This window comes from Varanus komodoensis, unplaced genomic scaffold, assembly GCF_004798865.1.
Source record: "Varanus komodoensis strain SLA01 unplaced genomic scaffold, ASM479886v1 scaffold1, whole genome shotgun sequence".
In the NCBI taxonomy this organism is placed as follows: Eukaryota; Metazoa; Chordata; class Lepidosauria; order Squamata; family Varanidae; genus Varanus; species Varanus komodoensis.
In genome coordinates this window covers 29,488,693-29,606,630 of record NW_025335268.1, presented here as the reverse complement: position 1 = coordinate 29,606,630, position 117,938 = coordinate 29,488,693, and the positions used below count along the sequence as shown (strand labels likewise).

Below are 117,938 nucleotides of genomic sequence, written 5' to 3'. Positions count from 1 at the left end.
GCATTGTGGGAAATTAAAATTGCAGGTAAACCAGCTACCTGATGATGCTTAGAGGTTCAAGCCACATTTTATTTTATTTTATTTCAGTGCTGTGGTCCTGGCAGTTTTCCATGCTATTCTGGTTACTGATGAGGCAAAAAGAAACTTGAGGGATATTGGTGCATGGAGGAGAAGTCTAGTGTTTCTTGTCATTCTTCTTGTGTAACCTCCTGCCCCTGTTCCTTTCCAGCAAAATGGCAATAATAGCCTTATTCAGAACAGTTCAGGCATGTGTGGGGCCCAGGCCTTCACTCCCTATTCAAATTTGACTGGCCCTTCCCATGATATTATGCATGCTAACTAGGGCTCCCCATGGCGTTTGGGTGCATAGCATGAATAATCTGCAAGGCGGGAACCCTTTACGTGCAACTGTACATATGAAAGCTTCCAAGAAACCCTGCACAACTGACCTTCCGGATGCCATAGGAGACTTCAAGTGCAGGTATTTGCACCACATACATGGAAATCAGTGAGTACAGGCTAGTCAGGCCCATAGCCATTGATGGAACATGTAACCTGATACTCTGAATAGGGCTAACATGGCTATATAATCAATGATAGTATGTCAAACATCTTTGAAATTGTTCCAAAGGTCACCTGCATGCTCCTTGTCATTTAGGACCTTATTTTGCTTTGGGCTGAAACTTGGCTTGAAGTTCAGCTTGGTTGCTTATTGCTGGAAAGTGCATTGATTGTTTGATATGATTCTGCTTGATTGATATGTTTTACTTTGGTGTGTTAGTTTTGAAAAAAGTTTATTGCTTTAACTGGCTTTTGCTTAACCAAATTCTGTAATTCTAAAATGATGGATGCAAGACTAGCCTAAAGATCAGTGAACCATTTGCTTCCCTTGTTTTCCATTCCACAATGGTGCAAATAATAAAATGAAATAAACTAAAATAAATGTAAAATAAAGGGAGGGAAGGGGGAAGCCTTACTAAAGAGAGGCAGTAAAAACTTGGGTTTCTTATTTTTTAATAGCAGCAAATGTATGTATCCAGTTCAAAATCACTGATTCTGTTTATTGTAACCCACTACAAGGAAGTCAAAACTCCCTGATCAATCTTGTCTCAGTGTTCTACATCTTGTGCTGATTTTGTAATTTTGGGATGTATGAAAGAAGGAAACAATGCAAGCATGGGAACTGGGAACATTCCATTAGAAATTTTACTCAGTAAACAAAAAAGGCAAGCCTATATAGCAGCAGCAAACTCAATCTCAGTTTGCCAATCCTTAGGTAGCCAAAACAGCATCATGCCCACACAAGAGGGAAGCATCTGCAGGCTTGGGGGAATCCCAAGGTTTGCAGAAGTACAAAGCAACAACTACCCTTTAAAACCCAAACTGGGCTGGGGAGAGGATAAAAAGAGCCTGATGTGGAGCCACAGTGTGCTCGGTGGCCACAGAGCAGTGAGTGTCTACTTGGGGAAACAGAATGGAGCACTGGGGGAAAGGATATCACTGGCTGAAACCTTGAACAGGGCTTCTTGTTGAGTTTAAGTAGGATCTATTGCAAGACAGCCTGTAATACCAAACCACATAACTAGGCAAGAGGGAGGGTCAAACATGGGGGCATATAAATTATTAAGTTGCAAGAATCTGCTTGATTTCTGGTTGACTTCCAAGTAAGAGATGGACTGAAGTTCATCTCCAGCTCACATCCAACATCTAGTGGGAAAAATTAACATGAAATGACAAATGCTTATTTTTTTCACAGGAGGTGAAAATATGCCATTGTGATGGAAAGCTGTCTGTTAAAGTTATTTTATGAAGTCACATATATTAGTTTACGTTATGTTTCTTTTTATCAGCGGAGCTTTACTGGAATTATATCTAGGACTAAAAGATGTAGAGTCCTTTCCACAGGCCTGTGCAGGAAGAGTTGTGTAATAGCCATTTACTCTAACATAGTTCTACATATAGATGCTCAAGGAATGCCTTTAAAACCTAAACCAGGGGACATTAAAATTTACATAAGAGCTTACACTTTCTAAAGAACAACACACAGTCTTTTATGGGCCACAATATTCTGCATATTTCTCCTCTGTTTTCAGAAAGAGGTTGTTTGAGCCCTTGACAAAACAAACTGTATCCAGATAGTTCTGTTCTGTTCTGTTCTGTTCTGTTCTGTTCTAGCATACCAGTCAAATCTGACTATATTGTGACAGACTGCCTGAGGAATTGAAGTATAGCTTAGGATAAAAGGCCTATCTGAATTCAGTTATACTGGAATAATGCAGCATAATTGCAGATGTATGACTAGAAGACAAACTATATCAGCAGAAGAGTCATAGAGCAACAATGAGCAAAGGAAGGGCCAGTGTCAATGGGCTGGGAAGGAGGTGTTCTGGCAGTTTCTACAAGCACATTTTCCGACTTGTCCTGCCCAGCAGGACTTCCATCACTTCCCTGTTGCCTCAGCCAGGGCCAGGGCCAGACCTGCTTTTCCTGGTCTGTCTCTGTGCCATTTTCCTAAATCAAAAAAGGGCCCCAGGGAAGAGATAAGGAATGCTTTCCCTTCCCAATCCAAAGCTGCATTTGGGTGGGGAAAAGAGCCAATAGCCTTTGTAATCTCCATCTTCTCTGCCCTGATTGACTAGTCCTAATGGTGGGTGAGTGGATGTGGAGGGTGGAAAGCTGTCAGGAACATATTTTCCCCTGTTCCATAAATCTGTAGCTGCCTTCAGGAGGGAGAGGAAGGACTTTGCTCTCCATCCAAGAGGTTGTTCTTGGGAGGGTCTGCTATGCCACCCATTGTTCGGGTGGAAGCCAGATTTTGCCCTTCCTACATTACATATTGTTTCCAAATGCAAACCTCCCACTGCCCCAAAATAATGTGGTTTGTAAAGCCCAGTCGGGCAACACATATATACAGAATTAATGTGTAGATGGAGGGGGGCTTGTGGTATGCAATGGCCCTGCCTCCTGCCTCTGTATGTGTTTGATGACTTCTGAGCAGAAACTGAGTGTTCAAGCTGAATGCCCATAAAGTTTGTCCTGTGTGATCTATAGCTTATAATTTAGAAGCCAGTCAAGTCTGTTTAGGGGCCATGATATGCAGAGTGGCCTTTCCCATCCCAGTGCTCCTTAGAAATTTCGAATGAACACCCTTTGGTCCCTGCAGCATGGCTGAGAGTTGCAGTCCAAAGCATCTGGAGAACATCAAGTCAGACATGGCAAGTGTAAAGATTGTGGGTAGGTTCACCTTTCCTTCACATGTTCATTCTGTGCAGGAGCATTGCCTCGGTAAGATTCATGGTGCTGGCAGCATTCCAGCCATTGCACTTATGCTAATGCAAGATTGTTAGAGAGCTTATAGAAAGTGCAGGCAGCCCCCTTGACTTTTTTCCCATAGCTGAGGACAGGAACAAATAGATTGAATATTTCCTGTAGGCAGATGTTCCTATACAACTTCTGGAGGCTTGCTGATCACAAATCTACAAGCGGCAATCACAATCTGCTTTTCAGGGACATCCAGAAAAGCAAAATGTAACATAGTGGTGAACCATAATTGAGGTTGCAATTCTACAAACATTCAGCCGAGAGGAAGCCCTCTTGAACATCACAGAACCTACTTCTGAGTCTATATGTTTAGGATGATGGTGCTGTTTACTTACAGTAAGGATGCCACAGCTGGCTGAGGGATGCTCTTTTTTATCTAAACACGCATCAGATTGTGCCAAAGGTACTTGTAGTACCCTGATGTTACAGGGCACACAACTATTTAAAAGCTTAAAAATATCATTACATTGAGTAAAATGCCAGCAAGTTAAAATATCACGACAGCTGCAACCCTAAGCACACTTAATTGGAAGTAAATCCCTTTGAACTCAATAGCATTAGTAAGTGAGTAACTGTGGTTAAGATTGGGCTATACAAACCCACACAGAATATCCTGTCTCAGCCCCTCAAAAACAAGCCCAGACCGACAAAGCTTCCATGGTTTCCCAAATGAAGAGCTGAGGCTTGGTGTTTGTTTCATTTCCAAGGGAAAGTAATTCGAAGAGCAGGGAGACACTCGGAATGTCTTGCTGATCCTCTTGATACCTGGATTTGGGGGCAAAGGTCTGAAGGGTTTGTCTAGCAGTTTTTAAAAGGAAAGACGAGGCAGTCTCCGGGCAAATTGCACTATGTCTCACGCAGCCGAACCCTTTGCCCCTTGCAATACGATCACTGCATTTGTGGCTGCTGGAACAGGTAGTACTCTTGGTGCTTGGTGTGCCATTGTGTTGCTTGCATTTTGCTTTATCCACATGGTGATCAAATGTCTTCCGGAGGTCGGAAAGTCATGCTAGGAATCTTTTAATAAAACCCTGCCTTTGAATTGTGCCAGTGTAGATTTTGGCACACTGGGATAATGTGCTCCTGGTGAGTCAACCTTGTGGGGACCAGGCCACTGCGCTCAGTGTCAGCTGAAGCTCCAAAAGGCAGCCCCTTGGGGGAGAGCATTCCTGTAGTCTAGCCTTGAGGAAGTCAGTACTTGAGCATCCTTGCCACATCTCCATCTCAGTGGGTGGAGTTGGTGGAAATTTGGGACCATTTTGCTGAAAACCAAGCTATAAAGATTTCTTTTTCCTTTTGGCCATTCTCTCTGTTATGCATCTAGATTGTAGGGTCAGTTTCCTTGCCAATAAAAAACAAAACCAGTTTTCAAATAAGCTGTTAGCATATGAAATAATTATATGCAATTATATGTAGAAATGTTTAGCATAGTCTGCTATTTTTATAGTCAGGAAATGAAAGTGTAGGGTCCATGCAGTAGCTGTCCAGGTATCTGTCCAGGAGCTACCCCAGATATCTTGGCATTGTCCCAATGCAGTAACTTTCACTTGTGCCAGTTTTGTAAATCTTAGCATCAGTTCCATACTAAATGCTTAACATGGAGAACTTGGAGTGGAGCTTATTTGTTTTTGTAAAATTGTTGAGTCACACTAGGATCCAGGCAGGCTATGTCTGGAGTGAGATGTTTTCATATAAGCACCAAAATATTTTGCAACCAAATCATTAGTACATGTCTAGAACAGGATCTTTACCAGGAAGTGTTGGCTTTGAGAGGAAATAGGGGATGGAGCCAACTCTAAAATTAATGACAAAGAGGGTTTCAGTCTAAATAAACCTGCTAAGGTTTCTAATCCCTTTACGGTTGTTTCATTCTTTCCTTTGAAAAACTTTGATGGCTTGAAGGACTGCATGTGTTTTATTGGTAACTAACAATAAGATGGTAAAAAATGGTTGAACCTGGTTGCCAAACAATTCTTTTCTAGTAGCCAGATGGAAAGTCCAATTTGGCCATGACATAGTGTGTCATTTTAAGATCATATGCAGACCGGGAGGACCACATAACCAGAATAATGTTAGCAAAATGCGAGGCAACAGACAAGCCCTGGCACAATGGGGTGGTTTTAGATTGGTGCTGGAGAGGAAACAGGGCAACTGTGAACATTGGTTGCCACCTGAAGTCCAAAGAAAGATTTTCGTGCAGGTTCTGTGAGCCAGTATGGCTCTGCCTGAGAAACGGTTAAGTTATTCACTTGTTACCAACGTAGGAAGGTGCCCTATATCAGCTCGGGTCAGATGTCCATCAAATGCATTGGCAGCTCACCAAGATCTCTGGGAGAGCTCTTTCCTTCTGTCTAGATGAAATGCAGGATGCAAGGCATGGGATGGTGGAGAGTCCCACCATGCTTCATACCTTGCATTGGATGCACATAAACCTTCCATGTTCAGAGGCTTACTTGCATCAAGTGTGGAGGCCATTGGATCACACCCTAAGGTCTCCTTTACCATGTAGCTGGATTCATTCCACATTGACTTAATTAATTCACAAATGCAGTGCATGCTTCCTTTGCAAGTAATTTCCAATGCTCAGCAAATGAGATTTGCAGAAGGTAAGAGGCATGTTGCAAGCCTCTCTGACCCCCCCAAACCTTCTGACTGAACTCTCCCCGGTGTGGAACTCACATGCAATATACTTAGCCCATGGTACTTCCCATAGCTCCTTGGTATACGCTACCTCTCTAAGTGCTGGGCAGCGAAAAAGCCTTATCTCCAATCCGCAGCTGAGCAAGGGCAAGCCTTTCCTCCAATCCATTGTGGAGAAAAACCCTTTCTTAGCTTTTACTGGTGCTGGGCAGGGCCCTCTTCCACTGATCTTTGAGAAGGTGGAGCTGGGAACTGTGTGCATAAGCAAGTGTGAATGGATGGTGTGCATCTAGTGTGTGAGTGTATGTGCACACACAGGCACACACAAGTAATGTGAAAAGTTTGTGAGAACATGGGACAACCAACCTTCTTTGGCCTCTGCCCACGGTCATTAGTGTCGCGTGGCTCTCTTGAGATTTCTTGGATAGCAACCTGGCCCTCGGGCTGGAAGAAGTTCCCTGCACCTCGCGTAGGGAGCGCCCATTCACTGCAAACAGCTTCCAAGTTCCCCTTCACCTGTGCTCTGCTCCTGCAAAGGGAAGTGGCACAAGCACAGACGTCTTGGTATCTTTCCCGAAACATGCTGCTGCCTCACTCACAGCCCAGTCCTTTAGGCAGTTAGCCATGCCTACTCCCACATAGGACTGGGTGGGAAGCCCCTCAACAATGTAGAATCAACTATCTCCAGAGGTTTGCTGGTCATGTTCAATTTCGTATGGATTTTTATAGATTTTATAAATGTGCCTGAATCAAGACATATTTTCAAGATGGCTCACAACAGGAAAGCTCTAAACCAAACCAAACCAAACAGTAAAACAATAGCAATTAAATCAAAATCCAGGATGCAACTGGAAGTGGTCAAATCATCACAGTATTAACAATGCCCCTCTTTTTTGCCTATTGCTGACAAGATAGAATAAGTGCCAGGGCAGCTTTCCTTGGAAGAGAATCCCACAAATTCAGGCTGTGTGAAAGCATTTTCCCCAGCTGATTGTAGCAGTTGGTGTGAGTTGAGGAAAAGCCCCTGAAAGTTGCAGGATGGGCCATGTGGGATAAAATTCTGAGACACTTTTAGGATGGGAGTTGTTGTGCCATAGTGTTATATGTGATGTCTGCAGGTTCCTTTAAAAAGTTCTAAAAACTTCTCTGCCCACTATGAACAGCTGCAATGAGACTTTTTCTGCACACAGAGAAGGGAGAAGAACTGCTGGCCACTGAGGTAACACTAAACTTTGGCCACTAGCCTCATATTCTTAGAATGATGCCCTGCTCCTGAACGTAGCTGAACCCCTTCCCACACTTTGCAGAGTACATAGAACTGAAAGAGCAGTTTTTCAGCTTACATAAATGGAGCCACATGGAGGGGCCTCTTCTCAGTCAGCCAAATACATGAATCTTGCCTCTGATGGTGGAGGCACCTGGGGAAGGAATGGGGGCTTAAATGCAGACGGTAATGTGGAGATAGGCTGTCCTTCAGGTGCCTTGATCCTGTGCCATGTAGGCTGAAATCTTATATGTGCTGTTGGCAAATGAGCAAGTGCCTTTGAGAATCACTGTGCATTCTCCAGTGCTGCTTAGCCTGGAGAATTTTAGCCTATTGTACAGGGACTGTGAAATGAAAAACTGTTCTATGGTTTGGCTTAAGCTCAAGTCTCATGGCTTCCAGTGCTGTTTATATGTATTAGGACCTTGAAATTTCATCTAGGCTCTTGCCTATAAAGATTACCTTGTATAATGAACATTTGCTTAGAATCCAAGCCTTAGGCATTTCCCCAAGAAAATCAGTATTGGCTTTTGGCCCGTTAAGGAGCTGTGAAGAAGAAAGTGATGTGCACCAAAGGGGAAAATGTTGCCTTGCCATATTGACAGAATGCTGTCATGCTTCAGTGCAATGAAAGAAACAGTTTGTTCTTCCTGGGATAACACTTGCAAAAGCTGGAGGGCTTTTGTGAGTGTTCATGAAAATGTTTACCTAACCTAACATTGTAGGGCTGGAGCAAAAAGGCCCGTCTGTTGAGGGAACACTCATGCCCCATGGGTCTGAGGACTGGACTTGTGCTCCACCCTGGGCAGCTTTCCCATGAGCAGCCCTTGATATCATCTCATACGCAAGCCAGATCACCCCGTATAGAAGCCCATGGAGATGCTTTCACCGCACATGCATCTCTTCTGATGATCAGGCTGTTTGCATTCCTCCAAAAGCTTTCAGACAAGTAGCCCTTCATATCGGCCTTATACCAGCCAAATCAACCCTTATGCAAGCCAGTGGAATGGGACTTGGGTCATATGGGTTCTATTCTTTGCTCGGCCATGCAGCTCATTGGGTGACTTTGGACCAGTCACAGACTCTCAGCCCAACCTACCTTATGGGGCTTTTGAGAGGACAGATTGGAGAGTTGGAAGATTATGTGCACTACCTTGGGTTCCTTGCAAGGGGATAGAGTCAAGTTATCAATATAAGTTAATGATAATGATGACAGTAATAGTTATGATAATGATGATGATCACTTGTATCTTCGTGTCCATGTAAGAGTTCAGCTTTTACTCAGATTCTGTCCTGACCCCACCTCTCCCGCTGCCTGCTTATTTCTCCTGAGCGGTCCTCAAATTACACCTGTACACACTGATGGAGATGCCTTCTCCATTGTATTGCATGATTTGAAGGACTGCACCTAAGTTATGAAATGGGCCTAGACCTGAGGCAAAAGGTGGACTGTTTGCACTTTTAAGTTCTCTTTGCAATTTTTCAAACACAGGTGGTTTCATAATCATGCATTCTTGCTTCAAATTTGCACACCATCCCTATCTAGTCCTCTATTAACCTTAGGAATGAGCCTTGAACAGCATGATGTGTTGTGTAAATAATGGTGTTCAGAAGGGTTGCTAGTGCATCAAGATAGTTCTCTAACTATGCAGTTGTGTTTCCCTTTTCTGCCTCATTCACTGGAATAGGTAGAATTAGCCTAGCATGACACGCAGAGAAGGCTTTTGGCACAATTCTAAACATTTTTTACTCAAAAGCAAGCATTGCTAAGCTCAGTGGCATTTCTTGATGAGTATGCCTAGAATTGCAGTGTCCTGCAGTTCATGGGTATCGTCTGAGTATGCTTAAAATGATATTCATGCAGCTAGAAGTCCCTCTTTATTCAAGGCATGTTCTTCTCATTACAGCCAGGCATAGCTTGCCTAATTGCACCATTAGCTCAGAGGTGCAAAATGTTAAGACTCAGAGGCCAAATCCAGACCTTCTGGGTGTCCACAAGTATATATTAATTCATAGGTAACATTTCATATGCATCCATTTTTTAAATTCAACAATTCAGTTGATCAGTAGCACTTTGAAATTCACGTATCCAGATTAAAAATGGCAACTGTTAGAGATGTATGCCAGGAGAAGTTGGGAATGGAACCTGGGAATGCCACTCAGTTAGCTGCTTCCCTTTTTGCAGTTGGCTGTAGATGACTTGACAACAGTTTTTAATGCTCCTTCCCCCTTCAGTCTCTCACACTGCTTTGTTTTATTCAAGTTTTTAAGAGTGGAGCAGGACAAGGACAAAGAATGCAGCTTGGAATGCACAGGATCCTCTCAGAAGTCATTGTGTGCTTCAGATGGCCGGACTTTCCTGTCTCGGTGTGAATTCCTTCGGGCAAAATGCAAAGATCCTCAGCTAGAAATAGCCCACAAAGGCAACTGCAAAGGTAAAAAAATTCTCCAATACATTCTTCATTGTGGATACTTCAACCATACTTAAAATATTAATTCATTTAATTTAGAAATGAGAGTGAAAGAACTGTTCCATTCCTTTAAGCAACTGATGAACATTAAGATAAAAATCCCCAGTGTAATGTGACAAAACCAATCTGGGAATTTAGATATTTTACCAAGCTGCAGCTATGATCTCGCAGTCCAACTGACCATATCACAATACTTTGGCCATCTGTATAGACCTGCCAAGTGGTAAGAAGAGTTTTTTCACAAATTACAATCATGAATCACATAAGAACCTGCGAAAAAATGGTCTGCATATGCCAGTATATACCTAGACAGACAACCTCTATATAAATATGTCATGTGCTTAATGGCTTAACCATGAGATGCAAAACTTGTTTTGGGGACATAATTCTGGTGAGTCATGGTACATTTTGCGATCTGCTGCCATGGTTAATAGTGGCTCACTGATTTCACCCAGCAGCTTAATGTTGAACCACAGCCCTTTAGCACTGCTGAGACACGGTTGTACTGTTATCAACCAGAGTGAATAGAATTAAAACCAAGATTTCATATGAGATCATTCAGGCCTTTCCTCTTGCCAAATTCTTTCTAGAAATGTTTACTCACAAGTAAGGATCCTATTGAGAAAGATCTGTCTTAATGTTAAATGAATTCTGTTTGCAAAGAAAATAAAATAAGGACATCAGAAACTAAATTCTCTTCCTCTACCTTGTGCCAATAGAACTGAAAAGAACATGGGGACAATTAATTCAACACTAATCTCTCATCTATGATTAAGAGGAAGCAATAAAAAACAGGTTGGAATTACAAATAGGAAGTTTTAATTAAAGGCTCAGGGCCCTCCAAAAGTTTCAATAGTTCTTATCCACGTTGGACAGATTGGTCCTGCAAATATGTTAGATATTGTGTGTATATATATACTGGTCTGGAAAATCCTGAGAAGATTTAAAATACAACACTGGACTGCAATGATTTACAAGCAAGGCTATTTCATACTAAGGGAATGAACAAAGGAGAGGCATTTCATGGAAAAGGGCTTGAGTAGATGCTACTTAAATCTGAAGTACTGCTGTATCTTAGCTGGTTTTTCTTTTCAACCATGTGTCTGTTGGTGAAAGTGTTTGTAGTAGACTATTGAATCTATAAGTTCTCTTTTGGCATCTCTTTCCACATTTCTTGGTTAATTAGCTAACATCTTCCCTGTCAAATTCTTTGTATCTGACTAATCTGAAAGTCATTTCAGCTAATTGGTGCTAAACTACTCAGTTTTTTTGTATTCCCTGCTTAGGGGAAATGTTGATACATTTCCCAGCTTAAATGCAGGGTTTGATTCTCAGCACAATGCTTTCCTTCTTTATACATAAATACTGGTGATCACAAAGGTTTACCTTCACTCACACTGTATCCAAAAAAGAGACCACACAGAGACATCCTCTTGAAGACAAACATTCCTTATTTCTATTAGCTCCCAAAAAGCCTCTAAAGAGACACTCTGTCTCACCCCTATTCTATCATAAATGAAACATGCTGCTTGTTCTCTTAGTCTGATATGTAGTGCTCTGTTGTATTGTTTAATTGGCTGGATCTCTCTATGTACTTGTGGCAGTTAACAAGGAAGACATCATGGAGTTTTGAGATCCAAGTTCCTGTTATTCCTTTTGACAACACAGAGTAGACCTTTTAAGACATTCCAAATTCTGTAGAGGACCGCAAAGTACTTTTAGGATTGTTCTCCCTTCCAGCAGGCCACAAATTATATAGACATCCAAAATACAGGAAATTTAGTCAAACACAGATTTTGTCTTGAATGTCATAATCCAAGTCCGATAATTCTGAGGTTGTCCAAAGAGTAATGCCCTTTTCTGACCTTTTCCACATCTTCTCTTTATTTCACAATAATTAGCAGTTTTATTAAAATTCCCCTGTCCATTGGGCTGTCCCTGCTTACAGTGTATTTTGGTAAATGTGGATTCTTCAGTAAATGGACTTACGGTGGGCATGTGTGCCCTTTTTCCATGGTGAACTGCATTATTTCATTTGCTTAGATATGAGGTGAGCAAGTTGTGCTGTGTATGAGGGTCCTTCTCATTCTGTTGAGAAATGCCATGGACTTCTGCTCCCTCCACCAACAGAATCCAGAACTTCTGTGTCACTCTCCTACCGGATGTACTACATCCATGCTGAATTTTCCAGTTCCCTTTTGCTCTCAGAGATCTCTTAATGAAACTGGGACATTTTAAGAGTAATGAAAGTTCATCTGTAGATTCATGAACATTGTTTAACGTTTATGTGCTGGAGATGCAACTGTAATGTGGAATTGCCACACATGCAGTTGTGCATTGCTGATTTCAACAGGCAGGTCTTCATGGAGTATTTGACTACCTGGAAGGCGTTAAGAGAGGAGAACTGAAGTCCTAAATATGCTTCTTTTGGGATACAATAAATTTAAAATCAAATTTTGTATACTGTCCTGAGATGTTTGTAGTGGATGGGTCAGAAAACCTTCCAATAAATAAAGCACATGGACAAATCAACATGTTTAAAGCTTACTAATCCTACCTGAGAAAGCCCCCACCGTAAATCAAATTTAGGAATGGGTGAGAATTCCATTCGGTTCACATATTTATGCAAATTTACCTAATATGCATTTCCTGGACTTATGCAGGAATTTGATTGCCATTTGCAGCTTTCACATTTCTGATTGTTGTAATCTGGTTTGTCAATGAAAAATGCATAAATAATGTACCAGGAAAAGTGCATGCAAAATGTGCATACTAGGGACAATTGCATACAAAGCACCATATACTATAAGGGAGTGTACAATTTAAAGCATATACACTGGGAGAAATGCATGCAACCATGTGCTGCATTTGTCTTCTTTATTCCCTTTTTTCCTCTTTCATTTGTTCATATATATAAGTGGCCACCTATACACGTGGTTTTGCTGTAGGTTTCCTGAGATCCTAACTCTTCCCTTTATATGCTCATGGAAATGTTATCGTTTCTTGCCAAATTCTGAATCAACACAGAATGTAGAATCTATTAAAAAGTATTCATGTAATATATGCAATAAGGCCAAAAACATAAAAATGTGGCTTCTACAGAACATGAATATTGATGCAATAGCCAAGAATTCAGAGTAACCATTTCCCTTTCTGTTTTTAATATTTAAATACATGTCTATCAAAGCATGTTTAAGTTTCATGACTCCTGCCACAATACAATGGGTGTGTTCTAATAACCAAGGAAGTCTTGGCCAGCCTTTTGAGTCTTTTGTTTTCTTCAGAATATTTATTCCCTAATAGTTACTTATGTTTCCAGGAAGAATAATTACTTTCCTTTTGTTGTTGTTAATGATTCCATTTTTTAAAAAGTGGAGGGTGTGGATCTGATTAGAATTTCAGAATAGTATAACGGAAAAGTTACTTAAGGACTGGGTTGTGATGAAAAACAAAGTTATTTGCAGAGCATCTCTTTCTGTCTACCTTTCACTCCAGAGGCCTGTTCCACAGCTTTCAGTAACTAATTTTTGAAATAATACTATTATGAAAACATAAGATGGGACTCACCAGAAGTATCCTTAGACATTCCCCAGTGATTCTGAGTAAAACTATAGCACAGTGACTCTTCATGCTCAAAAATTACTAATAATCCTCCTCATTTTCCATATTATAAAATGCTTTCACTTCCTCACGCTGTTAGAAGGACAGATATCATGGTATCAGAGATCTCTCAAAAATGCATTTTCTAGCCCAGTTTTATCTGCTTAAGAACTCCAGGGGTTGTAAAATGCTGTGCAGATTAAGGGACCTTTTGGATTATTTCCCCCATACAATAACTGCACAGTTGTTGCTCAGAAACCAGAACTCTTTAGAAGAGCACTCCTATTGCAAGGGAAAAAAGCAATGTTCCAGGTGTCTGAAAGTCTATACTGGTCTCTGTATTTTTTCAGACTGGGCAAACATCTAATGTGGCATTAGGACCAGTGAAAGCCATTTGGAATGATGGGCAGCAAATAGTTGCCACTGCAGAATGGAGAGGGGATCCTTCCCTTTACTGTAGGGCATCTCTTCCAATAATAATAATAATAATAATAATAATAATAGTAATAGTAATAATAATAATAATAATAATAATAAAATTAGAACCACCATGACTCTCCCATAGCTAACTTTTCTCTGCAGCAAGGTCTCCTACAGCAGAGTTTCAATACATTGCTGGTATGAGATCTGATAGGGACTGTTATTAATGTTATACTATGGTGTGAAGACAACCAAATTGTTCTCTGTTTCTGTATTTAGTTTCCCCCTTAGATCTCATGGGATTAACTCTTTTCCATGTGCTGTTCAGTTTCAAAAAGCTGAAAAACTGAGGGATTATTGGAGTCAGGAGGCTTTTCAGGAAGCCAAAGGGTTGTAGAAGGTTTAAGTCAAGAGCTTGGTCAGGTTATAAGGACCTGGCTGTCTGCTATAGAACGGGCAAAAATGCTTTGCAGGAGGTTCCACAGAAAGGGATAAAAGTGAACAGAAAACTGTTGTACTGATTGGTTCAATCTGGGGAAGGAAATACCTAAATCAAAAATAAAAATTCTAAGGAAGAATCTGAGGGGGGAGGAGGAGGAGGAGGAGGAGAAGCAGCGGTAGCAGAGACAAATGGAGGAAGGAAGGAATTCCAGAAAGTTAATGCTGCAAGAACTAAAGGACTGGTTGAGAGAGAGCTGTACATATGACAGAATGAAATTGCTTGGATAAGGCGCTTGGGTAAAGTCAGGACAGATTCTAGTTGTGTAAGGTTAGCTGGATGTATTTATGCATGGTTACTTCATTACCTCCCTCCCCCGTGCCCCCCTCTCTATTTTTCAGTTGTTTGTATGTATTCAATCCAATTTTAAAACTTTTTCTTATTAGCCATTTCCTGCAGAATTGCTTGAATTCATTATTGCATTGTTTGAAACTTTGCTGTCTCTTCTCATTTTGGGTTGCCCATCTCATGCCTAACAGTCAATGCCTTCAGAACCTAAAGTAGATATCTGAGATCCCAAAAGTTTTAGGCCTGGTTTTGTGAAAGCAGCCTGAGAATAGAGGCAAAGATTTACATCTGCTGGCAGTGGGGAAAGGACATAGGAAGGGAAGGGCAAAAAGAAGCAGGCACAATGTTTTGCCTTGCCTCCTTTGTACTCACAGGTCAGGTTGCTGCTGCTGTGTGACACAGAATGAAAGGTTGCTAAGCATTCTGGAGAGGCATGGAGAGTTTATATAAACATGCACACCTATTATCGCTAGTGCCAGGTTGGCTACAGGGGATAAACGAGGACCTTACCAGACTCTTTAAGTCCTTCCACTGAGAACCTCCTCCAGGTGCCTCTGCTAACAAAGATAAGGAGGGGGATATTATCCAGGGAGAGAGAATTTCCATCCGCTGTTCCCAGCTTACGGAATATCCTCTCCAAATAAGTAGGCCTGTCACTAGGGATGTACCCAAACAGAGAAATTTAGCTTGTTTGAGTTGGATGTGTTTCTTGCCTGGTTCTGATCTAATGATCGGAAGTGGGCTGAGCAGATTTTTTTTTTCCACAGAGGTTCATTTTTTCACTGAGGTCCATTTCATAGAGGTCCATTTATTTATGGAATAAAATGTATTTAATATCAGCTTGAAGCTCTATTATTGCAATCAATACTAAAGGTCCTGCTAAAATTTAAAATGGAAAGTTAGGCCTCAATAGAGAGAGCAGGGGAAACAGATGAACAGTTATTGGAAGTTATAGAATTGTCTCTTAAAAATAGGGAAAATAAGTAGTTTCAAAGCGGGGCATCTAGAAATGAAAACAAGCTAAAGGCATGTTTAAAACTTCAGATGAAGACCCCTCCTTTAGGCCAGTTCCACTTTTTTCAGTTCTGTTTTTTCCACTCAGTGTTATATCCTATAAATATTTGTGCTTCATTTGTATAATATACAAGCCAGGCTGTTCCTGCAAGCGTGACTTGAGGTTTTCTCTCTTTTGCTTGATCAGCAGCAGTATATGGGTTCTGATAGATTGTCTCCTCAACAGAGTGAAGGTTTTCCTTCACAGCCTCTAAGATGGACCATGATTTTTACATTTTAAAAAATCTTGCAAATTAAATGAACATTAATAAGCACCTGAAAATCACATGGCCCAGGCAACTCTGCACAAATTACACTACAGCTCCATAGTTTTCAGGTGATCATTTCACAGATTTCATTAACAGTAAAGCAACTGCACAAATCATAGAATATCTTAGGAGGTAAAAGTCTGCAAGCTGGCCCACCTTGCGCCACCATGAGTAGGTGGCAGCCCAGGGCTGATGAAGCAGAATCCAAGAATCTGAACCAGGAAATGCCACTGGATTTTCAACTCTCCCCGTCAGATTAGAAACATATCCCTACCTGTCACCCATTGTGTTATCAATGGAAGCAATAGTTTAGTGTTTCTATTACTTCAAGCATGCTTATGATTTCATAGCTTTTTAAGTGCCAGTTGTGTTTGTGAATATTGTGATGTTTTCATGTTTTATTGCTTACATGATTCTGTTATTTTATGCTTTGTATTGTACTGTAAACTGTCTTAGAATAACTTTTATGAAGGGTGGTTTAGTCAGAACTTAAATCAATGCAATATAATGATAGATCAAGGTAAACTGAAGCCAAAAGAGATGAAAGGTGCAATCCTATACAAGTTAAAACAGAAACAATCCGACAATCCCCAGCCAGCATGTAGGAGTCGTGGAACTTATTTCTGTCTAAGCATGCCTTGTAGCATGTCTTCATCTGCAAATTCATGCCTGAACATTTTCTGACAGCTTCCTCTGCCCTGAATCCATTGCAAATACTCCAATCCAGCTAACAGTGGTCACTGAAAGCACTGAAACCAATAGTTCAAAAGGTGTTTAGAATGCAAACCTGCACAGGCTCAGAACATTTTTTGAATTGGGAAATAGTTTTGTCATGGTTCTAGCAACAGAAAAGTAGAAGCAATGGCCAAGCATGGAATGGTCGTTGGGGAATGGGGAGGAACAGTTAGGTATGTGTTGCATTAGTGAACATATGGCTATATAAAATTATTCCCTCCCTTGGGAAAGCTTGGGAAAACCAGAAGGGCATATGGAGTTCAGTAGAGGAGAATCCCTAGGCTTACAATCTAAAAGGCAAGACATATGAAGAAAAGAGGAAGGAGATGGAGGAGAGGAAAAGCTAGTTCAAGCACCAAGATTCATCTCTGATCAGCTGCATTGTGAACCTTTCATCTTTCCTTCTATCTTATATTATCTTTCCAAGCTTTTTAATCTATGCATACATGACTTTATATATATACCTAGCATATATGAAATGCATATATATGAAAATACAATTTTCTAGCAATTATACTTCCGCAAAAGTGGACCAGCCATTCAAATAAGTTTGCATTTGAAGTTGGGGCCTAAATGCCACCTGTTCAAGTACTGAAAGCTTTGCAAAGTCCTCTCTGTATTGCATTATAGGATGTGAACATTTATCCTTTAAAAGTTGCCATATCAAGTATTTTAGTTGTCAGAATGGCATGGTCTATTCATTAATTTCCAAGAAGCAGGCAAATACTTTAAAAGAGACTGTAGATCAGCATCTTAAGAGTATCTTAAATTATTTTGCACAACAACACCTCTGTAAAGATGGCTTATTGTAAAAGCAGGAGTCACACAGGGATACCCTGGCTGTGTTGTGTTAGAAAGTCATAAATCAGACCGGTCATTTATTTAAGTTCAAGTTAAGTTCATTCATTTAAGTTCAAGTTAAGATCTCTAGGGCTTGAGGCTCTATTGTCTTTGCCCCCCCCCCCCATCCCTGGAGCAGGGACCATGAAAGTTGCTTGGAAGTGGAGATCAGCCCATGGGCTGTGAGTAGTTCAACACCCCTGTGTTAGGGGCTGCATCAATAAGTCCCAATAGGTCTGGCCTTTGAGAAGGAAGGACTCACTGGAGAAAACCCTAATGCTGGGATTGATGGCATGCAAAACGAGAAGGGGATGGCATAGCTTGAGGTAGCTAGATGGGGTCTCTAGGGTGGTCGGTATGGGTTTGGGTGGATTCCAAGGGATGGTGGAGGACAGGAGAACCTGGAGGAATGTTGTCCATGGAGTTGTGAAAGATCAGACATGACTTAGCGACTAAACACAAGGTCAGGCCTTTGCTATATGTGACCTACCATCTGCCACAGATCATGCCCTAAATTGTTCGGTAAAAACCCTGTAGTCCCTCAGCAGGCAACGTGAAGACTTCCTTGAAAGTCAAAAGTGTGAAAACTGCAAGGTACATATCTCATTGTTATGAAGGAATAGACATCATGTACGTGTTCTAGGTTTTGTTGTGCCACTAAGTAGAATTAAGAGGAGAACTGGATCATTTTTCTAGTATTCTGTACAAAAAGAAAGGAGCTTGTTCCCCTGTCCTTTCCCACAACGGCTAACTGGTAATTGAAGTTGAGGGTTTTAATGTTTGAGTGGCATCCCTTCATCTCACACCTCAGCATCTTCAAATCCCAAGTCTGTAATCACTGCCAGCTTACAATGTCTTGTCTCAGTGAAAGCAATATCTGTAACAGATGTGTTTAGTGGAGGAAAAACAGATTTCTTTTTTTCTGGTGCACTGTCAAAAGAACAATGTTCTTTTGCCGATGACTTGTTTCCTCTACTGAACAGACCCAATAGGCATATTGGAAGAAGTGGCCTTATAAAAATGGATTTGTTTATCTCCCCCACCACTACCTAAAAAAGTACCTTTCTGACTTCTGCAGGTAATATTTATTTATTTTTATTTGTGCTGGTGTTTCAGAGAGAGGGAACACTGAATGGTACATGATAAGTTTATATTCAGATTCTGGGCAAGAATTAAACTCTCAGCTTGAGCCTCCTGCAAGGCCAGTAAATCCTCAAATATGCCAGCTACATAATACGTAACAATTTTCATGGCCATGTTTGACAAAATGCTGCAATATATGGAGATCTCAGAGCACCCTTTGTCAGTAATCATTGCCATCCATTTCTTCCATATCCACTTCAGTATTATGGACATGGATGTGTAATGTGTGTTACGTTTAGCTTCAACATTCTAGAGAAACTAACTTTTTACATTTATATTTATTTAATAGATTTATCCTCGGCTTTCCAGAGTAAACACTCCCACAAAGCCAATTTCAACTGCCCTTAAAAAGCAAAGCACATAATCAAACCCTAAAAAACAAGGCTCATTTCAGAAATAAGATAGCAAATAAGATAGGGCAAATACATAAAGCCTCGTGAGTTTTATGGTGTTCCAGAAGACGGGACAGCCATTTACAATACAGAAGATGCCCAGCCATGGTTAGCAGAGGTGGCTGGTGCTCTTTGGGGGCTGGAGGGGCAGGAGGCAAAGCAGTGAATGGTAGGGGGAGCTAAGGGGTCAGCCTTGGTCCAGCAAAGTCAGCAGCACTTTGCAAGGGAAAGCAAACTGAAGGAAAAGTAACTTTGAGACCATGACTGCAATGCAGAGGGCTGGAGCTAGAGAAAACAAGAGAAGATGGGAGAAGAGAAGCAAAAGCACTGCGCTGCTTAGGAATCTCTTGAATCTGTATCAACAGCAACAGAAATGGTAAACGGAGGGCTTGTTAGCAAGGCACTCTGAAAATAGCAATTAAAAAACTGAAACAAAATTGGGAGAGAAAAGCAAAGGAATGGTGGCTCCTGGATAGCACATACATGTGCCTTAGGCATTTATGTTTTCTGTTTGGTGAAGGGGAAAGCAGTTGTCTGCATGAGAGGATCTCAGCATGGCTCTTTTGGGTAAGCCTTTCAAATAATGCACTGTTTGATCCAGTGTGTTCAGTATTGTTGAAACAAGGTGCTACTTGTTTACAGTTCTGTTATTTCAAGTAGTCTTTGAGGAAATGGTGCCTTTATCAAAAAGCAGGCTTCTCAAAAGAGGATTAGACAAGAGGCGTTGTGATTTTAAAACATTTTAAAATGCCTGTCTCATCACTCACTAGAATTTGTGCTGGTGCCAAAAAGGTGAAAACCAAGGAGGATTCCAGTAGAGCATTCTTTATTTTATCACAACACTTTAGTAAATATCTAAACTGCTGAGTGATTGCAAATGAGAAATGCATAGAAGTAAGCTCAGCTTAAATGCCAATGTTCCAGTGCAGGTAATGTCTCTTTGCAGATGCAGAAGGTAGATTTTAAAACAACCCAGAAATCATCAGCAGCCTGTTGCTGATATTTATGTATTTATATGTAAATATGTGTGCATATACTATTTTTTCAGGAGAATTCGGAATACTCCTGTATTTCTAATAGGCTGGCAACAGTGGTGCTCTGAGGTCAAATATAGCATCCCTGTAGATAGATGGCTGTTTTTGTTTCATTGCAAAGTCATGCCCGACCCATCATGACCCCATGGACAACATTCAGGGTCATGTCCAGTGAGTACTTGCTTCTCATTAGGTGGCCAAAGTATTTGAGTTTCATCTTCAGGATCTGGCCTTCTAAAGAACATTTCCCCCAAAAACACTTATATGGTACCCATGCATGGGGGGCGGGAACTCTGTTACACAGCCTGTCCTGGGTCCTGGATTCTTCTGTTCAGGGTTCCTCAGGCACTTATGCCTCTTTTCCTCAACTGCCTGTCATTCAGTGATTTGCTGGCAGTAACAGCTTTAAGCTAAAAGATGTTGGAACTTTCTGTAACTTGCTGTGGGGGAGGTTGCTCTGGTCCTGTCCCTTTTTGCTTTTGGCCCCATGCACCACTGAAATGCCCCCTAAAGCTTCTTTCACATGATGCCTTCAGGATTAAAGAGGTTTAACTTCCTTGGTTTCACTGACTAGTGTAGTAGCATTTAAAGTTAGTGCAGATACATTTACACAAAGTTGGTGAGATTAATTGAGCGGCATTCTTCAGCAGGATGTAAAGAGCCAGAAAGGGGAAAAAGTCATACAATGGTAAGCCTGGAGGAACCCAGAAGTATCCATGTTGTGTGACTTGATTATGTGACCCACATTAGAGGCATCTGTTCACATTTTTTGGATTTAAGGTTTAAGTTTCATCTGTGGTTTGCTCTTAGGATAGATTTTCTTTTAGCCATTTCAGTGTAAGCACCTAAGTTGTATTTTCTGACTGCTAAATGCTATTTTGATCGTCTGAGTAGGAGCTTCCATCTATTACAAGAATTGGCTGAACATTTGGTACATGGATACACTGCAGCCTATACAAAACACAGCAGGTTTGCTCTCTTCCATTTCAGTGGGAGCTGGCTTATGTGGAGATTTCTTTCTGGGGGCAGAGGGGAAAATGCTACCATCTCTGATGCAAGTGTCAGTTCTGTAGATCAGATTGCTTTAAAAAATGCATTTGCACATTAAATGGGGCAGCAATCCTGTGCATACTTACCAGGGAGTAATTCCCATTGAGCACAATGGACATTTTTTTTCTGAAAAAAACATGCACAGAATTCAGCTTAATTAGGCAATTAAAATGGAGACCAGGCTTCACAGAAACTGGTGGGTTAGGAACAAGATTCAGATTCACCCAAGTCCTGTGTTAGCATCTGCAGGGCATGCAGGTGACACTTAAAGGAGTATGGTTTGAAATCAGCTAACCTGAGGTATTTTAATGTCCCAGGCCAACCAAATCCTAGAATAAATTGATTACTTCTTACTAATTGGCTGGGTTTTGATGTAATGTTAAACTGTGGTTTAACATTATGTGCATAAGCTCATGCATCCCTCTTCCCTTTTTATCCTCTGGTGTGATTTCAAGATTAGAAGCTCTTGCTTCTGTTGGCAGCTAACCATGGTGGCTATGTGTCAGCCTGGAACCGTGGTTAGTCTTTACTATGATTTTGGGAAATAAGTCAGGATCAGAAACCACTGCCCGAAACTGGCCTCCAACCCATAGTAAATGCCAAGCACAGTTTGCCTAGGCTCACACGTAACAACAATCCATGGTTAACTGACAACAGAAGCAAGGGGTTCCAAAGTCCTCATCACCACCACACTAGAGCAGGGGACTGGGAAGCACATGAGCCTCTTCTGTGCAGCATACATCTATGGTTTAGCATTACCTCTAAATGCCATGATTCTCTTCTCCAGCTACTTCTGCATTTGTGTGTCTCACCAGTCAGTTGTTTGCCCAATTCTCTGTGCTTCTCACCCAGCAAAATATACCAGAATGCAAGTACTTCAGAAAACCAGTTGGGGTAGTTGAAATGCTTGCTGACAAAACCCAAGTCTACAGTGCCATCCTCACTTGTCCAAACCTTCTGAAGCTTAGGAAAGATCCCTGGTTGGTGATCAAATCCACCTTCAGTTAGAAATGCCGTCCAGTTGTGGGAGACATGGAATTGGGTAGTGGTCTGGGAGGGTTCAGTTAGGCTGAACCTACAGCAAATGTTTGCAGATTCCCATTTAGTGTGAGCTCTTGTGTATTCTCCTGGAATCGAAAATGCCCCTTTCCCAGTGTTTAAGATGCTCCATTACAAAGCTTGTGCAGCACAGTGTCTAATTGGGTCCATGTGACAAATGAAGAAATAAACCAGACACGCTGACTTCAGTGGGCTGGTTACATCTTTATTGGTCTGCCTGAAGAGGCCATATCAGCCAGCTAAGGCATGCCACATGGGCTCAGACCTTCACTTTGCGCCATTGCCAGACTGGGCTGTCTGCCCAGTTCCCACTGACCTCCAGCTAGTTCACATCCACAAAGCCGGTGGAGCCTGCTGGGGTCCCAGCATTTGCCCACGGATCCCACATGCTGGCGCCAGGTCTGACATCACTGATCAGCCAACAGTCATGAATCTTCTGCATGGTGCTGCTGCTGCTGCATCTCTCAGTAGCTGTTTAGAGGAGGCTGCTGAGTATTATTTCATATCAGCAGCTGAGTACTTCCTGCTGCCCCCTTCAACACCCACAGCCCCATTTCGGTTTGAAAGTCAAAAGCTTTCAACAGCTTCTCCTGACTGCCGGACTATCAGTCCTAACAGCACTGGAAGATCTGGAGCAGTAGATGAATTACTACCTCTTGGGACTGCTGAATTACCATTCCTCAGTAAACATTACTTTCATTTTTATTATATTGACATGGCTAATCATATTCATGTCTTTGTATACTACCTTTGTACACTGTTCATCCATTTGGTTGAAATATCACCAATGAATAAAACCACTAATGAACATTTGAATATGCAAACCATTGCCATAAGTAGGCAAAAGAGCAACTTTCTGGTGATCTTAGCCTGAGATAGAGGCATTTCAGTTCCATGACATTAAGAGCTTCCTGTGCTTGAACAATTCCAGAAACACTACATCTTATACTGGGGGTGTCATGTTCCATTACATTTGGCTTTTGGTTGACTCTTTGAATATTGGGCTTGCAGCAAAGAGGAATGCTTTAGTCAGAAGAATTCTATAGAATTCCATTTCTCTGGCATCCTTCAGTGATGCATGCCCTATGTAAGAGCTGCCTTATGATGCTCTCAGAATTGTAACAGAGATCTTGGATACAGCCCTGTGCACGGTGAGCTGGTCCCAGGAACTTGCTCCCAAGCAAGCATGTTGATGACGACAGCCCTCTTGTACTGGAATGTAGATCACTTTTCCTTTTGACATTTAAACCACATGCTGCACTAAAAAATGAAGACAGAAGTCCACCAAAGGAGAGATTTATTTTCAGTTAAAACACTCACTACATTAAAACCACATGTCAGTAAGTAATGTATAAGCAAACTTATGAAGCTTAGGATAAGGCACATGGTATGAAAGCTGGGTTAAACTGATGTATTGCCATTTAAAAAAGCACACACATTAGCAGTTAACTACCACAGCATAGCTTGACTACAGCAAAATCCTTTAGTGTGACTTTAAGAAATTGGCCTTTATAGCAAAAACAAGGAGGAGTCTTGTGGCACCCGAAAGACTAATGGATTTCTTGTGGCATATGTTTTTATGGACTGGATCTCACTTCATCAGATGCCTCAGATGTGAGGGATATAATTCCTCCAGAAACCAAGATGTACTTCTGAAGCTGGGCTTTTTAGACAGCAGCAGTCTTAAATGTCCATCTTTAAAATCACATGTTTTTCCTTAAACGCATTTCAAATTTCATCCGCACTTGACTGGAAAGTCTTTAACTTCCATATATGTGCACGAAACACCATCTTTGATAGACGTGTACCAGATCACATGAGTCAAGCATGACAAAGAGAACTAACTGCAGATTTAAGCAAAAGAAAACATCATATGGTGGAGCCACGTGTTATGTGCAACACAAGAGCTCTATCTGGTTGTTCAGTACCCATGACTTCTTAGCATGAAAGGGCTTATGAGAATGCATCTAGCTAGCCTACCTCCTAGAGACTGATGCATGACTGGTCCCTCCTTCATAGACAATGACACCAAAGTCAGTCAGTCAGGAGTGGGCCTGCGAGTATGTGCATGCAGATCTGTAAACACTGGGATCTCTCCACAGAGACGCCTGATCAACCTGCTCATGTCCCTGGGCTGAGAGCCCTACAGATGAACAGTAGATGAACAGTTCCCCTTCAGTCTGATGCTAATCGCACTCTGGTAGAGGTGTGTGACTGGCTTACATGTTGACACCTGAGGAGGACTTGGCTGGGCATGGATCTTGAAAGGTCATCCATGCCCTTGGTAGCCATGGGCACTAAACTGTAGAAAACTCATGGGGTGACCCTGTCCCTTACCCGGCTTTGCCTGATGGCTGCTGCAGCAATGGTGGCGCTCGCTGCCTGGCTTCATGTCACTTTTCCTTGCTGCCCAGAATGTCAGCAACCCTAGCAGATGCAGGAAATGGCATTTTCTGGTGCCTCTGACACCTGAAGGCTAATAATCCAGTGATCTGTGAAAAATAGGAGGACCTTGTAGTTTCCAGAACACCATCTGCTCCAGCATTGCTGAAGCTAGCAGTGCCGTGAGTTAGTGTCCTTCCCTCCTTCCCTTGGGTTTCTTAACGCAAGTCAAGCCTTTGAAATGTTTTTGTTGCTGTTGTTGTTGCATTTCAACCCACAGTTGACTGAGCTGTTTAACTCAAAATAGCCTTTTACTAAAGCTGGGAGGAGAAGCCTCTGCTCATGTAAAAAGTTGAATCCAAACTTCTCTTTGGACCTTCCCTTTCAGTAAGGCTGCTGGCTTCACCCTTGGGGTGGGTTCTTGCTGTCAGAGAGGAAGTTGGCAAGAGTGACAGAGTCCCTCCAGATGACCAGCTGTCTCTCCTTAGGGGGTCAAAGTCCTCCTTCTTCTCCACCTCCCTTCCTGAAAGCCCTTTCATCTCTTCCAAAACTGACTCTCATGGCCAATGTGAGAAACTTCACTAGGCAACTTTAAAGGAGCTTCAAAGGGTTCAGCTCCTGCTTGCTCCTCCTCTGCTTCTGAACCTGACAAGGACTCCCACAGCCTAAAACAAGCAAGATCTGGCCCACTTTCTATGGATAGGTCTAACTGGGCAAATGGGGAGGGCTTGGAGAGGTCCTCTCTGATTTGTGATCTGAGCCAGTGTGACAAATCTGGGGGTTAAGGCTTTAGTCCCTGATGGACACTGGATCCTCACTTTCTCCAGGACTCTCCAAAATTATCAGCTTCTACCACCTATTGACTTGTAGAGAGCACCAGAGCTTTCTTCTATATATCCCTAAATGTGTATGTCAAAGCCAGTACATGGGGTGAGATATGCCAACCTCAGATTGAATCAGTCTAGACTATATGCATTTTAAAGAAGAAACGTTTGCTATGTATGTCATGGGTCAACATTCAAAACAAGCAATCATCTGGTAAATATAATACTGATTGGTTCTAAAAACTTTACCACATACCTCTGCTTTCTATAGCTTCTCTCCCTCCCTAATCTCCACCCAGTCCCTCATTCTGACACCTAAGTCAGGTCCCTAATTCCCCTGTGGATCACCATGTAAACTCAGTTGCCTACCTGACCGTCAATAACTATCTCTGTTCTTCTACTGAATGACTTGCTCCAACCGACTCTGACTTAATCAATCATTTCCTTCTGACCTCTGCTGCTAGTTATTTTTCTTTTCATCCTTCTGTTGCAGTCAGAGAATAACTGGGTCATTGTAAAAAAAGAGGCATTCATATCCCTAACATTTTGCAGAGCTTACTGTGCAGCCCTCTGGATCAGGAATACGTCTGGCCAAAGAAGCTCTTATTGGGGATATTTGCTAAAGTTCATTCTCAAATTCCAGCAGGAAACAGAAGATCCAACTGGAGATGTGCACAGACCGTCAGACTGATTCTTTATGTTGCTCTGCTGTATTTGTTCATTTACAATATTTATATACTACCCAAGGGTCTCTGAGTGGTTTACAGTAGGATAGTGTGGTTTTATTTATGATTGCACCTGAATAACATTTTGGTTGGTTGAAAGGTGGGGTAAAATCAAATGCATAAATATATCTATTTAGGAAAGTAGGGAAGATACACCAGGTCTAAAGCAGAATAAACATACAACTGCATAAAGCCAGAATGACACCAACAGGAGGAGATAACATCAGTTCAAAGAATTATGAAAGCACCGACAGCCTGGGGGAATAAAAAGACACAGTGGAGGTGTCCGTCAGGCCTCTCGGGGATGGCATTCCACAACTGGAGTGCCACCAACAGAGAGGCCTTTCCTGTTGGAGCCAAAGGCCTGGCCTCGTGTGGCAGAGGCACCCGGAGAAGAGCTCGGAAAATGGACTTAAGGCCTGGTGAAGCATATCTGGGAAGAAGGAAGCCTTCAGGTGAGCTAGCCCCAATCAATTTAGGGTTTTACAGATTGATGCCAGCACTTGAAATTGGACTTAGAAATGGACTGGAAGCCAGTGCAGATGGCAAAGCATGCTTGTAATATGGTCATATTCCATGGTATTCTCATTTGTAAAGGTTTACATATACTCAGGGGTTTTTTTCCCTTTCTTTAGATGTTTCAAGATGTGTGGCAGAGAGGAAGTACACTCAGGAACAAGCACGCAAGGAATTCCAGCAAGTGTTTATTCCAGAATGCAATGATGATGGCACTTACAGCCAGGTTGACCGAAAGCTCTTAACTCTTTATTTGTCATGTCCGACAGTTCAGTGTCTTTCTATTGTATTTGGTTACTGAGTTCAGTTATTTCTGACTCAGAGAAATGACAGGTTGATTACATATCAGTCTCCCTATTTTAAAACAGCTAAAAGTAACACAGATGACTTTATAAACTTGGAAAAGTTGAACATGAATTCCTAGTTAAGTGTTGGGAGCTCTATGAGATGTGGGTTTCAGAACTTGGGTGTGAGTATTGTTTGCAATGGTATGAAGATGAACATCTCTTTTCTTACAAGTGTTTTAAACTCCCAGGTTACAAGAGATGACATTGGGCTATGCATGTAGTATTTAACTCGAATATTTTGTTTATATCGTAGTATATTTTTCTCAACAATGAATTCCTATTAAGAAGAATCTTTCAGTCTTCTATGGCATTTATGTAAAAAGCATTCTTGATTGCTTTCTCCTTAATTCCAAGAATGACTAGGGAAGTATAGATTTTGTTAATTTTTTTCTGTGTTTCATGGATTGTTCCATGGTATGCTTTTCTTTCCATTATGCACTCCTTGACAGACTCTTTTCCATATTCCAACTTTCAGTTCTGAAAATATGCAAATTCCCTCCAAACATGTATTTTCATGTTTTAGTCTATAAGGAGAATGCACATTAATTTTTTCCATTTTTCTACCACTGAATTTGCATAAAATTCTGGAAAGTAAGAAACAGTCTGCAGATTGTGTAAAACTTGGGAAAAAAACTGCTGGTCAGGTTGATAGAAATGAAGGATGCATCCTTTTTCATAAATCACATGATTGAGGTATATTCATTTAAGCATTTATAAACATAAGACCCAATTCACATTTAAAGTTCTACATTTCATGTAGGAGGGTGCATGGGTTTAACTCCTGTATGCCACTGGAAATGTAACTTACTAAGATACAAATGAACATGCATGAAGAATCTGATGGGTCATGAAAATCCATTGTATTTTCATGAATCAGCAAGCTCCATTGCTGGCCCTGCACCAATGCCAAGACACTGTGGTGCAAATTGAGTCACCTTGTGAACTTCTGTTTCAATAACAGACTGTGATTTGCATATATATGTTTAACCACTAATGACATTTGTGCAAATGAGCACCCCAAACCCATGTAGTTTTAGCATATTTTGTGCAGAATTGGCTGATTTGTGCAAGTCAAAATTTGTACAAGTTGCAGGCTGTACAAATTACGATGGTGCAAATTGGTCAGTTTTGCATGAATTGCTCTAGATCAGTCTGTGTGCTTATTTGTACAAATTTCCTTAAATATATGTCTGTATATATACTAATTGCATTCCATTTTGAACATTGGAATCCACTAAAAGACCCTCCCCCAGCAGAAAATCAGTCATCTTAAACAAGATGGAATTCCTGAAGTATGAATCAATTAAACCTTACTCATACTTACTGAATCTAAATACATCGGACTTAATGGGCTTACTACCTTGTGTTTCTTAGGACTGCTGCCTTAGATGATTGACAGTTTTTAATTGATTTGAGAGCTGGAAAACTGTTTCATGCCAAGAAGAATGATCCTTTAATAGTTTCCAATTATGAAGCAATTTTGTTGGATTAATATTCCCAATAACACTTTAGTGAGGTTATGTGTTCCTCTGCAAAAGCAGAAGTGGAGTTTTTGTGATTATTACAGCAGGATTCAAAATCTAATAATGTTTATGGGGTGGACTGCTTTATTATTTATCAAATTACAAATTGCATTTTGGTTCAAACAGTACCTCTGAGACAACTTACAATTAAAACTTTAAAACTTTTTTTGAAAATGTATGTGATCACAACAGCAAAATTAAGGGAGCACACCTAACTCACAAAACAGCAGTGGCTGGTGACTCTCCTATCAGCAGGGCAGTGTATCAACTCCAGATTTCAGTTTGAATTTGCAGGAGGTATCCCTGCTGCTGAATCTAGAGTGGGGACATGGTTCAGCACCATGGATGGCTCCTTAACAGCTTAGACCAAGAACCAGGGTGGATAGACCACCATTCTGATGTTACAGTCACCAGCAAGCACGGCACTTCAAATACAAGAAAGTCACATGGAAGAGAAAAGTTTATCTGAATGAAGAAGGGGCTGTTCCACAGGGAGGGAGCTGCCACAGGGAAGTCACGATCTCACATTCCCACCAAGCGAGTGGGGCATTGTTGATGTGATGGCAGAGAATTTCCAGGTGTTTACTTGTGTGACTCATTTTGCTGCCACCTCATGCTGCAGCGCAGTGCCATTGGCTGCCTGGCAGCAGTCCTTCCTAGTTTGCTCTGCAGTGAGAGTGATACTGCTTCATGATGGAGCAGTATTTCCCATGGGCATTTTTTGGAAAAAGGGATTGCTGCCCCCACTGGCAAGTGGAGCAGTTTTACCCTCCTCCTCTGGTCAGGCCCTGTGAAGAGTGCCATGTCATAACTAGTTTGGATCATGACTCTAACTTGATTGGACCTGAGCTCTGAACTGAGCTGAGTAAAACACACCCATCACCAATGGCAGTCCTGTTCCAACATGCAGTATTGCATTTTTCATTAAGTGAGTCACTTGTAGCCATTCATCTTTATGGAGGAAGGAAAAGGGTTGCACTCCAGATGGGCTACCATGCGCTTGGGGACTCCCATGAGTTTGAGGAGGAGGATCAGGTTCTATCTCAGTTCCAGATTGCAACCCACAGGATGGGCACAATGAAGAAAACAAGGGCCGTTGATTTTGCTGTGATACTAAATAGTGGCAGAGCTCTGGAAATTAATTCTTGGATATACAAAAAACACATAAAAGGTACAGGATCATTCTGTTACAGCAGATGCTAATTGATTAGCCAATGCCTTATATTTCAGGAACATTTGAGATAGTAGAATATGCTCTCTCAGTTTCACATGCTTGATTTCCCCCCAACAGGTTCAGTGTCACAGTTATACAGGCTACTGCTGGTGTGTCACGCCCAATGGCCGTCCGATCAGTGGGACTGCTGTAGCCCATAAAACCCCACGTTGCCCAGGTAAAGCATATATTATGGTTCTATTCAGCTCTCCCCTCCCCTTTTGCTGGAATTTGGCAACAAACACGTTGTTTTGCATGTAATGGAAGAACCTTCCTGTGGTGCCAGAAATGAAATTAGCTAAACTCATAGATTTAATTTTTAAGAAGGCTGAAATATCTGCTAATTCTCTCCTAATGTTGGCTGTTAAAGTCTCACAGTGGATTAGTTGAGCTTTCTTCTTCTTTGGATTCTGTATGTTTTAGTTTCCCAGTGTCTGAGTGGAAGTATGAACTTTGGATTTGGATGTCCCTCAAGTTCCAAAGTAGTAGCCAGCAGGGCTTCAAAGAATAAATTAATTTTCTGTTGACTTGATAAAAAAGAAATTCTGTAGATTACCAATGCAAAACTGAAATTACTGGATAAGGTCATATGGTTAAAATTCTGTGCTTAGTTACTCTTGCACAAATTCATTGCATTCATGTCTGATAGCAGCATCATGTGTTTAAAAGAGAGAACCCCATTTGGGGTGAGGGCTACATAGTCCCTGCTTTCAGATTTTCAATTAAAAGTGATACTTATCAAGTTGGATCCCTTCATTTTCTTGTGAACTATTTTGTAAATATCAGACTTCCTCAGCATTACTGTTTTTGAATATACTGGCATTGTGATGAATTGAAAACAGTTATGAGGAAGAGAGACACTATACACAACAGGAGATACTGTCCAACTGCATGGCAGGTGTCCATGTGTCTGCTTCCTGCAACAGAGAGAGTGGAGAAACAAATGCTCCCAGTTTAGTGCTGAAGTTTTAATGCATGATCCCAAAAAGCTGCCTGGCAGATGTGCTTCTTAGTCATAGGGCTGACAAATCCCAGATGTGTGATGCTTCCAAGGCACTGAGTGAACACACAGCAATGTTTGTCAATTATTTAGTTGCTTGTGCCAGTCAAGCGGGGCCTGTCTAATAATCACTGCATATTCAATGGCAGCTACATGACATCCGAATCAAGTAATTTGGAACTCAGTTAAAATGCTTTCCTCTGAAGCATGTCATCCACCAGTGCATGTGTATCCGGACTCAATATGTTCTCTATTACCGGAATGTCAATAGCAAGGTCAATTTGTTATTGAATAGGTGCACTAAGGTTTGGATAAGTGTCTACAGCCAACTACCGGATTACTTAACCACTGCCCATTCTGTCATATCAAGTCAGCTGTGGTAGTGATGGATATTAACTGGTGAAATCTTCCTAGAGTGAGGGACATACGTATCTCTATTGAAGTAGATGGTGTTACACCCTTATGCCAAAGCTTTTCTTGGGCACGCCCCACCCCATTTGATAGCAAATATTCCATTCAGGGCAAGATTTTGAGTAGGTACTCAACTCAGCTCCAGACTTTCCTTAATGACTGATCATCTTTATTTCAATTTATTGACTTATTTAAAGTTGTTCTTTTTTTAAATGAAACTCATCAGCCAGAAAAGACCACTAAAACTACATGCACATCAATGATGGAGATACATTCTCTGCCCTCGGGGGTATGATCTGAAAAGATATGACACAAAAGGAAAGGGTACTGTGGCAAAAGCAAGGGAACAAAGTGAGACCCTGGTTCTGAATTACACCATTGTTAATGACCAGCTAGAATGGAAACAGAAAGGAATAGTTACAAGTTTCTGGGTGTGTAGATGAGCTGACAGATTGGCCCTTCTTCCTTTTTATATCTTCTTTGGCTGTAGATTGATGGGATGGCTACAGCCACATGCCAGTTGCTGGAGCCTGGCTATCAGCAGAGCTGTTTCCTGTAGCTTATTTGGGTTTTCATAGGGAATTTCCTCTCATTAGCACTGCTCCCATCTATAGAGAAATGCTAGAAAGCAAGGCAAACCATTAAACAAACTATTAAAGGGATGTTTTATACATGAAAGATTATTGATACTTATTTTGGGATTGTCAAAAGACAATTTTTCAGGACTCAAGAGACACTGTTGCTATTGTAGGCCTCTCATGACTTCATTTATCTCAGGAGCCAATTTTCTAAAACTCCTCCCCTTAACTACATCCAACTTTGGGGTACAAGTTCCTCTGATTCCAAAGCTTTACCTGTTGTATTACCAGCTGCTGGACAATTTGTCTGGATTTTTACTAGCTGCTTGTATAATCATCTTCTGACAAGACCTTAGAGCAGCCTCCTGGTTTAATACAACCACCTGCCCCTTACTCATGACCCTCCACCACATATAGTTACCCCCCAGAGAAGGAATAGCTTGATATTCAGTTCTTGGTTATCACTTTCTCCCCAGCTTTCTCTTTCTATAACACCACACACCAAGCAGCAGACATTCGGGTTATGTGAGGAACCCACGTGGGGTTGGGAATCCATCAGATCTGAGATTTGAATTCCTGGCACGCGTACCCAGTGTTCCTGAGGCACTTGCCAGGGTTTGAGCCCCATGTGCTGTGCAAGCAGGGCCTCTCTTCTGTATAGGAGCCATTTGGGCTAGCGCGCCTAACATGGAAGAAGGCTGGTCGTGTGGGGCCCACCAGAAACACGACCACTAGCAGCATCGCTCTTCCACGCCATGTGTAGCAGTGGTTGGGGCTGCTGTACCAGATGTGGAAGAAAGTTGTTCATACCAAACTTGCTAGGAACAGCATCCTTTTGTGCACCATCTGCAACAGTCTTTGTCATGTTGCACTTGATGTGGAAGAAGGTTTCTAGTTGCACAACCTTAATTCCACAAGCTGCCTTCTTCTTGGCTCAGTTCATTTTGCAGGAGCAGGTAAAGTATGAGAGGAAGCCCACAAATACTAGAGGGATGGATTCTGCTAGGATTTGTCCCAACCCTAGCAGGCCTTTCCACTCGCTTTCCACAGACAGGCTCTTTTGTCAACTGTAACTGTCATCTTCCAATGGTACTTTTCCACCTAGCCAGATCCAGGTCCATCTAACAGTATTCAGAGTCTCAGAATGCCACTAAGCAATTACTACAGAAGCTTTTAATAGTAACAGAATAAGGCCTTAGTCCTACTCAGTTCTGTGGCAACTTCACAGAGGCCTCTCAAAGTAAACATTACATAACAACCACAGTTATACACAGGGATTACTTCACAACTTTTCTTTAGGTTTTGGGACAGAAAGTACTTTGGCCAGAGCCGGCTGGAGCTGAGGGTCAGACTAGATGGCCCAGGAGACCCCTTCTGACTTGCTCTGTTTCTATGTATTCCATTCAATTTGGAAATAAATAAAATTGGTTTCCAGATAACACAACTTTTTCCTGAGATAGTAACTAGAACATCTAGTAACAACTGGAGGCAAAATCAACATAAATCCATCTGGATGATGTTTCTGTCAGTTCAGTACATTTGGAGGACTGTGTTTGAATCCTCATGTGGGCATGATCCAGCCAAAAGGCTACAGAGCTGAACAGTAGAACAGTATGACCATTGGAGTAAACTCAACAGTGGTGACTTTTCAGAGTGCTCAAACTAAGCACTGGAGTGAGCCCAGAACAACTGCACATTCTAAAGCAAGTTCTTCTAGATGCAATATTTATTGTATGAAATTGCAGTTCCTGCATATGTGACTGATTGGTTTACTATTGGATTGTTAATAAGACAGAAATTGATATCACACTATTATATATTTGGAAGTCCATGACAGTAACATATGAGTGTGTATTAAGACTTGTATACTTTTTGAAGTTCCTGCCTTAATTTATGCTATGATCCATAACCCTCCCTACAAAAACCCCTCTTAGTTTTTCTTTTATAATATGCTTGAGAAGGCCCACCTATATTGCAGAATAGGTAAGTATCCCATAAGATAAATTGATTGCTAAGCCCAGGGTGCTATTTCAGACTGTGTTTCCATTTATTTTTCTCCATTTGTGGTTGTCATTGCCTCTAGAGGAATTATACACCTATTTGATGGCTCTCCTGAATCCTCACTGACATCTGTTCCCATTAGCCCGCCCACTGCATTTTGTAGCTGACCAAAGAATGGAACCCTTTTTCCCCTAGTCCTATACTCTGTTCAGTACTCCACAGACAGAATGGAGTCCCTTATTATCTGTTATCTAACACTGTTCCTTCCATATGGTTACATGGCATACCATTCCTGTACATCAGAACTTCTGATGCTTTGCATGTTTGACCTGTTTCTCAGTCAAGACTATTTGGATAAATGAGGCTTTATGGTATTCAACATAACTGATTCCCCTCTCCTCTCCTCTCCTATCCTCCATTACCTTAGAAGTCAATTTTCCAATGTTAAAGTTATTTGGGTACACCCCGTTCATAGTCAATTGGTAATAACAAGCATTGTGTTAAGGGTCCCGAGTTCTCTAAGGCACTCCCTTCCTCCATTAATCTACTATTGAAAGAGCACTGGACAGCTCAAGAAGTACAGAGTAAATTAAATGTGCCTCCTTGACAGCATAAAGATAAATGTTCCCATCCTCCACAAACTGTCTACTGAAAAGCACCAGATGCAATGCAGACATTTTTACTGTTCCCCAAGTCAAGCTATCAATGTTTAGGGTACTAAAAGACATTCCAGAGCCACTGAGCCCTTGGGAGATGGAACGGAAATTTAGAAACAGGTGTTAAATAGTTGCTGGAAAATGTAATGTGTACTCCCATTAGCTGATATTTCCTTCCCAAGTTGTGCACGAATGTCTTTGCTTTGCAGTTTCCCTAACATGAGCTTAGTGCGACAGGTGCTGTAAACACCATGCACAAAACAATTTGTTTTGATGCAGAAGGGGTCATCACAAGACTCGTTTCCCTTGTTTACTTTTAATATATTAAAATAGCTTTCCCTGTGTAGCTACTCCCCCAACACAAAAATTGGATCATGATCACAGAACTGACTTTTCCTACCTGGTTTTCCATTTTTTCCCCTCACAATTAGGTTCTCTAAATGAGAAGTTGCCACAACGTGAAGGTACAGGAAAAACAGGTAACTATCTTATAACTTAATATGGATTGGCCTGTCCGTTGGCTAGGAACAATTGCTTTGCCTTAGATAATGAATGCTATAGAAACATAATGAATAAAATAAGAAGAAATAAATCAACAAAGCAGCCCGTGGCTTATTCCACGGCTTACTCTGCCTATAAATGTATGATTTATACATTTAATAGATTGTTAAATCTATTCCACCTGTGTTTCATGGAGTATTAGGTGTGTTTCATTTCAGCTCATTGATGAAATTAGTTTATTTTTACCAGAATATTTTTCAGTTTGTGCTAACTGATTTTTGCACTGGCACTAATGCACAGTTGTTCAGTTGCACAAAGGTGCTTATTTACACTAACATAGATCAACACTTCCACTTAATGTGAATTAGTTCAAGTCCTCCCCACCTCCAAAAGTAAAAAAGCTGATCAATGAATCCATGTGACTCAGAAAAAGTGTGCTACAGAATCTGCAGGCTGGATTCACAGAACTCCAAATTTGTTTGACTGGATTGTGGATGTCTGCAGCATCCCATTGCTGAAATAGCATATCTGCACCAACTGCTTTTCCCTCAATATACCCCAGTCCGTACTGGGAACACCTGGCGTTCAGGTACTTTCAATATTTTTTGCCAAATCTGGATAGCCATGACAAGGAAGAGTGCCTCTTTACTTTCTGCTTGATATGGTAGGTCAGAGTGCTTACCTGTAAGTAGGTTGGGTTACCCATTTTCTGCCACTCAGCATGGTATACCATATTTCCACTCCCCACCTCTATTCCATTTATCTTTACAGTGATGCTATGAGATAGGTTAGGCTAAGAAGAAGTAATTGTCTGAAGGTAACCTAGTGATGTGTATGGCTGAACAGAGATTTGAACCTAGATCTCCCTGGCTCAGTGCAACAGGCTGAGTCTTATAGTCCGTGGCCTGATGTTTCATGAAGGGAACATGACTCACTCTGAAATTAAATCTTCTAATTAGTGGATGCTGCACCCTCAGCATTTCTTGAGAAGTAGAAACTATCTTACTTAGGGAATATTCTGGCCTTGCATTCCAAATCATAAATCTAGATTAAAAATAGGTTTACTCACACATGGATTTGTTAATATTTTTTGTATTATTTTATTTGTACCTTCAGTCTAAGTCACCCTAGTGAAGTATTTTGAAGGATGACATCATTTTTAAAATGAATAAATGAACTGTTTAGAGTCCAGGCTGCTGTTCCAAGCAGTGGACTGACTCTCCAAGGTCTGAGCTTTGTGGACATGTTTTCTTGTGAACCTGCAACTGCAGGAGAATGGGACACAAATTGAAAAGAAATGAAAAGGGATGAAGTACACCATTGCAGATCACCTTATTAGGCATGAGCAACTGCCCTGTTGCTTTGAAGCATGACTGTCCAGTGACCGACTAAGCAGCAGTTGTGAAGACTGAGCGTGAGTGCCCCTGGCCCTCTCCTTGGCCAAGGCCCCATACCTTACTTTGGGACATGGAAAGAAGGCTGGCTGCCAGACCCAAGCAAAGCATCCTTTCACACTTGGCATGAGGTGACTGATCCACATCCCAGAATCTCCAGTAACAACTGATACTATACATATCATATCCTTCTTTTCCACAGTCACACCATGAGGGCAAAAGGCGATGTTTCATGGTCTGGGGAATATCTGTTGTCTCCAAAGCTACCCCACAACCATAACACTTCTTCCATTCTACCATAGTAATTTACTGGGTGTAACAGGCTACGGGGCCACTAATGCATTGCCAAAAGAGAGGACAGAAGACACTGATTTGTATACCATTTCTGTATACCAATATATATGCATAAAGGCAAATTTAGAATAATAACTAGAACCTGACTTGAAATACATCTTACTATAGTGAGCAAGACTGACCCAGTGATTGGTGTGCCTGTGCAATTTAGTGTCCAGATGCTAATGTTGAAGGGCATTCAAGGCCCCTGGGGTGCAAATATCCCCTTGAAACAGAGAACTGCCCTCTTTAAATAGAGCACTGTCCTCTAGCAACTCTTCCAGTAGAAGACTGTCTTCTGTAAATTAGGACATCCAGCCACCCTCCAAGTCTTCCTTTGTATGTTCCAAGCTTCCTTCAAGTCAAACACTCACAAAATGAATCTCTGTATGCTTGTAAGCCCTATAGTATGGGAGATGGCCATTATTGCCCAAAGTATTCCATATTTTATAATAGTTTTCCTGGGCTCCAAAATCACCGCAGATGGGGACTGCAGCCAAGAAATTAAAAGACGCTTGCTCCTGGGGAGGAAAGCTATGGCAAATCTAGACAGCATACTAAAAAGCAGAGACATCACCCTGCCAACGAAACTGCGTATAGTCAAGGCTATGGTTTTCCCAGTTGCAATGTATGGCTGTGAAACCTGGACCATAAGGAAGGCTGAACGCAAAAGGATTGAGGCCTTTGAATTGTGGTGCTGGAGGGGACTCCTGCAAGTCCCTTGGACCACAAGGTGATCAAACTGGTCAGTCCTAGAGGAGATCAACCCTGACTTCTCTTTAGAAGGCCAGATACTGAAGATGAAACTCAAATACTTCGGCCACCTAATGAGAATGAAGGAGTCCCTGGAGAAGAGTCTAATGCTGGAAACAATCGATGGCAAAAGAAGGAGGGGACAGCAGAGGATGAGGTGGCTAGATGGAGTCACTGAGGCAGTTGGTGTGAGCTTGGGTGGACTCCGGGAGATGGTGGAGGACAGGAAGGCCTGGAGGATTGTTGTCCATGGGGTCGCGATGGGTCGGACACGACTTCACAACTTACAACAACAGTTAACACAAACCCCATTCCTAAAGTAATTATCTTTACTTCTCCATTTCCTTTATGTGAACTCCTGCTGTGTACTGCCACATTCCACGGTTCCTTTGGAAATAGTGGGATTGATGTCCAACCTCATGGTTCCAGTCCCAGTCCCATGGAAACAGTCTTAGATGGTAATGGAGAGTCTCATTCCATATGTACATGGAAAGCTCTGCAGGTTCTTTGCTGGAAACTGTGTTTCCTAGCAGGGCACTGGACTCCAGCCTACCCCAAGCAGGTACTCTCTAGATTCCATCAACCCCAAACAGTATGGCCATCGGTGATGGGGGTTTCAGTTCATAATATCTAAAGGGTTCCAAATTGGGGAAGGCCCCAATCTGGGGATACTTACAACCTCTCTTTAACCAAGTCCAATTTCAAAATATCAGTATTATTGTAAAAAACAGTATTCAGTCTGTTTTTATATATTCCTAAACATCCTTTGCCTTGGCCCATTTCACAAGATTTCTACAAAGCCAGTTCAGTTGAGGATCAAAACGTGTCAATTTGTGCCATTATTTCATCCATCACTATGGTAACTGAGGCTGAATTCTCTGTTGATGTGTTATTGTAATGAGTTAAACGGATGGATCATATTCAGGGCCAAGCAGTTGCTGTTGTTATTAATGATACATCCTTATAACATTTGATATGTCTGTGCTAAAATCATTCATATGTCTTTCTGGACCAGTTTACCTCCTACTGTATTTGGTGAAATTACCTCCAAGTTTAATGGAGATACATATTCAGATTTATTCAATGTGCCCCCTGCTTCCCCCCTTCCTTTCATTAAGTGCCTAACCTTAGGAACTCAACCCAACCTAAGGAAATGTGACTGCAAAATTATGTAACTGTCTTTGATTAATAACCTTATGGGAACCTTAGCAACTGTAGCCCTTTTCTATTTTACTTTTATTAAACAATTCAGTAGTTGTTTAAACTTAGTAATGTGAGATGTGTATATATTGCTTGAGGGCAATGTTTCTTTCAAACCTTTACCAGGCAAACACGAAGGCTCCAGGTGGCCATAACTTTCAATAGAAACTTGATTCAGATCATAAATTTGTGGGTTGAGGGCACTTTGTATAGTGAACATGCTTACATGCCATCTTTAAAAGTTGGCAGGATTTTGAGGCTTAGCAGTAAACAGCAAGTTTTATCACCTGCCCCCAGCTACACACGGGGCCTGATACCCATGGAACAGAACCAGGTGCTAAGTGGAATGTGCTAGAAAGCAACCTCCTGTGGTTTGGTGCTGGGGCCAGCCAGCTGCCAGAATTCATGGACATGGACAGGACAGACTCCACATCAGGTTTAATACTTCACTGCACTGGTATCTTGAATGACGCTTAAACAGTGTCTTGGGATCCCACTTGCCAGGCGCAGCCAATCTGGATTTTTTTTTTTTTGTAAGATCCACATGTGTATAAAGGTTTTACAGGAAGCAGCCTCTCTTGCCATATATATTCCATGAAATCAGACTTTTAAAAGGGCATTCAGTAAAAATTGATGTAAAAATCGAACTTTTGAGTGTAAAATTTTAAAAGCACTGTGTAATGTAATATTGACGCTCGGTTGGCTAATATTGTATTTGAGACGCTACAGGCTTGCACAGATAAATATTGCTAACTCCACTGCCTGCTGTCCTCTTGCATCTTCTGACCTCCACTGACCAACAGCCCAGCTGCAGCATGCAATATTGTCGTATAGTTATGACCCAGGGAGCTATTAATGGCCAGGTCCCCGTGGGCAACTCACCTGCTTTTCAGTGGAAAGGCACTTGGTTCATCACAGAGCTGGTTGCACTGGTGCAGTCCTTTTCTTTGGTGAACTTAGGGCGCAATGCCTTGCATGCCGAGACAGCAAAAAGACCCACAACTCCCAGCATTCATAACCCAGCCGTATTCAGTGAATGCGAATGCATATATAACTTGGCTGCCTTTTTCCTGTGCAAGTGTCCCATTCTTTCTCCAATATTTAGCAAGCAAAGTTTGTCAGAATCAGTGCGCTGGACTTTTCTTGCATGTGACTGGAACTCATTAAATAGTTTCCTATTTAATGAGCATGCTAGCCAAAGTAGCAAAATATCTCTCAAATGTTTAACATTGATGCTCTGCATATGGGAAGCAGGATATTATTTGCTTATATATTGGCCAGCAAGGGCTATGTTCAAATCTTTGGTCCCAATCATGTATGTGCACTTATTTAGCTTACTTTCATAATTGTAGTCTCCTTGCAAATCTTTTCCATTCTGAATTCAGATGATGCCTCAGCTCCTGCACTGGAAACTCAGCCCCAAGGGGATGAAGAAGGTCAGCATTTCTCAAAATGGGATGGGATGGGATGGGATTGGATGGTGGTGGAAACAGCAAGATATAAGTTGATATAAGATACTTGCCCACAACATGGCATGATGAAAAAGATGCTCAATTCCACTCTGTTAGTGTGAATTAGCATTCCAGAATAATAGTCTGTTAGCATTTTTACAAGTTTGATGACCATATCGGATGACGTGGTCTCCAGTACATGTAGGCCTACACCATAATATATTTGTTAGTCTTTGAGGTATTACAAAGAATCTTTTGTTGGTTTTTCACCTCAGCAAGGATTTTTGGTGGTTCTATAAATCACATTAACTGGCCTACTCAATGTTTAATTTGTGATGAAGAGAAAATAATAAAATTAACACATTTTGGACCTGCATTGCTGTCACAAAAATACTGTTGAAAAGCTGAACTCCTACCCTTAATCACTCAGTGCAGTGGGAGAAAGAAGCACCTTTTCTAAATTCTAAGATTTAGTTTTCATTTCCACAGAGTTTTGCCCTTTGAAAACAAGTGAAGATTCAAAATCTCCCACACTGCTTTTCACAAGCACTCCTGTTCAGGGTGGGGAATGCTTTTGTTAATCCATCCCATCTGTGTTTTCTGATTGTGTGGTGTTTTTTGTTTCATTGTCTTCTCTTTGATTGCACTGAATTCGTTTATGGATGTATGAGAATTTAGCTCTGCTTGTAGAAGTGTGTGTTAGAGCAACTATGTGTTAGCGAAACTGTACACATGCATTCATCTGCATTAGCACAACTGCAAATTTGTGCAAATCCCCCCAAAAGTTAAAAAAGTGGTCCACAAGCCCATGGAATCTGTGCAACTCAGGAAAAAAAATGGTCTGCTGCAGATTCAGAGAAATCCAAACATATCTGAATCTGTTGCAGATTTCTCTAACATCCCTAGGCTTTAGTAATACCTCCACAGCAAATATTTGTGATCTAAAATGCTGCAGCCCTAGACAGTTATCTGGTGTGAGATATTTGAAGTTCATTGCTGCAAAATTATTCTAGCTTAAATAGCTGATAGTTTGTTTCCAGGCTCAATTCAAAGTGCTGATCATAACCTTAAGAGCTCTAAATGGTATGGAACAAGAATATCTCAAAGATAACCTTCTTCCATATAAATTTGCTTATGCATTGTATTCAATAACTGAAGTCCTGAAGATCTGTTTCCCCAAGCCTGGTACCCTTCAGACGTTTTAGATGTTCACAACACAGACAATGGTCGGGAATGCTGGGAGATGTGGTCCAAAACGTCCAGGAGGCACCTGGTTGGAGAAGAGTGCTGTACATCATCTGTACAGACAAATAGATAAGCCTCAGTACTGGAGTTCCTCATTTAAAAAATCAATAGACTTTGTCTAAGACTGCATACCTAAGCACAAGTTCCTGGAAGTAAGCTATACTGAACACAGTGGGACTTCTGAACAAATATGCATAGGATTGTGCTTTGTCAGCCTCACTGAACACTTTATTAGTCTCTTTTGCAACATGGTCACTGGTGCTGATTCCACAGCTTGGCATCAGAGCACCCTCCCTTTGCCCTTGGCATGGAAAGAACCTCACTGGCTGTGACTGCAAGGTCACAAAAGCAACCTCAATGATGGAATTTTGTGGAGAGGAGAAAGCTTCTACCAGTATATGAAGCATCCTGGTGACCTTGGCCTCCTCTCCTTGCACTCCAGGGAAAAAAACTTAGGCAGCTGAAACGGGACATCTGAATATTTTTGCGGGGCAGGTGAAGCATGGCAGTGACCTTTGCCTCCATGCTTCTCCTGCCCTCCAGAGGATGCCCATAGTCCTCCAGGTTCAGAGGATTATGTACAGCCTCATTGAACTGCACTGCATTATGACATTATTTCTTGCCATAAATCCAGTCTGCCACAAAGTATACTTTCCATTCTACTAATCTAACTTTATATTCAATTTTCTAGATATAGCTTCTCGTTACCCTACACTATGGACTGAGCAAGTAAAGAGCAGACAGAACAAGACCAACAAAAATTCTGGTAAGGTAATGGAGAGGCTGTTAATAAAGTTAAATAGCAACATTTTGGTTGAAGGACAATTTAATACTTAGATATCATATATTGTTTCTCCTCCTGTAATAGCAGCTGTTACTGTAATTGTAAAATTATGACAAAATATTGTGCTTTTACATACTGTCTGAATATTTCTAGCAGTAAAATAGGTCATCAGCTTGCAACTAAAGTAAACCTTGCTAGGATATAACTTTTGTAATTCCTTTTGGTTTTTTTTCTTTAAATAATTGTCCTTTAGTACTTGGTGACGAGTGTTAATATGCTCTTCTTGTGCACAGGTTAACACAGGGCTTACTCCTTGGTCCTTCCGCTTTTTCCTGTCTTGTTACTGGCAGTTGTTCTCAAGGTGACACTTTCAAAGGAAACATTGTCGTTTAGAGAATATTTGCTGAAGACTCAGGTCCCCTATACAAATGTTGTCTGAATCAAGATATGAGTGGGGCTGTAGTGGCTAGGTTCACCCCAGCAATTGGCAGACCAGCTAGCCTGGCTGCTATGCACACTTACAGAATGAACGCCTCTATGAATGGCTTATTGTAAACTTCTCAGAGAACTTTATGTTATGGGGTGGCATGCCAATCCCAGAAATTTGATCATTCAACTCACCCACTGTCTACTCTATAAATTTCCCCTCGTCATCTGCAATGACAGCATACACTTTCTTTCTGGAAAGGGTTTTCCATCTCTCTTAAATGACTTCATCACCTTTAATATTTTCATGGACTGGAAAATTTCTCTTGAAATGTTCTCTCACCTTATCTATACAAGATCACTCATGTTATCTGACTTATTACTTCACTCCCAGGAGTCACTGATGCAGCCCTGGCTACTGCCCCAATAGTAATCTGGTCTTTCTAATGTAGTTCAGGATTACCCAGAGTAAGTTGTGGGTCATTTAAAGTTGTCTACAGACTTTAGCATTCTATAGTTGACTTTCTGCAGTCAACTATACCTTGACTGCAATGTCTATAGAAACCTGGGACATAGATTACTATAATAAAAGATAAAACATGAAATGAGTTTTAAACCCAGTTGTTCATGCTTGGGTGACCTCCCAGTTAAAGTACTGCAATGTGTGGCATGTAGAACTACAACATGTGGGGCGAGTTTGCCTTTGGAGTTTTGCATTGCTCAACCCAAATCCCATAAGCATTCCAAGAATGTAGTGGAAATTAATAATGAGTAAAATGGGTGAACTTCCCAAATTTCCTAGGATTAGATCAACATTTTCCTGGAAAATCAACAATTTCCTGGAAAATTGTGGATAATTTTTCTGACCCTAGCCAGGGCTTGGTAAAGCATCGCATCTCCAACAGACTTCAGCATCTCCAAATGCCACCCAACAAGCCCTCACCCTCACAAAATACAGCCCTCCTTTCTCTCCACTCATTTAGAAATTAAGTTGGGAACAAGCTCACAAGGAGGAGGTCTGTTGGATCCCCTGGGCTTAGCTCCCTGGACTCTGGTCTGCTTTGTCATGGGCCTGAGTCAGAGTTTCGGGCAAGGATTCCCAACATTTGCATGGTACTCATCGGCAATTGAGCCCCACACACCACGCAAGCAGAGCCTAACTTCCACACCATGTGCAGCAGTCTTTGTTTGTGCTGTTGCATGTGACACAGAAGAAGGTTGCCTGTTGTGCAACCTTCATTCTGCAAGCATTAGTGGCCCTCCTTTCTCTCTCTTTGAAGACCAGGCCGAGCATGAGAGGAAATCCACAAGTGCTAGAGGGAGAGCTCCTGCTGAGTTTCTTCCCAGCCCTAGTGACAACTGATGAGAAGCAGAAGGCCCTGATGAGGAGAAGAAGATACCCTTCCTCAGAAGACTTGTAAGGTGACAGAGGTGGCAGGAGGCAGGTATACACAGGGCCATGCAAAGCACTCTTTGTAGATCCTCTAAAACAACTTGCCCTGCTACCCTCAATGCTCACGTTCGGAGCTCTTTTCCAGTCAGCAACTGTGCACGTTTACAAGGCTTCCATTCATCTCATTGCCTCCAGCACTGCCTCACCACTAGCAAGAGTGTGAGAGTTCCTCTTCTGCCACTTTGGTCTCTTCCTGCCCTCTTTCAGTCCAGTGGCTACTTTGCTGGCCTTTGCTGCAAGTAATGATAAATATGCAATATGTGAAAATCCATTCTTTGGGAAAGTCCCTCCATTCTGGAATATCCTCTCATGATCTTCTCTTTGTTTCTCTCCACAATCAGAAGGAGAGTACAGGGGCTATTTGGACACCAACCAGCTCACGCATTTGAAATATAGATTGTTCTTTTTTTGTCTAATATGTGAGAGAACACAACATTCTTGAGAGAGTAAAACAAAATGAAGCAACGCCTAGAAAGACTTCGTGTTAAGTGGTGTTTATTTCATCTTTATTATGCTGCAGACCAGTTAGGGTTCAGGCAAAGGAGTTATTGTGTTTGGAACCAGCTTAAGTTATTCAAGAGTATCATGTGTAAAAATATGAGAGACGAGACCACAATGCAAACAAAATTATAACCAATCCATCCATTCTCGTGTCGCATTAGGTGGACTGTAAAATCCAGTCCAACAGCCCAGCACTTCAAGCAGCTACGCAAGGGAAGTAGCATTAGGATCAGGTGGGAAAGAGCTAATTCCTGCATTCAACCCTCTTGCTGACCTAACTTTTCTACTGTTCTGTTGTGCCAGTGCTTCCCCAGTGGTGAGGATTATGACATTTGGAGAACTGGGGAGATGAAGATTGGAGAGGGCCACCAATAAACCAAAAGAAATGGAGGGAGTACCTCAAGGCAAGAAAAGGAAGAGAAGGACTCTCAGGTACATGGGGAGGTCATTGATTAGACCAGCCTTCCCCAACCTGATCCTGTCCAGATATTTTGGACTACAAACCTTACCATAGCTGACCAGTGCCCATGCTAGCTAGGCTGATGGGAACTGAAACTCAACACATCTGAGGGTACCAGGTTGGGGAAGGCTGCATAGATTGAATGTGTGTTGACAAAGGACTCTTTCATGAGCACTGCAAATAGTCCCTTGAAAACAGAGCTTGCTGAAATCACAAAGCTTTTGCTCTACCTGAAGTTTTGTCTTGTGGTGCTCTGGTAGACCTTTGTCAACATGCACTGGACCTAATAAGTCACCTGAGAATTCCTTTCTCCTTTCTTAACCCTGCAGTTGTGTGATGCAAAGGCTGCTGAGCCAGCCGGGAGGCCATCAGCTCTGCTTTGTCCCATGTTCTGGAGAAAGATCACAAGCGGCTCCACTTTCCAGTGGAGGTTCTTACTGTAAATTCCTTTCTGGTCCCATGCAAGTTAAAGGACCATCCCTCATATGTGGTACAGGAAAAGCCTAGCCCTTTCCCCATTGTAGGCCTTTATCTTGGTCCTCATAGCACAGGGAAACTGTTTAGTGGCACATCAAAATCCCTGAAGTTTATGCCTTTTAATAAACCATGTTTTACAGGACTGTCCTGTATTTTTACTCAGTAGTCCCATTGTACTGAATGGAACACCACCCTGATAAAGTTACCTAAGATTGTAGCTTGAGTGTGTAATCCTATATCGCCTGGAAGTAACTTCTACTGAACTCAATTGGACATCTGAGTATAGGATTGCACTATTCTTTCACTCAGCTTTTGTACAAATAAAAGGAGTATCCTTCGCTGTCTTGTCCAAGTAAGCAATTGTTCATGAGAGCTCTTTTATGTTTTGTTCTTTTAAACCCTAAGCTAGGAAAATAAATTCTGTGTGCTTTATGTCTCCTTTTGCCTTTTCTAAGCAAATAGCTAAGTCCTCTCAGACCTCCCTGGAGCACTTGTATATGCAATTGTTTCTTATGTTGCAGTCCATTGGAATATACGTATGGTGGTATTTGCCCTAGCTTCAAACTCCCATTTTACAAGCATTTTCATTATCTTTTAATTTTACATATTTGTTCAAAGTACTTTTAAGCTCTGGCTTCTGGCATCTCTAGCCACTGCCTCCCACCAGGGATAAAACCCTCCCACCATAAAAAGTTTTTTTAAGTGCTCTGTTTAACATCCAAGAGATACCATTTGTATTCAGGACGTTCCACTGTTTTATGGAACCCCCACAGTGGAAAGGTTTGCCTGCTTTTTTGCAAGGCTGGCAATTTTCTTTTATAGCATATGTTAAGGCAATGCCAAAAGATAGTAATCTTCTTCACTGAACTATTTTGAATTACATTATATGACTTTTCTGAAACTTCAGAATGAAGCCACAGTAATTTTTAATTTTCATAAGTAGACTCCTTTGGTCCTGCACAATTTAATAAGTCAGCAAGCTGAATCAAAAGGAAAGTGTATAGATCTGGAGCAAGTCAGAGGAAAGGCTTGCATTGTAACAGAAATAGATAGGATGGCATCCACCCGTGTAAGACCACTTACTGTTAGAATGGATTCCCTGCAGCTGCCCTGCAGCTCCCCCTCTTCCCAGCAGCCTGATCTTCAGGTTGGGGACCGTCAGGGGCAGATCTGAGGGCACAGGAAACTGCAGGGGGGCAGAGCGAGGCCATTGTATGAGTAGACATTTGCTTGCATAACATTGGATGTAACCCATGAATTGAAAATGATTAGACAATGGAACCATATCCAGGCAAATGTTTCTGTCTTACCAAAAGCTAATGTGACCTTTCATTTGGAGAAGACCCCTGCACCTCCATTGAACTTACTTTGTTTCCTTCAAGGAGATACTCCCAACTTATACCAAGAGAAGCAACTGAGCAGCTGCAACTGATAAAACTTGATGCATTTGCCCCTCTTTAGATTGCAGTCACATAAACACTTGCTTGGAAGGGTGGCCTATTCAACTACATAATGCTTCCTTCCAAATGCACATGGGTAAGATTGTGCTGTGAATAAGCCCTCTGTGTGAATAAGCTGTAAGATGCACAGGCATCTGTGTATACCACCCAAGCAGGGAAGAGCAGTGCCAATGCCCACTGGTGGAAGAGCTTGCTCTTGCTTGTTTGAAAGTTAAGGGCGATGGATGATGCCCATTAAAGCAATCATCCACCCCTTTGTTTATGGCCTTAAAACAAATAGTTTAATGAAGCAGCCGCCCATGACACTTAAAGGAGACTGTGTAGGGATCATGAGGCTGATTCATTCTGCTGTTTCTTCCATCAGTATCCACACAGCCCTGAGAACTATTTCTCAAACCTATCTCAAAGCAGAATTGTGAGAGGCAGGATGGGTATAAATGTGGGATGTGGCGTCTCCATGGACTATTTGGACTGCGATCCCCAAGGCTTGTCAGCAAGTGATCTAACCTTGAAGAATTTTTCTGCAACAAATTTCAATACGGTCTGAAGAGAGGAGGTGCCTGCACCTGCCAATCACAGTACTTATTTGAATGACAGGTAGTGAAGCATTAGAAGATGTGCGCTATTTTTACTTTATCACAGCATATTTCACACTGCCTTCCGAGGGACCCTGCAGTTCCTTGAAAGCTTATCAGATGTTTCCTCACAAGAAGATTAGTAATGGCCAGCAAATTGTTCCAAAGACATTTTATCCACCTTGAGCAAGCTTGGGCTTGCAACAAGCCTGTGGTACCCCAAGCCTGTGGTAGCCCCAGAAGGGATTTGTGATGAACACATCTATGTGAAAAGTATTCTTATGGGATAAGAATGCTGTTGTTCTTACAGATCCAGTTGAACAGCTCAATGCAGCATTTGGTTTACGTCCATCAGTTTCAGCTTTTGAGGCTGAAGAATATGGACCAGTACATTCTCAGCTGATCACATGCTCTCTTGACCCTTGCCCATCTTGACTGGTTGCGGGGTGGTGGCTTCACTGAGCTGATTCAGAGTGTAATTAATGCTTCTTTGTATGATAGAAGTGTGTCTTTAAGTAGGACATCCACTCCTGAAACCTTGAAGTGCGTGATAGCCAGCATACAGTAGCAAACATCCTTTTGCGGGGAAGGGATAAAGGTGGTGGCAGCTGAGCTCCAGTTGCTTTTGGGGGAACAGATGATCTAGTCCTGTTCTAATCTGGCTATCAGGCCAAATTCAGGGTGATATTGCTGACATAAAAGTCTCTGAACCAACCATTCCCCCCCCCATTAACTAATTCTTAAAAAAACAGAAACAGAAACAGATTACATCCAGCTATGAATCAAAGTCTCTTATCCCTGATTGATTGGTTGATTGGTTTGCTTCCATTGTTATACAAACTGCAATTTTCATATGAGTAACTAATATTTCTTGGCTGATTTCTTCATATCAGTTATGCAAAATCCCCTGTTCTATCGAAGGCCTCATTTACTATGTGTCTTCCTCTTCTTCCTTTTCCTCTTCCAAATAAAGGGGCAAAGTTCTGCCAGCCCAAAAGTGGGGTGGGAAGGAAGGAAGGACGGACGGACGGATGGAAGAAAAAGAAAGAAAGGCAAAGGTCTAGGCAGAGCATCAGGCTGGAATTCATGTAAACTGTAATAAAAATATTTCCTTATTAGGTGACTGAATGCCAGCACCACTGTTTCTTACAGTGCGGCTTGTCTGAAGAAGTTAAACATTTAGAATTTGTTTTATCTTAAGTGTCCTGCCAAAAATACAAGGCTTTGCATGTTTCCCCCCTCTTCACAAAGGACTTCAAATTAAATAAGTGAGCCTAAGGGTGAGACAAGGTAAGCGCCAGAATAGACAAATATGTTAAATCAATATATGCTAATATGCATCACAAGACAGGGGTTTAGAAAAACACTACCATTTTTGTAATACATGCCATAGTCTCCCTGCACAACAGATCACTTAGTGTTTATTTATGTAGGGTGTTTCCCTTTGGTATAAGTTGTTTTTTGGCCAATGAACATCTAAGAGTGCCTGTGTTTCTTCCAAGTCAGATAACAGAGTCATGTAATTGTGCAGTAAAAATAAAAGGCAGCAGTTATACTATATATAATACAAGTCTGCCCACATCCCTCTATTTTGCCTAATGGTTGTTAGGAGTGAAATACAAAAGCAGATCAATTTGTTATTATTTAAATAAAGCCAGGAATTAGATTTCTTTATCCCCCCGCCCCTTCCCCAAAACAGAAAAAGAAATGTGTTTTATCTATAACATTGTGGTCCGGCACTGATTAGTGGGGCCACATGCCACTTATAAGCATGACTTCCAGCAATTCAAGGAAATGGGTATTAGACAGTGAAGGAGCTTGAGTGCTGGCAGACCCTGCACTTGTCCCTTTCCTGATCTGCTGCCACAAATTAGAGTCGGAGCCAGCAGTGAGGTTAGGAAATCTTAGCAGCATTTCTTAATGGTCTTATAGGGGCAGGAGGCTTTTAGATGGCCTCGTGTATAACGTCGGTTGTGAAGCACACCACTAACATTTCTCTCTGCTCTGCTATTCCCTGCTTCATAACCAGTTCTACATTCCTGATGCGTTAGAGCAGCAAAACAAAACAAAAATCTATTTTCTAATTCAAAAGAGAAAGGAGAGGAGAGGGAAATATAGTTCTGCAATACAGGTTCACCGGATGCTGAATGTCTGCAGCAGGGAGCCTGCTGTACTTGTGTAGGCTCCTGCCACACTTTGCTACCCATGTAGGGTCTTCACATGTTTTGCAGCCCTAGAATTTCAGGGTTCCCGTGATTCTCTATTGCAGAAGTTACTCCTCCGGCCCAAGATGACTGATGAGGCGGACTGTTGTCAGGATCTGGGCTGCTCTGGGGCTTCACCTGATGGTCAGAGCTAGAATGCTCACCTCAGAATTTGCAGGATCAGTCTCTGGTCCTGCAGATGCACTCAGCCTTCTGATGTGTGCCCTCTGTCTTGTATCCTGCCAACTGAGAAGCAAACTCTTTCCTCCATAACATGGCTAAGCAGCCCAGGCCTTCCTGTCTGCTGCAGTGCCTGCATCTTGCTTGCCCCGGCTCCCACCTTGCTGTCTTACCTCAGAAATCCAGGTCATCTTGCTAGCTGTGGTGTGGTCCACCTCTTGCTCCTTGCCTAACCCTGGCCAGTCATCCTGCCTCAGGGTACCTGCATCTGTGTTTGTCTTTCTGATTCTTGACCCTTGGCTTGGCTATGACTCTGTCTATGCTTTGCCCTGATACATGCCCCTGGCCTTAGACTGTTCCATGATGTTGACTTGGACTTGCTACAGAACCTTTGGACTTTGGACTCTGACTTGCCTCAGGTTCTGTTGTCCTGCCCCTGGTACCTCTGTCTTATATCCTGCCACCCACATCCTAGGCCTGACAACGAGGGTGCAGGGCCAACAGGCTCATCCCTATTCTTCCCCTGGAGGGAATCTAATTGTGTGTGTGTAATGACAGAAGAGGGCTACTGTGTTCCTCAAAAATGGTATATAAGAGGAATTCACCCAACTGACCAATAGTCTGGGAGGGCAGTATTCTGGTCAGAATTCCCGGATCCCTGCACAGCTTGTTGATCCTTCCTCACTGGAGGCAAGCCTGGATCCTGCTAAAGAGAGACAACAGAGTTGGAGATGCTGTTGGAGGTGGAGGACTTGATGAGGTGAGAGCAGGGATGTGACAGCAAAGTCAGGACCATGGAGAAGTGCTGAGGAGAGGGAGAGATGGGATGTTGAAGAAAGATGTCATCTTAAGAGGATTGCTCTAAGGGCTGGACCATGACGGAGGTTAAGTGATGTGTAGCATCTTGGGCATTTGCAAACCTAAGTCTGAAGCAGCTCTTAGGCTTATGAATATGGCCACTCCAGTATATAAGCTGTTATAGTCATTAGTCATTGGGATACATTCCTTTCAGAATAGTTGGATCAGCATATATCACCCAAGGATCTGGGCCAAAGTCACCAGTAGCACAAAGACCAGTCTTGCTTGAACAGGATGTAGGGGTTGTTACTGATAGACCATATGAAATGTTTTATTGCCCAAAGTGTGGGAGAATGTTTCTTTTTCCCATCCTGGTTAAAGGAGCAGGAGGGGATGTTTTTCATTCACTTTGCCCCTGCTTTGTTCACAGACCTATGACAGAGCCAAGCCATGGGACTGCTTTTGCTGTGGGAGCCAAAATAAAAGCTGAGCCATTGGAGCTGACTAAACATATGAAAAGTAAACTTCATAGAAGTATATTAAAAATTGCTGAAGCAGTAAGGAAATGATCCTATGGTATGCTTATTGGCTCTGCTGCTTTCCTGGCTCATCTTCATGTCTACGCTCAGGACGGTGCCAGAACCTGACACCCACTCCAGTTTGAGGTTTCATCTTTCAAGAATTAATTTCCCATCATTTCTTCAGAAGACCATTTTGTGCATGCTGGGTAAATTGATGCTGGTGCAAAGAGGGCTAGCATGGGCATGGTACACCCACTTATTCTTTCACCGCAAGGCTGAAGTGGAGCCTTTGCTGACTATGAACAAAAGCTGCAACTCTGTTGTGCCTGTAAGTGTCTCTGATTTAGCCAAGGAAACCAAGGTGACGCAAAGCAATTCCATTTTAGTAATGGAGAGCAATTTATTATTGGCTTAGCATTCTGGAACTGGACTACCACTTTGGACTCAGCATGCATTTGACCAAGCATCCCCCATTCGAGCTCAGCACCCCGCCATCCAATGCCGTACAAAGTGAGGCTGGGCTTGTAGGTGGTGAGCCAATGGGACACTTGCCATGCTTTCTGCCTTGAGATTTTATACAGAAGCACAGGCCGCCATGGCCGGTTGCAGCCCAGACGAGTTGACCTTTCATCTCTAAAAATGTATTTAAGCAGGTCCAGAGTTCCATGAAATATACACATCTTGAAAAATATCAATCTCACAAGTTTAACGCTTGAAAATATATTATACAGAAAAGATGCAAGCATTTGATTGTCTTCTTATATTTTTAAACTAAATCTGGGTATCTGTTTTTAAGTTTGCAAAAGCCTAAATCAGTGAAGAGCTTGTTGTCTGGATGGCTGGTTAGAAAAATCCATTATATATAAAATGCCAACTTTTAGGACTGAAGTTGCTCAAAAACATCAGAAAAAAAATATTGGACCGTGCCAGAAACTTGAGAAGTGTACTGTGACAGGACAGGATTGATCCTTCTTGGCACTACTGACAGTAAAATGAGGAAGGCCAGTTTTCTCAAACTTGTGATGATAGATTGAAGTATTCACTATTGCAGAATGACCACCTGGGATGACCAAGAGTAATCCCAAATATTTGCATTCAGCTCCACAACCCATTGCTCATTTTTAATCGTAAGTGGATATATGACTGCAGTGTGACTGAATTCTGGAAATATAGAGGCAGGGTCAAACTTGCACCCAGAAGAAGAGGACACACTTCTTAAAAGTAGCAGTGACTCACAGACGTGCCGTAGTCTCTTGTACCAAACATAGCACAGAGTCTTGCAGCACCTTCAAGGCATGCAACAAACACCATGTGTAACAAATATAAATAAAAGCAACACCTTTCGCTTAGTGTTATTTTCTCTCATGAAGTTGTGGGAGTTGGTTCCAGCTTCAGATGAGGAAAAGGTACTCCTCGTGTACTAGAGCATTCAGTTCTGTAACTTCCATTTTCTTGTGCTATGAACTATTTATTTCTGTGACTTTATTACTCCAGATACTAAACAGAAGATAGTTCTGGAACTGAGTGCAGGGAAGAATTGGCTTGGTTTACATTTTGACTTTGCAGAAAAATACGTTCAGTTTAGTTCAAATATATAATATCTGGTCTGTACCATGTTTACAAAATGAGCAGACCCAGATATTCATTTATTATAGTGTTTCATAAGTACAGCAAAAGCTCATGGTGAGTACTTAAAAATTTCACTGGAGAAAAGGAATCGCAAGTATCCAATATTTTTGATATCCCATGAACTTTTAAATGTAGATGATCAAACTTCACAAAAGTAAGATTTGACATGAAAAAAGTTGTATTTTATTTTCTGCTGAAATTAAGGGTAACAGAGAGTGTCCTCCCACCTGCCTGCATAGCTAAATATCAAGCTAGTATGTCAAGTTACCTTTGCTAAGCTGAAAAGTTGGATGGGTGACCACATGTGGAAGTGGAGCAGGGAGTTGGACCTGGTGGTCTTATAAGATGGATGACCTTTCCAACTCTATTCTATTTTGGCTTCCAACAAAACAAAACAAACACCAAAACAAAGTGGAAACAAAAGTTATGCTTTTAGTATTGCCAGATTTATGTGAACATATTATTTGGTTCATGACAAAGTTGATTTACTTTACTATAATGTCAAATTGCTGCTGAGATGGAATATTGTTGTTTATACAACAATAACAAATCAATATAATTCAGAGCTGTGCATGGAGAGACATTATAGGTAAGGATATGATAAAGCTGTGATTGCATTCCTAATTGACTGGAAGCAAACATGTGTCTGGAGCTTTCTGTTTCTAATCTTTTTTTTTTTCTTTATGCATTTCCAAAGGATCAGCCTTTCTGAACAGCGCAACACACAGTTAAATGACTGTATCTGTGAGAACTAGCTTCTTGTATTCAGTTGGCCAGGAAGCATATGCAAATAAAGATACGTTGGCAACATGAGGCTATAAGAATGCATCCAGTTCTGAATGGACTAAGTTCTTGATGATCAGCTGTACATTAACAAGCCCAAAGTTCTCAGCTACCTTTCTGATTTGAGAAACCACAAGTATGAATGCTGGAGAGTATTATTGATCAGTGAACTTGAACTGAAACATTTTCTTTAGTGTTGGCTATTGGCTCATATAGAAATGTAATCAATATTTCTGATGAAGAGGTCCAATGATTTGGATGTTTCTCTTTTCTCCATGGGTCCCTGGTGCTCCATCCCACTTTGTCCAGGAAGCCCTTCCCCTCCCTGAATGTTCCAGAAAGGTTTTTCAGCAGGTGCAGGTAGATATAAGAAAGAGGAAAGTTTCCCATCATTCCTCCTTGGATGGGAAACTTTCTTCTTGTAATGTCTGTAAGTTATCTAGAAATAATCCAAACCACAGTCTTTAGCACTGGACTGAAATGTAGAAATGTCTGTTTTTAAAATGCCTGCTCTTAAAAGGTAGAGATCTGAGTTTTTTGAAAGTGTTCTGATTTTGCTTTCCATCGTGTCCTTGCACAAAAGAAGTACATTGTGTTATCAGGGGCAAATGCCAAGTCCCTTTTTGCAAAGCTGATACACTTGAACTATTGAGAATATGACAAAGGAATTCTCCCCAGTATGCCTTTCTCTCTCATTTTGTCTGAAGCAGGCCCAGCACGAGGCAGGGGTGGCACTGCCATTGCCTCATCGTATCCCACATCTTGTGCCCCTTGCTTTCATGGTGGTTCTAGCTTTTGCCACAATGGCTCCATGTAGCTCTTGTCATTTCAGGTGATGTGTTTCCTCCTTCTTGCCAATGTATAATGGCCCACCCCAGACTGGAAGAAGGGAGTAATGGCAGCATATCTCCAGACTCTGTTTTCCTTTGGCTTTTTAGTTAATCTTCTAATCAGATTAGATCAATCAGTTCAAGGGTAATGTCCACGTTTCCTTGATTTTTTCCCAGCAGCAGCATCCTGTGACCAAGAACTTCAGTCAGCACTCGAAGAAGCTAAACAACCCCAAAAAGACAATGTGTTCATTCCCGAGTGTGCTAATGGGGGGCTTTACAAACCAGTGCAGTGTCATCCTTCAACAGGATATTGCTGGTGTGTCCTTGTTGACACAGGACGCCCCATCCCTGGTACATCGACAAGGTAAGACATTGTTCTGCAAGGTGGCAAATGCCTTGTTTTGTGATGGAACAGAGATTATTAACAAAGAACAGGAAAGGGTAATATGACAGCCTGAATGTTATTTCATGCCTCGTGTGATTTAAAAACAACATCTAATACCAACATTGATTATATTAGGATTTGGCTGATATACATCACATTAAGCAAACATCATTCTCAGACCACTACCAGTTTAATTACCTCATAAGAAAATATCAAATGAAATTCTTAAAGTGACTGTAAGACCATACAACAGAGACTATAAACATTGTAACAATTAACATGCACTCAAAATGTGACAATATTTCTAAATGCAATAAATGTGCTAAAAATGCCACATAAACAAAATGTCATAAACTGAAAAGTTGAGATCCAGACTTTTAAAAGCTTTGAATTTTTGCTGAAGTGCTGAGTTTAGTAATGAATTCATTTTTATTTCAGTGGGCAGTGGGACGGGGGTGGGGTCAGTAAGAAGACAAGGCTAAAGGTGCCATAGCGAGCCACCCCGAGGCTTCGGTGAATGGGGCGGCATATAAATGTCTTAATAAATAAATAAAATAAAATAGTGAGTAATTAAAATCAAGAGAAAAATCAGAAATTTTGCCCCTGATGTTGCTAAAAGAAAGATGACATCCTTAGTACCCAAATGCAGATTCTGACTAGATCACTGAGTCAAACCAGGATTGAGTCAAACTCTTAGCAGACCAATTTTAATCAACAGGACTTAAATCCCACTGATACCAATAAGACCACTATAGCTCTAACTAATTCAGGATTCTACCAGTGCATCTGTCAGTTAGACTAGGATGTTAGGAAGACAAAGCTCAGACTTGAATTCTATTTCACTTTACTCCTGGGCTCTGCGTGTTCTCTTGTGCGAGTCACCATCTCTTGACCTCAGTTCCCTAAGGAAAATTGGAACAGCATTCCGAAACCTCACAGGGTTGCTCTGAGAAGACACAAGATAGAAACTGCAATATCTAGCAATCGAGAAAAAAAGAGATCTGCCAACATCCCTCTAAGAAAAGAAATACAGCCTCAGCAATGTTTCCATTATTTCCCAGAAACAGTCCCCACAGTCCATTTTCACATGATTAACTTCAAGGGAGCAACAGCGCTGGAACCAGTAGAAAGGAGAAGTGTATTTTTAACATGTTGTCAAATAGTGAGTTGAAGTTCATGAATTTCAGCCGAGCCAGAAACATGGTAAAGGCTTGCAAATCTTCTCTAGCAGATGCAGGCAGGCAAAGTATCACTTTCCAAAGGAAACAATATGGGCTTGGCTTTGTTGGGAATACTCTTATGGAAGCTAACCAGAAACCAAGGCAGTGTGTTTAATGTAATGTAATGTAATGCAAGCACACACGGCTTGAAAGATGGACCGTTCTCCCCATGTCCCCACACCCACTCCAATAGGAAGCAATGCTTTTGGACAGTGAATTTTAGAAAACCAGAATAGCCTTTTGTTGTCTGAGATGAGCTGAGCTGGGGGAAGGCTGCAGTTCGGTAAATAATTCCATGTCCAGTCCTTGGCTTCTTTAGGTAGGACTAGAACTGGCATACTCCAGCTGGGATGATCTGCCATGCTGGAGAGCCACTGCCAGGCAGTGTGAATAATATTGGTCTAGATGGATCAAAGATCAAATCTGGCAAATGGCTGGCCCTTTCTGTCTGCCTGTGCTCAGAACTGAAATGGCAAATGCTCCAGAGTCTTGTGGTACCACTACCCTGTATCATACAGTCTAATATGGTGCAAGGCAAGGGTGTTTTACGTTTTTAAGGGGTAGGAAAATTCTGTGAAGGCTTTGCTGCTATAGACTATATGGCTAGCTTTGAACGTTTGTGCTCATTATTGGGTTGTTCCTGCACATTGCAGGCTTTCTGTCCTTACTAGATGACTTCTTGGTGGTGGTTATTCTTCACCATGTCAAATGACATCTTTGACTTATCAAGTCATTCAATAGCCCAGAGAGTCTTCATTTGCTGTTTAAATGACTTTAAATGGCTTATTTATGTATGCTAAATAAGAATTCTTAACATTGAGAAGCTAGCTCTAAGCCCCATTTCTCCTCATTTTCTTCCATCCCTCCTGGACATTTTCATGTGATGCACTATATCTCCACAAACACTTTAATGTAATCCTTGGATGTGCTTCAGGTATCTGACATCTCAGTTTTTTTATTCTCTCAGTTTTACTGAGAGAGAGAGAAAGAGAGAGAGAGATTCCAGCTCTCTTGACTGTGGAGTGTTGCTGTAGTATACACTGCAGAGGATAATACATGCTGCAGTTACTAAAGCACCACTTCTACTCAAGACGTGCCACCACTTCTACTCAAAAACAGAAAGACAGAGGGCCCACAGAATGACCAGAAGGAATATGATGTGGTTGCTTTGCTAATACTAATGGGGTTTGGACCCAACAGGAACAAAATCTGTGCCATTCAGAGCATCTAAAAGAAAACTTGTACTTCTGGCTCCTCCTTCAACTTGTTATGTGTTTGCCAGTATTTGTGCTAGATAGCATAGGACTAGAGTCATGGGATTTGGCAAAACCCAAGCATTTGAAGTTTGTGCTGACTTGTGCCAGTCTAAGATTTGCTCTTTTTACATGAAAATGTGCATGTTTTCACCGGCATTTCCAAATGTATGCATCAGCTATGCACATTTTTACAAATATAAACATGTTTCTTCCATTGGTTACAGTGTTTCTATCCATACACATTTTATGTACTTTTTAAAATATATGCTTTTTAATGCATTTTTGTTGCACAAGTTGCATCACAGGGTCAAAAAATGATGAATTGCAGAGCATAGATTACCTTCAAGTCCACATTCAGTTCCAGAGGTTATGAACTGGATAAACGCTGAAACGAATTTCTTATCCATCTCTATGTAGGACATAAAACTTAGTTGTGGTGCAGAGTATGTAGTCTAATCAATCCAGACTTGGTAAAAAGAACAGAAAGTATGAGCATGGAGTGATGGTTACAGTGGAGAAACTGGAGGTAAAGGGAGAGGGTGAGGGAAAGACTGCAGAGTAGGGTATCAGATTAATCTGAGATCAGGCTGTTTGCCAGATGCTACATTAGTGCAGCCAGTTCAAAGATTTCTCTTTCATTCTTGACTTGGCTGGTTAAAAGAGGTCATGTATCAGCAGTCACTATCCACTTCATCCAGAGCTTGCCATCAAAACAGCTTCTGTTCTTCTTACTCTGAAGGTGTCTCTTTCACCCAGAGGACACGTACTTACCTGAGCATGAAATTGCATTGCACCTTCATGGACCAAGCTGTATCTGATGGGCTGGTGGCCAGTTCCAGAAATGCTAGTTTCTCTCAGACAATGAGAAGATAAATTAAACAATGGAGGCAGGACTGTTTATTTCAATCCAGCCATTCATTATTCTGATGGTTAGCATAGCATCAAAGATAGGCTATGATTTGTTCTAATGGTTTTGAAAAGAAACCTTTTAAAAAACTATTTAAAATCTCCTTTTTCTTTGAATTAAAGAATAAAGAAAGTCATAACTATCTAACCATCCTACAGACATTTATCAACCCAGATTTATATTGTATTTTTACATTTTATATTTTAATCATTTATTATATTTAAAAATATGTTTTGTATATTGCCTTGGTGACATTGGATGAAGGAAAGTATAAAAAGCTAATCAGTCAGTCAGTCAATCATATTATTATATGATCTCTGATGCCAACACATTTAATCACAAATGGACAGATCAGGACAAAAAGCGGAGTGGAGGAGGAAAGAGAGGGAGAAAAAAGATAAAGATCAGGTAATGTAGTGCTGGTGGATGAAGCTCTGAGCTTACCTATTCAGGAGAATCATTAATGGTGTCACATGTGTACAGTATCCACCAAATTGCCCTGACGGATTGGAAAATCGAATCACCTGGGTAGTAATACCTAATCAAAAGGAGGAGAAGCCATATCCATCATGTTAAAGGACTGAATTCTTTACATTATTGAGTCCCATGGCATGCAAAAAGTCACCAAGCCAGGCAGGAAGACATGCACACCCACAGTGAGTTTTTATAGTCACATCACATCTTGCTCAAACCTTGCTGTGATACCCCACTCCCCCCACACCCATGTTCTCCCTTTACTCCCAGTTTCTCCATTCAAGCTGTCACTCCATGCTTATGTTTTGTATTCTTTTTACCAAGTTTTTGTTTTCATATCAAGCTTCAAAGCTCAAGAGGAGTCCATCATATATATTTCGAAAGGACGGTTGCAATTGTATTCCAGTAAGGATGGAGCAGCCTCTTTCCAGTCCATGTTCATTTTGCAGTTGCCGCACATTTTATTTATTTATTTATTTATTTATTTGATTTATATCCTGCCTTTTTCCTACAAAGGGCTCAAGGCAGCTTACATCATTCTCCTCCTCCATCTTATCCCCACAACAACAACCCCGTGAGGTAGGTTGGGCTGAGAGTCTGTGACTGGCCCAAAGTCACCCAGTTGGCTGCATGGCTGAGTGGGGACTAGAACCCAGATCGTCTGAGTCCCAGTCCCAAGCTCTTAACCACTACACCACACTGGCTCCCATTTCTGCATAAACATGAAGTTTTTTAAAAATAGCATGAACATTCCATAAAAATACATACTTCTGCATATTTCTAAACATAGTTTCTCACAAAACACATGCTGATAGATATATTTTATTTTAAATGCCTTAGGTACATGTTTTAAATTGAGAACTGCATCATAAAATCCAGGAAGTGTAAAATATGAAGGACAATTATTCTGGGGTCCACATATTAATCTAGAAGGTGTGGATCAGATCATTTCCTATGGATATTCCCAACATCTGAAGTCCTCAAACATTTCTGCTTTCCAGGTTGCATTTCCAAAAGTCCCTATGTGATAGAAAAAAAATGAATTGTGCATATCTTTTCCATCCATCCATCCAGTTGTAATGTACCTGAAAACTGGAAGAGATCTCCCAAGAAGGTATTCTACAGAAAAATATGAAGCCAATGAAGTACAATCAATTGGTTTTGGGTGGTTTTCTAGTTACTGTGGTATTTCTGCAGTCAGTGTAGTTCAGGAGTAGGAAAAATGGTGCCCATGGGCAATGGTGCACCCCCAGATAAGATTTGGGGGCCCACCAAGGTGCTCTACTCTCTCACTTTTTCAGTAAAAACAACACATTTTCTTACTGGCAGCTGAGCTTTCTTTGAAATAGGTTTTTGATGATGCTGAAAAGTGTGAAACCAAGGGATTTGTTCGGTGTGTTGGGGTGCAAACTCAACCTCTCCCTGTACTCAGCTTATGGGACAAGTCATTTGTCCTTTGCCATGCCTCCAATGTCAGCCATTTTGTGGTGGTGCCTAGGACAGTTTCTCAGATTGCCAATTGTGCCTTCAGTCTCAGAATTCTGGTATAACTAATCAACCTCTTGTGGTTTGTCATGTAAGTCACTAAACTGTTGCATCGCTGTGCAGCTGATGTTAGTTTAACAGCAGGCTCTGTCATGAGCTGAGGCATTTCCTCTGCACTCATTGTGTATTTGAGATAAGATGTTCTTTAAAAACATCTGCAGTGGTCTTGTTCCCTGTAGAGGATTACATTACTCCTAGTTGCTTGGTATCATTCCTCCCAATTAATTAGGAATCAGTTGAGGGTTAAAGCATCTGTCATTTGCTTCACGAGTCTTATTTCTTATAGTGATGTTTGCAAAGGAAAAGCAAATCTCATACTAACTGCAAGTGGATCAGCTATATGCTGATACCCAAATTGCAAGAAGAAGTCGTGTTTCCTTTCATTGCCTGTGAGTCTCTTGCACTTCCACGAGCCCTTTGAGTGATAAGAACACATAATACAGAACCATGGAAAGTGGTGCATCTTCAAATTCATCCCTGTGGCAATCTGTTTCAGCTTTTATCTGAAAGCTGCAGGTAACGGAGATACATTATCATGATGAATTGCAGCAGTAGTTCCGGATCCTGAACTTTTGGATCTTACTGCATGGGCATTTATACCTCAAAATATAGAGCTTGTGTGTTAGTGATCTCTTTGGTCTGTAGGAGGTGAGCTAAGGAGTATGAATTTAGACAAGCATTTTTTCCTATCACAATAGTGACTTTTGAATGCACGCCCCAGTTATCCTAATAAAATCAAGCAAATTCCAGAACAGTAGCCAAAAAGAGTTTGTGGCATTTTAAAGGCAATCAAATATTCAAGGCTTGAGTCTGGAAAGCAGCTTTCTGAAAAATGTCAAGGAACTGGGCATGTGAACATGACCATTAAGAAACATCCGCAGCTGTGCTTTTCTAGTGCCCTAACACATTATTTGAAAGAGCTTGCTGTGAATTCAAAAGCTAAAATAGTTGCATCCTGACTTTACCCAACTGAAAAAAAAATTGCAAACAATTATCAAAGCAAGTGCAATTTGAACCCATTTTTAAAGCTCTTCTGAAAGGCTCAGCAATTCTTATCTCAAACTATGGTGTGAATCGTAATTAGTGGATTTCTGGCATGTGCTTTTTTTGGCACTTGTGTGCATGTGTGGCTATGACTTTGGAGAAAATATGTGTGCATGCTCTGTGCTGAACTTCAGTGTGACCGCAGGTTTTGAAATGATAGATTTTACAAATCAAATTGACTTTACCTTGTTGTCTTTTCTTCTTCCCATTTTCCCTTCAGATACGAACAGCCAAAGTGCGATAACAGTGCCAGGGCTCATCCAAGCAAAACAAAAGATTTGTTCAAAGGGCGCCAGCTTCAAGGTCAGTGTGTAATAAATGGTGTTTAGTTAGCATGTTTATTCACTGAATTAACCTGAGGAGAGACTTCATTGTCTAGGGCAAAAATGTCTAGAATATTCCTGAGCTGAATACCACTTGAGCTGTATCCCAAACTGAGGTGAGTGTAAGAGAAACAGTCCTGATAACTGCTGTACTAGGTCTTGCATCTGCTATATGGAGATCAAACTGAAAGTTGTTAACAGCAGTGGGGGATAATTAGAATTTTACTGAATGTGTGCCATGAGCTCCGACTCCCAAAATGGAATGATGGATGTGAGCAATAAGCATCAGTGGTGCACATGCACAAAAATGAGTTTCTGGTACAGGAATGTAGGTCCTCTGCTCTTTCACGCATAGGGTCAAAAATGAACAGGAACACATTGATCATACTTGGTGATGAGTTGGCCCCTTGTGTGATTTCTTTTTCTTTCATTCCTTTTCAGAAGGAAAGCTAAAAAGCCCCAAACACATTTCTTATTATGCCCCAATCCCCTCCCTGCCCAAGCAGCTATAATAAAGGTACCTTTGAGAATGGGAGGTCAACATTTGGTGGTGGAGGGGACTGTTCCAGGACAGGAGAGATCTGATGAGCCTCTCCTGAACTAGACACGAGACTTCCAAAGAACCTCCTAATTGGGAGGGAATATGGTGCAAGCTTCACCACAGAAGATTCTCAAATACTTTTGCTGAAACAAGGACCCTACTCTGTAGAGTACTGGGAACAGTGTTTTGTATCCATGAATGAGTTGGGTGTAAAATAAACTATGAACAGACCTCAGAATGACCTTTTTCATAGTAATGAATATCATTCATAGTCCCAATCATATGAAACACTTTCATGCTCACTTTTGTAGGATGGCCTAAGAGCCTGCAAATTTCACACTTCCCCTCAGCCATTCTGATACTTCTTCCAAAGCATTTCTCTATTAGAGCAACCGTAATGAGGTAACCACATTCAGAAATACTTTGCCAGAGGCATGATTAACAAAAGTTTTCCAAGCTCTGTGTTCTTGCCTGGTAATTTCTTTGTGGTTTAGATTCTAAACTTTAGAAGGACAATGCTTGTTTAAATTCTACCCTTCTGTGCTTGCACTACAATTATTATCAGCCCATGCCTTAACCACTGCCGCAATCTGAACTCATAATTGCTATGAAGTGGTGAATGGAACATGACTCTGAGCTCTCCTTCATTTATGTTGCTTACCCTTAGCAACCTCTGGCTTGTCAGTACTTCATTCTTGATGTTACTCTGGAGCAATAAGCCCACCAGTTACACATGTATGTACTTTTTATTTACATATGTCCCTTCGTAAAACCTTCCATAGTAACATCTTCCCTTTAGCTGCATCAAATGATATCATTGGTGCTAAGTTAGTTATGATTATGATAATTGAATATTATTTCATTTCATTTCTATACCACCTGTAGTTGAAGATCTCTACCAAGGTATGCCAAGTTCCTAATTATTCTTGCACCCCGAGTCCCTCTTTTTTAATTGCTTACTTGCAAAAACCAGAACCATACAATCATTTGTTCCAGACTATGTTGCATCAAAGAGGCCACTGTAGATTAAATGACTTTTGATTGAAGCCAAAGTTTTCTAAACTCACTGCATAAAGTTTGGCTAAGTCAGTTGCCGAAGCATTGGCATGAAGTTTTGAAAACTGAAATTTGGAAAGAAAGAAAAAACCCTTTTCTCTTTCCATGCTCCATTGTCCAATACTAAGATAATATGAAATTCCTTCTCCTGAGTTAAAAAGCAAAAACAAAACCCTCAAAATATGCTTTGGAAGACCAGGAAATCCTCCAAAGCAGATTTTTGTGTGGAATACATGACTGCAGGGGTGAAGAGAGAGTGAAAAAGTCCCTTCAAACTAGCAAACTTCAGCTAGCATACGTACTGGATCTAACCTCATAAATGGATTAATGCATAGTGACCATACCAAGTTGTTTATTATGGCACAAGCTTCTATGGACCCGACCCCCTTGATATACATATGCATACGCGCACACACATGCGGGTGTAGGGTACATATTAGCTCTGAGGTCTGGGTGGAATGAAATAGAAGATACACAGTAGTGATAATGACATTAAAACATCGATGTAGATACAGTTGGGTGGTAAAAAATCTAACTATGTCCATTCAGTGGACAAAGGAGCAAACCAGAGACACCACTTTTATTGGTTCTTAAAGTGGCCACAACTTTATTCACTTTGAATATGATTGGCAGAGCACAGGTCCTGTCAGCAGGCGGTCCAGTTTTCCTGCCTGCCCTCCCTGCCCAAAGTGTTGGTGGATGGCTGTGCCAGAGCTCTGCCATGACACGGACTTCTAATCTGAAGCCCTTTTCTTGCGACTGGATGTGGCAAGTCCACGGTCACCATACTGCCCTGGTCTTGGTGCCACATCCCCCCGGATCCTTAAGAGGATCCCACCATGAGGTAACATCCCTCCCCCTCCCAAATTGATCCAGCCCAATGCTTCTCACACCCTTACCTGCTATTAGTAACTTAAAAAATAAATTTCTACCCAAAAAATCCCATATACATCAACCTGTTTCCAGGGCCTGAACGTGCATGGGGAAGGCAAAACCCCTGCCCCCTTTTGCTTGCCAATTGAAAGGTAAAATTTCAGCCCTGATATCCAGTGACTAGCTTCTGTCCACTGTATGACCAGGTAAGGGTGAGTGGGGAAATCAGTGATAGCCATCGTATCATCCTGCCCCACCCCGTCCCAGAAGACCTTGCTTCATGGGTCTCAGGTGGACCACCACAGGGACGAGCTATAGCTGTTCCCACCCCAATCGCCTTCTTCCCCCGGCCAAACCCCTGGGTCCTCCACGTGGCTTGGTGTTATTGGGCTGTAAGGTGCAGCCTTGGTGCTGCTGTGCAGGTTCCGCTGGGTCAGTTCTTTCTTTTCCCACCACCTGGACCCAAGCACACTCACAATGGCAGCTCCCTATAAGCAAGAACGTGGCTTCTCTTCCTGTTGCAAATGGATGGGCTAGTCTTAGTCCTGCAATGGAGCTTGCAGAGGGGGGAGGTGCATGGGTAGGATCTTCTGGGCTCCATATCAATGCCACTTATTTTGAAGCTATTAATGAAATGAGTATCTCTGAGTGTAAGAGCTCATTCTTTTGAGCCTTTGGACGTCAGAGCAACTATTTCTTTGTCACATTGCAATTTTCTCTCTGCTGAAATGCGTGAAACTAAGAGGATTACATATTTATGATGTAATCCGTCACAATCAGTGAATGATCACATGTTTAACATCCTTTTTTTCCTATTGGGTTTTAGTTCTTACCATTTATATTTTCAAATGGAAAGCAGTTTAAATTACAACCAGAAACAGGCTGAAAGCCAGTGCAAAACTTGCAGCCCTTGCAAAATGTGTACTCAGATTATTACAATAAGCCAAGATATGAACAAGACTTTGCCTGCACCTAAAGCCTCTTTGCTGCTTAGGTGAGCCACGCTTAAACTATGGAGCCTCTCATTAAGTATATTTTCCCATTTTGTCCAAACTGGGAAGCTATGGTTTCAGAGCAAGACAAAGTATTAAACAAACTTTAAACCACAGTTTAATATCCTGGCTTGTTCTGAAGCTGTTAGTCATAGTTCCCCAGTTTGGATGAAATGGGAAAGCATGATTAACTACAGTCTTCATAGTTTGATTCCTCAGTAAGGGATAAGAAAAGGGACTGCAAACACAAGCAAAAGTCTTGCTCTTATCTCAGCTTATTATGTGTTGGAAAGCTTTGTAGACATACTTTTTCACAACAAGATCAGTTTAGGAAAGGCAGTCTAGAGTCTTGAAATCACTTCCTTATGCTTCATTCTAGTCCTGCCCTATATTTCCATATAAGAGTGATTCTGAAATTACTCCCTTGGGGTCAAAACTTTCCTGTGCTCAATTTCTGCTTGTTGCACAGCTGGGTAATGCATAGGAGCACTGCCTGGAAAGAAACAAAGGTGGGTAGTGTAGCTTTCTATGGTAGTACAAGCTATTGCTAAGCTTGGTCAATCTCTTCCAGAAAAGTGTATCTATTGGGCCTGACAAAGAATGCCAAAAACTTATTTTTATCATGACAGATGTCTATTTTTGTGGCAATTTTGGTCCTGGCATCTTATACCCTGTAGTGCACTTTATTCCCTTGTCTTCTGACCCACATGCCCTGAAGCTGAGGAGAAAAAAGCTTCCAAATGGAGAACCATCTGCCTATTTATATTTGAGGATGCTTTGCAACCTTTTAAAGACTACTCTGTTTCATCTCATGATCATGAGTTGTTGCCTGAGCCTTGGAATTACTGCTCTTATCTGCTTGCAGCTCAGCCTGGGAAAAGTTTAGAAATCTTGGGTCATGTGCTTAAATTTTTCAGCAGCTTGTTTGTCATTCCATAAACAGTTTTTGTTCATCATTGCATAAAATAATGGACATGATTCCCAAAAAATAATTTCTAAGGAGAAATCTAAACATGTCTGTGAAAGATTAAAGGATGGACACAAGTATCTGTTTGTGAAAATGGCAGTTGTGTTTTATTTATTCAGATATGTATAAACTGCCTTTCTCCTGTAAGTAGGACCTCTGAGGACAAATAAGAACACATTGACTGCATTCAGTTATAACAATCCATATTCAAGGGTTATTGAACCATGGATTGTCATTGAAGCATGAGTTATGTTGTCTGAACCCACCTGAGATAACAGATCATGCTAAATAAGCCACAGTTCTTACCCAACAAAAACATGGGATCTAATCATGCATCCTTTGTGGTTAACAAATCATGGTTAGCACAGCTGGGTTCAGACAACATGTTAACCTACTTTTCAATAATAACTTACAGTTCAGTGATAATTCACATTCAGCTCTTGCTTTCAGGTTATTGCATTGTCTGAACCCAGCCATTAAAATATAATAGCAATAACATAGAATTAAGAACAGAGCTGTCTGCAAAACATCCTGGAGAGTGGGAGAAACCTTACATTAAAAAAACCAGTAAAAGCCATATGAAGCAGAAACATTTTCACCAGCTGCATATCACTGAGCAAGTGGGAAACCTATGTTACCTTCCCACAAAAAATCCATAATCTGGGTGCTACCAACCAAGGAGTGCTTCCCACCAGCCTCATTTCTCTTGGTTATGGTATGTGAAATAGTTCATGATGAATATCATAAACTTTGGCAGGTTCATATAGGAGGACAAAGGCTTTCAGACACTGTGGCTCCAAACTATTTAAAGCTTTATAGGTAAGAATCAGCACCTTAAATTAGGAACAAACTGAAAGTCGGTGCAGTTGCTGCAGGAGTGAAGTTGGGGGTCTATAAACTATATTCCACAAGTGTTAGAACTCTTGTTTGAAAATGTTTATGTATATGAGAACTCGAGAGGGCAAAAGTTAGGTTGGTTTTCTTCCCACTCCAATAGAAATGCAGGAATGCACTAGCAACTTTTCTTTTTCAATAAAAACCTCTGTTTGTTGCTGTTTTGCTAGAACTGAATGTGAAATCCAAGTGCCATCAGAATAAATCTGTAATTACACAGGGATTATTGAGAAGATTAACATACTTCTCCATACTGAACAAAATGCTGACGGCTTGACACTTCCTTCCCCAAATTAATAAGCTTAAGGGAATGTTGCACAAGGAAAAATGAAATAATTTCATTTAATTAGGCAGAAAGATAGACAAGCAGCAAAGATATATGATTCAAGATGCTTTGGGCACCACAGCACCACTTCCTGCACAAACAGCTTGGAGCCTTTTAGAATATCAACCTAAGGTGCTTCTATTATTATGTCTACTGAATGATCATAGACTTGACATTTCCCAAACTTAGCAAATGAATTTGCTTAAATCTGCAATGAGTGTTTCTGGAAATTCTTTAAAATCTTTTCTATGTCACTAAGTGTCACTTCCATTTTATCCAAGCTAAAACTCAAGCCAACTGCTTTGAGTCATAACCCTCCAAATCTTTTCAAAGCAAGAGGATTTGTTTTTTCAACGCTTGGATTTAGTGAATTGGTGCTCAGTTGGAGAGCGTCATGAATTCTGGACTAGGATACCGTAATGAGAATTCTCAAAGCTCTCCTTTTCCACTGTTCTGCTGATTCAAATATTATTATTTTTATCTCATTTTGTCAAAATACTCTGTGAGAACTCTAAATAGGGAGCCCCGAGGGAAAGGGAGGCAGAGCTTGATAGGGAACTTCAGAAATGTTCAGGAATGTTCTCTGTACCTTGGAAATTATAAATGGTTACATTTATAATTAAAACAAACATGATTTTACATATAGTCAAAACCCTTCCATATAAAGCAGTCCAAAGAGGTCGAGAGAAGTGGAGACTTCACAGCCAGGTATTCTTATAAATCCCTGCCTTTGTTTGCAAGCTGATTTATTGACATTTTGAGGTTCCCCCAAAATGGGGCTGAGGAGCCTTCTGTGAACAGAGACCTCCCTGTCACGAGAAGGCAAATCCTGGATCTAACTCATTTCCAACTTTTTGCATTTCATTGTTCACCCAAACATGAAAAGATCTTTCAAAATATTTTGAAAATCCATGTATTTTGAAAAGCCAATTTATATATTTGTTTATTAGATTTCTAATCTGGTCAATAACTAAAGTTCTCTGGGCAGATATAAAGAGTGGCTTGGCTTGGCTTGGCTTGGCTTGGCTTGGCTTGGCTTGGCTTGGCTTGGCTTTGCTTTGCTTTGCTTTGCTTTGCTTTATTGGACCAAATTCAGCCTGCCATATAAGCTCTTTTAGTACATGTCTCCTCATTTTTAATCAGGATCTGGTGTAAGAAGCATTACAGAAACAACTCCAGATAAACAGTAAGACTTGCTTCGACTGTCCAAGTTTTACAAAGAGCTAAACTGGATTTCTTGCCTTGTCAAGATGTATTTTTACAAAAATGATGGCCTCTAATTCTACTTAACACAATCCAGATGATTGTGACCCCAAGGGCATTGGCTTCACATAGGCTTTCTGACCAACCAGTGGCAGTATGTTCTGTGTGGGATGCAGACCAAATGATGTCATTGGCCTGTGACAGACCCACGCACAGACACGAGAGCATGATGCTCGCATTATATGAACCAGGCCTTCCCCTGGTGGTGACATGCAGCTATAGCTCATGCATAGTCTTAGACCATACACCTTGCATGCAGAGCCCCTCAGGAATGGTGAGAATGGTGCCTTGGGAAGACAACCATCAACCAGACCCTGGTTCAAGTAGCAATGTATGTTGAATGTATGGGATGGTGCTCTCATTGGCCTCTACATGGACCATGAGTGTAGCTGACTTACTATTAAGCATTAATTTACATGGGTGAACAGGCAGCTTTTGGCAAAATTTCCCATTTTATGCCATCTGCCAAACTGATGTAAAAACTTAGGACTAAAAAATAAATGGCACCCTTAGAAATAAATGGCATGTAGAGGCTGGGAGTGAAGGCCAATACATACCCAATATTTCAGGATAAAATAAATTTTCGTGTTGAAATGTTTACTAAAAACGCTTACATGGAGTTGAATTTATATAATAACCCATTTATAACTTGTTACTGCCACACATATCATGTGAGCAGCCAAAGATGACTCTGTGGTGGCCAAAATGCATTTACGGTGACATGTGGATGAGTTATGCCCATTCCTGGTTCTGCACTGGTCCCATCATTCTTCTTTTTTGCTGGTGGTTTATTTATATGCCAGGTAAATAACCTGTTGTGAGGTTGTATGGGCACAGCAGTCAATGAGCCTCATATTTAACACTCTTTTACGGGTGTCATAGTGTTTGACTCTTGACTTCAACAGTGCCCTCATTTCTGTAGCATTCCAAATGATTTACCGACACTGTTCAACAGGTGCACAGCTTCATTTGCTGGATTGATTCGAAGGTTACCTTGCCTCACAAAAGTGGGCCTTGTAATGTCCAGAAGCTGCATTTTTAGCTACAGCATCCCTGGGGGTGGGGAAAAAAGCTCCATTGTGGAGCTAGCATTTCTAGTGTTTATAAAATCTAAACTTGCTCCTGGTCTAAAGTCATGTTTACTTTCGAAGGTCATTAATTTCCCAGAGACAGACAGGTAGATTGATGAAACCAAGGTCATTTGGGAAGAGCGACTGTGCTAGGAGATTAAAAACTCGCCACTTTCTCCACAGTGCAAACCTTGTTTTGTAGAATTCCGCAGCTGCTTGGGCTCTGGCCTTAGAGATTTCTGCAGCACTTGGGTGAATGCTTCATTGTTGTTAGCTCTCGTTCATCTGTAACGGTGGAGTGTCATGGGGCAGATTTCACTTAATAGTTGCTTCTTGTTAAAGACTGGAGCAGGGAGAGGGAATGTAAGCAGATGCACATTGGTCTAATTCTCTAGGCTGGTGGGGGGAATCTATTCCCTGCAAAGTGAAGAATAGAACCCAAAGTACTTTTAAAAAATAAATGAAAGCATATATGTCTTATCCTATTACTCTCTTTAAAATGTGGCAGCCTATATGAGAACCAGTGCAGTGGTTAAGAGGCTAAAAAAGGAGAGGAGGAGAAACTCATGAGCTGCTTTGAGTTCCATGCAGAGAAACCCATATCACAGTCCCAACAAACCTTGTAAAAACAGTTGAGTCTTAGGATCTAGCCATGTAAAGATGAAAAAACCCCCTATGGCAAAGGTGCAATCTTCAGGCCTGGAGACCCAATTCTAGCCAACCTGGGGCCTCAATTTGGAATCTGAAGGGTTGTCCAGATAGGCAGTCTGCATCTTCTAGCCACACACCTTTTCCTCCAACCATTGGTCAGGTTTCTTACTTTTGTATAGTTGCAATGTGTCCCCTAGAACTTGGTTAATGGCAGAAAGATACTTAAGTGGCATATTGGTATTTCTGGTCATTTGGCCAGACCCCTTTTGCCTTTAGCCCTGCCCACCACTGGAACATGGTCTGTGAAAGAGTCTCCAAAATTGAATTTAGTTCTCTGGCTGAAAGAGGTTTCCCATCCCTGCTATTGGAGATATGATAAGACTGCTTTAGTCTCATACTAACACTCTGACACCTTAGGGGAGAGGCTCACCTGACCTTTCCCCTAAGTCAGGGCTGTATTTGATTTGTGAATCTCAGATGGAAAATTGTTGTACCTTACAGGACTTAATAATTGGCAGATAGCCCTCCTATTCCCCTCTGTGTGGCCCACTGTTCTTTTTCTCTCTCCATTCCCTGAATCTGTTTTTTTCCCATTGGCCCATGATGATCTTCCTGAACAATGGTGAGAACATCTCATTAGGTTCATGTCTTATGAGGACTGGTACACATACATAAAACTCTAGTGGTTTCATATGGACAGATTGTGTGGATCAGGATACACTTTAGGTTATAGTTTATGTCATACATGGGTATGGGTCCTTTCTTTGCTTAAAATGAAGAAAGTTGGCCTGATCTAAAAGGTCCAGTTTGGTCAGGCCTTTTTACCTGAGCCATGTGCAGCTGGACAGTTATCTGGTAGGGATGCTTTAACTTGGGAGCCCTGCACTGGGCAGGAGGTTGGACTCAATGGCCTTATTGGTCCCTTCCAACTCTGCTATTTTGTCATTCTATTTATGGCCTATCCAGTCTTTTAGTGGCTCTTTATGGCTTGACATATGTCCATGCCAAATTCGAGATGTACTGAATCCATAAAGGAAGCCACAGTCTGGAATTTACAAGAGTTGTGCAGGGCTATCATGGATAGGACATTTTAGAGAGCTTAAGTCAGAGATGACTTGACAGCCCATAATAACAACATATCTCCTATATCCTATCGTTTCTTTCTATAGCCATAGCTCAATGATGATAGCCATAGAATGATAACATATTTATCTCTTAAAACTGCCCCCTCTTTCCCTAGCATGATTTTTCTTACATTTGCCCTATATTTCTCTTCCACAACCGATTACTGCCCAGATAGCAGTGCAATAAAATTAGGCAGAAATCTTGCTTTATTTGTCAAGAGATTCGTGTAGGTCTGCTCTTAGGAATGTGTGATGACTGTTGGTGTTACAGGCCAGAATGTATAGGGAGGGGCAGGGGTAGGCAGAAGAGAGATCTGCAGGTGTTTTTAATAGCAGTTCCCAGGATTTCTGACCACTGGTCATACTAGTCAGAGCGATCTTCTGCCCACCCTTGAAAATAAGCCAAGAGTTTCTCCTTTTTTCTAATGCTGGAGTCTTGAACACGAGGTCAAGGAAGAATCAGCAGCTACCTGGCCTCCTAGCTGCCTTGTGTGGCCATGTGTTCTACTTAAGAGAGAACACATAGCCAAACAAGAGAGAGTATAGTCCTCTACTGGAATTCCTCCTCTATTTGAGGAGCTGTCCAAACCCAAATCTAGTTTACAGATCACAAACCATAAGAAGGGAGAGCAAGAAAAGGTGCCCATAAAGTGTTCCTTCACTTGGGCAGAGGACTCAGTAGGCAAGCAGTCTTCTCCAATATGGGAATACAGATTGTATTTCTGTTTAATCCTATGCATGTTCAGACAGAAAAAAACGTTCAGGAGTTGTAGGACTTTAGGGTGGCTAAACATGCATAGGATTATGCACTTGGAGTCATTATTTATAAATTTGTATTTACATATACACTTTGGACAGATCTGTCAGTTATTTGTAGATAATGTAACTAAGCAAGTAGTTTACTTGTATGGACTGTATTATTTGTATGGCCTGCTGAAAACATTAGGGCCAAGTAAAGACTGTTACTACAAATTACGGTTGCAGTACACTTATACCCTTCCTTTTTTCCTCTTAAAAGCAATCCAAGGCAGCTTACAGGGATCTCATCTCTCCATTTTATCCTCACAACAAGAACCCTGTGAGGTAGGTTTTGCTGAGAGTCTGTGACTGCCTCAAGGTTACCCAATGAACTTCATAGTTCAGTGGGAAGTACAAACCAGATCCACTGAGTTCCAGTCCAACGTTGTAGCCAGTGTAGCACATTGGTTCGATCAGATGATTTGAGTAACCATCTTTCTGTGACAGCGTCTCTTTTCCTTGTTGCAAAGTAGTACAAATCTCTGGTTATGTGCCATAAAAGAAACCAGGTTAGCATGCAAATATTTCCCTGTCCTCTTTTGGGCGAGGCACTCTGCCAGTTCTGGTGATGTGTATCTGGCCGTCTTTGGAGTTGCCCCATTGGAACAGTGAGAACTATGAGTCCATGGAGATATACCTTGAGGGTGAAAATATCTTGCATGATAGAATGGAGCCTTTCTATCACACACATCAGCAGAAGGTTTTGGTGCTGAATATCTGATGGAGAGTCTACAAATAAAACATTTAGAACCCCTTTTTATAGCGCTCTCCAAATGAGATTGACCATACAGTGAATTTAAGACACTAACCACCTTGTGCTCAATTAACCTAACATACAGCACTGTGGCTCTCTGGAGAAACCATCCAAGTAATCCATAATGGATTGCTATCATGTAACGAAATCCTCATACTGTAACGGGACCTGAGACAATTAGTAATCAGACTGCACTCAGGAAAGTGGTTATATGAAGTCAGCTGTATTCCAGCCTTTCTGGCAGACACTTTAGAACCATAATTACCTTCATCTCTCTTTTTAATACAACTCATTGTGCTTCTTTCATTGTAGGATATTCTAGAAGCTAAGGAGGGACTGCTCATTTCCTAGATATTTACCACGCAGCGCACAAATTAAGGACAGTGTCAGATGTACGTCTCAATTTCCCTACTTCTTGTGGGTTTAACAGAGACTCTTAAAGCTACTCGAGCATTAGCTTATTGTGGTTTAATAAAGTACACTATATTATATTTGGCTCAAGGGACCCATTCCACGTAGATGCCAATTTCCAAAAGCAGGTTTGAAAGCGCAACCTAGTTACACAGAGCTCTCTGTTAGTGGCTTAGAGGAGCAATTCAGATGCGGGTGGATCGGCAGTTTTAATAAAAAATAACTCCTGCCTGGTAATTAAAGCCTCTATTGCACAAGGTGCTGAAGTGCCCTCAGCAAGAAATGCCACAAAGCCTTCCCAAGGGAATCATGGGATATTCAGAATCCTGCAAAATTGCTCTACCACAAGCTCACGAAGAGAGTAAATCAATCATGAAAGCCACTCAATGAGAAATTAAGGGATCATTTTTTTTTCTTAGTGGTCACAGCTTCCTATCAGCTATCCAATGAGGGTGACAGCCACCATGGCTGCTGTCTATTCTGTTTTGTGGCAGATGTGGAAAGGCAATGTTGATGCCAACCCACAGCCAGTCTATATAGGGATAAATTTTTGTCATGCCAGGTTCCATTCCACAGTGGTAAAGTCATGTCTTGGTAGTCCCCTCTAGCTATCACCATGGTACAGTTTCTGTCAGCATTTCCATTTATAAACCTCTATTTTAAGCAATGCTTTAAAAACAACACTTTGGATTGTAATTCAGTCTGCTATATATTTGCCCGGGTTTGGAGCTTTTTATTATTAGTTTAAACTCCTGTGAAGATATGGAAAATGCTACCATTCTAATTTTAGCATTGGAGTTGATGGCCATGTTCCAAAGAATGACTCGTTTCACATGCTTTGACTTGGCGTTTCATGAAGAGCATCCCTGTGTGTCTCCGCACCTCATCATTCTCTGTGCCACGCTGGTGCCAGCTCCAGGGTTTGGCAGGCCCTTGGGCAAGTCACCTTAATGGGCCCTTGGGCAAGGTACCTTCCTTCCTTCACTGAAGCTACTTTCCCCCTTCCATTGTCACCAGCTGCTGTTGCTCTTGTTCCACTTCCCTTTCCATGCTACCACCTGCCCGCCCATGGCATCTACTGCTCCTCCTCCGCACCATCACTCTTGTTTGTCCCATGGCAAGAGGCAGGTGAACAATTAGCTTGCAGTGGTGAAGAGGCATTAGGAGGTCTCCACAGTAAGCCTCTGCTGGCTTGTGGGTCTTCAGCAAATGCCTGGCCATCCCTACCCTTGATGCTCAAGAAGGTGGCGATACTGTGTGAGAGCGCAGAAGGAGAAAAGCTTTATTAGACTTGTATAATCCTTTGGTGGGTCTAGAAGAAAGCAGATCTTTAGATGCCTTCTAATAGCTTTTATTTTTCACATGATGTTTAATTTAATTATGCATCAGATAGGATAATGTCTCAGTACAAATACAGATACAAAATAATGACTTGAATACAGAATTACTGCATGATCCATCAGGTTTACTTCTTGCTTAGATCCCTTTAATGTGATACATAGTTAAAGATAATGAACAATGGTCATGATCCATCCAAATTTAAGTTGCTCTAAGTCTCCTTAATTGAAATGGGAGTGTTAATCATGCCTGAATTATTCACTAAATTATATACCATATTAAATGCATTGGGTGCAACAGGTCTTTCTTGTTCTCTGCAGCCCCTTTGAACCCCTGGCACATGCCTCAATTCTGTTCTTGCGGGACGCCCATACCTCTAGAATACATGCATGCGTGTGTGTGTATGCAGTGGTGGAGAAAATCCTTCTGCTGGACTGTATCTAAGCCAATATTTGTAGCATATTTAAAAATCACACATAACAATGCAGAAGAGAAGAGGTCCTTTCATTTATGGAAAGGTCAGAGATGCTGGAAAAGCTCCTATTGGAGGGGAAGAGTAGATGATCTTCACAAAGCTCTCCTTCCTCTGCAGCCCCCAGCACCATCTCTCATGCTGTTCCAGAAGACCACGGAGCCTTTGGGAACAGTTGTTTGGGGAGGCATGGAGGGCTCCCAGGAGAAGGGAACCAGCACTTTCTCCAGTGGTAGCATCACATGGGAGAATATTTGTTCATGAACAGGCTGGATTCAACCCCAAACTGCATTGTTAGTAAATGCTAATAGATTTTTCTTAAAAAAACCAAAACAAAACAAAACACATTCTCCTGCATTAAATATACACTTTGCTAAGTCACTATTATAGATGCTCATTGTTATGGAGTAGTTATACAGAGACATTTCATAATACTTCATTCCATTCTGTACATGGAATGTGTGTATGCATATATACATATGTGTGTGTATAATATTGTATAGATATAAATATTCTTTATTGTATAACCAAAGTAATCATGATATTACATATTCAGGCAAATTAAAAGAAAAACTATCAAGGGCATGTATTCAGAAAACAATAATGCAAACCATCTAGCCCACGTGTAATTCACCATCCTTGTAATTTAAGGTCTACAAAAACCTCTCTTTATCATATTGCAGCATTAGTGGATCCTTAAAGCACAATCCTATACATGTCTACTCAGAATTATATTATATTAAGATCAATGGGGTTTACACACTGGTAAATAAGAAAAGGACTGCAACTGTATCTATCACTATAATTCAGTAAAACTTTACAATCGATTTTTTAACCAACCTTACACCATATCAACAGGTCCCTACAAAATGGCACTGAGTTAAATTGACTTCATTTCATTAAAGACTCCATCAAAATAGAATGAAAGAAATACTTGCTTGAAGCTAGTGGAATTCCATTCCAATGGGTAATTTGTCCATTATGTGATTGTTTAAAAGTAAAAAATAACAAAAACTGTGGGGAGCAGGGTTTCCTCCCAGATTCCCCAGAAGCTCAAATTCTAAAAGTCTATTTTTAAGGGGCCTGGGTATATAAAAGGCGTATCTATTGGTATCTATTTTGAAAAGGCCTTGTTCCATAAAGGTCTTTCTGAAAATCCACCAGATCTCTATATGAATTTGAGATAGCTAAGACCTATTATAAGGATAATTCCATTAAACATAAATTGGGCAGTCTCGAAAGCATCTATCAACTTAAATATCATCCAGTAACATAGCACAATAAATTATATTGTCGTTTACATAGCATGGATATCAATTTCCAACTGAATGAGTTGAGCAGGAGTCTAGGCTAACAAAAAATAAGTAATCAAAGAAGTTTGCTCTTAACAGTTCCAGTCTCCAACAACTTATAACTACTTCAAACCTGAGCATATACCAACTGAAATGCCTGAACAACTTTTGGAACAACATAGGTCAACTTTCCCTATTTATTTCTGGACAAGTGAATGATTCCCTAAGCCTAATAATTTTTTTTCCAGTTTCTGTTGGCAGAAAAAGAAATGGCCAAATATTTGAATGAGTCAACTTAATCAATTGAGTGCCCATCTATCATCTAGTTATAACTTGGAGGTTTCTGTCTTAATCTTATGGTTCTTAATCTTCTATTTTTGGCATAATTAATAGCTAGATGTTCTGCTAAATAGTAATACTTAAACCATTATAAGTTTTGGTCTTCCTAATCCTAGTTGATGCTGTGCCAGTAGGATCATTACATTTGGGTAGCAGAATTATCATTTGGTAGGAAATTACTCCTCCTCTGCACACAAACCTTGTCACAGATGTGTTTATTAGCTAAAAGAGGAGCTAGAAAGCACCTTTACTTGATTCTTCTAGAGGTAGTTATTAGACCAGTAAATTGAACATTATGATTCATGTAATCTTGGCCCTAGCTATGATACTATTTCCAAATTAGAAACAGATGCTTATTTAAATTAGTCGACCCCAATTTCTGCCATAAGTGATCTTTAATTAATACTTTCCAAAGCTAGCTAAAGACTATTACAGAGGCAAAGAAATGTTGCTTCCTAACTTTATAATTCAATTCTATGCGTGTTTACTAAAAAGCAAATCCTATAATGTCTGGCAGGACATTTCTCCTTTTTACTTCCCACTATCTTTGTTTGCATTGTACCATTCCTGGCACATCACTCACCTTGCAAGTATTTAAACAGCTTCTGAATATGCATCCCTTTCCCTTAGCCTTTGACCTTAAATTTAGTCTTGAACCTAGTCACAGACTGGAGTTTTCCAGCACCAAACTTGCTTTGCTTCCTGAACTGATGGGTATTGCAGTCCACAACATCTTGAGGACATCCATTTTCAGAAGGCTGCGGTATCTATAAACCATTTAACCTTACTTTTTTATTCAATTTCCTTTTGGTCTTGTCTTTTTAAATTGTAAACCTGTATAATTGTTCGTCTAAATGTCATTGTTGTACATTTCTTGAAGTCTGATATAACAATAGCAAATAACATGAAAGTTTGCTTTTAACATTCTTTTTAAATGCCTGTAGGAAAAACCCAGTAGCAACCAATAATAATAATAATAATAATAATAATAATAATAATAATAATAATAATAATAGTAGTAGTAGTAGTAGTAGTAGTAGTAGTAATAATACTCCCAAACAGATCCTTTGCAGCATGCCAGAGAGTCCTTTGTGATTTTCAATTGTTACCATCTCCCTGTAAAGCATTACCACAACCCTTTAGAGCAACTTGTTGATGGTGCTCATGTGGTCCTGCCTGTCTTTAAGTTGGCCATAAGCTGCTGAAAATTCAAACAAAAGTGAGAGCCGTGTATGTTAAAGTTCTCACAGGGATACGACTGAAAATTGCTCACTCATGGTGAATCTTGACCTGCCTGGATTTAACAAGCAAAATATTGTGGTGTAGTGATTAAGAGCACAGGACTGGGACTCAGGCGAACTGGGTTCTATCCCCATTCAGCCATGGAGCCAACTGGGCGACTCTGGGCCAGGCACAGACTCTCAGCCCAACCTACCTCACAATGTTGTCAGGAGAACATTGAGAGCAGGAGCAGGAGAATGGTGTAAGCCACTTTAAGTTCTTTGTAAGACAAATGGGGGATAGAAATCTAATAAGTTAATAAATAATAGGTCACCAAGGATTGGGACGAGCCTGTTGTAAGTCTCCTACTCTGCATCATGTTCCTAGTAGTCATGGTGGACTACTAGGTAACAAGTGCTCCAGCATGTTGCAACCACAAGGGGAGTGTTTAACTACAAACTCAGTGGCATCTCCATGACAATCAGAACAAGTGTTCTCAGTGAAACACACACCTTGGGACAGGCTTGCAACAAGGGGTGTATGCATTACACCATCTATATAACCTTGGACAATTTCATGCTATTTAGTTGCTAGCTAAGGTGAAGTGTTTGTGTATATTCTTGTCACGTGAGGTACGCATTCATTGGCCTAAGATTTCTATGGTTCATTTTGCGTTTGAATGGAAAACATACTTGTGGGCAAAACTATTTCTAAAGTAAACACTTAATTCTGTGTTACATCTTTGAACCTGCAGTGTAACATTATGTGGTTTCAACTTCAACCCTTTAACAAGAAATTATTTATGTAAGCTGTCAGAGCCACACAATATAGACGGCTGTGGGGGGAAGGAGAGGAAGGGCAAAGGAAAGAAAGCGAAGCATGAAAGTTGCACTAGGAACATTTCTTGACAAGCTCTCTAGCTGGCCTCTTCTTGTCTGTATAAAAGAATTTGCTGAAGGTGAAGTATTCATGACATCAAGCTAACCCCACCTTAGGTCAACCATTTTATTCCCAAACCTGCTGAAATGAAGCACAGCATGAAGTTTGGGAGAAATTTTCAGTGTTGATAACACCTGCATGGAACAGAGATTCCACTGGGCTATCATTGCCAGACACTCGCTCTGCAGCAGTGGGACTCAAGAAAGTACATTTGCCCTGTGCTTGCTTTCGGGTTTGGCCTTTCCGTGCTTTCACATCAGGTTAAACAACAGAGTTTTGCAACTCACAGTGACACATAATTTTTTCTGTTTTTGCAAACAGAGTTCTATTACTTAATAGCGATCTCAGTTTCATGTGACATGCAGTTTAAAAACCATAGATAATTCAGTGAAAAGTTCCCTGTCAGATTGAGATGCATTGTATTTGGTGATTTTTGAAAACCCATGCAGGCTTGCCATATGGGTAACCTCATCCTAAAACCACAGGCAGGCTTCCTTGCCAATGTAACACACTCAGCCAAGGATCACCATTTAGGGAAGTTTGCGGAATCCAGCCTTTGCAAATTCCTATGAGAAATGACCTGCTCTGTGCAAACTCACATGTAGGTTGGGCCTTACTTGTCAGGGTTTGCACAGTTCCTGTTGTTCTCACTCTTCTCAGCCACTTAAAACATGTCAAAATATGCATTTAAATACACATGAAAAGAGGAAACGTATAAGTAAACATGTATTATGGGAGGCTTTGTTTTAATTTTCAGATTAATGCAGAAACAGAATAGAAAAGCACAGCGGGTAAAAATATGAAAGCATTTCAGGCATACTCTCACAGAAAGCACTCTGATTTAAAACCGTGCTCAAAGATACTTCTTCCTTCATGAGCACTGGCACAATGCAGCAAATTCCTAGCATTCAGTGAGCCCATTCTAAATGTCCAAAGTACTTCCTATGCATTATCTCAGGGATAGCTACATTACATGCAACTGGAATGGGAAGAGCTCTGTTTCCTTTTCTTTCACGTATTTGTTTCTCTTTCTTTTAGAGAAAAGCCTCTAAAGGTTGCAATCCCATGTGCGCTTCCCTGGGATTCAGATCTCTCTAAACCAATAAGGCTTACTTCTACTTCGATAAAGTTGTGCTGTCAGGAGGGGGAAACCTGGGAAATTAAGGTGGCAGAAGGAATGGACCCTCTCTTGACTCCCAGGCCTTCCACTGCTGTACAAAAAAGAATCAGGTTGCATGTGGTGAGAAGTCCTCAGGAGCTGCTGTCAGTCAGACTAGTCTGGCCATGCAGCCTGATCGAGTGCAAGGCAGCTTCCTATGCTCCTAGTGCTAGAAGGCTCAGGTTTGTGGCAACATGAGTATTGTGAACCTATATAGTAGAGTGGGGATGGTTCTGGAGCATGGGGAAAGCATAAGGTATCCTCTGTCGTTTCCTTCATCCAGAATCATCCCTGCATACTGCTGGGGTTGGAGTTTCTTGACATCATGTCACACTTTCTTGCAACTCTAATCCCTCCTTCCTTCAGGATACTTCAGCAAGGTTTTTAAAAATTAATTTGCAACCCTAAATAACTCTGTGACAGTATACTTAGGGAGTGATCCAAGCAGGCAGAATGTGCCACTTTATTTTTGGGTGCCTAGACTGAGGGGCACTCAGATTGCTATTAGAGGGCATGCTACTGCAACAGGGGAAGAGGGGCACTGTGGCTGAGCGACATAGACACACCTAAGATCCCGTTGTTTGTTCATACCTGGGCCAAGATTGGAAGGGAGCAGGGATGGCTTGGATGTTACACAGCTCTGACACCTAAGCATTACCCTGCTCAGTGAAACAAAAGTCTGAACCTTGCCTGGCCCACACCTCTGGCAATTCTGGCACAATATGCCTACCATTCTTCCTTGAATGTCCCATTTGTACAGGGCTTCCCCGCCTCCGTTCTGCCTTGAATTCCCATGAATTAGGACATCAATATATATACCTTCCAGGTTTTCACAGTGCTAACATTTAGTTCTCCAGCATTAATCTCACTTAGGTGTTTATTATGTATGTATGACAGCTGGACAGAACAAGTAATGGAAAACTTCCAAAATCTTTTGTTCCTTTTAGATGAGCCTTGAACATGTTACTCAGTGACATGACAGCGGAAATATGGCTCCTAACTGAACACAATTGAAAATAGCTCCTACAGTAAGAAAGGAAAAGAAGCCAACACTTCATAAAGTAGCTCTTAGATTGCCATTTTTTTTAAACTGCCATAAGTTTCTTCAACTACATGGACATTTCATCCTGGGTTTGGTTGCATAAGTCTCCAGTGCTGTAGCTGGCAGTTGAAATTTCCTATAATTTTTGCTTCTGAAAAGGTACTGTACATTTCCAAATGGGCTCATGATTCATAAAATGTGTGCATTGAAATGCCAAAATGGATATTATCTTGGGGCTGATTCACATCACTGCCCACCTTAACGAAGGAAGTGTTAAAGATCCCTGCCTGCCTCCTTTGCAACCTCCCTTTTTAAGAAGTTGGTACAGGGAGAGGATGCTGTAGATGAACTAGGTCATGTTCAGTGTCTATCAGGTATGCAACTTTTAGAGGAAGGGAACATAACAGCAGTGAGGTCCTAGACCAACTTCTCTGACAGGCTGAGTTTCAGAGTTATATCAGCAGTACCAATAAGATACAGCTATACACTACTTCAAGGATGGGTGAAAATGTCAGTTTGGTCATGATAAGAATCTACAAAAATTTGCAAAGTCCTCTTTGCAAATTTCAGGATGAAAGTATTTGAGAATAACAAAAGCCACAACAGAAAAAAAGAACCTTAATGTGGGAGAAACCAAAACTGATAGATTTATCCGTCCAGGCTTAGGACTTTGAGTGCTTAGCTCTTAAAAACCTGAGTTTCACAGTTTCAAAGCCTATTCAACGGTGGTGGTGGTGACGATGATGACAACAACAACAATTTCTCTACTGACCCTCTCTGTTCCAAAGCATGCCCCCCCCCCCCCCCCCCCCACACACACAAAGCAGAGGTTGTCTGCTTCTCACAAACCCTGGCCTTGGGATTTCTCAAAGCTCACTGGCCTTGGGATTTCACTTAAACTTTCTGTCCCCACCTCTTCATCCAGTTCAGATTCAGAATCTGAGATACTTACCTTGGAATGATATATTTGGGAGAAGCAGGCCCAGTTTCTGCAACTAGTGTGCAACCTGGTATTAGCCTTGTTTAAAGGTATGCAATTTAGTAAGGCTTTTGTGTGGACTCAGATGACACAATAATTGCATTGCCATAAAAAAACCCTTATTTCCACTGCCACACTCTACCACAACTCCATAAGATTGAACTCTTAATGGTTCTTTATCTACAGAATCTGGAGAAACTTAAATTGCCCTAAGATCCAGTAAGTATTCCAAAGCAGAAGGAAGGAAGTAATATCCTCTTGCTTTATTTCTTTTTTAATGTTCTATATTGGGGGTGGGCAGGAGGAATATTAGCAAAACGTTCCAGAGTTTGACCAAACATTAGAAAGATCTGGCTCATTCCCATGTTTTATATCTTGCATATTTCCAGATGTGAGATGATTAGGAACTGGATTTGTCTGTTTTACATTTACTTGGCATGATGTTTTAAGAACTGTGATTTCGCTAGTGTTTGCAGAAATGTCAGGAATCACAGGTGTGGGATTAAAGTGGCATCATGAGCTCAGAAGAAGAGAGTGGGCGTTGGAGGAGGAGAGAAAGTACAAATTTACTCTAGCTAGAAAAAAATGTAACTTTGCAGATTCTTTTAAAGACTAGAATGTGAAAAATAATAAAAACACATTGGCTATCTTCTCAGTAGTCAAAGCAATTTGCCTGAGACTCGAAGTAATGCTGTAAGCACAGTTGTACAGTTCTGTCCCTACACAGTCTTTTCGCATGCTCATTTCTCTAGTACACTAGACCCTCCATTATGGCTTCTTGTGCCTGATAGAGAGGGCATAGGAAGCTTGGGTGACAACCCATGAGAAACAGGGCTGGCTGTGGTGTTTTTCTCACACCACAAAATACATTGCTGTGACTGTTAGGATAAGAGTGGAAGAAGCGTCTAACATTTTAAAGGCAACATTTCAGTTTTATATTTTTTCTGGAAACTTTGGAGTCAGTAACCAATTTTAATGGAAATTGTAAAGTAAATTCAGTAAATAAATGGTAAAGGCTGAATTGATCCTGCAATGCAGGTGGGCCATGTTGCATAAAGAAATAAGTTCCCAAAGAGAAGAAATGGAACAGATCAATCAGATATGGCCTGAGTCAGTAGCCAGAGAAGTTAGGGAGACGCTGACTTATATTCTATAGGCGATTACTACATGAGCTGACATAAAGTTCATGGGAAGCTGGCAGCAACTTACAGTGAATTTGCCTGGTAGGTTCAGTGGGTTCAGTGGTGCAAGCAGGTACTTGCTTTGAGGCTTACTTCCAGTTCTCTGCCTGGCAAGTTAGGCTAAGCTGGCTGCCACCATTGCAGTTGCCAGAAAGCTTTCACCCCACCCCTGGCAACGTCAAGCTTCTATTGTCGAGAAGAAACATTTGGCGCCACAGATACAATCTGTGCAGAGATCTTAGTTCAAGACTGGGAGAATTGTGCTGAAGTCCCAGCTGGATCCCTGCCATAGCATTTCTCAGAAATGATTGGTCCCCCCAAAACAAGGTCTCAGACTGCCTCCATACCTTTTGATTTCTTCACTCTGACTCCACCCAATCTGTGGGATTTCCTCCTTCCTCTGAAACCCCATAACCTTGGCAAAGGATGAGTGTGTTCTACCATATCTGCTCTCTTCTAATCAGCCAGAGCATCAGAGCTGCACCACCAGATGACATTAGCATCCTGTACACCCCGTCCTAGATCATGCCAAGAGATACATCGGTAAGCAGGGCTGCACAGTGGCATCCCACACTGAGTGGCTCCTAGCAAGCTGTCAGGCATTATGCAGGAGGTAATCTTGAAAGATGTGCACTTTGCAACAGGGGTATTGAAGCTTTCAGCCCAAGGCTCAATTCTATTTTGGAGAAGTTATTGGAGGCCAAATTCCAGTGCTGGGTGGGCCAAAAGGAAAAAGGCCAGAATAACAAAAAAATAAAATTTCTTCTAGCTTAAACTCTTAGTAACCTTAGTAGCTGTGCTCTAGGAAAGGCATTGGAGGTGGGAACTGTACAAAAGCTAGGAAACCACCAAAGGATGAGTGCCAAAAGTAGGGAGTATGGTCAGGGAAGGGGGTGCAGCCATCTGTCAAGCCTGCCAAGCTCCTGGGCATGAGTTCTAAAATTAAGAGTGCTTTGCTATCAAAATAGCCCAGAAGATATAAAAGAATGAAGTTAGCAAACAGCATCAACATTCCCTTTGTCACAAAAACAAAACAAAACACCCATTCACCTACACAAAACTTCCACTTCAATCAGAGGGCTGCTTTATGTAGGAAAAAGACCTACATTTGACACCAGGCTAAGGTTCTGGGTTTTGAAGTGTCATGTAAACTAGGCCTGGGCAGTTTTTTGAGCAGTCCGGTTTCCCGTTTGCACTGGGAACTACTCTTGGTGCGTACAACGAGGGGAGCGAAATGCCTGTGACTGCCACTAGGACAAGTGGCTGCCTGGCGTAGCATGAAGGCTTCCCTGTTCCCCTTCCAGCCACTTCGTTTTTCAGCTGCCCAGCACTTTCCTGCCTCTCTACTTTCATGTGGCGTTACTTAGCTTGACATGACCAGCTGCTGCAATTGCTCCTGACCCCTTAGTTGATGGGGCTAGACATAAATTTATCCAGGTTAGTTATCTTGGCCCTGGGTTCTAGTCTTTGTCAGATCAATCAGATTTTGCTTTGTTGCCATATTCTGTTTTCTTTTTCCTCCCCTCCCCTCCCCCTCCTCCTCTGCCACCCCCCTTTTTTTTGGGGAGGGGGTTCACAACTTCAGAGTATCCTACAACTAATTCCAGGATAGTTATTTTTTCAATTTGTATGCCACTCCATTAGCCACAAGGCTCTCTGGGTGGCTTGCAACATATGCAAAACAATTGAAACAATACAGTAAATCAGGCAGGATCTTTAGTTGAGAGGAAATGAGGATGGGCTTCTCACTAGTTCACACAGGGAAAGCTCCCCTTAGGAGTGCAGAACCTTAGGTCCAGGAACCAAATCTGGTCCATATGGGGTCTTAGTGCTGCCCTCAGACTTTCCCAAGTGCTCATTACTCCTAGCCCAAACTGATCAATAAGGGGTTCTTTTTGTTTGTTTGTTGTTTGTTTTGCTTTCATACAACATCCCCCCTTTACAAAGGCTTAGTTATGGGTAGTGAGATCTTTGATTTAAAATATGCTAGCATCTGTGAGAGCTTTAAACTAAAATATGCTAGCTTTTTGGGCTTTGCACTTTTACCTTTGGAACAGCCCATCGCTGGATTGCAGCTGTCATGAGGTTCTCCAAAATAGCTTGCCTTAAGGGCCCTGCGCATAAGAGCATGAGCCAGCCACCCTTAGGAGACGCACCATAACTATGCCCCTGGGCAGATCAGTAAAAGCGATGGGAATGGCTCAAACTGTAGACTGCATCCTTCCACCTTGCCAACATGACATGGGTGGGTTGGCCCAGCCCAAGCACACAGGTGAGCAAAAACAGGATCCTTTTCAGACTGCAATGCCTCGCTGCTGCAGTGTGCCACATGTTTCTACCCAAACCCTATGCCTTGCGTGTTCTCCCCATCCATGCTCTGTTTCCATTTGGGAATACAAGGCCAGGTTTTATGAAGATCATTTGTGGATTTGGCCAATAAATGCACAGGCCAAAATAAAGGGTAGTTCGTCACTATGAGAAGCAATTCTCTAGATCATATGGCCCACCAAGGCACAATCTGATCTTTTCAACTTTAAAATGTAAACTTCTTTTTGGTTATTTAGGAGGAACCAGGACAGTCTTATCTAATCATCATTCTCTTTGTCATTGCCTTACTCTTTTTCCTTGGTTATTAAGTTTATTTATCCTGTTTTCATTATGATAATCATTCATATAATTCATTTTCAGTTTGCCAAACACTGCAGCTTCTTGTGTGCTATTGTTTGTGACAGAATAATAACTCCTCTTTCATCGTCATGCTTCTGTAATTGGAATACTTCAAAAATGTCACAAACCTTTGTTAAACTCTAAGTGGATTTAAATGAGCTGCACGCTTTCTGTCTTTGTCTAAAATGCTAAGAAACTGGGTTGACTGAGGGTACTTCCAGACAGACGATTCTAGCACCACAACTATTCCATCTTTTTATCTTTACTGTATTTCCTACAATAAGAAAAATGATGAAAAAACTGTTGGGAAAACACAGGGGAATTAGGGTATCGACTGTTGTTTGAACTCCACAAAATTCCTTGAATGATGCAGGATAAGTGCATGATAAAGACTTGTCTGGAACCACCTTGCATCTGGGGGTATGAACTCAAACCTAGAAAACAAAGAGGTTGTCAGATATTCTAACAATGCCCCCTGTCTGGCTGTCTTGATGTTGTCCCCTCTGCTTCTGCATTAGTTGTAAGGGTATAGATGTACAGATGCTAGACCTGGTAGGAATGTAGCAGCTGCGTGTTTCCATCTGAATAGCATTGCTAATCTAGGCAGCCCTTACAACCCTTATTTTGAAGTTTTGAACCTTTTCCTACAATATCTGTACTTCACAGAATATAAAGAAACCACAAATCTAGAATGCTCCATTTTATATAATTCAATTTCAGAACTGTGCAGTTTGAAGAGAATAAATATTGAGCTAATTCACTGGTTGGAGATAAGTTAGATACTGTCTTATGTGAAATAGATATTGGCTTATGGGAAATATAGGGCAATATTTATTGTTTCTAAATAATATTTTGCTTGCCTAGGCATGCCTCACTGTATCAATTGTGTATCATATGCAGTTGGCTTGTGCACTTTGTTTGAAGAGGGAATCCATTAAACCGTGGTACTTACCCTAAAATAATTATGTTTGCTTCAGAGTTACTTATTAAGGGGCTTCTTTGTTTTTGGAGAATAGGGTTGTTTTCTTGTGTAGAAAAGTTTATAAATGTTTCTGGAATGCCAGCAAATAGTGTTGATAATGAAAACCCATCAGTTTATGCCATGGCGAGTGGACTGTTTGCCCAGCCACAAATGATGCAGACTTTAAAGTCAGATAGATATTTTGAATCTTCAACTGACATCAAAATCAAAACTCTACTGTCCTCATGCTAAACTGAAAAGGAGAATACTCGAGGAAAGAAAACAAAGGGGCTGATTAAACATGTTTAGCCTATAAAACAGTGGCAGGAATTGATTATTTAATATACCCTATGCCTAAGCAAAGGAAGTAGATACAGGTAGTCCCTGGTTAAGAAGGAGTTCTGTTCCTGAGAATGTCCTTAGGTTGAATCCCATGTCACATCCCATGAATAAGGGTTTATGGCAGTCTGCATGTTCCTAAGTATGAGTTGTGTGTAACCTGGATGTTTGTACCCCAGAAACTGCATATAGTTTTACACAAGCTGCTGAGCCCAAAGAATGATTAAGTTTTTGATGGTTTTGTTAAAGCAGCAACTATCACATATTATTATGTCTGTACTTATGCAGCAGATGTTCCTCTTTCTTATAATATACCACATTTGCAGCAGACATATTTCATTCTTGTGGCATGCAAGTAACAGAAATCTATTTAGGCAATTCCCTTGCATTATAGAGGCGTAACTATGCGTAACTATGCAACTAACTAGCAATATGGAGGCTGAGCTTCTCTAAGATTGGAAAGGAGCAGGCATACATCCTGAGCAAACAGGTGCAGGCTGTTTGGTGGGAATTCTATGTTTCTCTCACCCACACACACATTTTTATGGTGAATTTCAAGACATTTTAAGAAAACCAGAAAAGATTAAAAACATAGAATTAATTTACATGGCATAAAGGCTAAAATAACATATGGAATTTATTTGTGTATGCATTATGTGTATATATTACTGTCAGTAGAAATAGTTATGCATAACGTTCAGCAAAGGCAAGCCAAATATTTCTATTTGCTGAAGTGATATCTTAATACCACCCTTCAAAGGCTGAAAGAATCAATAAATTCTCTATCCATTGCATTATTTGGTGCAGCTATTTTTTTCCAGTGTTACATGTCACTAATTTACCTGTTACAAGCACACTAGAAAATCCATTTATGTTGACCTTGTATTAGATTTGAAGGAGCAGGAGATAATTAAGTAAAATATATCCACCCATAAATGTTAAAGAGATTTCCATACAAAATTGGTCCATATTAGAACCTCCTCCCAAAAGGAGATAATTATTGGATGTTCCCAAAGCATATGGGTAAAGGAAGCTTTATTTGTATCATACCTTTAACAAATTGCTGACATAGACAGGCCTTTGAAGAGACATTGTGGCCAATATTTAGCATGGGAAATGGGTCAAACTGACATGCTATTGAATTCCACACCTGTCTTACAACTACAGTTCCATTTAGATGCCAGGAAGCACTTCCTGACAGTTAGGACCCCGAGTGTATGGAATAGGCTTCCACGAGAGGTCATTGAGTCCCCATCAGTGAGGGTGTTCAAAGACAGGCTGGACATGCACATGGTGGGCATGTTGTGAGCGGAGCCGGCTGGAGCTAGGGGTCAGATTAGATGGCCTGGGAGGCCCCTTCTGACTTTCTCTGTTTCTATTTAAAAGAGGAACCCCACATAAAAGCATACACAATTCAGAGTGTAATATTCATCTTAAATGTATTTACTTTGCCCCACATACTTAACTTTAAAGATGTTCATCTATCTCAGGGGTCTCAAAATTCGCGGCCCACGGGCCAATTGCCAGGATGGGCAGGGCATGGGGGAGGGGCTCTGCGGCCTTCAAAGCACCAGCAGCACCCAGGCCAGCCGCGGGATGAGCGGCCCACCACCACCACGGTGGTGGAATACTTGATGCGGCCCAGCCTCATTCAGACTCTACTTCCAGCAGCCCCCAGGTAAGTTGAGTTTGAGACCCCTGATCTATCTATATCAGTTGTAATCTCATTAATCAGTTTATCAATATTTCACTAATTATGCTACTTATTTTCCTCTCTATACTGTCCAGTTGCTAAAGCTCTCTGGGCAGCATACAGCAGCACATACAAATATAATAAAAATACAAATAATAAGAAAACATCCTGAAATGCACTGCAAAAGTTAAAAACCAAATTTCAAACCAAATTTAAGCAGCTACAATAGCTAAGACAAATTAAATCACTTAATCATTTGAGATATATCTCTGGGGTACATCATATGATCTGGGAAACAAGAATTTGCCAATTTGCCATTGCAGGTGATTATATCTGCAACAGATATTCATTCAGACTTTGACCTAATTGAATATCCTGGCAAAGTATTGGTCAAGAACATTGAAGCAGGAACTGACACCAAAGTTCCAAAATGAACAGTAAAATATAATCAGCACAGAGAATAATTCTGAATTAATTTCTTTGGCTGGTTATCCTTTTACATAGTCTTGCCATTGCTAATGTATGTTTCCAATATTCTATAATTAAATTTCTTTTGCTTACCTCTTTAAGGCAGTTTTAACTTTGGCCACAATTATTATGTACTTATATAGTTCTATTCATCTTAACTCAGCTCACTGTAACAACAGGTTATAGGGTAAAATTTTCATTGAAATGAATGGCGTTTAAAAGTCTTTTCACAGGATTGCAACCTTGGTATCTTTGAATAGGCTAGATAGGCTATATCTAGATGGATACAGTCCTGGTCTGAAATCTAATTCTAATCGGTGCCACGCTAAGACAGCCCTCTTGCAGAGGCCTTTAAAGACCTTCCTGATCATTCTGGGGCCTTATACAATTAACCAGGTGGTTTTCTTTTATTCTTGGCAGGGTCTTTTAAATTGTCTTTGTATGTATTTTGAGCTATTTTAAATTAATTTTGATTCATGTTAATGGTTTATGTATTATATTTTATTGCTGTCCTACTTTGTTGTAAATCATCCAGAACGTTTTAGCTATGGGTGGTATAGAAAGGAAATAAATAATAATACACTCATAATCATCCGCGGAGAAGTTCTGTACCTCATATGGTTCAGCCTTGATCAGACCCAAACATTACACAAAGGTGACTTTGAATTCCAAGTTGTAGGTCTGCATAGCTCCTAACAACAATTAAGTGGAGGAAACTGTTTCTGTTTTAGGCTGCCCAGGGGCCAAGAAGAATGAATTTCTGACCAGTGTTCTGGATGCCCTCTCTACGGATATGGTGCATGCAGTCTCCGATCCTGCAGCTTCTTCCAGCAGGTAGGCTAGCTTGGCTTCAAGGATATTGAATTGTGCTAAGTGCTTCAGCAAATAATCCTAAATGTTGTACACTCATTTGGCTTGGCCTCTACAGAACTCAGCTGAAGCTTATTAATATGTGACTGAAATACTTCAAAACATGATACCGCAGTGATCTTTTAAATGTAAAAAAAAAATAAAAAATCAGGAAGAACATGTGTAGCTTGAATTCCTTTGCTGAGTACCTTCTGCCTCCTATCATATATTGGGGATTGAGAGAAAAATTTCCATCGAATACATGACTAGGGATAAGTGAGAAATTTGTTTTGTTTAGATTTTTATACAAATTTACCAAATTCATACCTCCCAAGCCAAGATGAAGCTGCATGCTGAAATCTAAACTTTTCTGAATTTAGTGATATAGTTAACTGGGGGGCGGGGGCAATGCACACACACACAAATTTGCATGTTAGCAGAGAGTATACACCAAATTGATTTACGTAAATGGGCAAATACTTGGGAAATCCATATATTTGAAGCATGTGCAAAGAGACTCATACATTTTATTTTTCTGCCACCAAATAGCTAATGCGACAAATAAAAATATAGTATATAATACAGATAAGAAAACATTATTAAACATCACTACAATATTTTGTGCCTTTTCCTGCAGAATTTATTTGGGAAGAGCACAAAGCACTTGTGAACTGATCGCAGGCTTTAAAAAAATCTTAATAAAGCCTTCACAAACCTTTGCAAAAAATCCAGAAACCTCAGTGAGGAGAAAATTAAAAGACCCATCCAGTCCTAAACTTCATGTCTCTGGGTGGGCTTGTGCCAAACAATTTTATTTACTTTTTCTTAGAAACAAAGCCTTTACCATCACAAAGTTTTGAAATAAAAAGGAGCAGCATACAACACCCAACCACATGAGGCCTTTTAAAAGAGGGTAGAAGGCAGTGAGGCCCAGGAAGCATCTAATGCTGCATTAGTGCTGCTCATCTAGGAATGTCTAACTAAGCCTGGTTGCTTCCTTTGGATGGAAAATCATTGTGAGCTCCATGAAGAAATGGATAGGAAAAAAAAAATAAGAGAGGCAGGATACTTACTTTTTAAAACTCTTTCCAATTATCTTTGTTTACATATTATCAGTAAAGCACTAGGTAACAAATTTTTTTCAGATGGACATTGATGAGTGTGTGAGGGAGAGGGAGAGGAAGTGATCCAATCAACATATTTTTAGGCAAGTTCAAATCAATACATGAAACTCCTGTTTCTGTTTCAGTTTCACACCTCTTTGACCTCCTGCTTCATCCATTGAGCTGCCTGATCGTTCCACCACTTACACAAATGTCTTTGCAATTCATTCTGATCCCCGCCTACCAACAATGCATATCCTATCTAGAGCTGTCTTGAAGAGACAATGATAATTTCAAAGCCATTTATCTCAAATCAAAATAGGCTGTTCCCATTTGGAGGATTTCCCCTGGCATGGTGAAATAATGATGTCTGGCAAAACCTCAAAGGTGCTTTATTTGAAAGCAGACTCAAATGTTTAAAAGGTGTCCCACAGATGTGGTATATATTTGCAGGCGTGGGGAGGGGAATCATAGATTGACAGTGAAATAATCTTATGTGTATCTAATCAGAAATAGACCCAATTTAGTTGAGTTAAACATGCTAAAGAGTCAATGGAACAAAATTTGGGAGGAGCCCTTGGACAAAATTTGGCTTGAATTACTAGGTCAATCAATTTCTTTCCAGGTCTAAGCCCCCCTTCACCTGCATGAAGTTGCCTGATGAAGCTTTTAATCTCTGCTCTGCCCTATTTTTCAGTTGTCTGCCTCTTCCAAAACCCTTCTAGCCAAGCATAATTGTGACAAAGGTCCAGTGAAAGCAAACTAGTCATAGTTAACTACCTTCATTGGTTTCAATGGGACTTAATCACAATTAGCTTTAGCTGGGTCAGGGCCAGCATGCTGAAATAAAGCACATGAAAGGTGTTAGTCAAAGGCAATATATTCATCCAATAAAACATTTCATTTTATTTTCCACAGTGCATAGTTTTAAACATCCCATGGAAAAGAAAATAGCCTCTATTTCTCACTGTAAAGTTTGTACAAATATATTACATGCTACAATTTCGAGACATTGGAAGTTGTTGATTTGGGGCCAAGTAGAACACTCTTTCCTTTCTCCTAATGCAGAGAAGTGCTTTAAGAGCCAAGATATAATGTTCAGCAACACACTTTGCCCATGCTGTGACTATTACTTCTGTCACTGGGGAAACCAGAGTTATATCAGAGTCATCATAATTTTCATCACTAAATGTTATAATTCAGTCATTTGGCATTTTTGTCCCATAACTATCTTGCCTTCAGTCACACAGGTAAATCATAAAGGAAGTACATTCTCCTTTTTTCCTTCCCCTTTAACAGTCAGTGATCCGGCTGATTTCTCTCCCTTAGAAAACAAACAAAATTTGCAACATTTGCAGGGGTGTCCCTGTGCATGATAAGTTACATGGATACGTTTTTACAATGACACAAACCTGAGAGTTCTGGAGGGCTTCCAAATCACTCCTGAGATGCATTGAAGTCCCTTTTTGAGGATACCGTTTTTAGTTAATTAATTAACAATAGAACCATGAATTATTTATTTATTTTAAAAATTTGTATGCCATCCATTACTGTCATCTCTGGACGGCTTACAACATTATTTCAGAATAAAATAAATTAACTATTCCACACTGAGCATCATTTAAAATATAAATAAGTCATATCACAATTAAAATTATGTGTCAAAATATTGGCCAAATAAAAAGGTCTTGACCTGGCACTGAAAAGCATATAATGGCGGCACCAGGTGGACCTCTCTAGGGAGCGCATTCCATAGTCAGGGCGCCACCACAGGGAAGGCTCTCCTCTAAGTACTCTGTCTCCTAAAGTCTTTCACAGAGGGTTCCCAGTGGAGGGCTTCTGTTGCCGATCTCAGAGGGCAGGAGGGCAAATAGGGAAAAAGGCGTTCCTTTAGGTATCCTGGTCCCTGGTCCCAAGCCGTTCAGGGCTTTATAGGTAATAACCAGCACTTTGAATTGAGCCCGGACTTCGATGGGAAGCCAATGGAGCTGATAGAGGACTGGGGTTTTATGAGAATAACGACCAGTCCCTGACAGTATCCTGGCAGCTCTATTTTGCGCCATCTTGCACTGGACTTTCTTCGAGGGCAGCCCCACGTGGAGCGCATTAGAGTAATCCAAACGGGAAGTAACCAATGCATGTGTCACTGTTGCCAGGCAGTTCTCCTCCAGGTAGGGAACGCAGCTGATAGATTAGCCGAAGCTGAAGGAAAGCCCTCCTCGCCACTGCCGTCACCTAGGCTTCCAAGGACAGCTCCGGGTGGAGGAGCACTCCCAAGCTATGGACCCTGTCTGTATGATAAATAAGCTAGTTTGATGAAGCTGAATGCAAGTTGGCATCTGATGGTCCAGACTACGCTCACTTAAGGATTTCTGTCTTTTGCAGGCTTTCAGAACCAGATCCTAACCATACCCTGGAGGAGAGAGTTGTTCACTGGTATTTTAAACAACTGGATAAAAATTCCAGTGGTGACATTGGCAAAAAAGAAATCAAACCATTTAAAAGATTCCTGCGGAAAAAATCCAAGCCCAAGAAATGTGTGAAAAAGTTTGTGGAATACTGTGATGTGAATAATGACAAATCTTTAACAGTTCCAGAACTGATGGGTTGCCTGGGAGTAACAAAAGAAGACAACAAAGCAGAGACAAAGAAACGCCACAGTAAGAGGACCAGCTCGTAATAAAGATGTGCAGCGGGGGGGGGGGGGTCTTTATACTGAGATGTTAATACTGAGAGCCAGTGTGGCGTAGCGGTTAAGAGCATGGGTCTGGGACTCAGGCGATCTGGGTTCGAGTCCCCGCTCGGCCATGGAGCCAACTGGGTGACTCTGGGCCAGTCACAGCCTCTCGGCCTGACCTACCCCACAGAGTTGTTGTTGTGGAGATAAGATGAGAGCAAGAGAAGGAGAATTATGTAAGCCACTTTGAATTCTTTGTAAGCAAAATGGTGGGATATAAATCGGGAAATAAATAAATAAAAAAAATGCTTCAGAGGCAGTGACTTGCATGCAGGACTGACTGTTCAGGAGTCCAGTCACTCTGTTTTAGTCTCTTTTTCTTCCATCTTCCTTTCCATCAGTCTGCATTTCAGGGCCACTGAGCCCGTCCTGTCCTTAACGGGCATTTTGGGGATTTTCATACATCCCAGTGGAGGAATCCTATGGATTTTTGCGCTTCAGAGTTAATAGGCCTGTTCTAGAATGGGCTGCCTCCACACACACAACTTGCTGTAGTGGCCCCATCTTTGTAAAATAATTAGAGGTCTTGAATCAGGGTGTTAAAGGAAGCGGATTCAGGCAGCAATCATCTGGATAATTCGGCCCAAAGTAAACATGGTGGTGACAGTTCTGTTTGCCTATAAATTATATTGTTAATTTGTATTATTCTATTTTGAAGTTTATTTATGGTTGTGAGCCGCCCCGAGGCTTCGGCGAATGGGGCGGCATAGAAGTCTCCTAAATAAAAAAATCCTGCTCTGTCCCACGGACTGCTAAAGTGAAGGGACGGGTCTAACTGAAAGAACGAAAGGGACAGACAGGTGATACTATCCAGTGGCTTATCAGGTCATTATCACAGGCATGCTTCTTCCACCTTTGAGCACCATTCCCCATCCCACTTATATATGACTGTTGCTACCTAGTTTCAGCTTTTGAAGGGGTGTAGGAAAAAATGGCCCAGTGGACAGAATGTCTCCCATACACTGAGTAAACTCATGACATTAGTGCTGAATATGATTTTTGTTATTGTAAGGCAATAGCTTCATTTACTCCATGTCACTTTTAAAGATTAATTTAAGATGTTGCACTGAGGAGGGACAAGTCTTGCTGTCAAATAACATGTCATCTGTCTTTCTTCCGACAGCTCCAAAAAATAATCCTGAAAGCACCCCTTCCAACAGGCAGGTAAGTTGTGTTTGAGCCTATTCAGCAGTGACCACAAAAATCAACTTTCCAATGAGGGATGTCCTTCACCCCACAAAATCATCACTCTTCATTTACTGCTCTTTGTTTGCTTTTGCACTTATGCTTTCTAAAGCCAACAGTTAACTTAGTGTAGGGTTTCACACCTTTGGTAGAATCTCACAGCTAAGAAATTGTGCTCGTTTCTCCTTCCCTCAGAGGTTTGACTCCCTACATGTCACTTGCACTTTCAACAAGCAGTCCAAAAACATTGACTCTGGTAGAACTCAAAACCATTCAAAAGGTTATTTTAATTATGTAATAGCTGTTGCTGCCCACATGGCTTACACAGCACTCAAAGCATAACATGCCTTTCTCCTTCTTCCCTCTTTCGTCCTCCAGCTTTCCTGTAACCTGATAACAAAATATAATGTACATAGTGAAATAGTCCTATTGTTTTTGGGTTCTTGGTTCTTAAATACACACGCACACGCGTGCACACACGTATTTTCTTCCAATATTTTTGCTGACTCAATCTCAATTATTTTAAAAGCTTGGTGCTGCGAAATGATAGCCTTGAAAATGGTCTTGGTTGTGCAAACCATCTGTTGGTAGTTAAGTGCTGTAGCAACGTGAGACTATAAAGGTTTCTCCCAAATTCCCAAGGTGGATTTCATCACAAGAGCTCGTGCTTGAAAGGGAACATGGGAAATGTGTATGCCTGACAAGAAACAGTTTGAAATGAGCCACCCACCTCAAAGAGAACAAACGGTTTGATGTCCACTTGGAAATGAGCAGCTGAGGGTGCTAATAAGTGATCTAGGATTTGCTATTTAGCAAAGACTTGAATTGTGTGATGAGGATTGTGGAGTATGAGGTGGTGAACTGAGGTGATAGCGTTCTGGAATGGAGCACTTTCAAACGACTGGTGAGAGGTCATGTTTCTAATGCTCCCACATGTAAAAAGCTACGTTAGACTGTGCTGAGGCCCCTTTCTGGAACGCTAAGATTTTAACCCAGTTCACTCACTGCATGAAGCTGTATGTGTACACACAAACAGAGTGTTCAGAACTGTGGTACCTGACCTGCTTTTCTGAAGTGGTACAATCCCAGGAGTGCTTCTGACCATGGGACAAGCAAGTTTTTCCCTTAGGATGTATCCCAGCTGTTGCTTGCTTACTTACGACATCTTCCACCCCTGGTTTGTTTATTGTTATGTACAGACCAGAAACCTTAATTGTCTCTTGCCTGGCATGCTAGAGAAGTAACCCAACAAGAAATCATGAATTATTTCTCCAGATCATCAGGGGACAGACAAGCTGCAGGCCCCAGTCTGCACATAATGCCAAACTGATGGGTTGTTTAGCCACTCCTGCTTGCAGTAGAGGTGATCAGGCACCATTCAGAACAATCCAGAAGCTTTTTGGAAATGCAGACTAGGCACACTTTTGCAGTTGTGCATTGTGGACAGAGCCAAGGCTTGCCCAGTGCATTTCGCTGCTTGAGGATGCACAAAACCTATCCAAGTTTAGGCGCACAATACCAAAGACAAGCAAGTCATTTTGGCACATGCGAGAAGGGTTTCTGGTAGCATCTCCCCTCATGCCTGGTGGTAAAAATGCAATAAGAAACAAGGAAATAGTTGATTGTTTCTGTTCTTTTATGACAGCCCAAATCTAGTGCTTCACTCTGCTTAATGGCGGGGTCAGGCCTGAGCAGCAACAAGGATCAGATGGTGGAATTATCACTGTGAATCACCCAGAGGTTTGGCTACTGGGTGGTACAAAAACGAAATAAAAATAAATAGACAATTGCTTACCATGTAGTTGCTTCTGTATCTTTAAAACAGCCCCAGTAAACATCTGGTCCTCTGTTGGCTCTGTCTCCATGAATTTGTAGATCTCTGCTATTTTCAGGGCTGGCTGAGGTGCATTTGTATGTGTGTGTAGTGATGGTTAAGGGGAAAAAATGGTTTGTCTTTTCTTTTGCTATGATATCATCACAGATACTCCAAGTCATGCACATTTTTGTGATCTTATTTTTCCAATTCTCTTCGACAGCAAACCTCAAAGAAGCAAGGCTGAACACTTCCAATCCAAGATAGATCTCTCAGACAAATGGGAGATTCCCTCACCAAAAGGCAATAAGAAACATCAACAACTGTAGTATTTGCACTTTGTACTTTAAATGTAAATTCACTTTGTAGAAATGAGATATTTAAACAGACATTTTTAAAAAAAATCTGTGAAAATGTAGTAACAGCTTGTTTTAAACAATTATCACATACAATGTATGTGTCTTTTTGTTGTTGTCTGAAATCTGTACGTGTTGGAGGTGTACAAGTTTGCATTTAATCTTTTTTTTTTTTGAGAGAGAATAATGTTCTGTCAGACATTAACATAGAAACTAGCCAGGTAGCATTTTTCTTCTCAGTAGTATCGCTTGTTTTCTGCATAACTATTAATCATGTTAATGAAGTTATACTGAAAACTAGCTTAATTTGACGTCTACTGCTACTCAGTAATGTTACTTATTCTGTGTTCAAGGTTGCTAAGTCTAAGCAAAGGATTGGAGATTGATGTGGCCTTCTTATGCACCTTACGGAAGCACCAAGACTATTCTCCGGTGTTGAGGGTGTTTTTGTTTTCCAAAATATTGTGTTCATTTAATCAAGAGCACAATCATACATCAAGAATGCAACCACTAATGGATTCTTTAAAACCTTTTTGTCTTTTGGTATTTAGGTACTTGTAGAATTTTTTCTTATTCTGTTTTTTAAGAGGACAGCAGTATAATATGTTTCTTTTATTTTCCATTCCTTTTATTATTTTTGGATGATTTAGTCAGCCAACAAACTGACAGGAAGTTCATTGTGTCACTCAAAATTCATCCTGCCAAGCCCTTGAATAGACATAATAAAGCAATCAAGGGGCACATTTGTTCAGTGTAGTAAATCTAATTATAAGGAGACAAAGCAGGCAAAGCAGGCTTGTCAGTCCTCGCTGTTCCTTACACTTGGCTGGGATGTGATACGCAACTTGTGGTGCCCCAGGATCTACAAAGCAAAAACTATCACTTGAACAAATTATGAACAGTTATGGTAAGGAGATGCAATCAGCCCAAGCTCACCCTGAGGGCATTCAACTTGCCATCTGGCAGATGTTCTTACAAGCTTTCATACCTTTCCTATCATTCAGAGCTAGGGTGGATTTTTTTTTCTTCACCCCTTTTCTGGAATGCCTTAGGGGAGCAAGAACTTGCAGATGTGAACTTCACAGCAAAGATAGATAGATAGATAGATAGATAGATAGATAGATATGAACCTCAGTCCTTGGGCAGCAATAAATTGTCAGCAGCCAAAGAGATCCTTGTATAGGATAGAGAGATTGCAGGCATAAAAGGAAAAAAAAGTGAAGTGGACCAGAGGGATTGTAACAATGAGCAGTAATCTCTTTTTTTCATTAAAACAAGACACACTGAACTATAGGTAGAATAACTGTTGGCAATCATGTTGTGACTCAGCCTCTGTGTTGCATTTATATCTGCGTATATAGTTGCATGGTGATATACTGCTGGAAGATTTTGTACAAATTGAAGTTGAGCAAAAGAAAACAGTCTTGCGGCCAGAGGAGAAGGAAAAAGGCAAATGTATGCATATCTTTGTCAAAAGAAAAACAAACATGTTTACTCCAAATTTATTTGATAACTTTTTATAATGCTAAACTTTGAATTTAATCTGTTTTAGATTAAAAATATAGTCTGCTATGATGCCTTTTTCTGTTTGATTATTCTCCTACGGAGCACAAATAGCCACAAACATATGTTGAGCTTAGAGATCTGAACAAACACATTTGCTTTCCTCATATCATTAGTTCATGTTTTTCTAGGAACAACCATAGGATTTTCAAGACTCAGTGAAACGGAGCAGACACAGACTGAAGGTTGCATCATACAATTTGTGGAGTGGCTTTGCTCACCTGGGAAGCTTCTTGCATGGAGAACCTCTTTTCCATGAACGCCGGATTCCCTGGGTTTGCTGTTGGGGGTTTCATTTCATTAGTGCGTAGGACTGAAAGCAAATGGGGTAGGGCCCAGCATGGGAAAAACACTAAAAACAAAACCAAAAAGCATAGCATGTTGTAACTTAAAGTGCCTACTACCAGAAATAAACCTTCCATTTCAACCTTTTAGAATGGGAGAAAAACTTTACAGAAGCCAGGAAACCACCCAATGATCAGTTATCAGGAGAAAGGCTGTGTGACCAGAGGAAATGGGCATGGCCAGATTTGGCCCAGAAAGTCTCCCTCAGGTTCTCCACCCCATTTCATATAATAAACTTGCTTTTGATGGCAAGACTTTGACTCACAACATAGCTAGCTGATAGGTGGCGACCATTTCAGGTTGTCAAGCTGTTGCTGTGTACTTAGACACAGCATTATCTATGGTTGCATAAAACATGAATTGCAAGCTGTTCAGTTCATTCAAATAAGACATGCTAAATCAAACACAGAATGGGCAATGATGATCTTCATATTCTGCCTCAGATCTTTGGAAACTCTTCATTGGAAATAAAAAATATGCAGAGCTATATGGTGGCATAAGGTGGAAGATGTTGTACAAATTGGAAATATGAGCAGAATAGCTTTGTGGAAGAGTCTGGGGGAATGCAAAGAAGGAAATCTAAAAGCAGATGTATTGCTCATTGAGAAATAGTGTGGGACACAAAGACTGATTTCATCTGGAATGAAATTTCAAACTAAGGCATTTTTCTGCTCTAACATTGTGATAACATTAACATTTTTGAAGCACAAAAAGATAAAGTATTAGCCAGATAGAATGAGGTTAAGTGAGTTTAAAGATATGTGAATGAACAGGAGTAAAACAGAACCTAAGATGTTTGCTGACAGATTCCTCTTACAGGAAAAAGCAAATCTATTAAAGGTGTCTAAATGAGGAGAAGTGACTCAACTTGGCATCTCCCAAAACCTATTTATTCCTTACAATCTGTAAGAAAGAGTAGATTAGTGCTGGATACTAAACTCTTCCTTGACAAAGATAATTTAGATGTACACCTGACATATTTACACTAGTATGTTATGGAACTAGTTTTCCTATATTAGAATCCAGTGTCAAACCCCCTCCTGTTAATGTGGAGAGTGAAAGGTTTATTGCTTCGGCTTTACTTTTTTATTTTTTAAAAAGAGGCAAATTGATGTAATTAGGGAGTAATTACTTTGACATTAAATACAAACCAGTTAACTTTATTGATGCCTGAAACGTTAGACTGATTACAGTAAATGAGTGATGCAAACTGTGCTCACTGTCCCAACTATTTTGTTACATTTCTGTTAACCAAAAGCATATGAGGAAATCATTCAACAAACAGAGCAACCTATTTTTCCTTCCTCGGTCAAAAGCCTCCAGTGTTGTAGATGCGAATGATGCAGGCCTTCCTAAGGGAGTGCCAAAAACTCCAGTGAACTGGAAGCTTCTCATGGACCAGAGACGGCTAATACCAAGCAATGTGTCCCAGACAATGAGGTGCAAGAGGCACACGATCTGTTGTGCCTCTTGGCTCACTAATGATAACAGCGGGCCCAAGGTTTTCTGTTTGCCCCACAAACATGCTCCCCCAGATTACCATACACTGAGCAACAGCATCAAAGCTCCTTTAAACTGTCTTCTCGTTATCATTTCCTTATTAATGACACATAGCCAGTGCATTGATATGCACCTGCCCCAAACACGTAGGCAGGACTTATATATCTAAAATGGAAGATATACTGCAACAAACTTCTACAGTTTCAGAAGTTTGGCCCTGAATTCTGGGAGCTTACAATGAAGGAGTGGGTGAAATGGCCATTCCTTTCCCAATTTCACATTTCAGGCAGTGAAAGGAAACTTTCCATGCAAAACCGGCTGCAGTCCTTGCTTGCTTCTGGTGTGATCTTTAAATCTCCATGATCTGCGAGAATGATACTATAACACAATGTAGAATTGTTCTGAGTGATTAGGAGAAAATAAACATTGGAGTTGGCAGCGACAGAGGTGGGAGAGATGTGGCTTAGCCAGTCGCACCTGCATGAGCACACACACCTCAAATAACCAAAAGGGCTTCCCAGTGTCCCTGCTTGGAAATGGTGGGACCAGGGGGATTTTGATTCAGCTCCAACTTGATTCAGTTCCAATGTACCCCTGGAATTTAGGCAGCCTAGGTGGCTGCCAAGTTTGCCTCTTTGGCTAGACCAGCCCAGCTGGTGGCCCCTTAATAGACCGTAACCCAATTTTCTGCTCATGCTATATAGACCTTTTCCATTGTGCAGTTCATCACACTTTTTGGAGTCATTTTTCAGTGGTACAGAAGGTCGGCCATACTCTCCGGGCTGCCCTATTGTGACATGTGGAAGTCTGGATTGCATTGTCTGATCTGGGAAATGCATGTAGGACAAAGGTTCTCCCATTGCACTGAGGATTTTAAGTAGGCTTTGGCTGTATGAAGCTCCTTGATCCTATGGATTCTGCATTTCATTTCATTTCGGTTTGGTTCAAGTACAGCTAAGGGAGCGAAACCTCCAGCCTGTGAGACTGATCAGGCCAGCATGGGACCCCTGCTCAGTGCTGCCTCTTGAGCTTCCTCTAGGGGGCAAGGCTCGGAATATAAGCCCCACCCCTGAAGAACACCCCAGAAAACCTCTCTATTGCTACCTCCACTCCCAGGTGGGGACACTGGGTGGCCTAGACCTAACGCACCTCCACCGGTGAAATCAGCCACTCTTCCCCACATACATGAGCCAAAATAACCTGTATCATCACTGCTACCTGCAGTTGGAGGTTGGGGATAGCAGTGGGACTGGGGGTGGCCTGTGAAAGAAGGCTCACCCCCAAGGCAGTGTGGGGGGAGATCTCTGTTTCCTATGCCTGAGTGAGTTTCCTTTCTCCTTGGTTCCTTTTACCACAAAGAAAAAAGAGCCCAGAAAAAAAATCTGGGCAAGGGGGTGAAATCAAGTTGGGAGGGGGCATACTCATTCACATGATCTGTGGTGTGCAGGTTGGGTTCCCCACCCAAACCAGTTCTCTACCCCTAATATGCACCATCACCTCTTTACTCAAGTATCATTAGACAAAATGAGGCCACTCACCAGGCATTTGGTTTTAGGGCTAAAAAGAACTTTAGAAGGGAGCAAATAGATTTTTTTAATCTGTTGTTATTATTATTTATTTCATTTCTATCCCACCCTTGGCTGAAGCCCTCCAGGTGGTTTATAACAAAGTATAAAAACAAGAAAATACAATAGATAAAACGTTAAGAATTAAAAATTAGTTTAAAATAAGGTAACATAATATTAAAAGACAATCAAGACAATAAAAGGCCATTTTAAAAGGCTGAGAGTAAAAGAAAGGCACCTGGCTATCAGGTTCCTGAATGACCAGGAAGGTCTTTAAAGCTTCCACAAAGAGGGCTGCCTTAACCTGGTATTGCAAAGATGGCAAATTTGGCACCAGGCAGGCCCTGCAGGAAGGTTTTTCCAAAGAGATGGGGGGCACCACCAAAAAGACATTCCCCCTAGTAGTCCACCCTCCAAGCTCTTGAGGGTTGGGCACCCAGAGAAAGGCCCCAGAAGTGGAGCATGGTGTCCAGGTAGATCAGGGTTAGGAGAGGTTCTCCAACAGGTACTGGGGTCCCAAGCCATGTAGAGCATTATATGTTAAGACCAGCACCTTGAACTAAGCCTGCCAGCATACAGGCAGTCAGTGTGGGCAAGCCAGAACTGGTCTTACATGTTTGGACCTCTGGGTCCCAGTTATTAATCTGGCTGCCATATTCTGCACGAGCTGCAGCTTCTGAACCATCTTCAAGATGCAACACAGACCCACATTTAGTGCATTGCAGTAATCTAATCTAGAGATTAGCAGAGGATAGGCTATTCCTGTCCAGGTAGGGGTGTGGCTGGGCCATCACTCAAGCTGGTAGAAAGCCAAACCACCAATGCCACCTGAGCCTCAAGTGACGGAGATGGGTCAAGAAGTGCCCCCCCCAAGCCATGAACCTATTCATTTGGGGGGAGTGTAACCCCACCTAGAACAAGCTGACCACCCCCCATCTGCTCAAAGGATTCACCCACTAACAGCATCTCAGCCTTGTCTGCACTGTATTTCAGTTTGTTAGCCCCCACCCAGGCCACTATCATAGCCAGACACTGGTTCAGTACATCGACAACCTCATCTGCCAGCAAAAAAAAAAGGAGAAATGGAGCTGTGTGTCACACTGCAAAACTTGGGTGACCCCACTCAGCAGTTTCACGTAGATGTTGAATAGCATGGGGGACAGAACAGACCCCGGAGGAGCTCCATGCTGGAGAATCCAGGGGGCTGAAGCATATTCCCCAAGCACCACCTTCTGGAGACGGCCCTCCAAGTTGGAGCAGAACCACTGCAGTGCACGGCCCCCACTCCCATCTCCACCAGCTGCTCCAGAAGGATGCTTGGTCAATGGTATCGAAAGCTGCCAAGGAGTCCAGCGGCATCAACAGGCTCACACTGCCCCTTTCTTGCTTCCAGCATAGGCCATCTTGCGGGGAGACCAAGGCTGTTTCTGTGCCAGAACCAGGCCTGAACCCTGAATGAAATTGATCCTTTATCCTTTGATTTATATCACCATATATGGTATTTTTTTAGCATTTTCTGCATTAGGCATCAAGATCTTTTAGACCGCCTCTTTTTTCACTTCTGTTACATTGTTGTAATCTGTCTTCACCCTAGTCTGGTTTGCTTCTACTTATCTTTAATGTTGCTCCTTCTGCCCTCTTGAGAATCCCATTATAATTCAAATAAATACACACATCCAAATCAGTACAGTGCGTTCGATCCAGACTGAGTCATTGTTAGAGTGGATTTATTGAAGGCAATGGGACAAACTGGAAAAGGCTCAGAGGAGGTCAGCTAAGAAGATCAGGGATCTGGTACCAAAGCCAGAGGAGATGGAAAGAACTGGGTATGCTTAAACTGGAGAAGACTGGAGGGAGATATGAGAGCATTTTTGAATACTTGAAAGGCTGTCACATGGAGGGAGTGGGGTCAGGATCACTTCTCAGTCATGCCAAGTGCAGGATGTGGAATAAAGGGCTAAAGTTACAGGAAAGCAGATTCCGGATGGACATCAGGACAAAGTTTCTGACTTGTTGGAACAATACAGCAATGGAAACAGTTACCTAGGGAGGTTGTGGCTTCTCCCAAACTGCAGGCGTTCAGGAGGCAATTGGACAGCCATCTATTGGGGACGATTTCCTTTGGGGTCCTGCACTGAGCAGTGGGCTGGGCTCAGTGACCTTGGAGTCCTTCAAACTCCAATATTCTACGATTCTATAATTATAAGCGTTTCATGACTAACTTAATTTCCACTGATTTCGGAGTGTTTATTTTAGTCACAAGTAACTCTGTATCTAGTCCAACACACACAGAGCATATAAAGAACATTGATTTTAGGTGTGCTTAAGCATTCATTGGGAGTTGTGGGGATAATGGAATGTCTGAACCTTTCATGCAGAGTTAAAACTAGCTAAAACAACAAGAAATGCAATAGACTTGCTATAGCATAGCAACTCAAGCGTTTTCCACTGTTCCCTCCACCCACCATCTAGTTTGTGTGGCAGTTTTGGAGGAATAAGTGAAATCACCCGATTTCTCAGGAAACATTTCTGAGCTAATATCAAAGTTATGCTATGAAACAAGATTAAGAACTTCTGTCTGAGATGAGCATAACAATTGTAAACTTCTATGGCAACTCCATTTCAGTTCAGAGTAGAATGCCTGAAAGAAATGTGGCTAAGAGAGCTGCATTTGGGAGTTGGACGCCAACAGGAGCACCACCTACTGTCAAGTCACATACCAGAAAATCACAGCATCACATGATAGCACATCAGCTGAAAAGAGTGCCAGCTGTTTAATCTACCACAGCTGTGAGCCATGGCATTCTCTCCTTTGCCTACTGCTTACATCCAGAACTTAAGCAAAGGGCCACTGCATGCAAAAGTATGCACAGCTCCCTTTCCAGCACCCATTCGGATATGGCCAACCCATGAGTCCTACACCACTAATGGTTTCGTGCTTGACCTTCTGAAGATATGTACAGAAGCAGCAGGGGTGCAGCATCCTCTTTAGTGATTTTATGGAGAAAAATCACCGTGAAGCTTGCTTTCTATTCCTGTCTTTTCAGTCACTTTTTTCCTGTTTCATTCCTCCTTAAGCAATCCCAGCCAATCAGACATTATGTGAGTCTATTGATGCCAGCAATGCTATGTAGCCAATTAAATTTAGCTCTGCGTTGATGTAACCTAAAGTGCGGCCAATCCTTGCTTTGTACTGGTCACAACAAATCAGTCCTAATGACTCAAGCCTGACAATAAGAATTTAAATTGCACAACCTTCTCACTATGTTTCCTGCTATGTTTGTTTCTCTGTTTGGGGTACAAGACTGAGGGATGACAATTATTTGAACATAAGAGCCAAAGAGGATCAGATCAAAGCATTCTGTTCCCACAGTGGCTAATTCTTACAAACTTTAAAAAACAACAACACTACCCTCACTTCATCTTGGCTCAGCATTAATGTACACATTACCTTAGCAACTCCAATGTGTCATCACATCCAGAGTTAGGCAAATTTAGAGTATAAATTAATGGATCAAATCAGTCATGGCTAAATTAAGTCATACTGATTTCAGGGAATTTGCTTTAAACCTAAGTCTGGATCTAACCCCATAATAAGAGCTGTCCTGCTACTTGAATGTGAGGAATCCTCATTCACTGCAGGCTCTTTAAAAAAGCAAGCTCAAATCTTGGAGAGAAGCAAGTGCTGGCCTATTTTCCTACATGCTTTCCTACCTCAGGAGGAACTGTAGGATAAAATCAGAGAGTCAAGCAAAACAGATGTGATCTAAGACTAAGACTGAATGGGAGCATGAAACTAATAGAAAAGGAATGGGAATGGTGAATGAGATCCAAGCAAGGAGGAAAAAAGTAAGTTCAACAATGACTTGTCTCAAGATCCAAATTTTGGGTGGGAAAGGAGATTTTGGGAGATAATGAGAAGTACTCACTGCCACCATTACCCTCTTTATGCTGGTTCACCAAGCTGCTTCTTTTTAAACAAGGGTTTCCCCTTCCGTCTAAATGGTGAGGTTTTCAAGTATCAATCAGAAGAGGTAAACTGCTGATGTCGCCGAGGGAAAACGAAGATGTCCACACTGCAAGAACATTGCCCATGTGCTTTATTTCAGCTGGATGCAAAGGTCAGCTGAATGCAATGACAGACCTGCCATGACTGGATAACATTCATGATCATGGGAACTCTGCAATCCCATTTGGGTAGACATAGTTACAGAGCCCTATGTAAATCTTAATGTTCAGAGGTCTGCAAAAAGTCTGGCACACAGGGATGTTTGGCAGCAGGGCTGAGATGTGCCCATTTCCCCCACACGATTTAGCCCCACATGCAAACAGGCCTTCATAAGTAGTGAATGCAGGAGAGATCCATTGTAAATAGTGTTTGTGAGACAAGAAGCATGTGGTGTGCTTCCTAAGACTCGGAGGATGCTGCTACCCCTGGGATCTTTGCTCACTCCATGGCATATGATCATTGGTCAAAAAGAAGAGAAAGAATCCTTCCATGTTTCCTACTTATTTACTGCTATGTTTACTGCCTTTGCTGTTAGGCAAGGTAGGACTTCCACAAACTTTCAAAACAATAGAAAATAGTACAATAATGACATTTGCTAACAACATACATACACCAAAAATTCTGAGAGATACCCAGCAGCTCAAGCTTACCTTAGTTGGCTTCAGGTGCAAACCTATGCCTGTTTAGACTGAACAAAGACCTGCAACTTCATCTCATATGTTGCAGGAAGAATGGCAGACTGGGCATGCTGGGAACTGTAGGACTTTTTTTCCTGTCTAAATTTGCATAGGATTGCACTCTGCATTGTCAAAAGACCAGGGAATATGTTTTACCCTATGTATTTCAACTGGTAGGACCCCTCCAGCCATTTCAGTTCATAACAAATGCAGCAACCTTCTCTGCATCCAAGGAGGCAAGCAACATTTAATGAAAATTTGAGAGCAGAAACCAATATATATTTCTAAATTGGGAGCAGGTTTAGACACGACAAGGAAATCTGAACCACAACAAAGATGAATTTCCTTTCATATTTCTCTTTTATGGAGCAAAGCTGTAAGCAAAATATAATTAGATCTTTTTATATTTTTGGAAAAAAGGAAAAAGAAACCTCATAGCGTCAATGGATCTACATAAGGTTTGGCTGATACACTGGAGTATAATATTGGCTTTAATCAACACATTAGTAACAAAAGATCATAAGTATCAGCAAGGGTTTCATTGCGTTTTTTGTGGTTACCTTCATGTTAGGTCTTCTAAGGGTTGAAATAATTGAAAATGCATAGAAAAATCTTTCATCTAAGCATACTGAAGCCCTCTCTGTGTGCGCACACATGTACACACACCCCCTAATGTGTAATATGTTCAAGAATGCAAAATATTCCGAAATGCTGGAACTCCACGTTTGTGAAAGGTAATGAAGAGTCTGCTATTCCACTTGTAGGCAGTCTCTTTTCTCTTTTCCTTGTGTGTTAGCAGAATGGAAAATCGACATTCCAGTTTATTAACCCCAATCTGGAAACTACTTCCAAGAAGGCTCTTTTTGAGAAACCCCACCCTCCAGGGGGGCCCTTCTGGAGCAGGGCCAGCCTTTCAGCTGTGCAATCTGCCTCTAGTTGGCTAGCCCTTCTCGCCTGATGCTGCCTCATGGGGTCAAGATCATATCAGGCTCATCTGGCTCCTAGGACTTCTGTCCCACGCCTCCTCCCAGCAGGACTGCTATTCTCAGGTTCTACCCGAACACCTGGAGATGGTGGCCTAGAGATAAGTCCTTCTGCCTCCTTCATCTCAATATCTGGAGGCACTATTTCCCAGGGTCCGTCCTCCTCATCTGAAGAGTTTGTGCCTCCCTAGCCTTGAAACGTGCACCAAGATCAACTGTCTCTTTCATTCTCAACACTGTAGAAAGTTGTGTGGTGGCTTGCAGGTGGAAAAGGCTATTGCCAAATAAGCCCTTCCTGTGCCATCTATCCTTTCTTTCTTTCTTTCTTTCTTTCTTTCTTTCTTTCTTTCTTTCTTTCTTTCAACATTTCTATGCCGCCCCCATCACAACAAAGCCTCGGGGCAGCTCACAACAAAAACAAACAAAAGCATATAAAAATTGTATAAAAATTATACAATAAAAATATTAAAACCCGGTGCATCTCGGCTTAAATTTTTTTTTTTCCTTCCTTCTTCCTTTCCTTCCTTCAAATATCCCCACGGAACCCATGGAAGAGGGGAAGTGACTCCCTTCCCCTCAAGAAAGACTACAAAATCTCCTAATGTTCTGCACTTTTGATTACTTTCTTTCATGCAGCTGGATAATGTGCGTCATTTGCGCATAAATGTGTCCCCCCCACAAAAAAACCCCAAACAAACAAGCCACCTTTTTTTGAAACTCTTCAAAATTTAAATACTCTTCTTGCACGCATAAAGACCCTATACCTATCAGTCTAACATTTGGCATTTTGAAAAGTTAAACTGGTAATCACACAAGATCAGATAAATAGAATGCACAAAGCTTCTCCCAGGGAGTGACAGAGGGGACTAAAAGTAGGAAAGCAAACACACACACACACACACACACACACACACACACGTGTGTACATTAGGACTGGCATTCCAAAACAAAGGAAGGGGGAAGGCAATGTGACTCTTTCAGGTAGTTTGTAAGGAGATAGTAAGATTGAAGCAAGACCACACATTGAAAGAGATTCAAGCTCACTCTATGATGACTATGCCCCTAGAAAGATCTAGCTGACTGTGAATTGAACCTTGACGGAAAGCATCAAATACCAAAGTGGCATAGATACTGACAGATTAACTGACTCAGCTAGCAGGGGCATTTTCTGGAAAAGAACGCTGTGCCCTGGACATTTGTGCGATACACATTCGAACACTCCAGAGCCACTACCCCAGGAGTTCTACAGGATAACGGCTGGATACGGTTCACGGTTATGACTGTTTCCAGGATTCATCCAGTCAAGCCAAGGATGAGAAGAAAACACTCTTCATACAGGGATGACAGCATAAATTAAGTTTTCACAGCCTCACCCAGAGCCTAGACAAGGTTGTAACTTGCTTTCTGGCATCAGATGGCTGTATTCACAGTGCACAGCCTTCGTGTTCCTGCTCATGGCAGCAAATCCCTGGGAGTATTAAACTTGATTAGACTTTCAGCATTGCTCAAGCTTTGAATGCTACTTTCACTTACAGTCCTGATTTAACATGACCCCAGTGACTCCTGAATGTAAATGCTCCCATGCACAGAAGCTTAAGTGGAGCTGCAGAAATTGGGAGCAGCGGGCCTTCCAGCGCAAGCTGGTGAGGGAGGTGAGGTCTTGCAAATGAATGCATCTTTTTGTAGCAGTGTTGGCTGAAAGACATCCTGAGGACATCACCTCTCATTGGACTCCTTCGCTTTCAAGGAGATGGTTTTTATTTGAAACTATTAGGAGAACACTGCTCCTTCTCAGTCTTGCCAAATGAGAACCACATGCTGGTAACATGGGATCATTCAGAGAAAACGCACTTGCAGTTTCTTGTTTCTTGACCACTGACAGTTTTTGGGGTGGGGGATGTAAAGTGGTGAAAAAAGCAAACGACCCAAGTATCACAACTGCTTAGCCAGAAATATTATACATTTGGAAGGCAGAGGGATTGGAGAGGAGTAGCATAACCAGGGGAGTATCAGCTTGATTTAAAAAAAAATAAAAATAAAAAATAAAGGTTGCATCCAAAATATTGTATGCCATCAAAATACATTATGCAGACAAAACCCAAAACAATAATTTACATTCCGACTGTAGAAAGGATTCAGGCAGAGGTGAAAGGCCCTTTTGTTCAAGAGACTGAGTGGAAAGATTGGCAGCCAGGACCTCTGGATTTGGTTCCTGTCCTACTCATGATTGAACGTGCAGGAAGGGCATGGATTCAGGTGTGTGTGTGAGATGGTCATGTCCTTTGAACACAGAAGGCAGCACACCTGTCCTCTGAAGATGAGCTGCAGACAAAAAGTGCTAATGGTAGTACTTACCTAGCAGTGAATAAAGGCCTCATCCCATTGACCAGCAATTAAGCCCATGCAATCCAGTCACTGGCATAGCTGCTGACCAGATATGAGAGAGGACTGTCAGAGAACTGGCTCGGGAGCATGGCTGTCATTAGGATCTCTGCACCAGTGCAGGAGCAGGTAACATCTGCATGGGTGCAGCTGCAACCACTGGAATTTCTCAGCTAGCAGCAATCCCCCATGCCTGCTCCAATGTAAAGTATCCACCAAGATCCAAGGAAACCCTTCAAACTCTCTGTGTGGTTTCTCTAAAACTAAGCACATGGGTGTGGAGGCTTGCAAAGCCAGCTGGCCTCACTTCACTTGTCACTCACAAGATCCCACTTTGCTTGAAATGACACAATGCACTGCTTTTTTAAAACCCCTGAGAACTGGTATGGATTACCATGGAGGAGACGTAACTGATCACCAGCAGAATGCATTGGCTGGTGACAAAGAGTGCTTCTTCTCCTAATGTAGTATGGCCAGCTCGTTCCCCATCACATCTGGTCTTGTTTTCCTGAATGATTTCCTTTCCTGTAGCCAAAGAGGGCTTCAGGAACCCACTCTGACCTCAACGTGGCTTTAGATTTTTTCCCCCTTTTGCTTAAATGTGACACAATAGTGCTGTGCACTTCCCCACTGCAAAACCCATCTGTACGTGGTACAGACACGACACACATATGACTGCCCACATACGCACAAACAGGACCTTTGCACACATTCAGCTGAACACACATGGCTCAGGGTAGGGTTCACTGAGCGTGTGGAGGACATTATGTGAAGAAAGTTATTGCCTTCTTGTACATATAGCATTCCACTTTGTGGATATGTACATTTCTGCTTTAGGCTCACCTTGCATGATATTCTACAGTATACATACCTTGCGTTCACAAAAATAGCAATCAGATGGTCTCATTCATATGTCTGAAGTAGTAGTTGTGGTCATAGCAAAGACCATATTTTTCCGTGTATAAGACACTCCTTTTTCTTAAAAACGCTTTCTTAAAAATGAAGGTGCATCTTATACATGGGGGGGGGGTGGGCAGCGAGGTGCCATGGTGGGCGAACTTGTTCTCTGGAGATGGGTAGGAAAAGTGGGGCATCCTATACATGGGGGGCATCTTATAGATGGAAAAATACGGTACATTTACAAAATGAGATACCATACGGGACTGTTATTTTTTGTTTTGAGAAAAATCTGCTCCTCTTGCCTCCAGTAGAATGAATCAGGCTGAATATAGTACCGTGAAGTTCACTTCATACCAAGCCTGTTTGCAGATATGCAACTAAAGTTAAAAATGAAGGTGCATCTTATACATGGGGGGGGGGGGGGGGCAGCGAGGTGCCATGGGGGTGGGCAGCGAGGTACCATTGTTACAGCATTGCCAAACTTTCTTTTAAACTAGGGAACAGGAAAACAGTGGGATAAAAGTATTGCAAATTCCAGTTTCACCAGTCAGGGAGAAAGAATATATATTTTTGAAGCTGCTTTTTTACAGCATGGCAATGCTGTAACAATTTGACTATTCCATAGAACAAATGAAAACAAATGGAATTACAAATGCAAAGAGAGTAGAACAATCATATTACCAGATCCCTCCCAGTTTCCCCACAGGAGTTGTGGAAATCATGACTTCACCAATGGAAAACTATGGATTTGGACATATTTTATCAGAATGGAATTTTTGACAGTGTAGCATAAATACTGGTTGGAGAGGGTTTTAGGAGTTTGGTGGACAATGGCAACCTTGGGATGGGGAAAGTTCAACCTGTTCTCAAACTCACCAATAGCCGTCAGTGGCCTGGAGATGCAGAACCTTCTGGAAACAGTACTGGACACAGACATGACTCAGTACAATGTTTGTTTGGTAAAACAGTCATATGAAAGAACGCATTATCAATGGAATGTAAACAGCGCACAGGGAGTTCAGCTCACATCACATTTTCAAACAATGGAATCACACAACCAAACAGAAATGGGATTCAGGGAAACAAAAGAGGTTGGCAGAACAGAAAATGCAGAAAATGACTGCTTGCTGTCCAAGCGAGCAGGGTTGGCTTGCACCTCAAAAAGATGTGTTTGTGAGGAAACCAGGAGACTTCGCAACACTTGCCCGCAAATCAGAGAAACAACCGTTGCAAGAATGTGCGTATACCCTGCCATCTCGGTTTACACCAAGGCCCTGAATATTACTTTAGCATCTTGTGGAGACAGAGAGAGAAATTCAACGTTACCTCGCATTTTTCTGGCAGTGCTCCCAGTGGAGACTTGAATGCCAGATTTCGCACCTGCACCTCACACGTGCTTTTGCAGCATTCTTGGGTGGAGCTCCCTTCGACATGGAAGGGGAGGAGGGCTGCATCCAAGGTTCACCAGCGTGCCTGTTTGTTTTGTATGTTGTTCTTTTCATAGTCAAACCAAAGCTTCCTGCTCAGTGTCAGGGAGAGAGAAAAGCCAAAGAAACAAGGAAGAGAAATCCTTTGCTTCCAGATTTGAGAGTTCATAGTTTCATTCATTCATGCTGCCACCTTTGCTCTGAAAACTGATCATTCAGACAAGCTGCGTTAGTGTCTAATTTACCTCATAACAAAGTACAGTTGTAGGGAGTCATTCTCTGGGTCCCTATAAATCCACATTTATCCACAACTTTCCTTACAGATGATGCAAAGTTTTATTTATTTTATTTATTTATTAAAATATTTCTATGCCGCCCCTTGCCAAGGCCTCGGGGCGGCTTACAACATCGAAGTTTCCAAAACATGATTTCTCATCAAAGGTTTAATGAGGAGGAGGAGGGTGATGATGATGACAAAGATGACATGTGGACCAGACAAAAAAAGGCAATGAAGTTGGGTGGCCTTCGTGCGTGGATGGAATTGTTGTCCGTAGCCCTACGCAGGAGTTCATGTGCAATGTGTATGAGGGACAAAATTGGGGAGAAGTTGTGGGTGTGCATCTTGGCTGTTCTTAGAGATCTTTCTGTGTTTAGCGCAAAGATCTGGAAGGGATTTCTAAGCACCTTCGGCTGAATCAGCTCACAAAGCTCCCTGTCCTTGGGCACTCTGAGAAGGCAGGGTCCCTGACGGCAAGGAGCTTTGTAAGCACATGTGGCCATGCGCTCTGGTTTGTGTGGCAGGTGAGCACTTGCAGAGGGCTCTTGTCTCCGAGTGATGTTGCTCAGTGGCTTCCCACATGTTGGGAAGCCACTGAATTTCATAATGAGTTGGCTCTGTAGTCAAAACTTGCTTATTCATACTGTTCAGCTTTGTAACAAGCCTGGATCGATGTATTATCAATTTGTGATTAAGTTCAGAACTGATTGTGAGCATCAGAGCATGTACACTAAAGTAGTGCATAGACCTCCCTAGAAAAATGCACAGTCATTTCACCACTTAGAACCTCCAAATCCTACCTGATTGTTCTCGGTGACTGTGTTCACACAGGGTGATACACCATTAGAACTTATCAGCCTATAAGTTTGTTGTTGTGTTGTCTTGTTGTGTTGTCTGAACCCCACGTGCATGGAACAAGATTTTGTGATGAAGAACCCTTATCTCAGCTCATACAGATGAATTAGTTCCTTTCTGAGTAAATGACAAAATGACCACCTCAAGGCTTTTATGGGTATGTGTTGCCTTGATGCCCGTTTCATCCCATATAAGCCGCTTGTCTGTCTTGTTCTTATGTTTCAATTCAGACAGAAATGAACTGCCTAAATTCTTGTGGAGACCCATTACATCCCTTCAGAAAAGGGACCTTTGGGAGATAAGTTGAGATCTTCCTAATCACAAAGGTGTTATGAAGTCACAGGCCTCCTCTTCCAACAGTACACATTTCACATAAGTATACTGCTCATGTGAGTGGCATTTTTAAGAGTTTAGCTGGCTAAAATAAGTCTAAGAGATGGCAGTTCCATCACACCACATGTATGTCTGGCTCCCAGATGACCAAAGCCCCAGATGACCAATGCACTCCTCTTTAGAGGAGGCGGAGGAATCTGATGCTTCAGCACACCTCTCTCCTACCATACAGCTGGAGCAGCCTGGAAGGTCCTGTGGCAGAGATGTCTCATCTAGCATCTGCAAGGCCCCCTTCAAGTCTGTCCCAAGCCCTGTGGTGGTTCCGATTTCCTTCTTCCCTCCCGGAGGATCATCACAACACCAGCAGATGTGGGCTCAGAATGGTCGCTGGAGTGCCTGCTGAGCTGCCAGAAGACCCCTTTGCCCACAGGGCATGCGGAAGGATGTGTCTACCCTTAAGGAGGCAGCCCCAGCTGTGGCTACTGACAAGGTAGTCCAGATGCAACTGCATAGAATGAGCCAGCATGGAAGCTCTCAGATTTACCCAGGCTTTGGCTTGGTTAACATCTCCCATTAAGCGATTTTGCTCCAATTACGGAGCACTGTTTTAGCTCAGAACTGTATCCAATTGTGAGGCTTAACATGATGCAATCTCACCTTGCAAGGACTACAGAGTGGTGTGATGTAGCATCTGATCAAGCCTGGCAGGAAGGAATTAGACAGCTCTTTTTGCCACTGCCTTGCAGAGAAAGAAAATGTGGGGCCTCACAAGAGGCAGTTGGATTGCTGGGGTGACATCAGCAGAAGGGGAAATTGCCCTTGCTTTGCTCTTGCTCCCTATGGAAACTGTCAGATCTTCTCTGGATCTGCCCAGCAGCTGTTGAAGCAGCTTAGGTGACTACTGGGACTGTCTTCCTCCGTTCTCCAGCACACCCTCTGTCTCTGACATCCTGGAAGTCTCACCATCTTTTCTACATGCCTCACCTGACCTCTTTCTGGCAGCAATGCTGTGACCAGGACCCAGCAAAAGAGTCAAACTGGTGAGAGCAGCTGGCTAAAATAGGCTTGGAAAAAGGCATCTTAGAGTATTTAAAAAAACAAATGTACAATTATGCACAAAGCAAAGGGAACAAACAGCACGAGGTCCTTGAGTTTAATTTTGCGACTGATTAGATTTGCTATTGCTCAACCTTCTTTCCTAGGCAGTTTCTGGAATTTCAAACCTATTTAGGGCAGGTTGACATAAGATTGCATGCAGCTTGCTTCTTCTTCCGTCTGAACCCACTTGCCTGTCTTGTCCTGGTTTCTCTTGGTTTAAGAGACTGGGTTGACTGTGTGATCCCAGTTCCCACTTCCAAAATGAAGACAAGGCAAAATACTCTTTTGTGTGTGCGTGTGCACGCATTTTTTAAATAAACACTCTTCCTGTTTCTTTTCTTCTGTATGAACCCATTTTTCTGTCTTGTTCTGGTTTCTCTTGGTTTAAGAGACTGGGTTGACTGTGTGATCCCAGGTTTCACTTCCGAAATGAAGGCAAGGCAAAATATTCTTGTGTGTGTGTGTACCTATTCTCACAGGTACAAGCTATGGGACGATTCCCCTCAGCAGGTGTGATGGGCCTCAGGAGATAGATATCATGGGCCTCCAGGGTGTTCAGTGGGAGAACCCAGCCTCTCAAGACATGGAATGAATTCAGTTCAGTAATCTTCAAAACTGCAGATTACTAGTTGAATGGATGTGAACATGAACAGGCAAGTGAGAAAGGCCAGCCAAGGAAAAGGAAGGGGAAACACTAGTGAGTCAGGATTTGTAGCTCTTCAAGGAAAACGATCAGTACCTTCTCTCTAAAGACCTCGATGAAGCTGGCTAAAACAAGATGGTATCTTATGACATCACTTTCACATGCAGTGGAATGAGCCTGGCAGAAAAACCAATGCACTCTCATGTTCTTGGAATCATTCTTATTGCTTCTTTTCATTTTCCTGTGTATGTGTGTGATTAATTTGATGCATACCAGTAAGAGAAAGTGGTGTTTCCCTAAGAATGCAATAAATTCTGCTTAAACCCAAGATTTGGAAGAGAAAGGAGGACTGAATGTGTTTCTGTTTTGTCCTCTCCCCAACCCCAGTCTTAAGTGTTCCTCATATAGTTTAATACAGGGACTTTGTGTACTGGGAAACTTTCCAGATCACCAGAATTGCCTGAGAAAATTCCACTGAGAATTAAAACCCTGGGCCAGCACAGTGGCTTGATGCAGAATATTGCTTGGCCCTTCTGGCCAGTTTGCTAAGACAAGGAGGCAGCCATTTGACATGCAAAATTCCCGGTCGGTTTCAGGCACAGATTAATATTACAGCAATTTTCAGCAATGCCTGAAAACAAAACTGAAATCAGATATGTACATTCTTCTACCTCAGGTTTTGCTTGGGGAAAACTTGCACAAGAAAAGGAAAGTCAGATCAGGGCCAAGGAAACTCCAATCTGTTTATATTCAAGAAGAGATTTCATAAGTTATGTTCACTAGCAAATTGTCCAGGGCTAATTTTGTCTGGCTGTCTTTTATAGGGCCACAAGTCTAATAAAAGTATTACTGTCATGATGTAAAGGTCTCATTTATTTAACTGATGCATCCAACTTACTCAACTTATGCTCTAAGCATGAGATTCTAATTTGAATTCCATGGTAATTAGTCCAAAATAATGGTAATTAGTCCAAAATGGGGGATGCCTTGTTAGGAAGCTTGCAAGTTGTACACGCTTGGTTAAGTCAGAGGAACTACATCAATGATTGCTTCTCATCTCCATTTCTTCTCCTCTCAACATACTTAATTCTAGCAATGCATTCATTGAAACTGGGGGACAACATCAGAAAGACAGCTCCATGTCACAAAACACACCTTGCTCTTTTTAAGTGACTGCTCACACTCCTTTGTGAAAAGCGCAAGGCTGGAGAGAACAGGGAATGTGTCTCTGCTATTGATGGACCAATGTTGATGCTATCTCCCCCAGTCCAGGAATGCCTCCCTGAATAACTAGGGCAGAATGGGGTGCATATTCAGAAGTGCGCGTGAATGTGTCTCTTGTGGCCAGACGTGTGGTTCATCACTTGCATTCAGATGCCTTCCCAAGTGTGACTGTCATCCGTCCACTCGGCATTATTTCCCATGGGGTCTATATTGGTGCCAAAGGGTACTTGTCCTCCCCAAAATGTCTAGCCATGCAGGGCAGTTTTGGGGAAATGCAAAAGATGAGCCTCCTGTCCCCATACATTTCCATGGAGCTCCCGTGCCTGTAAATATTTAAGAAAAGCAAGAGGAATAGCTGCGTGTGACCGATTAAGTCAGCATCTGTGCATGACACTGCACTGGCTGCAAGTAGATAAACACAAAGGAAACTGCCACCGGCACCAGGCAAGGCATGTTCTCTGCTCTGTGCTAATAGGAGTGAGGTTTGTCTACAGCAGGGCTTTGTGGCACTGTAATTTGGAAAGTAACCCCATTCATCATCATGGCCACTGCAGGACACCCCTCTGAGTGGCTCGTGCAGTGAAGAAAGAAATCCTAAGAACTGCAGCATAACTTGGGACAGTCAAGGAAAAATGTGCAGTGCAGTGGAGTCAGGGTGGTTTGCTTCATTGCTGCTTAAAGGGAGGGGAAGTCACCCTTTGGAAGTTGGCTCTTTTGCACTAAAAATTGAACCTCGTGAAAATTGGGCATAGCACTTTTTAATTCGGTAAAGGGAGTGTCCTTTGAAAGCTTCTTGGGTATCTTACGTGGTGCTACAGAATGAAAATGGCACTGTGAACCTGTATTTTTTTAGCTTGCAATGCATGATTCCTTAATGCAGCTTTGTAGGCTTCTCTCTCTCTCTCTCTCTCTCTCTCTCTCTCTCTCTCTCTCTCT

At 41.5% G+C, this 117,938-nt stretch overlaps 1 protein-coding gene across 1 annotated transcript; it reads left to right on the top strand.

Annotated features, from left to right (window-relative positions):
- Positions 1-7,402: 7,402 nt before the first annotated feature.
- Positions 7,403-97,180, top strand: SMOC2 (SPARC related modular calcium binding 2). The gene is made up of 13 exons (XM_044448224.1): positions 7,403-7,411; positions 9,489-9,660; positions 26,645-26,751; positions 29,687-29,786; positions 34,686-34,733; positions 39,821-39,871; positions 41,823-41,897; positions 54,393-54,579; positions 61,267-61,349; positions 89,910-90,012; positions 93,516-93,790; positions 94,991-95,031; positions 97,089-97,180. The coding sequence occupies exons 1-13, from the start codon at positions 7,403-7,405 to the stop codon at positions 97,110-97,112; spliced, it is 1,275 nt and encodes a 424-aa protein (XP_044304159.1). The 3' UTR covers positions 97,113-97,180.
- The last annotated feature ends 20,758 nt before the right edge of the window (positions 97,181-117,938 follow it).

Coding starts and splice junctions, on each gene's coding strand:
- SMOC2 (XM_044448224.1), top strand. Junction 26,752..29,686: donor ATGATGGCACTTACAGCCAG/GTTGACCGAAAG, acceptor TCCCCCCAACAG/GTTCAGTGTCACAGTTATAC. Junction 61,350..89,909: donor CAAAGGGCGCCAGCTTCAAG/GTCAGTGTGTAA, acceptor TTTCTGTTTTAG/GCTGCCCAGGGGCCAAGAAG.